The sequence below is a fragment of the Mixophyes fleayi genome, chromosome 3 (genome assembly GCF_038048845.1).
Source record: "Mixophyes fleayi isolate aMixFle1 chromosome 3, aMixFle1.hap1, whole genome shotgun sequence".
Lineage (NCBI taxonomy): Eukaryota > Metazoa > Chordata > Amphibia > Anura > Limnodynastidae > Mixophyes > Mixophyes fleayi.
Window position 1 is genome coordinate 118441415 of NC_134404.1, and position 121896 is coordinate 118563310.

A 121896-nucleotide genomic window follows, 5' to 3' on the forward strand; every position below is an offset into this window, starting at 1 on the left:
AGGAGACAAACATCAGCTGGGACGCCAGCATCACTTCACTCAGGCGCGCATTGAAGGAAAGAAAACACCACAACTTTCACTGACTGTCTGCGCCCCGAAGTGGACATTGTGCTGGAGACAAGTACCGGAAGGCGAGCGCCGCCCCGCAACTGTAAGTCCTTAGACTATCTTTCATTTTTTGTTTTATCCCTGCTTTGCCCGCTGATGTGGTGCATCGATGATATCCATGTATTAATGTGGAAGACTTCAGCACACCAACGGACCGGGAATATTTATACTACATCAAGGGCTTACCATGGGTGGAGTTATTTGCAACCTTAATCATATCAGTGGTTTGCACTAGCCCCCATTTTATTGCAGGTGGACTATTATCCTATTGTCTGCAATCTTGGAAGTACACCCTTGAGATTACATTATTGAGACTTATATGTTGTCATAGTGTAGACTGTGTTTAACCACTGGTTTTATGTCCTATTGTTCTGGCCAGAACTATTATAATATTTTTTGTTGTTTATGTTCAATAAATTGCACATTTCACATATGGTCACAGCGCCGAGGTATCTTTAACATGATACCATGGATCATGAGAGATACAGTTATACTGAAAGATGGGCAGAGCACAAATACCATGAAATTTGGTCTGTTTGGTATGAATCAAGACATAGATAGAGAGTGGTGGGTCTTGATTAAAATTAATGTAATATGTGAACCTCGTCTTGCTTGACCTATGTGATACCAATTTTGCTTACATAAGTTTCGGGATCTCAGGTGATACTTGTATTTATTTACTCATGTATTCATGTATGTATTTAGGCATTGGGTTATGTATAATCTGGATCTGCCTCCATATGTACATCTTATGTATGAAGAAAATATTATCTTACCCGCAGTGATCTCACTGCTTACTTTGATTGACGGCTGACTTATGTTATGTTATGTCTTTATCTTTTATTTAATTTGTTTTTGTATATCTTCTCTTTGTATGTACAAATGTACAAAAAACTAATAAAACTAATAAAATATTACTTCAAATTTTTTTTTACAACATCTACAAAATAGACATATAAATTATGAATATGTATCCAAAAAATATATAATAGTAAACAAGTTTACAACATACATATAGGACTATAGCCCTATAATCAACAGCCACTGTAACAGTGTTGTGATCCCATCGCTGTAGAACCTGAAAAACAAGAGAGAGAACCAACGCCACACAATCGAGAACAAGGTAACTTAGTGATAGACAGGTGAGCGGAGTCCTGTCTCAGCATGTTAAAGATCGGCTGCAAGTCTCAGAGAAACAAGGGCCAGGTACTTCAAGTATCTTGATCACTCGAAGAAACTGTTAGGGCTAACAGCTACCTAGATAAACTTTTAGAACACATAGGATAGAGGTCTTCACCTATAGCAGTTGCATTTTCCCTAGAACTGGATAAACAGGGACAGGCCAGAGGTCAGGGGCAATCAGAATTCAAGCAGGGTCCAGAAACAAGCCCAGGGTCACAACGGGAGTCAATAGAAGTCAGCAATGTGAGGCACACAGGACGCTATAAGCGTCAGGGAGGCTAAGCGTTGCACACGTCTGGCTGTCAGATTGGCTGGGTGGGAATGAGAGAGCGTCCCGCAGTCTGCCAGGTACTCGGATGAGCCCTGGTGGCTCGTAACAGAAACCTGTCATCGCGTCACCAATTTCCTGGAATATCCTGCAATTTGCCATGACTCCTTTTCCAGAGGATGTAGACTTATGGAGTGGTCTTGCCAATCAAGGCGATGCACTCTCTGTATATCAAGAGTAAAGCAAAAGGAAACAAGGTACAAGGTCTAAAGGATCATACAGAATCTCCATCTTCCCATTAAGTGTGACATAGAAACAGAGAATTTTATGGCAGAACCACTTGGCCCATCTAGTCTGCCCATTTTTTAACCTATGGTAACTTTCAACCCTATTTGATCCTTAGTTTCAGCATGCACCATTTTAGCTGCACTTCTTTGTACAGTCTCTAATGTATTCATATCCTTCTGGAGATATGACCTCCAGAAGTGAATACAGTATTCTAGATGAGGCCATACCAATGACCTATACAGTGGCATTATTACTTCTTTCTTTCTCCTACTGATTCCTCTCAACCAAGCATCTGACTTACCTTCCTCAATGCTTTGATAGATTGATTATCTGCCTTTAAGTCACCTGAAATAGTGACTCCTAGACCCCTTTTCTCCTCAGTAGTTTCCGTTAAAGTGCTGTTAATACTATATTTAGCCTGTGTTTTTTCTATACTCAAGGGCATGATTTTGTATTTTCTGGCATTAAACTGTAGTTGCCACAAACTTGACCATTCCTCTAGTCTACCTAGATCATCAATCATTTGTTTTACTCCTTCTGGTGTGTCTACCCTGTTGCATATCTTTGAGTCATCTTCTGCAAAAAGGCATACTTTCCCTTTAATACCATTTGCAATGTCACCAATAAAGATATTAAAAAGCACTAGTAGATCCCCGGGGTACTCCACTGGTAACCTTTCCCTTTTGTGAATGCACTCCATTTACTACTACTTTCTGTTTTCTATGCTGCAACACAAATCTTCCATAAAATAATCCAAAGCTTTCAACTTTATTTAACAGTTTGCTATGTGGGACTGTGTCAAAAGCCTTATTAAAGTCTAGATAAGCTACATCTATGGCCCTTCTTGATCTATTACTTTGGTCACCCAGTCAAAAAATTCAATAAAGATATGTTTAACACAATTTCCCTCCCCCCGGTAAATCCATGCTGTTTGGGATCCTGTTAATGGCTGTATTTGATATATTCTACAATTCTTTATTTTAAGAGTGTTTATATCAGTTTCCCTACTACTGATGTGACCTGGAGGCTGAACGAAAAATTCCATCTGTTTTTAATGTTTTGTTTACAAAAGACATCTGTCAGCGGTCTGAGCATAACATAACTGAAGAGTATGATAGGAAAGGTCATGGAATGTTTGGAGTTTCTGGCCGTTGTAATCTGCCCCATTCTGACGTCTTGTTTTCCTAAGGATTTCTTCCTTTTGGGCATAATAATGCAGATGACAGATCACATCCCTCGGACATTCTGACGGGGCACCCTGTGGTTTTAGGGCTTTTATGGGCTCTGTCGAACTGGATGAGTTCATTCCGGTCTTGTTCCAGAATTTCGTTATAGATTTTGGTGAGGAAATCAACCAAACCTTGTGTCAGAATGACCTCAGGAGTATCTTGAATCCGTAAGTTATTTCTACGTCCTTTGTTGTCAGGATCATTGACCCTGTGTTGCTTTGATTGCAGATCCTGCGCCTGTCGCACTTGAGAGTTTTTTGAAGTTGGTTCTGGCACTCCTCCGATTCCTCTCTATGTCCATCCAAGACCTAGATGCAAGGTGAGCAAAATCAGATTGTAGACTAGTGAGCTCTTTATGGATCATCTCCTGCAATTTGACTTACAAAAGTTCGAAGTCCCGTTTAGTTGGGAACTCCTCTTTTGTTCCGAGGGATTTGATGAGTTGTAAAACAGCCCAAATATCTTGGTTACTCTGAGTAGTAGAGGAAAGGCTTGGGGCATCTACTAGAGAGGACATATTAGAACCCAGAGAGCATGATGGCGAGATAGGAAGGTCTTCCCTCACGGCAAAAGATGTGGAAATCTTTAAGACGTGTCTAAATTGCATTGATGAGTGCCGCCCAGTCTCCCGGAATCCTGTTGGAGGGGCCCTTCTTGTCCTTGCTCATTTATGTAAAAAGGAATGTTGTGACCAATGGGAATGGAGAATCAGCATCTGTGCATAAAGATGTATTGTAGTAGCTTAAGTCATCACTGATCATGCTCCCCCATTTGAATATTTAAGCAGCTATTGAGACCGGACTAAGCAGAGTCATGTAAGTAGGAGTCTGTATCATATGTAGCAGTTAACAGTCCCTCAGCTCATTTGGTCCCCAATTGTACTTGCTATTGGTAATGATAGATAGAAAACCCAAAAGACAGTACCTGAGGGCAAGTCCTCTATATGGAGGCCATTTAGAGTGCCATTAGAACAAAGTTGCCGGCAATAGGGAACAGGTCTGAGGGACCTGGGTGAAATATTAGAAATCAATCTACACCGCACCGAGTGTTAACCCTTCTAAGTATATAAAGATTTATTTGTTAATACTATATGAGACGAGGTGCACCCACACACACATACATAACTCTCAAAGGAACAAAATAGAGAAAAAAAAGGAGGAAAATGTGTTTTTCTGGGTGAAAGACAGCAGCATGGTGTTGTCCAGGAAGTCAGAGAAGCAGCCTCCTCAGCAGAACACAGTGCACAGCCTTGGGGTATGGTTAAAGGAAATGGTGCTCTGATGGCCGCCAGAGAACTTCCCGTGAGGCTAGAACAGGGTGAACAGCCAGGCAGAGCTAATCAGCCCCCTACAGGTAGGTCTGTATATAGTGCAGTGAGGAGGCCTCGGGAGGTGTCAGAGGCAATCAGGTGAACCGGTGAAGAGGAACCGCTCAGGGTGTTGGGGGCTAGAGCAGTCCGGACCCCCAATCAGCGCTGCATTCTCGGGCTGCAGGAGAGTCGGTACGGGGTGGAGAAAATCAATCTGGTACTGCTGAGACCACTGTGGAGATGAAGTAGTGGAAGCAGCCTGTCTCGAGAAGTAACGTTGGTAGCCTGGCTGCTCGATGAGATGGTGGTGGTCAGGCGTCTCGGTGTACTCACACACCCAGATGGACATGCAGTCCAGTTCCAAGCCCAGAGGTTTCACAGTGGGGCTGAAGGAAAGAGATCAATATGGGGCACACCAGGTTGCTGGAGTGGTGTGGCACCAGAGCTGAAGGATAAGAGCTCCATGTTATCAGCAGAGAACCCGATGGTAGAGGGTTTTCACCAGATGGCTGTCAGGCCACGCCTCACTTCTCATGGTATTTTATTCCCTGGCTCAGCCAAGTCTCTCATGAAAGGAGCATAGCTGCAGGCCAAACTGAGCTGTCATCTCTAGGTACAGCAATGGGAGATTTTCCCAAAGTCTTATGGAGACAGGCCTCACAGACGTACCCTTGAAATCTGGGCATGAACAACTATGGTAAGGTTCACCTTGATACAACTTATGCAAGGTTTCCTGGCGCCCTAGGCAAAACTTCAGTCCAACCTCCCAACCTCCCTCTCCTTCCTACACCCTGGACCCAGACACACACACACACACACACACACACACACACACGAATTATTACATATTTAGTTTTAAACAACACAAAATGTAAAAATAACAATAACCAAAGTACTAGTTACCAGTAGGAAAAGTAGGATCTAACACCTCAACAGTACTAATTAATTTCACTTATCAATACATGAATTATTATACTAGGAGAGGGTGCAGTCTGAACATAAGTCACAACTAATTTCTCACACCAGTATATTCATAAGGAGGCACTCAAGTCCACGGATACCATTTTTTGTCCGAAAGTTTGCAAAACAACAAGCAAGTTACAGGTAAGGTCCCCATCTTTGTGGAAAGGATTATCTTTCTAATTTACAAATAGACATTATACTCCCAATAAATTCACAAACATAACCTATTTCTTTATTACTGTTGCAGAGGGTCAATGATTATTTATTAAAGTAACTATCTTACCTGGCTGTTATCAAATCTACTGCTGGCACAACTGCTGCTGCTATTCGGGGCTACATAGGCACCATTGCTCCTTCCTCAGCTCCTCTGAGGGTGGAGAATGACTGGGTGGGAGTGAAGGGGAGGGCACCGCTTTGCGCCGCTGGCTGCCGTGTATTGAGTCACTGAATGACTCACTGTGATATATGATATTAGGAGGTTTTGGAACCACTAACTCAGTCCTTGACACCCTGATACTGTCAGAAGAGAAAGGTAAGAGACAGAATCAAATAAGGGACGGAGGATTTGGATTTAAGTAAGAAACACAAAGGCGATGATTAAAACTGACATAGATTATGAGACTAACCTCAGAAGCGCAACAGAGACTACCTTCACTGGATAACCAACAGATAAATTTGACTTCTGCTATTTCACATGAACTGTTATATGCCATTACCATTTTCACTGTTAATTATGTTTCCATGCTGGGGTTCTCTCATGACTGGAGAGCAACTCCCATAGCAGTGCTTCCATCCAATCTCCTCTATGTCTCATCCACGGCCTCACAGACAAAGGGCCTGATTCATTAAGGATCTTAAATGAAGAGGTATCTTATTTCAGTCTCCTGGACAAAACCATGTTACAATGCAAGGGGTGCAAACTAGTTTTCTGTTTTGCACATACGTTCAATACTGACTGTTTTTTCAAAACAGAAAACTAGTTTGCACCCCTTGCATTGTAACATGGTTTTGTCCAGGAGACTGAAATAAGGATCCTCTTCATTTAAGATTCTTAATGAATCAGGCCCAAGATTATCATGTATAATAAGACCTGTCAAAATAGAGTTATTAGATGAACATGATTCAATTTCCTTATTCTCATTTTCCTAGCCAAACAAAGATCATGGCAAACTCTATTTGGTATACCGGCAGGGCCTGATCAACCACTAGGCTGACCAGGCTGCAGCCTGGGGCGCTGGGTGTTTTTTATTTTTATTTATTTATTTATTCGGGGTGGGAGAGGGGGGGTCGCCGCGGGGGGGTGGAGGGCTCGACGATCAAAAGCATTGGTGGTCAGTGGTTAGCAACACACAGCCAATTGCCAGGCTGCCTGTTGCTGTGCAGCAGACAGGAAGCAGGACGTCTTCACTTCCTATCTGCTGATCTGAGGAGAGGAGCGACGCTGGCACAACTACAGGTAAGTGAAGGGGGGAACTGCCCTGCATATCTATAGGGAGGGGGGGAACTGCCCTGCATATCTATAGGGAGGGGGGGGGGGAACTGCCCTGCATATCTATAGGGAGGGGGGGGAACTGCCCTGCATATCTATAGGGAGGGGGGGAACTGCCCTGCATATTTATAAGGAGGGGGGGAACTGCCCTGCATATCTATAGGGAGGGGGAACTGCCCTGCATATCTATAGGAAGGGGGGGGACTACACTGCATATCTATAGGGAGGGGGGGAACTACCCTGCATATCTATAGGGAGGGGGGGAACTACACTGCATATCTATAGAGAGGGGGGGGGGAACTACCCTGCATATTTATAGGGAGGGGGGGACTACTCTGCATATCTATAGGGAGGGAGAGGGGGGACTGTCATGCATATGTATAGGGTGGGGGAGGGGGACTGTCATACAAATCTATAGGGTGGAAGGGGGGAGGCTGCCATGAAAATCTATAGGGAGGGAGAGAGGTTGATATGTATGAAGGAGGGCAGAGGAGGGGGCTGATATATGTGACTGGGGGAGTTTTGATGTGATGGGGGGGGGGATAGCTACAGAGTGGAGGTAAGGAAAATAGCTGCAAGGGGGATGGATGCAGGGTGGGAGGTAAAGAAAATGGCTGCAGCAGGGGTTAAGGAAAATGGCTGCAGGGGGTATTTAAAAAATAGAGCAGCTTTGGGGGGCAGAATCTCATGATTGTGTGGTGGTCACATGGGTGGTCTCAGCAATCACTAGAATACTAAATATTAGTGAGATGGGGCTGGTAGAGGTTTGTATTTGATTGACAACAAATATTCAGATATTGCTTATATATGCCTGTCCAATGGGGTACTTTTAGCTGGCCATAATGGAGTGTTTTGTTTTAACTAAAGGGCCTAATCATTCAGGGTTTGCATTATAATACATTTTTGCATTTTCAAAACAAGACGCCAACTTTCCAGAAGCCAGCGAGAGGATAACAAAGTTGCAAGAGAGAAGAGCAAGGACAGGTAAGAGACAATGGCACAATCTGTCTAAATTTGAATTTTGGAGAATACACCTGAACATTCATATTCAGGAGTGTTCCTATACACCAATATATTCGGTGGTATCGCTGCGGCCGTATTAGCCTAGGGCGGCCAGAACCCTTAATCAGGCCCTGTATACCGGAGTGCTCAAGGCATTTCAACATCAACTGTTACATTACATTACTGTACCCTCAGGGAGAAGTAACCTTACCTTACTATCCTGTCCACCCTATAGGGGGTGGTGGCTACAGGTCGCAGAGGTGAGAGTGGACTGGCAATGCCTCAATGCCTAGACCCCGCTCTGCCAGTCTGCACATGCTCAGAAGAGGCCCCAGCTCTGCTCTATTGAGAACAGAGAGAGGGAATGTCATCCTTCCCCATTCACTATGTTTTCTGGGACCTGGGTCAACTGTAAATAATACTATTACCCATATGCTAACCGATAAAACTTTTCCTTACCATGTATAAGAGCATAAAACCTATCTTGGTTAAACCACTTCTTTCTTCACTTCCATGTAAAGCAACCTGCACAGGAACCAGAAGACCATGCAACATTAGATGACAGCCAAAACAACTTTGGAATTGTGCCTGGCTGCACATAATCTGTATACCATTCCTGTTCATTAAAGGTTAAACAACTTCTGAGTCATGATGTTAAACAGAAGCCTCAAAGTTTCTCCATATTCTTTGTAACAAATACTGTATTTACATTTGAAATACTTCAGTTAGAGAACAAACAGCAGCACTCAAAGTACAAACATATACAAATGAAAAAGTATACTAATAATGTCCACATGAGAAGAAAAAAAGTAAATATTTGTCAATATTTTTAAATTGACATTCCTGGCAAGTTTTTAATAGTACGATTGGTCTTGAGATTCCTAAACTCAAATCGACATTTTAATATGTATTAATATTTTAATAAATATATAGGTGAAAGCTTTGATAAGAAAACAACCAAACCTGCTTTCATTGCATGAGTACTCTCCGAGATTCTCAGACATTATTATTATTATTATTATTATTATTATTATTATTATTATTAATAATAATAATTTATTTGTAAGGCGCCACAGATTCCATAGTGTCGCATACAGAAGCAAGTAACAAATAGATGAAGTAATACATGTATGTAGCACAGATGAGTGTACATGTGAGTAATGCTATGGGAACTCACATAGAGTGCAGCAAAAGACGTGGCAGGCCGTACGAGGGACAGTAGCCAGACGTAGGACAGTAGACAGAGAGGACCCTGCCCACAAAGGCTTACATTCTAAAGGGATGGGTGGTGAGAGACAGTAGGGAAAACTGGAGATTGCAACTGGGGAAAAATGGAGATTGCAGGCGAGGAAGAGGAGGTGATGGATAGAATGGTTAGGACGTGGTAGGCTTGGTGAGCTTAAAAAGGTGAGTTTTGAGTGAGCTTTTGAAGGACTGAAGGTTGGGCGAGAGTTGAGTGAGATGGGATAGGGAGCTCCAAAAATTAGGGGCAGCACAGCAGAAGTCTTGGAAGCGAGCATGGGAGGAGGTAATGAGAGGTGAATTGAGGCTGAGGTCAGAGCGGAGTGGAGTGGCTGGGTAGGTATTTACTTCAAGGTCAGAGATGTAACCTCTGAGGTAAGAGGTAAGGAGCTTGGACTGAGTTCTGTAATGGATAAGGAGCCAATGAAGGGAAAACCTGACTGAAGAGGATCCAACAGGTTGTTTGCTGTAAGAAAGTATGTGAGGCGAGTGTATGCAATTCTCTCGAGAAGCTTGGAGGGGCATGGGAGCTGGGAGATGGGGCGGTAATTTACGAGAGAGTTAGGGTCAGAATTTTGTTTTTTTTAAATGGGAGTAATCACTGTATGCTTGAATAGTGATGGAAAAATACCAGTAGAAAGAGAGAGATTACAGATTTTAGTTAGAGGGGGAATGAGAACAGGAGACAGGGACATACCAATTTGTGAGGGAATGGGATCAAGAGGACAGGAGGTAGAGTAGGACTATGAGAAGAGAGTAGAAACTTCCTCTTCATTTGTGGGATCAAATGAAGAGAGAGTGTCAGAGGGTGCTACAAAGGAATTGAGCCTGAATTGATTGCCTGTCAAGGGAGATGATACCATTTCAAGCCTGATCTTATCAATTTTGTCCTTGAAATAGGAAGCAAGAGCCTGTGCACTGATGTTATTTGGAGGATTTGGGGCAGGCGAATTCAGAAGAGAGTTAAATGTGTTAAAGAGGCGTTTGGGGTTAGAAGCCTGAGCATAGATGAGAGATCGGAAGTATGCTTGTTTAGCAGTGTCCAGAGCATTACTATAGGAGTGGTAGATATCAGTATATGTGATGAAATCATTAGAGGCACAAGATTTACGCCAGTGACGTTCTGCTTTACGAGAAAGTTTTTGTATAGTTCGTGTTACTGTAGTGTGCCATGGTTGGCAACAAATTCTACGCGAAGTATGTAGTGTCGCTGGAGCCACTTGATCCAGGGCAGTTGCTAAGGTTTGATGAAAATGGGGTACTGCCCGATCAGGGGAGGAAAATGTAGAAATTGGGGAGAGAAGGTGTTGGAGAGAGGTGGAAAACTGTTGAAAATCAATAGAGTTGAAATTCCTGCGGTTGTGAGGAGGCTTGGAAGAGTTTGACACTAAGGAGAGTAAAGAACTGGGGGTGAGCGAGTAGCTAATAAGGTGATGATCCGAGAGGGGGAAAGGAGTGTTTAGGAAATGAGAAACTGAGCATAGTCTAGAGAAAACAAGATCAAGACAGTGGCCATCCTGATGAGTAGCGGATTCAATCCAGACTGCACTGACCGAGGTTGTCAATGATTTGATCACAGCAAAAAATAATAACCATTACTTTCTTCTACTTCTCCTGGATCTCTCTGCTGCATTTGACACTGTTGACCACTCTCTCCTCATACAAATTTCGCTCTCAACACTCTACAGAGACTGCACTGACCAAGGTTGTCAATGATTTGATCACAGCAAAAAATAATAACCATTATTCTCTTCTAATTCTCCTGGATCTCTCTTCTGCATTTGACACTGTTGACCACTCTCTCCTCATACAAACGCTACAATCCCTAGGTCTTGAAGCCACTGTTCTATCCTGGTTCTCATCCTACCTAACTAATCGCTCTTTCAGTGTTAATTTCTCTGGATCCACCTCTGCTCTGCTTCCTTTATCAGTTGGAGTACCACAAGGCTCAGTCCTAGGTCCTCTGCTATTCTCTATCTACACCACTTCTCTTGGAAAACTAATAAGCTCCTTTGGATTTCAGTATCATCTCTATGCGGATGATACACAAATTTATCTATCCTCTCCTGATCTTTCACCATCTGTGTTGTCTCGCGTTACTGACTGTCTTTCTGCCATTTCATCTTGGATGTCTTCTCGCCAACTCAAACTCAATCTTTCAAAAACTGAATTAATAATATTCCCACCCAAAAACAGAAGCTTCCTGCCTGACATTTCAATTTCTGTTGATAACATGACCATAAATCCCACCCCGCAAGCTCGTTGCCTAGGTGTAATCCTTGATTCACAGCTGTCATTTATCCCCCACATCAACTCTATATCTAAATCATGTTACATACACCTAAAGAACATTTCCAAAATATGCACATATCTGACACAAGTCACTGCAAAAACATTAATTCATGCACTCATCATCTCCCGCATCGACTATTGCAATTCCCTCCTTACTGGTCTTCCCAAAGTCAGACTTGAACCCCTACAGTCTATTTTGCATGCAGCGGCTAGATTGATTTTCCTTACTAACCGTTTTTCCTCTGCTGAGCCACTCTGTCAGTCTCTACATTGGATGCCTGTATTTCAACGAATCCAATATAAAATTCTTCTACTAACATACAAGGCCATCAACAAAATTGCACCGACATACATTTCCTCACTGGTCTCGAAATATCTCCCCACTCGACACCTCCGTTCTGCACAAGATCTACGTCTCTCCTCTACTCTCATCACATCCTCCCATTCTCGGTTACAGGATTTTTTCCGGGCTGCACCCACTTTGTGGAATTCCCTTCCACGCACAGTAAGACTTCCTCTAGTCTTCAAACCTTCAAGCGTTCACTGAAAACTCACCTCTTCAGACAAGGTTATGATATTCCTCAGCCACCATCTTAATTTCCCTAGATTACCCTATTACCATCCTCTACACAGTTAACGCAAGACAACAACCCTCTGACCAACACTGCAACACACACACACCCCACTCAATACTTTTACCTTTGCGTTCTAGCTGGTCCATTGTGCAATATGATGTAGCACATGCCCTTGTGTTTCTAACTCCCATTGTCCTATAGATTGTAAGCTTCCGAGCAGGGTTCTCTTACCTCTCTGTCTGTATGTATTACCCAGTATTGTTTTATCAATGTTTGTTCCCAATTGTAAAGCACTACGGAATTTGCTGGCGCTATATAAATAAATGTTGATGATGATGATGATGATTTACGCAGAGAAGCAGTAGAGGTGCAATGGTAGGGGAAGATGAGTTTAGCCGCAGCATTCTGTATGCATTGAAGGTCAGAAATGCGAGAGCGAGGAAGGCCAGTGAGAAGGAGGTTGCAATAGTCAAGATGAGAAATGATGAGTGAATAGACCAGGATTTTGGTTGCTTCCTGAGAGAGGAAGGGACGGATTTTTGTAATGTTACGGAGGCAGAAGTTGCAGGATTTGGTGAGGGACTGAATATGAGGGGTAAAGCTGAGGGCTTAGTCAAGGGTGACTTCAAGGCAGAGGGGTTTGGATGATAGGAAAAAGAGTGATGTTGGTAACCAAGAGGGAGATATTGGAAGGAATAGTAACATTGCAGGAGGAAAGATGATGAGCTTGGATTTGGAGATGTTGAGTTTCAGGAAGGTATTGGTTTTCATAAAGTTTGCTACTTTAGTGCATTTAGACCTTTTTGGCAGATGTTGCTATGGTATACTGAAGTAAAATTACAAGCATTTCATAAGTGTCAAAGGCTTTTATTGACAATTACATTAGGTTTATGAAAAGAGTCAATATTTGCAGTGTTGACCCTTCTTTTTGAAGACCTCTGCAATTCGCCCTGGCATGCTGTCAATGAAATTCTGGGCCACATACTGACTGATGGCCTCCCATTCTTGCCTAATCAATGCTTGGAGTATGTCAGAATTTGTGGGTTTTTGTTTGTCCAACCACCTCTTGAAGATTGACCACAAGTTCTCAATGGGCTTAAGGTCTGGAGAGTTTACTGGCCATGGACCCAAAATGTTGGTGTTGTTCGTAACAAAACTGTTCTTGGATGGTTGGGAGAAGTTGCTCTTGCGGGATGTTTTGGTACCATTCTTTATTCATGGCGGTGTTCTTAGGCAAAATTGTGAGTGAGCCCACTTCCTTGGCTGAGAAGCAACCCCACACATGAATGGTCTCAGGATGCTTTACTGTTGGCATGACATAGGACTGATGGGAGCGCTCATCTTTTCTTCTCCGGACAAGCGTTTTTCCAGATGCCCCAAACAATCTGAAAGGGGATTCATCAGAGAAAATGACTTTACCCCAGTTCTCATCGGTCCAATCCCTGTACCATTTGCTGAATATCAGTCTGTCCCTGATATTTTTCTTCTTTGCTGGCCTTCTTGACACCAGGCCATCCTCCTGGTCTTCGCCTCACTGTGCATGCAGATGCACTCACACCTGCCTGAGCAAGCTCTGCACTGGTGTTACCCCGATCCTGCAACTGAATCAACTTTAGGAGGCGGTCCCGACACTTGCTGTACATTCTTGGGCGCCCTGAAGACTTCTTCACAACTATTGAACCTCTCTTCTTGAAGTTCTTGATGATCTGACAAATGGTTGATTTAGGTAGAATCTTACTAGCAGCTATATCCTTGCCTGTGAAGCCCTTTTCGTGCAAAACAATGATGACTGCCTGTGTTTTCTTGCAGATAACCATGGTTAACAGAGGAAGAACAATGATTTCAAGCACCACCCTCCTTTTAAAGCTTCCAGTCTGTTATTCTAACTCAATCAGCATAACAGTGATCTCCAGCTTTGTCCTCGTTAACACTCTCACCTGTGTTAAAAAGAGAATCACTGACCTGATGTCAGCTGGTCCTTTTGTGGCAAGGCTGAAATGCAGTTTTTGGGATAAAGTTCATTGTTATGGCAAAGAGGGACTTTGGAATTAATTGCATTTCATCTATTCACTCTTCATGACATTCTGGAGTATATGCAAATTGCCACAATAAAAACTGAGGCAGCAGACTTTGTGAAAAATAATATTTGTGTCATTCTCAAAACTTTTGGCCATGACTGTACAGCTAGATACTTAGATTAGGACAACGGGAGACAGTGGCGGATCCAGGGGGGGACAATCAGGGTGATCGCCCTGATAGCGGGGGCTTGCTGCCGGTGGCTGCACACTATGTGCAGGTCTGTTCGTCAGGGACAGGCAGGGAGAGTATGCTGCCTGGCTGCTCTGATTGTGTCCCTGCCTGTCTCTGCCGAAATGGACCTGCACACAGTGTGCAGCCGCAGGCAGCATAAGGTGTCAAAAAGGGGGCGGGGACTAAATCACCCCCTCTACAATTACTTTCTAGATCCGCCCCTGGCGGGAGAAAGGTCAGGGGAGGAAAGATAGAATTGTGTGTTATCAGCATAGAGGGGGTATTTGAGGCCAAATGATTGAAAGAGTTCACCGAGAGAAGTGGTGTAGAGAGAGAAGAACAAAGGGCCAAGGACTCCTTGTGGGACTCCGATAGAAAGGGGAAGAGAGGGGAGGAAGATTCAGAAGCAGACACGCTAAAAGAGCGGCCAGAAAGGTAGGAGGCAAACCAGGAGAGAGCTGCTTCATGAAGACCTAGGGAGTGAAGGGTTTTGAGGAGAAGAGAATGAATGACTGTGTCAAAAGCAACAGAGAGGTCGAGGAGTACGAGAAGGGAGAAGTGACCTTTGGACTTAACTGAAAGTAAGTCATTTGTTACTTTAGTGAGAGTAGTTTCAGTTGAGTGAAAGAGAAAGAAGCCAGGCTGGAGAGGTCAAAATGAGAGTGGGAAAAGAGAAAATGGTTGTTTGGCAAGAGAGAAGCTGAATAGTAGGAAGAAAGGATGCATTTAAAGTGGATGAATCCAGCAATGAAGCGAGATTTCCTTCATTGGTGTTTAGACAATTGGGAGCAATTTTGGAGGAGAAGAGTAAGAGAGGAGTGCCACAGTTGGGGTTTAGATTGGTGGGAATAAAGGGGGGTGGCTCGGGCTGCAGTATCAAGAGCAACAGAGAGTGTAGTGTTGTAAAGAGCTACAGCAGTGTTGGAACATGATAAGGAAGAAATGGGAGCAAGTAAGGATTCAAGAGAGGACACAAAGATGATGCGGTCAATGCTGTTGATGGGATACAGTGTGTGTGCGGATTTCGGTGGGAGATGAGGGGCAAGGGGTAAAGAGAGAGTAAATGAAAGGAGATTGTGGTCAGAGAGAGAATTGGAGAAGTTGGAGATGTCACAGAAATAGGAGAACACTAGGTCCAGGGAGTGACCATCACAGTGGGTAATGGAAATTGTCCATTGGGAAAGGCCATGAGAGGAAGTGAGAGTGAGGAATTTAGAGGCAGTGATAGTAATAGGAGACCTCGGTGACGCTGATACTGCGGAGAGCATATCTCTGCAAGAAAGGGCATCTGCGTTTTGGGAATCTTGTCCTTCATGCTTTGTCTATGTACTGGTGTTAGCAAGTAGATCTGTCAGTCACCAATACTGTTCTAACTGAACGTGTAACTGATCGCCCCCCCCCCCCCCCCCCCCCCTAGCAGGGGCTTGCTGCTGACGGCTGCACACTGTGCAGGTCCGTTCAGCTTTGACAGTGTGCTGCCCGGCTGCTCTGATTGTGTTTTAAACACAATCAGAGCAGCGGGGCAGCACACTGTCACTGCCGAGCGGACCTTCACATACTGTGCAGCTGCTGGCAGCCTTAGAAATTAGAAAGGGGGCGTGGCCTAAATCGCCCCCCCTAAAATCGCCCCGGGTAGAGCAGATGCCTAGATCCGCCCCTGACCTCACTGGGGTCATAGACCCCATCTATAAATCTATTTGTCATCATGGTGAGCTCTTGTTGCACAATCGTAGTTATTCACTATTCTTGTTGCATGCAAAAGTTGTGAGCACAGCAGGCACTTTTTAAGGGAAATTGGATGGAAACTGGATCCAGTCAGTAGGCTATTTATGTCAGTTGGTTTGCTGTAGACCAACTTGTGTGTAATGTCATATTCTCCTTAAGCACTTTCATGTTGAGAAAATGCATTTTGCGTGGACTATTTTCAATTTATCTCACCACCCTATAACATGAATACATAATGAATCTAACAACAATTGAACGAAATATGTTCTTATATGGAATTTTGAATAAAAAGTGTTCATCTTCAAACAAGACAAATGTGTATGAATTAACATAGGCTGGTGAGGAAGTCATAGCTGTACCAGAGCTATGCATGCAAAAGTTGTGAGCACAGCAGGCACTTTTTAAGGGAAATTGGATGGAAACTGGATCCAGTCAGTAGGCTATTTATGTCAGTTGGTTTGCTGTAGACCAACTTGTGTGTAATGTCATATTCTCCTTAAGCACTTTCATGTTGAGAAAATGCATTTTGCGTGGACTATTTTCAATTTATCTCACCACCCTATAACATGAATACATAATGAATCTAACAACAATTGAACGAAATATGTTCTTATATGGAATTTTGAATAAAAAGTGTTCATCTTCAAACAAGACAAATGTGTATGAATTAACATAGGCTGGTGAGGAAGTCATAGCTGTACCAGAGCATTAAAGGTAATCAACTCTATTGAATGCAAAGTAATTATAGCATAAAGTAATTGATAGAAGTTGTAGCAAGACACCTAAGTCAGAACCTTTTCAAATGGGGTTATTAGTTTGTAAAGTTTTAACACAGTCAATTACGCCTATGTGTGGAATACTAGTGTATAGCTTTACACGTTCATAGTCACTAACTGGAAGTTACCACTGAGTCAATCAAGTGAAGAAATCTTATTAAAAACTCCACACTACCATGCAAATATGATGTCTTAGTTTGTACACAAGGTTGTAAAAATGGATGTATATATTAGGCTGTTGGTTGTAAAATAGAGGTATGAAGAGAAATGATCGGATGTCCATGGGGAGTTATGAGATCTTTGTGAATCTTAGGTAGGGTTAAACAAAACATCATTTCATTATTAAAACTCAAAAAAGGAAAACTTTATATTTCCACAAAAGTGCTGTATAATCTCTGTGCAATAAGGTTCATAGTCCTGTATCACTATTGAACCTACTTTATCCACTGGTCTTATCGCAAGACCTTGTTTTCTAGAATTATGTCGTTGCTGCCCATTCACCTTTGGCGTGCGGGGGGCGGGGATCCGAAATCGCGTCATTTTGGACCAGCCCCCCGTGACGCAATGACGCATTTTACAGTGGGGGGAGGGGCCAAATGCAGCGATTCCCGGAGAATCGCGGTATTGTGGCCCTATTTCTGTAAATGCGGAATTTTGCTATATTCCCGGAGTCTCCCAGACATTCCGGGAGAGTTGGCAAGTATGGGTTTAGAGCCTGGAAGAAATCGCTTTAAACTTATTTGGAAGTATATGCAGTTAAAGCTATATAACAAAGTCTTTTACTGAAGATCTAGTACACTGCCCACCTTGAGAAATCTAAACTATCTTCTGTTGAATGTGAACAACTTGCTCACGCATCGACTTGTAATGTAATCCACACTATGTTGTATTCAATGTTGGTAAAGCTGCAATAGCTTCACACTAACAGCAGAGGGCAATCCATGATAACATTACAGCTAACCCCAAACTCCACAGTGATGCTTGGGGAAAAGCAGCACATTAACTATATGTCACAGGTAGAGCAGTAGTTAAATTCCGCTGCTTATCTATGTGCTAGAAAAATTGTTAGTGCACAAGCTCCCTGCCAGTGCTGGGGTTGAGGAGCAGTAGAACAATCATCTGATCATTCCTGTACACAGCATGTCCTTTTCAGGGAGTTGGATGAAAAAGACAATGGCATTTAGTATGTTGCTGATGGCAAGCATGAGTAGGAGGACGTATGGGTGTGTTGGGTGAGGGGGTTGATGCTCAAAAAATTTAAGTGAGGATATTTATATTCTTGTAACAGACATTTCTTCTTTTTGTCTTTGCAGGCATCATTTTTATTCAATAACATTAACAATAAATTTTGTTCCTTTAAATCTTCACATTCATCTCTCTCTCACCAGGTCAGCTCCAGCAATCCATATTTGTATTAGTTACTGTAACTCTCTTCATGTACTCCACATACTAATTTATTTTGCCACCATTCTTTCCCTTGAATGAAATAATTCTAATTTATATAAGCCTCCTCCATTTCAGTTAATCTATCCTCCTGGTACCTTTCCAGGAAAGGCGATTTAACCTCAAGCAAAGGTCACTTCATTTGGCCTGACCATGGCCCCTATGGCAAAATATGACAAACTCCCCCATAATTATATCATGTTTGAAAGCTGTTATATTGTGCCAGTGTTGTCATACATGATTACATTCGGCAGGAGTGCTTTGGAAAGAGATCATAGGACAACACTGAAAGAATAGCTCTACTGTGCATAGCAATTTCTGAAAGCAAAGTTACATGTTTATAAATGCTAGGTAAGTTCCTGCAACAGGAATATTTTTATAAATGTCTTAATATTTACATTAGGCTTTATGTCATTTCCAAGGACTACTGGTCCACCATAATCCATTGCTGGAATTCTACTGTGATGGGACATGATAGAAGTTGTTGCTCATGCCAGAGACACAAAAAATGAAGATATCAGACACAAGCAGCTAATATAGGATTTGAGTCCTTTCTTATTTCCAGATAGCTAGATAGCTTCTATTCTAGTCAATCGATGATGCTCATTATATTACAAAATCCTAAATACAAAGTTAATAATTTTTATTTCATGTGCATCAATATTGCAAAAAATATATATTCCACCATACAACTCATATTTACTATTCTGATACTTTCCTGGTCTGGGAAAGGAGAGTTACTTACATCTGTTTGGTATAGAAAGAGGAAGCTGGACTAAGGGCTAGATTTACTAAGCTGCGGGTTTGAAAAAGTGGGGATGTTGCCTATAGCAACCAATCAGATTCTAGCTTTCATTTATTTAGTACCTTCTACAAAATGACAGCTAAAATCTGATTGGTTGCTATAGGCAACATCCCCACTTTTTCAAACCCGCAGCTTAGTAAATCTAGCCCTAAGTGTCCATAAACACCTCACCATGGATAGGGGCATCATTCTATTTCTTTTTTTAACGTATCTTTGCTTATATTGATGGACAGACCACAAAACACAGAGACCACATCTTGCGATAGCATTACAGAAGACACTGTAGTTGTAGAAAACCTTTCACGGTACATACATAAGTAAAAATGGCATGATGTTCAAAATCAACTGGGAGATATAAGACCTGTACATCTATCTTACTTTTTATACAGATGTGAGAGGGTGCCTGGTAGTGGAGCCTGTGAAGAGGGTGAAAACAGGACGAGAGAAGAAAAGAATAAGCACAGATTTGCCCATCACAACAAACTTCAGGCTATAGACCTGGAGCTACGTTAGTTCAGGCTATAGACCTGGGGACACATTAGTTCAGGCTATAGGCCTGGGGACACATTAGTTCAGGCTATAGGCCTGTGGACACATTAGTTCAGGCTATAGGCCTGGGGACACATTAGTTCAGGCTATAGGCCTGGGGACACATTAGTTCAGGCTATAGACCTGGGGACACATTAGTTCAGGCTATAGACCTGGGGACACATTAGTTCAGGCTATAGACCTGGGGACACATTAGTTCAGGCTATAGACCTGGGGACACATTAGTTCAGGCTATAGACCTGGGGACACATTAGTTCAGGCTATAGACCTGGGGACACATTAGTTCAGGCTATAGACCTGGGGACACATTAGTTCAGGTTATAGGCCTGGGGACACATTAGTTCAGGCTATAGGCCTGGGGACACATTAGTTCAGGCTATAGACCTGGGGACACATTAGTTCAGGCTATAGACCTGGGGACACATTAGTTCAGGCTATGGGCCTGGGGACACATTAGTTCAGGCTATAGACCTGGGGACACATTAGTTCAGGCTATAGGCCTGGGGACACATTAGTTCAGGCTATAGACCTGGGGACACATTAGTTCAGGCTATAGGCCTGGGGACACATTAGTTCAGGCTATAGACCTGGGGACACATTAGTTCAGGCTATAGACCTGGGGACACATTAGTTCAGGCTATAGGCCTGGGGACACATTCGTTCAGGCTATAGGCCTGGGGACACATTAGTTCAGGCTATAGACCTGGGGACACATTAGTTCAGGCTATAGACCTGGGGACACATTAGTTCAGGCTATAGGCCTGGGGACACATTAGTTCAGGCTATAGACCTGGGGACACATTAGTTCAGGCTATAGACCTGGGGACACATTAGTTCAGGCTATAGACCTGGGGACACATTAGTTCAGGCTATAGACCTGGGGACACATTAGTTCAGGCTATAGGCCTGGGGACACATTAGTTCAGGCTATAGACCTGGGGACACATTAGTTCAGGCTATAGGCCTGGGGACACATTAGTTCAGGCTATAGACCTGGGGACACATTAGTTCAGGCTATAGACCTGGGGACACATTAGTTCAGGCTATAGGCCTGGGGACACATTAGTTCAGGCTATAGACCTGGGGACACATTAGTTCAGGCTATAGGCCTGGGGACACATTAGTTCAGGCTATAGACCTGGGGACACATTAGTTCAGGCTATAGACCTGGGGACACATTAGTTCAGGCTATAGGCCTGGGGACACATTAGTTCAGGCTATAGACCTGGGGACACATTAGTTCAGGCTATAGGCCTGGGGACACATTAGTTCAGGCTATAGGCCTGGGGACACATTAGTTCAGGCTATAGACCTGGGGACACATTAGTTCAGGCTATAGACCTGGGGACACATTAGTTCAGGCTATAGACCTGGGGACACATTAGTTCAGGCTATAGGCCTGGGGACACATTAGTTCAGGCTGTAGACCTGGAGCTACGTTAGTTCAGGCTATAGACCTGGGGACACATTAGTTCAGGCTATAGACCTGGGGACACATTAGTTCAGGCTATAGACCTGGGGACACATTAGTTCAGGCTATAGACCTGGGGACACATTAGTTCAGGCTATAGGCCTGGGGACACATTAGTTCAGGCTATAGACCTGGGGACACATTAGTTCAGGCTATAGGCCTGGGGACACAGTTTAGGCGTGAGCACTGTGAACACGGATCAGGTGTGAGGCCTGTGGGCCTAGCTAAGGCGTGAGGCCTGTGGGCACAGTCAGGCTCTAGGCCTGTGTGTAAAGAGGCATTAAGCCGGTAACCATAGATATTAATTCCCATAGTGAATCCATGTCCGGTCTGTCCACATTGTAGGTTTAAGGAGATATTTTGTGGCGTACTCCGTATTGTGTTGTATAGCAGTTCTGTGACCATTTGTGTGGTGGTCGCTTGCAGGTAATATACTGTACTGTATGCTACTGTATAGTGCTGTAAACTGTGCCCCTGCTTAATTATTTTCCCCTATAGGATCCAGAAATGAAGACCCCATTAAAGGTAGGCTTTTGGTATCTGGTAACGTCTGTAATTGGTTATTTGTGCCTTGGAACTATGGGGTGAGTTAGAGCAGTGCACTGCACCCAGTATCAGTAGTATAGTATTAGAGTTGCGCAGCGGACAATCACATAGTGTGTTGGTCGATTCAGGGCGCTGCTTTGTTTTGCTGTTAGAGTTAACGCTAGTGTAGGAGGCACAATTAGGGAGCTAGTGTGTGTCGTGTCGCCCCTTTTTTAAGTTCCAAGTTGCAGCGTGCAGATGGCTATCAAGTAGAGACAACCGTTTCCCTGGTGAGCACCATTTTCCGATTTTCTCTCCCTCTTGGTAGGGCCCTCAACCGTATAGCGGTGAGTAAGGAACTCGGGCGGGATTCTTACCTGTCCTGAATATCCGTAGCCCCGCACCCAGGCCTAGAACAAATCGAGGGGCTGGTGATTGGAGTAGAGTGAAGAGTCTCTACTCCTCGCCGTCACCTCGTACACCCCCTATCCTTCCACCTGTATCCCTGCCTCCCAGTAATCTGCCTGATTTCCTTCTTAGATCGAGGTGGTGTAAGAAGCGATGTTAGTGGGTCCTTGCGGGCGGTAGGTGGGCCATTCATGGACAAGGAAGGACATCTGTGTGCATCTGTCATTCCCCACAAGCGTTACACAGAGTTACATCACTGTCTCTCAGCGCTGGGGCCATGAGTTAATTCACAACCAGGGTCATATCTGTGTGGGGTTGTATGTTCTGCCTGTGTTTGTGTGGGTTTCCATTGTGCTCAATGGGGCAGGGGCAGATGTCAAAGACTAAATAGCAAAACAAATTTTATTTTAAATGAAAAAGTTAGCAATTTCAAAGCCCCTCCCCTTTATAATAATACGCTCTGTTTCCATATAGTGTAATGCATGTTGAGATCACACTAACAGAAGTTTAGCAACATGGTGAAAGCAAGTGATGGTAGGTTTACACTGTTTAAAATGACTGATTTTTTATTAAATAAATATTTTGTTGTTATATTGTCATCAGTTTTCAGCATATATAGCACAGTTCATCATGGCACTTCCCAGCCAGCAAAGTATGATATTGATGTACTGAAGTAAGTCATGTAATACAGAGCCAAATTTAGGCCTCATGGGGCCCTAGGCAAGATATTGGTTTGGAGGCCCCCCTGAAACAATCCATAGCACTATATTTTAGCGTAGCCTATACTCCTATAGTTAAATAGAAGGGTAAGCTATGTGCCACTGCACATCACACTGCTCCTCCTGCATCACCATGCGGCCCCTCATTATTGTCCCTCTCATCACACTGTGCCCTCTCTGCCCAACACCTTCACACGTGCCCCCCTCTCTGTGCCCAGCACCTTCACACGTGCTCCCCTCTCTGTGCCCAGCACCTTCACATATGCCCCCCCTCTCTGTGCCCAGCACCTTCACACATGCCCCCCTCTCTGTGCCCAGCACCTTCACACATGCCCCCCCTCTGTGCCCAGCACCTTCACACATGCCTCCTCTCTGTGCCCAGCACCTTCACACATGCCCCCTCTCTGTGCCCAGCACCTTCACACATGCTCCCTCTCTGTGCCCAGCACCTTCACACATGCCCCCCTCTCTGTGCCCAGCACCTTCAAACATGCCCCTCTCTGTGCCCAGCACCTTCAAACATGCCCCCTCTCTCTGTGCCCAGCACCTTCACATGTGCCCAGCACCTTCACACATGCCCCCTCTCTGTGCCCAGCACCTTCACACATGCCCCCCCTCTCTGTGCTCAGCACCTTCACACATGCCCCCCTCTCTCTGCCCAGCACCTTCACACATGCCCCCCTCTCTCTGCCCAGCACCTTCACACATGCCCCCTCTCTGTGCCCAGCACCTTCACACATGCCCCCTCTCTGTGCCCAGCACCTTCACACATGCCCCCTCTCTGTGCCCAGCACTTTCACACATGCCCCCTCTCTGTGCCCAGCACCTTCACACATGCCCCCATCTCTGTGCCCAGCACCTTCACACATGCCCCCCTCTCTGTGCCCAGCACCTTCACACATGCCCCCGCTCTGTGCCAGCACCTTCACACATGCCCCCGCTCTGTGCCCAGCACCTTCACACATGCCCCCTCTCTGTGCCCAGTACCTTCACACATGCCCCCGCTCTGTGCCTAGCACCTTCACACATGCCCCCCTCTTACACTGCAGCTTCAATCTCACACACACCAGCTCTCCATCACAGTACCCCTTCCTCTTACCTTTTTCTGTGACTCCAGGAACAGACAACAATTCAACAGCACCTGCACACTGACTGAGTTCCAGCAGCCGCCTAACACTGTGTACCATGTGACCGCTACCACATGACCCTGTGATGTCAGAGTGCAACTGGAAAGGTAGCTAAGCTGAAGCAGTCCCTCCCCCCCCCCCCCCGCACGAGTCGCGCGCGGGGGGAGGGGTTTCCAGGCGCCGCAAATCGGGGGAGGGGCTGCAATTTATTTATTTTTATTATTTTTTTGTCTCCTTCCGCCCCATCTGGGCCCCCTGAGAGCCGCTAGGCCCTAGGCAGGTGCCTAGGTTGCCTAGCGGTAAATCCGACCCTGATGTATTATAAGACAAGCATATATCATACTTGCCTACTTTCAGTAGGCGACATCCGGGAGAGGTGCGTGACTAATGGGCGGGAGGGGGCGGAGCGCCTCAAATTGCGTCATTTTGGCACCGCCCCCACGAGTAAAATTACGTCTTGCCGAGGGGGTCAAAATGACACGATTCTCTGTGAATCGCGTCATTTTAACAACGGATTTTTGGGATACGGGAGAAATGCCAGCTCTCGCGGGAGTCCGGGAGACTGACCCTGACTTTCCGGGAGAGTTGGCAAGTATGGCATATATAGGATATGCGTTTGGTATTTTCAGGCACAGGCATTTTTGATATTTTGAGTAGGACTCTAATTGAATAAAGATGTGCATTAACTAGTGAAAACAGTGCAGGGTAACAATACACACTACACTGGCACTGTGAAGATGTAAACGGGGCCATAGGGATTAGTGTGTCTTGTTTTATATTCGGTTTTAAAAGCATCCAAAACACATGAGAACTAGATGGAAAATTCACTGATGTGAACATAGCTTTATACTAAGTTTTAAGAAAAGTATTTTAGTTTAGCTTAGTTATGATTTACGTTTGCTGTGTTGGTATTCATAGGAGACATCTGCACCCATATTAAGCAAAAATAGAAAGTATAAATGATAACAATATAACATAGTTTCATAAAAATGTAATTAAAGTGCAGACTGAAGTACACACTAAGAAACATTCAAGTTTATTTTGGTACGAGGGATGTGGAATACAATAAACACAGAGGCCTTGTTTCTTTATACTGAGCAGACAATTCTGGTATGTGGTGCTGTATATTCTTTATCTCTGGAAAAGATTATAGTAGCAAATATAAGTTGTTCTCATAGTTAAGTCCAAATCTGTACTCTGGATTCCACATTCTGTAACAGATTTCGGTTTCACAGGCACTGACAATAAAGGGGTTTATCTTACATTCCATGTGCCCCGGAGTAAGCGGTTTATCCATTACTGCAATGATCTTCGCAGTCACCTACATCCAGATTGCCTGCACTTATACTAATGACTAACACATGTTAACATCTTTCTGCTGTCAGCCAATCTTTGTATTATTAATGGCAAAATACCACAGCTTTTGTAGGCAGAATAATATCATTTCTCTGCAAGATTTTCTGCTGACTTAATATAAGATATAGAGCCCCAGATTGTAGGGTGTAAGCTCATGTTACTCTGAGTCCCTAGATGTATACTGGAATTAGGAAATATATTTTGGCAGATACTCTATGGTCAATATTTGTCATGGCAATGGAATGGAAATCTCTTTATTTCTCGGAAAATACTCTTGTGATTTCTAAATGAATGGATACATTATTTTTGTAGTCTATTTAGCAAACATTATTAGTTGCATTCTGCCCAAATAGAACACTTTAATTGAAATTACAATAAAACATGAACCTTTACTATTATTAGAAAAAACTACTGTATATATCAGGGTTCAAGGACAGTGGTAATTATCAGCATTACATTTCTGCTCCAAAACAACTCCGAATTGTGATTAGTTATGGTGATTGAATAGACTGCTGTATGAAAAAGTCTAACATTGTTATGAGTTTCCAATATACACGTTGCTGCACATATTGTGCCTACACAAACTGTGTCAAACAAAGAAGCGTTTAAGAACAAATCATTGATGACGTATACATCTGAAGTATCTGTAGAGCCAATGTGTTGGATAGATAATTTCAAAGTAATATCTTAAACATCCAAACAAGAGCAGTGCATGACAATTGATCTCATGGGGGTAGATTTACTTAAAACATCTAAAAAGGAAAAGTTTAGGTGTTGTCTTTCTAGAACTTTTTGTTTTGACGCATATACTGTATATCCAGGGGCTGGCTGGCAGACTTTAGCCTAGGGAAGGAAGCACACAGCACTGGCCCGTGAGTAGTGGTTCATCCTTAAAGGGTGGTACATACAGGGCTGCCAAGAAGAATTCAGGGCCCGGGTACAACAAATTCATGGGGCCCCCCTCATAGTGAAGTAAGCCCCAAAATTTTTTTGCGCCGCCTTACGGCGGCGCAAAAAAGATTAGGTATATGGTCATATATTCAGGGGCGTGGCTAGCCAAACGGCAGTGCAAAAATTTTGGGAGGTGCGGTCATGCATTTGGGGGCGTGGCAAACGTGCCATTGGGGCGTGGCTAACATAAAAACCACTAGGCTCTCAATTCGCCGGAGCGTCACATATGTTTAAGCACTCCTGACTTTCAGGACATCTACCACCACAGGGTAGTATACAAACAATGCAGTGTGTACACAAACAGTTCAGTCTTGGCCTACACCTTACATTGGACACAACATTCACCAAAAATTGGTATTGTCCCTACTAGAATCACAACATTTCACACACTGTGCTGCTCTCTCCTACCTGTTCTTCTCCACTTTCTCCACCTGTGGCTGCTGCTTTCTTTAGTTGTGGCTTGTCCGGATCCAGAAATGTTGAAGGACCTATTTTGAAAAAAAAATGGCTACATTTAGAAAATTACAGCCAGCCCCAGCGTTAAATCAATAGCACCCACGATTAATAATTAGGCCTTCCTCCAGCTCCAATATTACAATAATGTGCCCCTTCATCATCGCCATGCCTTATGATCACACTGTGCCCTCCATGCTGTTTTTGCCCCCTTCATCTGGCTCCCCTTCATCAGACTATACTATGCTGCTCCCCCCCTTTTTCAATCCCACTGTGCCATGCCTCCCCCCCCCCTTTGTAACCCCACTGTGTCATGCTGCCCACCATTTTTTAACCCCACTGTGCCATGCTGACCCCTGTTTATTAACCCCACTGTGCCATACTGCCCCGTTTTTTAACCCATCTGTGCCCCTCTCATTTTTTCACCCCCTCTGACATGCTGCTTTCCCATTTTTTAACCCATCTGTGCCCCTCTCATTTTTTAACCCCTCTGACATGCTGCTTTCCCGTTTTTTAACCCCTCTGTGCTCCCCCCTCAATTTTTAACCCCTCTGACATGCTGCTTTCCCATTTTTTAACCCCTCTGTGCCCCCACTCATTTTTTAACCCCTCTGACATGCTGCTTTCCCATTTTTTAACCCCTCTGTGCTCCCCCTCATTTTTTAACCCCTCTGACATGCTGCTTCCCCGTTTTTAACCCCTTTGACATGCTGCTTTCCCGTTTTTTAACCCCTCTGTGCTCCCCCTAATTTTTTAACCCCTCTGACATGCTGCTTCCCCGTTTTTTAACCCCTCTGTGCCCCCCCTTATTTTTTAACCCCTCTGTCATGCTGCCCCCCCGTTTTTTAACCCCTTTGTGCCCCCTCATTTTTTAACCCCTCTGTCATGCTGCCCCCCCGTTTTTTAACCCCTTTGTGCTCCCCCTCATTTTTTAACCCCTCTGTCATGCTGCCCCCCCCCCCCCCCCCGTTTTTTAACCCCTCTGTGCCCCCCTCGTTTTCCTCCCTTCACTTACCTTTTCTCCTCTCTTGGTCTTCTCTGCTGCTCTGTGCTCCATTGTTCCAGACTGACTGAATGCTGGGCATGACATGATGACATCACACCCAGCATTCAGACAGTCTGAATAGAGCACAGAGCAGCAGAGAGGAGGGATGCCGGCTCCGCGATCAGGTGAGTATGTTTTTTTTTTTTTTAAACTAGCCTGCTCCCCCCACCAACGACCGAGCCCCCCCCCCCCCCCCTGCCAAAAAAAAAAAAAAAAAAAAAAAAAGGAAAGGAAAAAAAACGTTTTAAAAAAAAATTAAAACATTAAAAAAAATCAGCAGCGCAAGGGCCCGGGCCGGGCCCCCTGACATGCCGGGCCCGGGTAATTAGTACCCGCTCCCCCCCCCTCTCGGCGGCCCTGGGTACATATATATATACATATATACATTTTTCAATATAAAAAAGGCTATTTTAGTGTTGCTTAAACCAGAAACCCTTTACTATTATAAATGATACATTTTAAATATTGAAAATAAATGATACAACAAAAAACAAACCTCCCTTTATATTGTATGTTATTTATTGTATATGTTCCTCCCTTTTTCACATACCTGTCTGATTATAATGGATTATATTCTGACACCCTGGGAACATCAATACTGTGGCGATCACACTCACACAGTCATTTGTTGCTGCAAGGCTCCTGTAGTCTAGGGGAGGAGCACAGTACACTGTCATTTCAGAAACGAAGTATAGGCAGTCTATTCAGTCCACGGATAAGTGGCCATCACATACTGCTGGATTCGGCCGCATCATCCATTGACAGAATATACAGCTTGTAGTACAATAATCTGTCAATGGATGACACGGCCATATAAAGTAGTACATGATGCTGCTGACTATGCACGGACTGCATAGGCTCCTGCACTGAGTTTGCCACTGGACCACTAGGTTCTCTCCCTCCACAATGTACCTTTGTGGGAGTAGATGCTGCCTTTCAGTGGTTACGCATCACCGGTGTCTTCTGCTTGCTGGTCTTATGCTCCGTTGCTGCTTGGCTGGATCCTGGAATGTTGGGTTCCTGTTTGAATAAGAGATAGTTATTATTCACGTTTTGAAAAGTTGAGCAGTGAGTGAAGAATCTAGGCCTCCCTCCCCACAACCAGACAGACATTAAATCAGTAGCTTTTTCTATTTAATAAACAGGCCTACTTCCACCCAAGCATTTAAGTGTAATGTCTATTTTCCTCCATATAGCCCTGACATCAAATTAATAGCACTCATGTTTAATAATTAGGCCTCCTTCCCCCTAACCAGCCAACAATAAATTAAAAGCCTCCTTCTCCCCAATCAATCCCCTATAATAAATTAATAACATTTAATAACATTCCCATTTAATAAAAAAAAACATAACCCCCCCATCAGCCCAGACATTAAATTGATAACCTCTACATTTAACAAACAGACCGATTTAACCCCTCACTATCCCCAACATTAAATTATTAACATTCCCATGTAATACACATGTCCATTTCCCCACCAGCCCCACAATCAAATTAAGGGTTACAACTTTCCTCACATTTAAAAGAGATTATTATTGCAAATTAATATTTTACTGATTTAATTTTTATATTACTTATGTTTTTATAGTATGTATCATACTATTAAAAAAAATCCTCCCTTCTCTCCACCCTCCTGCCCTCTGAAATCTCCAGCCTCCTCTTCTCATCAGCCCCCTCTTGTCTGCTGCCCTCTTCTCATTAGCCCCGTCTTCTCATCAGCCCCTTCTAGTCTCCAGTCCCCCTTTCTCATCAGCACCCCTCTTCTTATCAGCCCCCTCTTATCTCCTGCCCCCCTTCTCATCAGCCCCGTCTTCTCATCAGCCCCCCTCTCCCCCTCATCCCCCTCTAGTCTCTAACCCCCCCTTCTCATCAGTCCCCCTCTTCTCATCAGCCCCCTCTTGTCTCCTGCCCCCCTTCTCATTAGCCCCGTCTTCTCATCAGCCCCTTCTAGTCTCCAGCTACCTCTTCTCATCAGCCCTCCTCTTCTCATCAGCCCCCTCTTGTCTGCTGCCCCCTTCTCATCAGCCTCTTCTAGTCTCCAGCCACCCCTTCCCATCAGCCCCCCACTTCTCATCAGCTCCCTCTTGTCTCCTGCCCTTTTCTCATCAGCCCCTTCTAGTCTCCAGCCACCCCTTCTCATCAGCCCCCCACTTCTCATCAGCCCCCTCTAGTCTCCAGCCCCCCCTTCTCATCAGCCCCCCCTCTTCTCATCAGCCCCCTCTTGTCTCCTGCCCCCCTTCTCATTAGCCCCGTCTTCTCATCAGCCCCTTCTAGTCTCCAGCCCCCCCTTCTCATCAGCCCTCCTCTTCTCATCAGCCCCCTCTTGTCTCCTGCCCCCTTCTCATCAGCCCCTTCTAGTCTCCAGCCACCCCTTCTCATCAGCCCCCCACTTCTCATCATTCCCCTCTAGTCTCCAGCCACCCCTTCTCATCAGCCCCCCACTTCTCATCAGCCCCCTCTAGTCTCCAGCCCCCCCTTCTCATCAGCCCCCCTTCTCAACAGCACCACTTTCTCATCAGCCCCCCCTTCTCAACAGCCCCTCTAGTCTCCAGCTCCCCCTTTTTCATCAGCTCCCCCTTCCCCTTCTCACCATCCCACTGTAATTTACTTACATGAGCTCTCTTTTTCCTCCTCCTTCTTCCTGCGTCGTCTGTGCTGGCTCCTCAAAGCAGCTCCTGTGTTCTGGGCCGCCCGTAACTACTATACCAAACCTATTGAAAGCCGGCGCATCGGCTCTCTCTCACTGCAGCGTCCTGACTTCTTTTTTTCACATCAGGACGCTGCAGTGAGAGAGAGCTGATGCGCCGGCTCTCTTTCAATAGTTAGTATAGTAGGTACGGGCGGGCGAGTATGGCGCCCCCCTACTAACTAGGCGGCCCGAAATGTACCATGAATGACCGGCCCGGGGGCCTCATGCCCCCCTGCCCCCCGTCCCAGCCCGCCACTGTATATATATATATATATATATATATATATATATACACACACACACACACACATTATATTTATGTGTATATATATATATAGCTATAAAATCACAACAATAACAGCAGATATGTCTGTCACTCCATCACACTGTCCCCCCTACATTACACTGTCCCCCCTACATCACACTGTGCCCCTCATCACACGTTCCCACTAATCACACTGTGTCCCTTGTCACACTGTCCCCCTCATTACACTGTGCCCTTCAGCATACTGCCCCTCATCACACGTTCCCACTAATCACACTATGCCCCTCATCACACTGTGTCACTTATCACACTGTCCCCCTCATTACACTGTGCCCTTCACCATACTGCCCCCCTCATCACACTATGTCATTCATCAAACTGTCCCCACATTACGCTGTGCCCTTTACCACACTGTGCCCCTCATCACACAGTGCCCCTTATCACACTGCACCCATCACACTGTTCCCCTCATCACACAGTGCCCCCATTACACTGTCCCCCTCATCACACTGTCCCCTTCATTACACTGTGTCTTTTATCACACTGTAGTATGAGTATGTTTTTGGAGTGTGGGAGGTAACCAGAGTACCGAGAGGGAACCCACGCAAACAGGGGGAGAACATACAAACTCCACACTGTTAAGGTCATGGTCGTGAATCAAACTCATGACCCCAGTGCTGTGAGGCAAAAGTGCTAACCACTAATCACACTTTGCCCATCATCACACTGTCCCCTTCATTACACTGTCCCCCTCATCACACTGCGCCCTTTATCACTCTCTGCATCTCATCACACTGTGCCCCTCATCACACTGCCCACTTATTATTACACTTTGCCCTTTATCACACTGTGCACCTCATCACACTGTGCCCTTTATCACACTGTGCACCTCATCACACTGTCCAACTCATCACACTGTTCAGAGCAAAAACCTGCAATTTACATTATGCAAGTGAGTTCAACTCTGCATCAAGCCCTTTCTGTTTATTTATTGTTTTGTGATTTGCTTGTGATGTTTTGCAGTACACAGCTGTAGCATACTTATCTATTTTTATAGTGTTCAGTCGGATAGCTTGGCCACTTCAATGCGCAAGAGACCAACAGAATTACAATGATCCCATCACTTAGTTATCTCCAGAAATAGTTCTGGTTCTAGTCCAGACTGATGGTAATTCTGAATTTGTATTATTTTTTAAAAAATACTTATATGCAATAACAATCATTTTGATTTGCGAAGAATCAGAATGTGTATAAATATAAGGTATGCATGACTTTGGTTTCATCAATGTATTCAGTTGTATTTAACATCACATTTAAGTGAACATACATTTACACAGAATAATATCATATCACGTTGTTAATGTGACATGGGCACACTTCAGGTGATGCACACATGAACACCTTTTTGCTTTTTTTTACTTGTTTTTTACCGTCAGGATGGTAAAGTAAATTGACAGCATAGAATTTCACACTTTCCTTGTGACCCTAAAGCTAGATAGACAATGACCAACTCCCTAGCCACAAGCCACTAACTGGCATTGGTCACAACTGAGCAAGGAAAAGGACATGTTTTACTAGTTTACACTCCTCCCACAGCCCTAACTTGATGGACAGATGACAGTTCCACTTTGCCTTTAAAAGTGAGTTTGTTGCAGGTGTTCTGTTTGATTGCAGACACACCCTGTCAGATTGCTGTTTCAGACTCTTTACTATTATTTTGTCACACATATGTCCTTTAACTTAGGTGAACTACTGTACAAATATGTAACCCTGCAGCATTTCTCTGCAGATTGCCAACTAAATATCTATCCTCTCTTTTAGATGCCTGTGGCAAACATTTTGCTTTGTCACAATACGTATACATTGAATTGACTTGTTTATCTCTAGCTCTATGATTGTGCTATTATGGAACATGACAGCATTTTTTTTGTGAATTTTGGCATTGTCCTTGGTCACTCATACATTGAAATGCCTTTTTCCCCTTAGCTGCAAATGTAAAATTAATCCATTACCAATAAAGAAGACTGTGCATAATCTAAAGCTGACCCAACACAATGTGACTTGGCTGTTTGACACAACCACCAAAAGACAGGATCAGAGATCAATTAGTCCACACATAGATGGCCAAACTGAACTGAACATGTTGCTTAGACAAACAGCTGAGTAACTGGATCACAATGCATTGTATGCCCTTCTGGGTTGCATGATGCCCTTGCACACATGACAACAGGGATCATTGTTCAACCTCCCATACTCAATTAAATGTAATTGGATTTAGGTTGTGTTTAGAGATTTGGGGGGAGGGGTGCTTGTGGCAACATACTAAAATGTTGGATGGTAATGAAGTACAGAATCATCTCAAAACCAACCAATGTTAAATTATCTGCTGTAATAAGATGGCCTAGGTATATATTTGATAGAATTTGGCAACTGTTGCAAACTAGTTATTTTATACAAAATGTCTATTGGCTGTTATATAAATATTATATTATTATTATTATTATTATTATTATTATTATTATTATTGTAGATTTGTAAGGCGCTGCAGTGCTCTGCAGTGCTGTACAGTAGTGAAAACAGGACATACATAAAGCAGAGACATACAAGATAGATCAAATAAATTCAGACATGAAAACGAAGGATAGGGAGGGTCCTGCTCATGGGAGAACTTACATTCTAATTGTAAAGCTGGGTGCACACTAATGCAATCTTACTTCAGATGCGATTTCTGTAACGATTTTACCAACCACTGAAAGTTTAGCTGAGCATGCAGATTTACCGCCACATCTAAGATCTACAGCTTTCATAACTACTAGGTCCACTAGGAGACCAAAGGAGGAAGTAAGTGAAAGCAGTTTAATGGCAGAAGAGACAGTGGGATTATTAATAGGAATGTTCAAGTCGCCTAGTATGAGGAGAGTAGGCAGCTCAAAGGATAGGAAATACAGTCAAGTCCATAAATATTGGGACATCGACACAATTCTCATATTTTGGGCTCCATACACCACCACAATGGATTTGAAATGAAACTAACAAGATGTGCTTTAACTGCAGACTTTCTGCTTTAATTTGAGGGTATTTACATCCAAATCAGGTGAACTGTGTAGGAATTACAACGGTTTCTATATGTGCCTCACACTTTTTAAGGGACCAAAAGTAATGGGACAATCGACATAAAAACCTATTTCATGGACATGTGTGGGCTATTCCCTCGTTATTTCATCATTAATTAAGCAGGTAAAAGGTCTGGAGTTGATTCTAGGTGTGCCATTTGCATTTGGAATCTGTTGCTGTTGACTCTCAATATGAGATCCAAAGTCCTGTCACTATCAGCCATCATTAGGCTGAAAAATCAAAACAAACCCATCAGAAAGATAGCAAAAACATTAGGTTTGGCCAAATCAACTGTTTGGAACATTCTTAAAAAGAAAGAATGCACCGGAGAGCTCAGCAACACCAAAAGACCCGGAAGACCACGGAAAACAACTGTGGTGGATGACAGAAGAATTTTTTCCCTGGTGAAGAAAAACCCCTTCACAACAGTTGGCCAAATCAAGAACACTCTCCAGGAGGTAGGTGTATATGTGTCAAAGTTAACAATCAGAGAAAACTTCACAAGAGTGAATATAGAGGGTTCACCACAAGATGTAAACCATTTGTGAGCCACAAAAACAGGAAGACCAGAGTAGAGTTTGGCAAACAACATCTAAAAAAGCAATTACAGTTCTGGAACAACATCCTATGGACAGATGAGACAAAGATCAACTTATACCAGAGTGATGGGAAGAGAAGAGTATGGAGCAGGAAAGGAACTGCTCATGATCCAAAACATACCATCTCATCAGTGAAGCATGGTGGTGGTAGTGTCATGGCGTGGGCATGTATGGCTGCCAATGGAACTGGTTCCCTTGTATTTATTGATGATGTGACTGCTGACAAAAGCAGCAGGATGAATTCTGAAGTGTGTGATGATGTCATCATGCCTGACAGCCAGTGAGGATGGAGGAGTTGGAAGCAGTGAGGAGGAGGAGGGGAAGGGAGCAGCAACGGCAGTGTCAGCAAAAGGGGCAACTCGGGGGCGCATAATCAATAATAATGCAAAATTGTAAAACTGCCAGCGCGCGCTCTGCAGGTTCCAGCGTCCTAGGCTGCAGCCTGATCATCCTATTGGTTGACCTGGCCCTGTTCATGGGTTCACAATCATGAATAGTTCGGACTAGAATGATGCACTAGGTATATTTACAAGCTTTATTTATGATGTCACAGGCTCTCCTGCTTTTCTGGACCCCAAGCTGTACCTATTGGGGTTAAATGAGGAGCTAGTGGTATCCCACATTTGCTGAATACATTGCATGAACTAGTGTTTATGGGCATAGAGGCAATTTCTTTGCGCTGGCTACTGGTTATATCTACCACCTGTACACAGTGGCTCAAGTTATTGAGTGACTGGAGAACTAACACCTGCCCCTCTGAACTGACCGTAGGTCTTCTCCCTCTGTCTAGATTGGTGGTTTACTAGGCTATAGTCACAAAGTATAATTATCAGGTGTGGTGCTGGTAGTCCTTTGTAAACTAAGTATATACATCAAGGTTTACATGTTTGACAAAGGCTCATTTTTGTATTTTTTTTTTTCTTTTACTGTTTGTTAAGTTTAAACAGTGACTCTGCGGCAATAACTTCCTTATGTTGAATAGGTCTGTACATGTATTTAATTCTACCTGGTTGAGTCAATAATAGGAATTATTACATAATTATGACTTTCAGTGGATAATCAGTTGCAAAAAAAATATGTGAAGCTGTGCTTGATCAGCAACCAGGAATGTTGGTAGCATTAATCCATCAGTGTACATGTTTAAGGTTATTCGAATACATTCTGTTTATTGTCTTGATTTTCACTCAGATATAGTAGATGGAACATGGGCAGCATGGTGGCTAAGTGGTTAGCACTTCTGCCTCACAGCGCTGGGGTCATGAGTTCAATTCCTGACCATGGCCTTATCTGTGTGGAGTTTGTATGTTCCCCCCGTGTTTGCGTAGGTTTCCTCCGGGTGCTCCGGTTTCCTCCCACACTCCAAAAACATACTAGTAGGTTAATTGGCTGCTATCAAAAATTGTCTCTCTCGCTCTCTCTCTCTCTCTGTTGTCGGTGTGTCTATATTAGGATATTTAGACTGTAAGCTCCAATGGGGCAGGGACTGATGTGAATGAGTTCTCTGTACGGCGCTGCGGAATCAGTGGCGCTATATAAATAAATGGTGATGATGATGATGATGGAACACTGCAAAAAAGAGGTAATGCAGTGATACTGGTTGTGCTGGTCAGTGTTTCTAAAAACATTGTACATTGGATTTATTACCAGAATGCTTAAGACCTAGGGGTTTCCATCATTTGTGGCACAATGCCTAAAACATACTAAATAAAATGTAAAAATTACCATTATCTAAATAATGTACATTTCTCGAATCTCTATTGTAAATAAATGTATACATATGTTATCCAATATCTAGATAACATAGTCACAATTATCAAGGTGTCACAGTTGCACATACTTGACTAAGTTACTTTTAATAATATTATAAAATAATATTACCTTGCAATAACAATCATTTGTTTAATGGGGTATGTCAATAATATCAATCTTGCTATACATATATTACTTGCCAACTATGTACTTTATTAAGACATAATGACTGAACTTAGCCGACTATGATGGGGTTACTAATTGATTAAATGTTAAAAGTAATCTTCAATATTTGTTAAATGAAATGACATTTATGAAGCAGCAGCTTTAATATGCGCTAGTTAGGAAACACAATTAATATGCCTTGTCCATTCAATTCACTCTAGTACACATAGATTGATAACTTAGGCTGGGTACACACTACAGGGTTTTCAGCCAATTATTGGGCCAATCACACAATAAGCGAGTATTCAGCCCCTATATCGCATTAGTATCAGGGGCGCACGCAGAATTGCCCTCCCCCCGACCAAAAAAAAAACCAGGAGAGAGAGCTGCTGCGCATGCGCAGCTCCGTTTCGGGAGCACTGTCCTATACAGCAGCCGCGGCGCTGCCAAAGAAGCGTCTTTGTCAGCGCCGCGGCTGCTGTATAGGACAGTGCCGATAAGGTGGGCACTGAGTTAGCACAGGGGGGGTTTCAGGAGACTCAGAAACTCCCCCTGCGTGCGCCACTGAGTATGTACACTGCAACGATGAACAATGAGTTTGGGTTCATGGAATGTTTTTACTAAATAACTGTTTATTCCAGCTCCCCTGGTCCTGAAAAGGCAAGGCCTTTTCCTGATTTCTTGGGGCATTTCTCCCATAAGTGATCCGGGATGGCACACAACAAACACGGGTTATTCTTAAAGGGGCGCACTCGCTGTTTTGGTGAAAACCGTGCTTGCCTAGCTGCGTGAGTTATTTGAATTAGTACCGAGGTGGCTGGTGCCAGGGTGTCTTTGGGTGTTTGGGTGACGGTTCCTGGTACCCTCCTCTCTCAACTGTCCTTTCAGTCAGCTGGATGTTACATTTGATGCAGGTGGCAATCACGTGATCTAGTGATGGCAGGAAGTCTCTAGATGCTAGTGCAACTATGATGTGATTTGCCAATCCTTTCCAGATGATGGCTTGAAGAGTTTCGTCATTCAGGTCAGCTCAAAGGACAGAGTACTGGATTGGATGCCGTATTCTACCACTGTGGAGAATGGTTAGTGAAGCCAAAGGATGGAAGATGCCGGTGAAATCTTCACGGTTCATCAAAGATCCTCCAAAAGGCATTTATGAATGCTGTAGAGTCCCAAAGTAGAGAGCCATCTTGTTCTCAGATAGGAGTAGCCTATGCCAGGTCCTGACCAGAAATCAGCAAGATGATGTATGCTACCATAGTCCTTCCAGAAAAAATGTACCTAGTAATAGTTCAAACTGAATAGAGACCTGATTGAGGATTTCCCAGCAGTCGCTGGGGTTCCCTCCATAAACCACAGAGTTGAGGATCCATAGGTGGTTGGACCCTGCCCTGGGAACCAGGACAGGGTCCTGTTGTAAGGCTGGTGTAAGGCTGGCAGGTGGGACTGGAAGATTCCCAGAGGGTATAGAGAAAATCTATGGAATTCATCCAGGCGTTGCAGCATGTACTGCAGACATAGCATTATCTGTGCTTGGTTGTCAAACCTTCCATTGAGGCCTTGCAGGAGTTCCATTGCGGATGAAGTTCCTGCCATGGTAATGGCCTAAATATGAACTTAAGATTCTGTATCTACAGATACACATTGCAAGATGTATGGATGCGATACAAAGAGAAGTTGTCCGACCCGAATACACTGAGGTGTTTGACACTATAGGCAAAATGCTGAGGGTAAAGCTGAGTACACAAAGTGTTGTTGTTTGGTAACGTGCAGTGCGTAGCATGTACTACAGTACCTGAAAGTGTTGGCACTGGTTGGACAATGCATACCAAGCAATAAGGTACATGGAGGTGTTGACACTGGTTAAAAAGTAAACAAATGGATACAATGGAGTATATCGCTTGTAGAACAGAGATATACAGCAAGTGTAGCGGAGTACACATACACAGATGACAATAACTAGCAGGCGAGATTGGCACAACTAAATACACTGGTACAGACTCTAAGACCCCACCGGACTTCATCAGGGATCCCACTGAGCGAAGGATATGGACTTCACTCATTGCAGACCCAGGTCACGGCCCAGTGTAGATGGTTCCCTCAGTGAAAGTAGCAGAGTACTTAGCTGGAATGAGAATTCACAACACATTGAAATGCAAGTATGGATGTGCTGTCAGGAAGACTGGACAGTGGAGCTGAAGAAACAAAAATAGCTGCTATACTTCCTAATATAGTCCTGGAGCGGGACTATGAATGTTGGACAAAATTGATACTCAGGCACTGAGGAGTGCACTAAGCAGGTTCTTTTTATCGTGGTTGGTTGGTGATTCCCTGTATGAGTCATCAGTACTGGAGGTTAGTGGTAACACTTAAAAGAGGTGTTCTGTCATCTCATCTCTAGCCTGAGCCCAGCTGGGTTCTGTTACAGATTCTATTTGGAATGGCCAGCAATCAGTGGACTATTGACACCTTCCCATGTGAGCAGAATTTAATTTTAGAACCCTAGAATAATGGGTGATGGGCCACGGCCTTCTGGGCCTCAAAATTAGGTGGTCACACAGTTGGGAGTTTTCTGATTAGTGCTATTTACCTCAGAGATGGCAGAGGGCACAAGGGCTCGGTGCAGAGTAGGTGGCAGCTACATAGGCATCGGCATTGAGGAGGCTTCAGGGCCCACACAGCTGCCAGCTCCTCTTACAGGTGCTACCCCAGTAGTTACACCCATGCTGATTGGTCTCATGGTAAAAGTGAAAAAGAATGGAGCACAGAATGTTGATATTACAGTCCACAGGAACCATTACAACTAGTTGAGTACAGGGCTGACAGTTCAAGACTTTGTGAAGCCCTAGGCAAGGTTACAGATTGGGGCCCACTTTTGCTGCCCACCAGTATTAGAACTTATTTTCCCTAATGCACCCACTAATTGGACAATCTACAATCTGAACACTCTATTTACCCGCACATAGCAGGCATTGTAAGTGGCAGGTTCCTATTGTAGTATAGTATATTATAAAGCTGTTCTGCTGATTGAAAGAGATAGCATATCAGTGCTCATGTGACAGGAACTCAGCTCTTACACCATCTGCGTCTGTACAGTATGTGCAGCAAATGCATGTTCAGGTTTGTGCACTGTACACTTGGTGACAGGAAGCCTGCACCTCTGGCTTGCGTCAGGTTACTTGAGTTGGTAGAGAATTGTGTGTGCACTCAAAACAACCATACAATAAATACAGCTCTGTATTGTTAGGATCATACATCAAGTCAGCCTTCCCATCACACCTCTTCCAGTGAGGTTACCAGTGTTTCAAATCCATGGAAATGGTAAAACATTGTCAGATTTCTGGGAATCAGTCTACTACTGAGAAGCTTTCCACTTTTCTCATAGATTACATGATAACAAAGAATTCTATTTTTATTTGTGTGTCTTTTTGAAGAACTGGTTTGCGAGTATATACTTTGTCATTGGTTAAACTTTTTTTTATAGATTAAGTACTTTTCATAATATTAAGCTCCATTTAATAACGTTCTGTCTCTGTTCTTAAAGATTCACGTGCTAGATAAATTCGGTTTGTTATAAATGCTACATAACTAGTGACAGGAGATTTTTACATTTACAATAACTCTGCTTACCTTAAGTTGCGGATGTATATAGTGAGATAAATCAGGGAGCAGCCAAAGACTTCCTGTAAGAATGTCAGCTCTTGAAACAAATCTTAGTGGTGGCAGAAGGTAAATAGTGAGATAGCGTTTTTGGAGGATTTTAGTTATAACAATCAAACCAGATGGTTTCCTTTTCACACCCACACAGGCGCAGATGAGTGATGTATGTGACAGAAACCATTTTTAGAATGTTATTGAAAATATCAACAATAGGTAACAATAGATAACACCTGAAACTAATTCCCAAAGACACTCAGCTGTTAGGTGCAGGTGCAAATAAGATAACAAGCCCTTTAGCATTGAAGATGAAGTCAATATATTACTATATTTGCACAGTATCATAACTATGAAATATGACCCATGGGGTAAGGACACAGGATGGATCTTCCAAAATCAAGGAAATTATAGTGGAGAGGGAGCGTTTTAGAGGAATGTTAATTAAATGTAAATACAAGGGAGTTGAAGGAGTAAGTTAAAGTGATGGCATCTTGAAAAAAGGAAAATAAGTTATTGTAATGTGAGGACCAAATGACTGCATTTTAAATCTTATGTGTGTATTAATGTAAATTACCTATTGTGTTTTCCTCTCATTTTCAGAAATCCCTGCTCACTTTCTCTGTTAAACTGTTCTCATTATCATGCTGACACTCCATAGAACCGCCTATAGAGGAATGTACACGTCAGAGTTTTCAGTTATGCTTTGACTCAGCACTTAGTAAAGGGCACGGTGTACACCTGTGACTACAATGGGTTCACGTCACTCACGGCTGGTGCTAGCCGGTGAATGAACAACCTTCACAGGTCCTTCAATGGCAAACTTGCAATAAGGCACAATGTTTTGGAGAGAGTGGTGCTATCTCTCTCCTTCCTAAGCTTCCTATACAGGAGTATCATACTTAGAAAAGAAAGAGCATGTCTGTAATGATGTAGTAATCTAAGGGGAGAAGTATTGTGTTTCTAGTGTATGTCTGACAGCTCTGACATTTATCTGTCTCAATGGGTGGTTCCACAGAGTGTTGACATGATAATAAGGTTACGGACAAGCAAAAAATGAAAAAGTAAGCAAGTAAGTATTCCTTAATAGGGGAGGAGAAACATAGTGCATGACACATATTATATACACACGACATACGATGGAGTTGGAAATGCACATTAAATGTATATACAGTGGTGTTAAAACCATACTTGCCAACTTTCCCGGAAAGTCTGGGAGACTCCCGAAATTCTGGTCAGTCTCCCGCGCTCGTGCCAGATTTGGCATTTCTCCCGCATCCCGGAATTCCCTTGTTAAAATGGCGAGATTCTCGGTGAATCGCGCCCCGCCCCCTCCCCCTAGTCACGCCCCAAGTTTCCGGGAGTAGGCAAGTATGGTTAAAAATGCACATTAAAATGCCATTATCTGGCGCAAACATTACTAGAGCTGATTTTCATTTTTAGATGATGTAACCCATTTAAAGTTACCAGATCCAGCTCAAAACTACTGCAGATAGTTGTAGTAGCTTCAAAGCCCATTATGTATGTTATATACTTGACATTTCTGGTCCTGTTTTTTCAAATTTTAACACATAAGTAATTCATACTTGCCAACTCTCCCGGAATGTCCGGGAGACTCCCGCATTTTGTGAGAGTCTCCCGGACTCCCGGGCGAGTGTGGCAATCTCCCGAATTCTGCCCACTTCACTAGGAAGTGCCCCACTTCCTAGTGAAGTGGGCAGAATTAGATCCCAAACGCCGCGATTCCCGGGGGAATCGCGGCGTTTGGCCCCGCCCCCGCTGTCAAATGACGCAATTTGCGTCATGACGTCACAGGGGGCGGGGCCGAAATGATGCGATTTCGGCCACCCCGCCCCTTCACGCCCCCCTCCACTGGCTGGCGCTCCGGAAGGGAGCTGAAGAAAGTAGGTAAGTATGAAGTAATTATTAAAGATAGGGGGCCTGATTTAGACTCGGACGCAAGTCCTTCTATTCAGCCCAAAAAGCATTTTTATCCAAAGATCCATCTCAGTTTGCACTCCGACTGAGAAGGATCTCCCTGTTGCACCTCTCTGCGCTTAGAGAGGAGGAACGGGGGAGGTAGGGGTTGAGCCTAGCAATGTAAACGCGTGTTCACGCTCTTTACAAGCTATTTTGAGTTGAAAGCAACCGCAGATCTTTTGCAGGTGCTTTTAGCTGGTGCAAGAGACCTTTGATGTATTAAAAAAAAAAAGTTAAAATAAATAAATAAGATGTGCAGCCCCTCCCAAACAGCATAACCAACACTTGTGTTGTTTGGGGGTGGTGGGGAAGAATAATTTTATTTTTTTTTTACATTTTATTTTTATTTCATTATCTGCTTTACAGGGCGCTGTGCATGATACACTTGCACGCCGGCCCATAAGGCAGATAAAGAGGCGTGTTTGTGCAAATTGCACAGTATTCTAAGTCGCACGCATCTAAAGGTCCATGCCACTCTAAATACTGTGAAAATTACGAGTTGCAATTTACACTTAGAATTTCATTGTAAATTGCGTTCGACTCTAAATGAGGCTCTGATTGAACAGACAGAGGCCAGGACTGCACTCACCAAACTTAGTGACAAAACAAGGCTAGCTTTTAGTAAATGTAAACACAAATACTTTCAGTGGTGGAACAAGCCGGGGAAACTTTTAGCCAGAGCATTACGCGCTCAGCGAGCTGTATCCTCTATCTATTCTATGTAACACAATGGCAGGAAAAAGATCACATCTGCCTTTCACTCTTATTACTCCAAATTGTATAATATCTCGAGGTCATCTTCCCAAGCGGTATGTTGGCGAGATGTTGGACCAACCGTTTTCCTTTTAGAAGATGCTATGTCTTTCACACCAGTGGGCAAGAGTCCAGGCCCAACTGGTTCACTAAAAGCTACTATAAAACTTGGGCAAATATTAAATCCCTCTTCCCCTGAGGGCTCCAAAGATACTAGATTCTCTCAGCAGTTGCTCGAAGCCCATATCGCTGTTTGCCCCGAAAATGGCACGGCCCCTCACAATGTTCCAGCTACAGGCCAATCTCTCTGTGAAAGGACGATTTTTTCGCAAAAAGGTGGCTAATCGCCTGAAACTTTAATTACCAGATTTAATCCATAATGACCAGGTTGGTTTTGTCCAGGGGCGTGAAGCTCAAGACAACACCACGAAGATCAGTGATTTAATGCACTCAGTAAAGGCAGGGCTGGATTTACCGGAGGGCTTTATGGGCTACAGCCCAGGGGCCTTGGGGGCAGCTGGGGGGGCCCTAAGAAAGATCTGCTGGCAGTGTTTTATTTATATATATTTATATATATATATATATATATATATATATAATTTATTATTATTTTTTTCATACTGCTGGCATTCGCTGTCAGTGCAGGCATGGCGCACTCTGCACTGCTAGTGAGGAGGTCATGTGAGACTGTGATCTCATGTGACCTGACCACACTAAGCAGGGTAAGAAGAGAGATGTGCCGCTGGAGTCCGCAGCAATGAGCCGGAGAGGAAGAACAAAGCAAGTAGATAAGTAAAATATATTCCAGCGCTCCCTATTATACTCCAGTATCTATGGATTACTGTACCTTGTGTATGTTCAACAATTTGTAGGAGTGCAATAGTTTGAAAACAAATGGTGGTTTATTAAGGTTAAAACAAGCTACATAGTGTCAGGAACCCTTCCAAACAATACAACACCACCCGGAGTCTACTCTATAGTCAGGTGTTCACTGGAGCCCCTAGTGGTGGGGACAGACTTGGCTGCAGACTACAGAGGGTCGTGTGGTGTGTATCAGCTGTGGGGAACCCAGGGCAGAGGTAATGGCAGGCAACAGTTCCAAAGGTCAGGCCGAGGTCAGGGGTCACTTACTAGGAAGAATAGTCCAGAAGCACGCCAAGGGTCGAGGTCACGGGCAATACAGCAGAAACGGTGGTACAGGCCAGAAGGTCAAGGGCACAGGCAAACAGGCAAATCCAGGAAACAGGCAGAGGTCATACACGGCAGAAATCAATCCAAAAGGTTATCACCAAAGGTACAGGAGAGCAACAGCAGGCAGCGACACAGGAACTGGAAGCTATAACCGGCAGGGAGGCTAAGCCCTCCCTGCCTTAAATACTGAAACAGACCAATGAAAGCCCAATACTCTAATTGCCCACAGGCTGTCCCTTAATAGTATTAATTAGCCCGCAGTCTTGCCCCGCTGTTGCGCACGCGCCCGGCTGCTCTGTAATGCCGGGACGCGGCGCTGAACAGAAGAGCGTCTGGCCGTTGCTATGGCAGCGGCCGACGAGCCCCCAGAAGTGACGTCCCGGTCGTCATAGCGAAGGCCGGGACGGAGGTAGGAGAGTCGCGGCGGCTGGACATCGCCGCGGCTCGTAACAGTACCCCCCCTTGAGGATGGGTCAAAGCACCCCGACAACCAGGTTTGCCAGGGAATTGTTTGAAGAAATCCTCAATGAGTTTGCGCGCATGTAGGAGTCTCCACGGAATCCAAGATCTTTCCTCCGGCCCACGATTTTTCCACTGGACTAAGAAATGGATTTGCCCCTGAACCTTTTTGGAGTCCAGAATCTTCTCCACCAAGAGTTCCCTGTGGCTCTCTGGGATGACAGACTGAGATCTGCGTAAGTAACGAAGCTTAGACTTACGTGCAGGAACAGCCGGCTTCAGGAGAGAACAGTGGAAGGTATTCTGTATCCTAAGTGACTGCAGAAGCTTTAGCCTGAAGGCGACAGGATTGACTTGTTTGATGATCAGGAATGGCCCAATAAATCTAGGTCCTAGTTTTTTACAAGGCTGTTTGAGCTTGATATTGCGTGTGGACAACCAAACTTTTTGTCCCACCTTAAATGAACAGTCCTTCCGGTGACGGTCCGCAAATTTCTTAGACTGGAAAGAAGCCCGAGTTAATGCAGAATGCACCTTCTTCCAAACAGATTTAAGGTATGAAGCTGTGGAACGGATCTCTGGAAGACCAGAATAGTTGAGTGATGATAATGAATTGGACCTTGGATGGAAGCCAAAATTACAGAAAAATGGAGAGACTTGAGTAGAAGAGTGAGATGCATTATTGTACGCAAACTCAGCCCACGAAAGCAATGATGAGCAATTGTCTTGAAATTCTGTAATGTAGAGACGTAAATATTGCTCCAAGGACTGGTTTACTCCCTCAGTCTGCCCATTAGATTGAGGATGATAGGCTGAAGAGAGACTTATGTTAATTCCTAGGAGACTGCAAAAACACCTTCAGAATTGGGCGATAAATTGAGAACCCCGGTCGGAAACAATATCAATGGGTAAACCATGAAGACGGAAAACATGTTTCACGAACAGCACCGCCAGATCATGAGCGCTGGGGAGTTTGGTTAATGGAACAAAATGGGACATTTTGCTAAAACGATCCACTATTACCCAAATTGTGTTGTTTCCTGAAGAACATGGCAGGTCCATGATAAAATCCATGGACAGATGTGTCCAGGGTCTCATAGGCGCAGACAAGGGCATAAGTGGACCTGACGGAGAAGTTCTGGAAGTTTTGTTTTTTGCGCAGTCTTCACAAGTGCAAACAAAACTCTCCACATCCGAGGACAAGGAAGGCCACCATACAGAACGTGCAAGTATTTCAAGGGTCCTGGAGATACCCGGATGCCCTGCTGATTTGTTCTCATGGGCCTCAGCGAGAACAGCTCTTCGAAGGTGCACTGGAACAAAAAGACGTCCTGGAGGTGTTTCAGAAGGGGCAATTTTCTGAAACTGACGTATGGTGTTTCCTAGATCCTGAGTCAACCCAGCGTGAATGATAGAAGCCGGAATAATAGATGATGGTTCACCAGTGGGTAATTGGTTCGGTAGAAAGCTCATGAACAATGCATCCGCCTTGGTATTCTTAGAACCGGGTCTGTAGGTTAGAATAAAGTTGAAGCGGGTAAAGAATAAAGCCCACCGAGCTTGTCTAGAATTTAACCGTTTGGCGGATTCAATGTACAATAGGTTTTTGTGATCCGTAAGGACAGAAATAGTATGGACTGTACCCTCAAGCCAGTGACGCCACTCCTCGAACGCCCACTTGATTGCCAGAAGTTCCCGGTTCCCCACATCATATTTGATTTCGGCAGACCAAAACTTGCGTGAGAAGAAGGCACATGGATGCACCTTACAATCCCCGGGGTCCCTCTGGGATAGGAGAGCACCAGCGCCTATTTCCGAGGCATCAACTTCTAGAATAAATGGCAACTGTGGATTAGGGTACTTGAGGACCGGAGCAGTAGTGAACGCTGTTTTAAGAGCTTCAAATGATGCAATGGCCGCTGGTGACCAATTACAAGGATCCGCCCCTTTGCGGGTAAGGGCAGTGATGGGAGCCACGAGATCCGAGAAAGCCCGAATGAATCTCCGATAGTAGTTTGCAAAGCCCAGAAATCTTTGGATCGCTTTCAGATTCGTAGGACGTACCCAGTCCAGGATGGCTTGGACTTTACTAGGGTCCATAGAGAATCCATCAGGAGAAATTACATATCCAAGAAATGACACTTTTCCAACATTAAACTCACATTTTTCAAGCTTGGCGAATAGGTGATGTTTTCTGAGTTTAAGCAAAACCTGTTTGACATGATCTCCGTGTTGAGAAAGAGACTTTGAATAAATCAGGATGTCGTCCAGATACACCACTACAAACTGGCCCAGGAACTCACGGAGTACTTCGTTAATAAGGTCCTGGAAAACGGCAGGCGCATTACACAGACCGAAGGGCATGACCAGATATTCATAATGACCTGATTGAGTGTTGAAGGCCGTTTTCCACTCATCGCCCTCTCGGATGCGTATAAGATTATAGGCGCCACGTAGATCTATCTTGGTGTATATCGTAGTGTCCCTCAATTGATCAAACAGGACAGAGATCACGGAAGCGGATAAGTATTTTTGATGGTGATCTTGTTCAGTCCACGATAATCAATGCACGGGCGTAGACTACCATCCTTCTTGGACACGAAAAAACATCCCGCTCCTGCGCTCCTGCAGGAGATCACCCTTTTTGCAAGTTTTCCTCCACGTAATCTTGCATAGCCTTAGTCTCCGGGCCGGAAAGAGAGTACAACCTTCCCTTGGGCAACTTGGAACCTGGAAGCAGATCAATGGCACAATCGAAGTCTCTATGTGGAGGTAGCGAATCAGCTGCCTTTTTGGAAAATACATCCTGGAACTCACTATACGCAGAAGGCAGTTGATCCGGGTGCGACTGCAGAAGCCGCAGAGACATGGTCAAACAACTTTGGGAACAGTGAGTACTCCAACGAGTAATTTCTCCCAGATTCCAGTCGATCACAGGATTATGAAGGCGGAGCCATGGGTGACCGAAAATTAGGGGAACAGACGGGCAATCAATGAGGAGAAGAGATAAGGTTTCAGAGTGAAGAGACCCAACTGTAAGACGTAGGGGCGGAGTCGTGAAGGCTATCCTGCCACCCGGTAAAGGGCCCCCGTCCAGACCGCAGACAGTAATGGTGGAATCCATTTTGATGAATGGAATTCCAACGGTCTTGGCCAAACTTGTATCCAAAAAGTTACCTGCGGCACCGCTATCAATAAAGGCTGAGGTATCAGAAGCGTGTGATCCATAGGAAAGATTAGCGGGAACTATTAATGCGTTTTTGGAAGAAATGAACTGCAGACCTAGATGAATCTCTTCCACCTTCTCTAGGCCTGATCTTTTCCCGAATTGTTGGGGCAAGAGCGCAGGAGATGACCTTTAGTACCACAATACAGGCAGAGACCTAAGGTGCGTCTCCTAGATCTCTTTTCCTGAGAGAGGCGATAGGCGCCTAACTGCATCGGTTCCGCAGCTTCCATGGTAGGAGGAGGCGCAGTAAGGAACGTACTGGGAATGGATGTTTCTCTCTCGGTTCTCCTTTCCTTGAGGCGTCTGTCAATTTTGATTGTAAGCTGCATGAGTCCCTCCAGGGAAGCAGGTGACGGATACTGTACCAGAGAATCCTTTATTTGTTCCGATAACCCCAAACAGAATTGGCTGCGTAAGGCCGGGTCATTCCACTCGCTATCAGTGGACCAGCGCCGGAATTCAGCAGCGTATTCCTCTGCAGAGCGTCGGCCTTGTTTTAGGGATCTGAGGTGACCCTCAGCAGACGCTACCTGATCCGGGTCATCATACAGAAGTCCTAGAGCTTCAAAAAAGGATTCCATGGACCTCAGAGAAGGACTGTCAGAAGGCAAGCTGAAGGCCCAGTACTGTGGGTCTGTCACGGGCACTAGGAGTCTTTACCCAGGTATCACCAGATGATAGACTTACCAGAGCAGTATAGTTGGTAATATGGTACTCTGGTAGCGGGGTGATCACGGAACAGGAGACAGCAGGTGATAAGAGAATGCTCGAGGAAAGTCTATGACTAGCAGCACTGGTAATAGGTAGATAACTGTACACGAGGAACTGGATGGACAAGGAAACGTGAGGGTAGTCAGTGGTCTGCGTATAGCAAGTTGTACCACTGCTATAGTGAGGAGGAATGTCCAGGAGTAACGAGGAGGTGATGAGAGTCAGCGGTCTGCGTATAGCAAGTTGTACCGCTGTCTGGGTGAGGGAATGGAATCCAGGTGAAGGTATCCGGGGAGTCAGTGGTCTGCGTTAGCAAGTTGTACCACTGCTATGTGGAAGGATACTGGAAACTGGTGACTCAGAAAACAGGGAACAGTGGTCTGCCTCTAGCAAGTTGTACCACTGAAATATATAAGTGAGGAGGGGCACGGGGAGATAAATGCAATGCAGAGTATACACGGGCACACTGAACTTGATCCCACGATGATATGCACACAATAATAATAACTGAGCAGCACTGCACAAATATACAAAGTCACGAGAACTATCCAGGCTAAACGGTAACACAGTCAAATGATAGCAATAGTCTCAGTGGATAGGAAACTCCGGAGGAGAACAACTCAGTCCAGCTAGATATGCAATACACCAGCACAGTCAATGAGAAGTATGCATACCGTGGTTCAGGAGAGCAGGCTGTCAGAGAGAGGTGCAGGGATACCTGAACGGCTGGAGGCCGGCAGGATGCGAAGTCCCAGGAGGGTAGAAGCGGTAACCAAGTAGGTGCAGCGCACGGTAGGTAGACCAGCAAGGATGTACACAATACTCAGGAAGCAGTAGTATATAGAACTGGACACCTGGAGAACACGGGAGAGTTGAGGCCGTCTAGCTGAGATGAAAGCAGCGGAGCGTTGATCCGATGCAGACAGGCGAGTTGACACAAGCAGGAACGCTGTAGAAGCACAGAGACAGCGGATCGGCTGGCTGCAGACACGATGAGTACTGGAGGGTTGCGATGAGCAGGACACTGCAGATACACGGAGGCAGCGGATAGGAATCAGCTGGTGCAGTCACGATGAAACACGGGAGAGTTGAGGTGAGCAGGATACTGTAGAAGCACGGAGGCAGCGGATAGGAATCAGCTGGTGCAGTCACGATGAAACACGGGAGAGTTGAAGTGGTTTGGAAACTGTAGAAGCACGGAGGCTGCGGATAGGAATCAGCTGGTGCAGTTACGATGAAACACGGGAGAGTTGAAGTGGTTTGGAAACTGTAGAAGCACGGAGGCAGCGGATAGGAATCAGGTGGTGCAGTCACGATGAAACACAGGAGAGTTGAAGTGGTTTGGAGACTGTAGAAGCACGGAGGCAGCGGATAGGAATCAGCTGGTGCAGTCACGATGAAACACAGGAGAGTTGAAGTGGTTTGGAAACCACAAACGAACAACAGGAATCAGCAGGAGCTGAATACACGAGGAAACAAAGGAACACCTTCAGAGGCTCATAGGGAATGAGACTCCAAGATCAGGCAACGAGGTATTGACCACAGGTGCTTTAAATAGGGAGTGTTGCCTGATCAGCCAATTAACTAAAAGGAACATGTACTGAAGGGTTGAAAGGGCTGCACATGCGCAGACCCTCAGGATGGTGGACGGCCACGGTTTCTAAACACACGAGAAGAAGCACTCACAGTCCGGTGAGTGACAGAGTCCCCCTGAAGCAAGGAAATCACAATACCCACTCTTTGCTGTTCAGAGCCGGAGGAACGGGGTCGGAGACGGAAGAACAATTTACAGCTCTCCTTGAAGTTACGGAAGAGATTCCTGTCCCCAGAAAATCGATCCGGCAAATTCAGCTTGGGTTCCACAGCAGGAACTGATGGTTCTAGCCGGGCTTGAGCTTGAGCGGCTCTGGTGGCCTCTTCCTGAACAGACAGACGTTGAACCAGGTTCTGGACCACTTGTGAGACGGACTGGATCTGACCTGCCAGAACTTGAGCTGGAGAAAGGTTTGCTCCGTTTTCTTCCATTGAAGCGAATTCTCCAAAGATATTTTTCGGCCGGTTATAATGTCAGGAACCCTTCCAACCAATACAACACCACCCGGAGTCTACTCTATAGTCAGGTGTTCACTGAAGCCCCTAGTGGTGGGGACAGACTTGGCTGCAGACTACAGAGGGTCGTGTGGTGTGTATCAGCTGTGGGGAACCCAGGGCAGAGGTAATGGCAGGCAACAGTTCCAAAGGTCAGGCCGAGGTCAGGGGTCACTTACTAGGAAGAATAGTCCAGAAGTACGCCAAGGGTCGAGGTCACGGGCAATACAGCAGAAACGGTGGTACAGGCCAGAAGGTCAAGGGCACAGGCAAACAGGCAAATCCAGGAAACAGGCAGAGGTCATACACGGCAGAAATCAATCCAAAAGGTTATCACCAAAGGTACAGGAGAGCAACAGCAGGCAGCGACACAGGAACTGGAAGCTATAACCGGCAGGGAGGCTAAGCCCTCCCTGCCTTAAATACTGAAACAGACCAATGAAAGCCCAATACTCTTATTGCCCACAGGCTGTCCCTTAATAGTATTAATTAGCCCGCAGGCTTGCCCCGCTGTTGCACACGCGCCCGGCTGCTCTGTATTGCCGGGACGCGGCGCTGAACAGAAGAGCGTCTGGCCGTTGCTATGGCAGCGGCCGACGAGCCCCCGGAAGTGACGTCCCGGTCGTCATAGCAACGGCCGGGACGGAGGTAGGAGAGTCGCGGCGGCTGGACATCGCCGCGGCTCGTAACACATAGTTATAATTGTAACAACCATTTATTATTTACCTATGCTAAAACCAGTTAGGATTGTTTTAACCTTAATAAACCACCATTTGTTTTCAAACTATTGCACTGTTACAAATTGTTGAACATGCATAAGGTACATTAATCCATAGATACATAGTAGATATATTAAAGTAAACATTTTTCAAGCGAAGGATGCCCAATCCGATATAACCTGGGGGCCAAGAGTAATATCAGATTGAGCATATGTCTCTTGACAAATGGGGTCTCAAAGTACCCCTAGCTCAGGGGCCTACATTGTCTTAATCCGGCCCTGAGTAAAGGGCACAGAGACTCTTAATTTATTGTTGCCAAATGACACAAAAAGGGCTTTGACAGAGTAGATTGGCATTTCCCATGCTCCAAAAACATAATAGTAGGTTAATTGGCTGCTATTAAATTGACCTTAGTCTCTCTTGGTCTGTGTGTGTGTGTGTTAGGGAATCTAGACTGCCTACGATGGGGCAGGGACTAATGTAAGCGAGTTCTCTGTACACTGTGGAACAGGTGGCGCTATAAAAATATCATGGAATACTCAGTACCACAAGGTCCAGATATTTGGTTATTTAACCTCCCAAATGTTTCGATCTTCCATATAAAAAAATCAATGCTCACACATTTAAATAATGCTGCAAAAACGGTAATCCTAGTACACTGGAGGTCTCCTGTTTTCCTGATTCGGAAGGAGTGGTTTAAAAGAATAGATCTTTATGACTATGGACGATTTTACCATGTCTAGCCAAGAGAAATTCTCAGAATATATGGCAATATGAGTCAGATGGCATTTGGATTGTGACTAATATCTCTTTGTTTCATCTAGATAACCGGAATCTGTGTCTTTAGTGGTGGGTGAGCTACTTCCAGCTACTTCTGATGTATACTTTATATGTTGTGATGCCCTGAGGATCTCCCCTTCTTCACTTTCTCTTCCTCCCTTATCCTTCACACCTTGCTATTTGTTTATATGTAATTTATTGTTTATTATTATGTTTTGCAATTGTGAGGATAGTTTGTTGTATCTGTTTCAAAAGATATCATTGTACTTTGTTGCATCTGTTGTTTCTCTGCTCAATAAAGAAAGATTATACAAAAAGATTGATTGTTTAATATGATTGGAAATTAAATAATTTGGTACTTAATTATACAGCACCACTTGACTTCACCCACTTGTTATTCCAGGGGGAGGACTGTTAACTTGAGCACTTTTTTTTAATAGAACTCAGATTCTATTCTGGTGTATTGCTTTGTCTATGGCAGATCTGGGCACCACCAACAGCCTTACTCACTTTAGTCAACTCCAAGACCCCTCTTTGTCACTTCAGGTGTCATCCTGGCTGTAACTAATGCCAGAAAGAACTGTTAGCAGTGAATCTACAGTGTTGATCCCAGGCTCCACACACTTAAACAGCTGATGGGAGTAGTCAGCAGCGCCAGTTAACTCCACACTTGCGCTCGAGGTGGAATGACAGGTAGGTGGAGTCAAGTGGTGCTCGTAAATTTTAGTTGAATTTGAAAACTGGGACTAAAAATCAGCCCTGGCATTTAAAGAACTTCAAATAGAGAGGTTCAATAGTTGTGAAGAAGGTTTCAGTGCTTGAAATCATTATTATTTCTCTGTTAACCATGGTTCACTGCAAGGAAATATGTGCAGTAATTATTGCTTTGCACAAAAGGGGCTTCACAGGCATGGATATTGCTGCTAGTAAGATTTCACCTAAATCAACCATTTATCGAATCATCAAGAACTTCAAGGGAGAGGTTCAATAGTTGTGAAGAAGACTTCAGGGCACCCAAGAATGTCTTGCAAGTGCCAGGACCGTCTCCTAAAGTTGATTCAGTTGTGAGTTCGAGGCACCACCAGTGCAGAGCTCAGGGATGGCAGCAGGCAGGTGTGAGCGCATCTGCACGCACAGTGAGGCAAAGACTTTTGTAGGATGGCCTGGTGTCAAGAAGACCAGAAAAGATGCCACTTCTCTCCAGGAAAATCATCAGGTATAGACTGATATTCTGTCAAAGGTACAGGGATTGGACTGTTGAGGACTGGGGTAAAGTAATTTTCTCAGATGAATCCCCTTTCAGATTGTTTGGGGCATCTGGAAAAACTCTTATCCGGAGAAGGAAAGGTGAGCGATACCATCAGTCCTGTGTTATGCCAACAGTAAAGCATCCTGAGACCATTCATGTGTGGGGTTGCTTCTCAGCCAAGGGAGTGGGCTCACTCACAATTTTGCCTAAGAAAATGTCCATGAATAAAGAATGGCACCAAAACATTCTCCAAGAGCAACTTCTCCCAATCATCCAGGAACAGTTTGGTGACGAACAATGCGTGTTCCAGCATAATAGAGCACCTAGCCATAAAGTGATAACGAAGTGGCTCGGGGATCAAAACACCAAAATTGTAGGTCCATGGCCAGGAAACTCCCCATACCTTAGTCCCATTGAGAACTTGTGGACAATCCTCAAGAGGCGGGTGGACAAACAAAAATCCACAAACTCCAAGCATTGATTAGGCAAGAATGGGCAGCCATCAGTATGTGTCCCAGTAGTTGATTGACAGCATGCCAGGGCGAATTGAAGAGGTTTTAAAAAAGAAGGGTCAACACTGCAAATATTGACTCTTTGCATTAACATAATGTAGTTGTCAATAAAAGTCTTCGACACTTGTGAAATGCTTGTAATTTTTACTCCAGTATACTATAGCAACATCTGTCTGACAAAAAGGTCTGAAAAAACTGAAGCAACACACTTTGTGCAAAACCAATACTTGTGTCATTCTCAACTTTTGGCCATGACTGTAGTGCCAAAGATCTGCTGACACTGTACAGCCCATGACCTGTGAAACTGCACCTACTCAGCGCCAAAGTGTTCCTGGAAATTATAGAAAAAGGTTGGCATCTATGACTCCTGTCACACCGAAGAGGGAAACCTGTGGTATCTTTATGAAACCAAGTTCATACATCAAACTTGTTATCACCTTTTAATGGCATGCTATATGGTAATTACCCTCCAGGAGTACACTGTGAAACCTCTAATACGCTCTCTAGGAACTGATTGGGGTGTAGCAATATCTGTAGAATCTCCAGACTACGAACTAATATAAACTATACACAAGAGACAAACAAGTACTCAGAATACTTTATTATTCTCAGTAACTACTCATAGGAGGACTTCGAGTGTCTGAGGTCACATCTGCTGAGAGCAGTTCCCAGCAGTAAGCATGGGTTAACTACTGCTCTACCTCGCCCTATCCTTTCCCAGGCCTCATCTCCCTCCCTTCCCTCCAGGGTGACTCATCCCACTTCCCTGTTGTCCTTAGTAACCAGGCGCGCCCTCTAATGCCTTCGCTGTATATCCATTGGCCACCAAGGTTGTCCCTTAACTGGTTGTCATGGTAAGTGGGCGGGCCCGGTGATAGTGATTGTCATTGTGATGGTGTGTGACTGGCTGAACAGGGAAACTTGCTGTGTCGGGCTATAGGGAAAGGTGAATTGGCCATGTACAGCGCCACATAGCGGCCTCCGTTATCTTCCTCCTCACCGGCTCTGCACAGTGATCGCGGCCCGTGTGCCCGCTCCTTTCTCTCGCAGCATCTAGAGCACCAGGCCGGGGACATGAGGGTGACGGTAGACTTTGAAGAGTGCTTGAAGGACTCGCCCCGGTTTAGGTAAAGTCGGGGTTTCTCCTGTATCATTGGGTGGGTGTAGAACTCTGAAGCCGGCTGAGAAAGTCTGCGATCACCCGGAGTTAATGCCGGGCATTATGCTACTTGTAGTTCCACAACAGCTGGCTAGCCACAGTGTGCATAAACCTCCAGTGGCTCAGTGTATGCGGCTGTATAGGGGTAGTGCAGTGTAATAGCTGTGCTAGGTGGCTGATATGAGGAAGTGTGCGAGTTAAGAAGGGATCACTGTCTATGGGAGTAAACTGAACAATCGAATGTAACAATGCATGTAAATAGGCAAAGCTCTATCGGCTCTAAGTCACCTTATTGTGTTAAGCACTGTTAGTATTTACCCTGTCACTGATATTTATGTCACTTTTAACCAATAATTATAAGCCTTTGGACACCTTTTATTTGTTAAACACGTGAAGATGGAAATAAACTTGGCAAAGTCACTTGACATAGTTGATTGGTAGTTATTGTTTTGAAAGCTATAGTAAAAACAAACAAAAACAAGCTGCTCATTCACCTATGATGGTTGGTAGCGCAGGGCATTGGTACATAGTAATGAAATGACTGCAGTCTGAAAACTCAAATATTATATGTTCTTGTCGTATATAGTAGTGACAAGTTTTAACCTTTGCACACTCTAGAATTGGAGAAGTTTGCATTGGGTTCCTTGTAGCTGTGTGATTGGGCACACTCTGATGTGGTTAATGTTTGTGGTAAAAAAAAATTAAAAAAAATTCCTTAATAGTGTCATTTTTTATTTTGTATGTGGTTCACTCTGCCCCCTTTTGTGCCAAGTCCCTGCCTTTTTTTGTACAAGGAGCCGATTTTAAAAAAAAATAATTCTTTGCACAATTCTTTATGGTTGTGGCACTCTACTAAGCATCCTTGTTGCAAATGATTTAATTAACAAAATGCTTTTAGAAATACTCTTCAGTCATTTCTATTGGCATTGATAGTCAGGAAATGAGAATCATTAAGACTCACAGTTGTTTGGCTAGGAATTGAGCAAAATGGTTCCTGGCCCCATCTTTGCTGTGACCCACTTATCTCCATTAGGATTATTAAAAATGTCAATCTATGGTGTGACAGGTAACTCCATTCAGAAGGAGGAGGGGGAGTTCAGTCTGGCAATCAATACAAATCAATAGAATAGCTGCTACTAACAGTTAGCAACATCAATCACTGCCACAGGTGTCCATCATTAGTTGGGTTGGGAAGACAGAGCTATATAGAGAAATAATGCCTCAAATAAATAAATAAACATATGTATTTATAATAAAAAAGACCAATGTACTTACAAACATGAAGTCAAAAAAGCATGTAGTGAGTTAACTCCTTCTTTGGTGTTCTCCATGCAACACTTTTCAGAGCTGGGGGTAAATGTATCAATATGCGGGTTCTTCAACACCCGCGTGTTCAGCCTCTTCCGCGATTAAATTTCAAGCGGCGCTGCATTGTTAAGGGAAGTTAACCCTTTACAATGCAGCGCCGCTTGAAATTTAATCGCGGAAGAGGCTGAACACGCGGGTGTTGAAGAACCCGCATATTGATACATTTACCCCCTGGTCTTCTACATGCAGTTGGAGAACACTCTAGGGCAGGTGTTGTGAAATTACAAGCCCCAGCAAACCCTTCCAGCAATAAGCTACTATATATTGGCAAAGCATCCTGGGGCTTGTAGTTTCACAACACCTGGCGTGTCACAGGTTAGCCAACACTACTCTAGGGTATTTGTTTTTTTACACTTATTGTAAGATACTTACCTGTCCGGTGTGTTCTTAACAGTGTCTGTGGCCGATTCCAAGTTACTTAAATTTCTCTGCTAGAACCACACAAAATTGACCATGAAGTGCAGGGTAATTCCACTGAGAGTCAATAGTCCATCTGCAAAACTCTGTCCTTGAACAGAAGTCCCAAAGAATTAGTTATTGGAAGACAACTTCCGACTCTACGAATTCAACTTGAAGGCCCAAGTCTGAGGATCTCCTTGAAGAAGGAAAGTAATTATTCCCACATCTTGCTTCTCTGAACCTGAAGATCATGGTCTCATTTTAAAATATAATTTGTAACTGTTTCTGAAATGTTCAGTTTAAGTTCATAACTAGAGGCCAAAGCCAGAATGGGCTCAACTTGACGATCAACACTCTTCTGGGCTGAACCTCTGCTAGAAAGATCCTGATCTATAATTTGGCCCGTTGTCAGTGGTAAACATTACATTACATCAGTAAAATAGCCACTGAGGAAAGGCTAATCGTGGTCTTCACCTCTACCAGGTCCCTTTCCCATAGAGCTTAATGTGTTCACCAGTAATCAAATAAATCCCAGGCAAGGAAGCAAACCTATAATGGGTGCCTAAATAATGCTCAGTGTGGATTCATATAGGTGCTGACACTTTGAGACACATGCACCCCCGAGACTGTGCATGCAGAAGACTATGGACCATGAGTAGCCCGGAATTGGTTACAGAAGCTGCTAAGAAGATGCCAAACAAGTTAACAAATATACAGTGCATTTAAATATTCATAAAATAAGTAAATCACTTTATATTCATACTCCTTGTTCAATACTTAATTGAACCACCTCTGGCAGCTATTACAGGCAGTAGTCTTTTTGGATAAGTCTCAACTTTGAGCACCAAGACGAGAAGTTGGGGAGTGGCGGGGGACAGCAAGCTTGATGTTTTGCCATGGATTTTAATGGGAATAATATCAGACCTCTGACCAGGCCATGTAAGGTCTTCAATTTGCTACATTTGTAAGCCACTGCAGTGTTGTTCTTGCAATGTGCTTTGGATAATTGTCCTGTTGAAGGACAAACATACTCCCCAGTTTGAGCTTTCTGGCTGACGGTAGCAGGTTTGATGCTAGGATTAATCTATGATGTGTACCATCATCTTCCTATCAATATTGACAGGATTGCCAGTTCATGCTGCTGAAGAGCATCCCCCATAACATGATGCTGTCAACACCGTGGGTTTGGTGTTATCTGGCTAGAAAGCAGTGCTTGATGTGCACTATAGATACCTCTTTGCATTCTGGTCAAAGAGTCTTTTCATACCACTAGACTTCCTGCCACATCTCTGCAGGATCTTTTAGATGTAATTTTGGAAATCTTTGCAGACTAATATATTGGGTGATGCTTGCAGCTTGCAGAGATTGTTGTACATTATCTTTCATCACAGCCAGGGACTGGTTTCTTAATGTCACAGTTGGCCTTGCAGTAGATTCTCTGATAAGTACCCTTCTTGTCCAGCAACACATGATTAGTGGGGGGCCTGACCTAGGCATTATGGCTGTAGTTACATACTACTTACATTTCATGTACAGGGACTACATAGGACTCCAGGGGGATGCTCAATGCATTTGCAATGGTCATGTACTTTGGGATTTTTGCAAAGTATCAACCCTACTTTAGTACCTTGCTGAGAGACGGTTATTAACATAGGTAAAACAATTCCACTAATTGATTCAATAATTACTTATACTGATGGAATCAATTAAATAAATTGTAACTTCTCATATAATATATTGCACCAGTTTGCAATTGCTCAGGGGTATGAATAGTTTTTAGAATATAACCCTTTCTGTTTTTTCATTTTTAGTAATTTGTTGACAGGTTTTGGGATATTTATTGTGATTTGACATAATGCTTAATACTTTGGATCATTGCCAAAAAACCCTGCTTTAATCTATTTCAAATTCAGAATCCACAGTGACACATTGTGAAGAATGTGTTTTGTTACTATATCAAAGAATGAATATGTAAATACTTAATAAGGAAAACTCAACACATTTAAGCTAAGCTAGTCAGGGTAATTAGAGCTGAGTATACTACTTGTAAAAATAATAATAATAATAATAAATAAAAAAAAACTATGTTGGTTTGGGATGTGTTATTCCCTATGGCATATTGGGTATGTTTATATCACAAACACTATTTTTTCTACGTCACTGCTACTGAACTTTGTCCGGCAATATTTTGCCAGTAGTATTTTCATGCTACGTTATGGTTTGGAACATGGCTAGTTTCTGAAGAGTCACTCGTTTAACCTTTAGCCTAGCTAATAACATTTAAAAAATGAAAAAACTCAACTGCACAGAAAATGTGAACAGAATTTCAAATATTTCAAGTTCTTCGCACCACTCCTCAAATATCTCCAGTTCTGCTCATAACAATTGTACATATATATGTGGGGACGTTATTATAGTTTTTTCTTTTATAAATTATCTTGTAATTTGGGTTACCATACATATAGCAAGGCCCTGATGGGACAGTAACTTAATTTTTCTTTCTTTTGTGTTGCGCCCTAAAAAGTAAATGAGATCCCACTGCCCCTTATATCTCCAATCTCCTCTCCATCCACACTCCCGCCCGGTCCCTGGGATCGGCCAATGACCGTCGCCTCTCCTCCTCTCTGATCACCTCATCCCATTCCAGAATTCTAGACTTCTCCCGAGCTGCCCCCCTGCACTGGAATGACCTCCCACGCTCCGTCCGTTTGTCCCCTAACCTGTGCTCTTTCAAACGGGCACTCAAAACTCATCTCTTCCTCAAAGCTTACCAGCCTTCCACCTAACCCTCTCTCCACCCTCACTCTCTTCACTTCGCTCCTCCTCAGTAGTGGGGAGCACTTGCTCCCCTCCTCTGACTCCCTTTGTGCCTGCCGTCTGTCTACCCTCCCTATAGGATGTAAGCTCGTATGAGCAGGGCCCTCCTCCCTCCTGTCTCTCTACCTTATCTTCTGCTCCACTTCAATATATTTGCCTTGCCTGGAGCCTCTGAAGTCTTGGTACTACTCGTTTATTGTTTTGTACTGTTATTCCCTGTACGGTCCATTGTTTGTACTGTGTACGGCGCTACGGAAACCTTGTGGCGCCTTATAAATAAACGATAATAATAATCTGTTTTTTGCTTTATATCTGTGGATAAAGACATTCTGTGGGAGAGGGTGGATTTGTTTACACTCAGCAGGGAGCCATGATTGGTCCAAGTTAGTCCTTTTTGATCCCCCCCCTCTCTTCCCATCCTCCTCCACCCTAAACAAATGTCTGATAAGACAGTAATGTATATCTACTTGCAGTATCACAATAGTGCTGATAAAGGAGGAGGTGGCCAAACATGAGAAGGTCTTATCTTGAAAGACAACAAGAATCAAGGTGATGCTCAAGCAGACTGTAACAGGCTCTGGTAAAGAATGCACAGCCTTTCTGTACATATGTTTGTGTAAATGTATTTATTTGGAAGTCCATTAGGAAAGTCATATGGGAAATATCTACCAGAATTGTGGTTAATATGTCTTTACTAAATCACTTGCTCTTGTTATCCATCAGAGGCTTTAGTTAATATTTTACAGTGGCTTTTAGCTCTTTCTGTTTGATACCCAGACTATTAAAGCAGCAATCCCATGTAAAAATAGGTGTTTTTTTAAACATAAATCAATGATAAGCTATAAGAATAATCTTGATATTTACCATGTTTCATTGATCTGTTTCTTCAGTCCGCTATTAAGGATTTATAATTCTGCACAGTCATGTGACCACCATGGCATCCACAGTCACATGGTATAGTGAGCAGGCTTTGGAATGCCCCTCTGAGCTCTGTATACTTTAACCCCCCCTCCCACCTCTTTCTCCTCCCCCCTGCCTTCACATGCTAAGAGCTGTGAGCCTGTGTGTGAATGGTAGCCATACTTTGTGCCCTGCAGAGAGATTTTGAAAAGGAGATTATGATATGTAATTTGACAGCAAGAAAATCACATGCATGCCTGAAAGGTTCCTCACTTGGTATTTGCTGCTTTAAGTTTTAGGAACTCGTGAGTACTGTCATCAGGGCAATACTTACTATTGATTTACGATATTATTATTGTAACTTTTTATATTGTTTTGCTGTCGCCTCTTTCCTTAATGCTTGGCAATGCCCCAGGGAAGATGCAGGAAAACTGTGATGTAACTGTTCACTAATATGGGAAGGAATTTAGACTATACCCTAAGTGGTAAACACCAGGCTGCAATAGTGTAAAGCTGCACTCCCATGACCTTTTTTTTTTTTTTTTTATAAATAAAAATTTAGATCTTGTTTATTCTAAAGGTTGTTTTCCTAGTTTTTTTTTTTTTTCGAACACCTATTAATGATTTATCTGTTTGCTTAGTGTCATGTGACTGCCATAGCAACCACTGTCACATGACATGATGTAGAGATGATTTGGAATGCCCATCTTACAAGCATGCTCATTCACACAACACCCCATACACCTCTGCCATCATATACATTTGTGAGGGAGGGTTCTGACACACAGGTCAGTTGACTCTCTATTCCTGAACTAACTTAAGTGCTGAAATGCAATTCCACTTGAGAGACACTGGTGCTATAGAAGTCTCCAGCACAAGATATAGGAGGAGATCTTAGATACATGATTAAAAAATGAAAAACCAACACACTTATTTCTATGGCTCTCAACAGTGGGGCCCTCTATTGTCATGTATGTATCATAATCCCTATACGTATTATGTATTTGCCTGGATTTTCCATATCTGTGCGGTGTTATCAAGTTTGCATGTAGAGAGCTGAATCCTGACAACCACAAATATACCTTTGTTCGACCCACTGTTACCATTGGGCGATCGGTTGGACTGTCCAAGTACAGGAGTTGAGTAAATGTAGCTGCTTTGCAGGCAGTTTCACATTAGCACACAAAAACGTTAAGTATGCTGATTGCATCATGTTTATTTTGGAGTAGTTCAGAGGAAGGGAAATAGACAATGATTAAAAAAAAAAAACAAACAACCTCTTCATAAGAAACCTATTGCTAATTGCATCTTTAAAATCTGTAATTCTAGATAAAGTGTATGGTGAGAAATAACAGAAAGCCTATTGAGTCATGCTTTGTACTTTTCTTTTCCTTCTCTGTCTACATAATATGTACAGAGAGGAAGAAATAGATCTCCCAAAAAAGTCAGTTGTTCCTGAGTATCACATTCTTGTGAATATCGATACTTTTTAAGTGGACAAGGTTAATAGTTGTATGTCTAGCTCACAATGTAATGTGCTGATGCCAACATTGTCTTCACCCTGTGCTATAGGGCTATCTTTAGGATACATTTGGCTCATGAATTTGAAAGTTTTGAATAGACCCAGTACAAAGTGAAAAATGTAATAAAATTAGACATTTTTAGTAAATAAATATGACAAAAACCCTGAATTTTCAGATTTAAACCATAAAGATAAAGTACATTGTACAGCATTAACCTGACCTTTCACTGCAGTTCATTTTAAAAAGAAAAACATCCACACTCCGTTACAGAGAGCTGAAGCACCTCCTACATCTTTAGGATTGTGTCCTAATAGAATCTGATTCAGGTCTAAAAGATCCTGCCCAGAATTTTCTGCAAAGCTGTCAGATATTCTCAGTCTGCTGTGTTAGAGAAGCTTTTTCCTCCTAACATGGCAGCTTGCTGCAGAGGAGTGACATGGTGGACATATAAAATGCAAACACTCCAGTTATTCATTTATAAAGGCATCAAAAAACATTGAGAATATGGGCGAGAATGAATGAGGGGTGGAGGCATAGATTGAGGGAATAGTCACTACTGTACTCTGGGGACCTGTTTAGGGTCAGAGCCATGTCATATGAAAATACTCCAGATATTTTAGATATTATTCAGCTCAGTGTTTAGTATTATGATTATTATAATTATTATTTATATAGCGCCACCACAGTGCTTTACAATGGGAAAGTGCTTAATGATCAGTAGGTTGTTTGACTGTAGAAACAGAATAAATGGAATTTTTGTGTGAATTGGGGTAACCGGCTAGAATAGCCTAGGGGCATTAAGAAGGTGGGTGGTTTGGGTATTTAATAAGCTTGCCTAAAGATGTTCAGGGACTGCTTGAAGGTTAGTGAGTCTTTTTGTACCAGTGAGTGAAATCCCATTAAGTGCAGTTTGAAAACAAGTATTGTAATCGAGAATAGGAACAAGTAATAAATGTGGATGAGAGGCACTGATCTTGGGCAGGGTGGAGGGATCGAGTTGGGAGATACAAGGAAAGAGATGTGTACATAATTTAGCTGCTGCGTTCAAAATATATTGTGGGGTGAAGGTCTAGGAGTAGACCAGTAAGAATGGAATTGCAATGGTCAATATGGATATAATGAGTGAATGAATTTCAATTTTTGCAGTATCAGAAAGATGCCCTACATGGCCAAAGTATGTGGACACCTCCATTCTAATTAGTATGTTAGGATATTTCGGTCACAGTCATTGCTAACAGTTCTATAAAATTAAGCTTACAGCCATGCAATCTTGCTAGTCAAACATTAACAGTAGTAGTCATACTGAAGAGCTTCTGGTACAGGATGCCACCTTTCCAACAAGTCAGTTTGTCAAATTTCTCCACTACGAGAGCTGCCACAGTCAACTAAGTGCTGTTATTGTTATGGTGTGGAAGAACATTCCTGGCCTGCACAGAGCCCTGACTTCAGCCTTTGGGATGATTTGGGACTTCCAGCCCTTATTACCTAACATCAGTGCCCAACTTAAACAATGCTCTTGTGGTTGAATGGATGTAAATCCTCGCACCAATTTTCCAAAATCATGCACATGTGTATTCTGGAGATATATCTCAGATGTACTCCATAGGATTAGGATACAAATTGAATGGAGGGAACAAAATACAGTTCTGAGTCAAGGATGACACCTAAGCAGTGAGCTTGAGTGGTAGGGTTTATGTTGTCTTGTCAACAGAAATAGAGGTGTCAGGTAGGTAGCTTTTGGTGCCTGGTGGGAAGATTAATAGCTCAGTTATTGGTTGAGTTTGAGGTGATGAGAGGACAGCTAAAATTAAATTTCAGAAAGGCCTTCAGGAGTGCGGACTAATACACACAGAGAAAGATGTGGAGTGTATAGAGTCGGGTGTAATTCATAGAGGTGATCCTGAAATCCACAAGAGCTTATTCGTTTTTCAAGAGAAGTGGTATTAATAGAGAAGAGCAGATGGCCTTGGTCTGAGTTTTGTAGTGTTCTAAGTAGTAGAGGAAGCAGAGAAGAGGTGGATCCACAGAAACGAACACTAAAGAAGAAGCAGTTTGATCTGTAGGATGAGATAGGACATGGTCTGGTAATCTGAAAGGGAATTTGGGACAGCATTAGTTTTTTTTTTTTGTTTGTGTTTTTTCGAGTTGAGTAATGGCTGGATGCTTTAATAATAATGGAAAGACACTAATGAAATGGGAGAGATTACAGATATTAGTTGGCAGCTATGAGCACTTGAGACTGAGATTAGACAATTTTTGAGAGGTGAGTGTCAAAGGACAGGTGGTAGAAAGGGGAAAGATGAAGGGGGTAGAGACTTTATTTGCGGGATCAAATGGAAAGAAGGTGCCAGAAGGAAAATTGAAAGGAATTGTTCATGTTGTTGCTAGGGGAAGAGGATATTAGAAAGAAAGAGACTTTGGGTTAACCTGTGTGGAAATAAGAGATTGGAAGTATATTTGTTGGGTAGTGTCCAAATAATTTTTTTTTTATATAATCTGTTTTTATTGAAGTTTAACATTGTATACAAGTATATGCAATAACATTAACTCAAAATTCCAATACTTCAAACTTGACATTGTACTTCAGCAGTAGTGTTTTCACCCATGGTAAGGTACATTTGCTTAATTTTTTCTCAAAGGAGAAAATACAATAAAATAGGGTGAAATAATTGTGCAAAAAGGGGGTAAAGAGGTAGAAGGAAAGAGGGGGGAGGGTGGGTATGGGGGGGGGGGAGGGGGTATGTGATAAGCTTCATACATTCCACTGAGCGAACAACGCTTTATTTTTAAACTCAATCCATTCCGACCACAGTATGTAAAATGCTCTATTTTTGTCCTCTGCCGCATAAATAATTTCATCCATTACCATATAGAAATCTATCCGTGTAAACCATTCTTTTATGGTAGGGACCAGCGGTGACCTCCAGTGTACCGGTATCCCAAATACATTTAAGTTTGGTAGGAGTGGTAGAAAGCAGTGTACAAGAATTTTGGCGAGTTTCATTCTCGGAGCTTTTGAAGGCAGCATAATTTGTTTTTGTGTGAGTTTCTAGAATGTGATAATTATGTAAAAATAGAACTGAGATTTCTGTGGTTGCAATGTGCCTTGGTTAAGTTAGCTGCTAAGTAGTTAACATGGTGCATAGTGCTGGTGATCAGGTGATTGAGAGGGAAAGGCGTGTTAAAGAAGTGAGAGACTGAACAAAGTTGGCTATGACAATGAGTAGAAGCATTGGTCCACTGGTGGAAGCCGAGAGAGGAGGTTAATTTGGAAGCCGATGTAGAATATGGATAACCCATATGGATACTGAAAGCCCGCAACATGTTGTGGATGGCAGAAGTAAAGAAATGAGTTTGGTATAGAAATGTTAAATGGATTGTTGGGTTGATCCCGGGGAGATGATGGATCTTAGCAACACACTAATAGAAAGGGTTGAAAATCCATATATTATATGCACCAAAAGATGGGAACATGAGTGATTGAACAGTTTGTGCAGACAGGTTGAGCATGTTGCAAATAAGGAAAAAAATTAGGAATGAAGTTCATGGGTGTTAATTACATGGAAGTGGATTAGTAAAATGGATATATGGATAAAGGAGTGTGTGATGAGGAAGGGTGAGGTCATGGATATTGTAATATGAAGTAAAGTGTCATAGAGGGATCGTAAGGAAGACAGTTTGTTAAACAGTGAGATCTAATGGTGGTTTGAGAATGATTGGCAAGGGGCCAAGGCAAATAAACAAAAGGAAGTAGTGAGAACTAAAATCAGCTAGTTACATTGTCCAGGACAGTGAGTTGGCGAATACAGTTTCTGTATAAAGCAGATGAAAATTGTTTGTGGTTCTCCAGATGTTGTTCAATGTTTGTTCAACTGTGTTGTTTAACCGTGATTTCTCATCACTTTGTAACAAAATCACGTATAAGGGAAATCACAATTGCATCCACCCTCAAGGAGAGTTGCTATTTGACAACATCTATCTATCTATCTATCTATCGCTAAAAGAAAACCAACATATGTGATTAGATTTAATTCCTGTTTCAAATATTTAGTCTCCATGGCATGTGAATAGTTAACATCCTTCTAGGCGTGCTGTAGCAGCTCTTGCTGTGTCTGCATTTTGACCTCATTGCTGTTCAGTGAAACTTTGGACTTGCTTGTAATATTTACTTTGTTACCAATCGGAAGAGTCAGTCGTAATATTTGATAATATGTTGGCATATTTATATGTAAAAACATGGAGTTTCTTAATAGGTTTTCCACTTTAAAAACCACTTGTATTTTTATTTTGTGTGGTTGGTATCCCTCTCTGGGGACTCATGCCAGTCTCTGCATTTAGCAGAGTCCCGATCCCAACATGTAGCTGAGACTCTGCTTTGTACCTCTGGGGCTGCTTGGGTCTCTACATAGCAGGGGAGATCTACCAGAGCTGCTCTGTGTGGAACCCCTGTTATATATAGATAATGGTGGGTGTTCCGGTAGAGAGACCACCATCAAGTGAACTATTATTGGGACGATATTTAGTTCAATTATTTTTTTTTATAATGTAGAAATGCCCTTTAACTTTGGATAAAAGAACAATTTCTGCAAATGACAGAGGTGTCTCATTATTGTGCCCTCACGTTTCCCTTCCATTCGTGTTGCGTGCATTCTTTTTGAGTTACAGTAATTCAGTTTAAAACTTTTAATATTTTGATGGATTAGTGATATTTAATGTATCTGTACCCATAAATGCCTGTTTAATTTTTAATTAAAAGCAAAAGCCAGTCACTGTATTAGTTTCTTTAAAGAGGAACTGTCAGGCCTGAGCTGCTACAGACGTGGTAAGCAGAACCCATTTTGTATAAATATGCTTTGTTAGGGTTTGTGGTATTTTCTCCTGCAGCAATCACACTTGACCATCTTTGTTGCAATTCATTGCCGTGAGTGGTAGTTCATCTACAGTTACTGTGTATCTCTCACTCTGCTTTGTGTTGCTATTATTGTGAAACTGTAGAGCCGCTAAGTAATGCAGCAGCTAATAAATTATACTACACAGCCCAAATGGATACCTGCAGTGTAAGGAGTTGGTAGGTGAGAGGTGGGCTACATGAAAAAGGACCGAGAATAAAAGGATAACATTCAAAACAAACAATTTAGAGATAAGTAATATTTGTATGTTCTCGCCGTGTTTGAGTGGGTTTCCTCCCACACTCCAAAGATGCTTGCGTTTGTGTTCCGCTTGTGCGTGTGTGTGTTCCGCACATGTTGTCCGTTTAGTAGGGTATACAGATTGCTACACTGGGGCAGGGTCTGATGAGAATGATTACATATTCTCTGTAAATCGCTGCGTAGTATTTTGGCCCTATATAAAAACTGTTAATAAATATAAATACTTTTTGTTTAATAATGCAAATTTAAAACTGACAGATCCTCTTTCATTTGTGAAGAGGAAATAGAGATCATTGATCCCTGTAAGAGTTCATCACTTAAATTAGTGTTTGCACAATATGTATTTTCACAATAACGTTTTGAGTTTTTGTTCAACATTCAACAGTCCCGGCCAGTTCCTTTTGAAATGTTATTATGCTTTCTCATGTGGTTCAACAGACATTCTTGTTAGTGTAAACAGATGTTTTGTTTTTTTCCCATTTATAAAATTAATTTTCTCTCTTAGCACATATTTAAATTTAGACACAGAATTAATTAATTTTCATCATCTGTAATTATCCTACATGGTCTCACACAGGAAAACCCTCTAAACATGTCCCATTGTGGGTCAGCTTAAGACCAGGTTTGAAAAACTGGGATACATAAAAGTGCCTCAAAACTTTGTTCTCATTAATAACCCACTGAGTACTCTAACCGTATATTTAATTAATGAGGCAGCGAATTTAAGAAAGAACTAGACCCAGATCCGAGAGAGGGACATGAGGGAAAAATGTGAGACTGGGGAATTTGGGCCTGTAAAGACACCATTGGGAGACATGCCATATTATTGTGACAAGGATTTTGACTAGGGAAACACATTAAAAATAAATTATTGGTTAATAATTGGAGAGGGTCAGCTGAAATGTGCTCCATATACGTGCCTTTCCCCACTGCAGAAAGTATGATATTTCAAACACCCTGGTGTTTGGGTGTACTAGATGCAGTAAAATGAAGAATCAAATGATCCCAAAAGTGGTTGTTACCTTTAAAAGCTACTTGGCTTGAACACGTTCAAAGTTTCGGCCATTGCTAAATGTGTGAGCGTCCTCAAAGGGCTTTGTTTGCTGATATGAAATCTGTAATTTACCTTGGACACAGCTTGTGAGTGTTCTAACAAATAGTTAGCTTAAAATAAGCGCAGAATAATCCTTGCATGATTTCTATGTTTCAAATTTTGGAGAAAAGAGGCACCTTAATTGTGAAAGGTGTCAAAAGGATTATATATTATGTCCTAAGTAATGAGTTACTTTACTATAAGATGACCAGTGGATACTCCCATGTCCAAGATGCACAGCATAGAATGTAACCAGAGCTCGTTAGGCATGGATATTACTAATAGAGAGGATGGACCTGATTCCTCAATGCATTCATTCTGAGCTCTGAATTCATCAAGGCACGGATCTCAAGATACCTGTGCTTTTGAAAGTGGCTGTAGGTCTGCTGTGCTCTACTACACCAGACGCTGCAGGATACGTCCAACACGTCATAAATTCACAAACGAGCGCACAAGAAAATAAAACCAATATAAATTAATGTTACCTGTTAATAATATAGGCAGTAATGTTAGAATAATTAAATAAAAAAAAATATTTTTTTCCCATAAAATACATTTATTAGAATGTTGTTAGAAACATTTTTACAGTTGCACGTAATTACAAACACGTTATAACATGCATACAAGACTGTCCTCACTACTGATCAGGACTAGCTCTGTAGCTGGAGCAAGATATACGGCAAAAAAACAAGCAACCTTGAGACGCTCAGAGCTGGATTGGGACGTGGCTGCGTGCACTTGAGTTTGGCATGCTCCTACTGTAAATTCACTTACTGAAATCATAGGCTGTAGTAAGTGTCCTTTATGTTGGCGGGAGCAGTGGACAGGGCTGCGTGCACGGACGTATCTCCCGACTATGGGCATACGCAGAGTGATTTTGCGTACGGAATGCTCAAAATCAGCAGATACGTTTAAATGTGTTGATATTTTAATACAATACAGATCAGAATTCAAAATTAGGCCCGATATATTTAAATATATTTATGTTTCTGTAGTGGAAGTGTAGTCCCTTGTTAAAATACATGTCCACTCAGGACAGTGTTTTGGGTGAAAACAGGCCAGTGTGTGTGTGTGTGTGTGTGTGTGTGTGTGTGTGTGTGTGTGTATGTATGTAATCCTAGTGTGTTCACTATATCTAAGGTATTTACATACAAATGTGTAAGAGGGTCCAGAAGTTGTGACATACACACGGCCATTTGAGAGGTAAGACCGTAGTGTAAGTATTACCTTACTAAGTGTGGAGCCGCAGTACATGTTATGCCCCAGGCATTTGCCGATATCTTATGTACAAAATCTTGCCTGACCATTCATTATACTACCCACCATGGTCTGCTACATCTGTAATAAATGGACCATAATAACGCCGTCCCCCAAGCTGTGTTTAACATTGAATATCACTGTTTCGTTTGGCAGAATACAGTGGAAAAAGTATTGAACAGAAAAAAGCTGTAGTAGCATAGAAAACATTTACCAACATCTGTATCTAATTTTGTGATTTATTTATTTTTTCGTTTCCAGAGTTGTTCATGTGTTTCAAGAAGGGAAACTAGTTGTTTAACAGCTGTTTTAAAAACATTACTGCGTTATAAAAGAAGTAAAATGTCATTAAAAAGTAAAATAAAGCATTGCTAAGAACAGATAACATATTTGCGCGAATTGTAATTCCTGCGTTTCTTATTCTTTTACATTCAGGTAAAGGCTACATGAACAATTTTAGTCCATTGTTAAAATTGTACATGACTGCAATCACAGTTGTGCTCTGTGTATACAATCACACACAGCACAACTGTGTGTGATTGTATACGATTAGTTGTATGATTTTATATATATATATATATATATATATATATATATATATATATATATATATATATATATAATATGTGTTAATTTTTTTCTGTTGTCACACATGTATCAGGCTTCCATTTCGATCCATACCTCCGTTTGTGTAAAGTTGGCTCTAAACTGTTTTTCAACTACACAATAAAGTCTGGTGTGTGTGTATAGGCAGCATGAACATTATTATTAATTTCTTTTGTTTATGAGGAGCCTCAGAGGGTCCATACATAGACCATTGGGACAAAACCGTCCACAGCATACAGGGCAGTATAGAAACAATGACTCCGCTGAAAAGAGGTGCACAGGTCAAAGAGGTAAAAGTGAGCTCCAGTGCAAAGGTAAGCTGGGAAGGAGGGAGGTGGGGAGTGAACTAAAGGAGGCTGAACCTGTGCCCAGTAGTGTGGGCACCACGAACAGGATCAGGGCAGTGAAGGAGTAGAGGAGAGACAGGGTTATGAGTCAAGTCTCAAGGTGAAGAAAAGAGGCTGGGGAGCCCGAGCCATATGTAAGCAAGAGGAAGAGGACACAAGGATAGAGGGCTCTGTTCAAGGGAGCTTACAATCTACAGGGGAGGGGGAGTCTGACAGGATACGCAGAGTGGAGGACGAGAACTCTGAGGCAAGAGATGAATAAGAGTAAGTAGGAATGGAGGAAGAATGAGAGTGAGTTAGAATATGGTTGGTGAAGAGGGATTGAGAAGGTCAGGGTTAGACAGAGGTAAAGTAGGCTAACCTGAACAGATGGGTTTTAAGGGACATTTGAAGTGTGCAGGCTAGAAGAAAGCCTGATAGAACACGGCAGTAGTTGGAAGACCGTAGAGGGCGAGAAGGAGTATGAATGGAGATGAGGTTGGGGAGTTAAGGAGCAGAAGCCTTTATAAGTGAGGGTGAGGAGTTTTAAGAGGATTCTGTGACGGAGGGGGAGCCAGTGTAGAATTTGCTGAGAACATATTCATCAGACATGTGAGAGGTGCTTAATTTTTAGCTTTCTAGGAACTTGTTATTGTTGTCTTAATAAGTTTTATTACTGTATTCATTACATCTGGCACCTTAAGCTTATAAATTCAGCTGGTTTCACTAAAGAATGCTTCATATGCGACATTGCAGTCATTCTACTTGATGGTCAAGGTGGATCTTTGGCCTGTTTGGCCATAGATGTGGTAAACCAGTTTGGACAGATCTAGATTTCACAGTCAGACAGACCTGATCTCAAGGCCATATGCAGTCTGCTTGGCGGACCAATGCTTCAGACCTACCCTGATGATATCCAGTCTGGAATTATTGTATCAGGCAGATTCAGTCTGATTTCACCTACACCAGCAGAGGTTCTGGGCCAATTTGTTAGTTTTAGTTGAAAATTCCGGGTGGGGTAGGTGTTTGTGACATCGACAATCCCAATTATGGCATGAGAACATAATGTCAGTGACATTCACATCACTTGGAAGCGTGACTGTTAGATTTATGCTATTAATGGGGCAATGCGAGGACCTCACGGGTGTGCAATGTGTTTTAGCAAGGGCTGGACACTAGACACCTGTTGGGTCCTCGTATTGTCCCCTTAATAGCATAAATCTAACAGTTACTCTTCCAAGTGACCTGAATTACCATATGCCTAGCTGACCTTAGAAATGAGACTTGGGAGCAGAAGCAGATTGAGAAGTACGCCACTTTGCATAGTGTATCTTGCGTGAAATCGGGCCCAGACAGTGGACGCACTCCTCGGTGCCTGTGCAGACTCGTGTGATTATAGCACTTACACCTGTCTGCACCTGGAGAGGTGGGACAAGCGAGGGAAGGGCACTCTAACTTTGGCTGAGTGAAGTAAAGCTGTGTTTACGCAAATGATACATATGGAGATCTTCCGAAACACGCCTCTGTCTGTTAGGAGGCAGATTCTTTGTAGGTGCAAATGCTAGCTGATGCCTTCTAGTAACCAGGCGCATATGCTGCTGATGCCGAGGCGGATGCATCTCGAGATGTGCGTATGGGAATACGTTCTTTCCATTTTGTGTCCAACTCTGCATCTCTGTGTATTTGTAAGGCGGGTATCAGGGAAAGCTGAACGATGTTTCATATCGGCTAAGACATAGATATACATTTACAGCCATTGCTGCTGAAAGTTTTATTCCATTTTTATCACTTACCAGTTCCACTGTTCTTAAAAAGTCTGAGTGCACATTTCTCACTTTATAAAAAGGAAATAAAAAAGTGAATAGCTCAATAATGTATAAACAACAAAATGTGCAAATAAGAGAAGGGTAATTCACTAAAAGACAATCCTCTGTGCTCTTCTGTCAGCCACTAAAATTCCTAACTTAAAACCTGCCTCTAAAGTAGTGATATAAACAGAATCCTTAGGCTGGCTACCATCTGACGTTACAAAAAACAAATAAGTGTCCGTGCTTGCCAGCCAGCACTTGCGCTCAGGGGTTGGGGTGGGTGGGGGTGTGTGTCAGTGGAGGGTGATCACTCAGAGAATGCGAGGTAATAGAGCAGGCAATATCCGCGAGATGTTGCCCCCCTGCAAGTGGGTATAGAGTGATTGAAACCAACAGGTTTGATCGCAATATAAGTTTATTATCTTTTACTAGTGTTTAAAAAAAGAATGCAGTAAAAGCTTGTTTGTTTGTGTTTAATGCCAATGGGTAAGGAGCCTTAGTTGCATATATTTGCAAATAGATGTGTAGCCAATACACCACTTCCAGTGTACTTCTGCTAATAAGATGGTCTTAACTCTGTAGCCTGTAATCTCTCATGAGGTGGGCCCCCTTTGAACTCTGTCTCACGTCCGCACCTTCTTCGCAAACCTCATGCATTTGTTCTGTTTTTTCATGTATTTTTGTTTTTGTATGGTTTGCTATACCGATGTGTCGGACGCTGCAGAGTTTTTAGGTACCTTACATATAAATAACAATGATAATGAGAAGAAAATTTTCTGGGCATTAGCTGTCATTGCTGTAGTCCCATTTATTGCATATTGCAAATAGTGGAGAGGTTGTCTATTGTGTTTAATGGAGAGTAAAGCTTGCTGCACTAGGAGAACAATGCTGTCTGATATTCTATTGATCTTAGATTTAGTGGTCACAATTGCTATTGTTTGGGTTGCTACTAAATAGAGGTTCATTCATTTAAACGTCACATTAAAAGAGTGTGTTTGAATGTTTGTACATTAGAAACCCTCCACCTTTTATAAAAAGATAAGTTAGGTATGAAAAAAATGTTTAAATTAATTATTTAGTTGTAATACATACAATATGTAGTTGATTTTTGATCTATACAGGACAAATTTGTATTTCATCTGAAAATACCATTAGTATGTATGGATTACTTTGATTTTCAGACTACAAAGCAGTTTGTTTCTAGCATTGGTGAACAAGGGTCATGTCGGATTACTGTAAAAGCTACAATAGTCAGTGTTTCGATGTTCTCTCTTCTCTGTGTGAATGAACAACATGGCAATTTACAGTGCAGTGTTGTTTGCAGTATGTTCCAGGGCTCTGATGCATGGCAATTACTAATTACAGGCTTAGCTTAAGGGAGCAAAAATAGCTCAGCAGTATGAATGGCTTGTGAAAAGGAAAGGCAGGCATATAGACGTTACTGGCCATACTTGCTGTGATGCAGCCAGTTAGCGTACTTCTTGTTTGGCCTCTTCTGTATGCACAGATCTGGTCATTCTGTGGCAGAGCAAGCCGATCGGACTGGTGGAAAATGACCATGTTTTTCTTCCACTTTTGGGTTTGCTAATGACCCCACACACAATATGCAGAAGGTCATGGAACAACTTAATTTTCCAACTTGCAGGTTCAAATCCAATCCCTTTAATTTTGATTTGAAACTGGGAAATGGGGTCATACATAGATTATTGTGGTGATCGGGGGAGCAAGCATTACTTACACACATGCACTCTGCATTTATAAAACACCCCGCTACTGTGTTCTTGCTTAGTAGTTGGTGAAATATGTCACCAAGCCGACTGGGGCATTTTTAATGACCATGTGTGTGGGCATTCTCTGCATTATCATGCACTTGTTTACTGTATAACTTGCAGGTGACATATCCATTCATTATAAACAAGACAGATTGGGTCCAGACAATACTAAGCTGCCCTGAAGAAAACACAGCCAGGTTTATGGCTCATTATGTCTATGCCTTCCAGATTGTCCTTGGTTCTAAATTTAACGAAATCTGATCTCAATCCTGCAGGGCAGCCTTAGAAGACGTTGAAGGGGATGTATCAGAACTTGAACAGAAGCTTGATAAGGTAAAATATATCCATTTTATTAGTCTAAAGCGTTAAGGTTAAAACTATTTATCATAATTATTTACCATAATGCCCTCCCAGTCCCTAATCCTAAATATAATCTATGAGAAAAATGCAGTAGACAGTATATACACAGATATATGTACAATCCTAATTGGCTTTGTTAGGCTAGAATATATACTGCCAATGAAATGATTTATGTCCGATTTTATATGGTGAAAATGTTGTGTTTTTTTCTCCAAATATAAGAGATTTAAGATGGAACAAAAGGCTATATCTTACTGTGCATGACAAATTGTTTCCATGTAAACAACACACAATAACAATTTTTGAGTTGACATGGTAAATAACTTAGATTTCACTGAGCAAAGGCTGCATGTTATCTGAACTGATAAGTATTGCACTTTCTTCCTCCCAGCTGGTGAAACTCTGCATTGGAATGATCGATGCTGGAAAAGCTTTTTGTGCTGCCAACAAACAATTTATGAATGGAATCCGGGACCTGGCCCAATATTCTAGCAAGGACGAAGTGATTGAAGTAAGCAGCATCCGCTGAAAACAGCAAGAAGCCATGTGTAACTTACATTGTGCACATAGATAACTGAGCTCTGTGTTTCCTAAACGTGGATAATGTAGTCAAAGCATCCCTATAACATCCCTATAACAGAAGGTTATAAAATCAGCATTATCACACCAGGGAGTTAAGGATTAAATACCCAAGGAATTCTGGGTAGAGGTATGGATATAGCCTTAAGCTGGGTACACACTACAGGTTTCTCACCCGATTATCGTGTCAGTCACACGATAAACAACTGGTAGGTGTGATATTGCATTAGTGTGTGCGCTCCCACGATCATGCTTTATCGTACCAAAGCACATCATATCGTATCATTAGGTTTTATAACCGGACTAAATATCTCTATTAACGATGGATAAAAACTTTATTACTTGTGGACCTTTTCAAGTTTTATAAGTTATAGCTCTGATTTCCATATTATGCTTCAGCCAAAGCTCTTGTAGATAAGTACAACTTAATTGCACAAGCTATAATGAACAAAAAAACTTTATTTTTTTGTTCATAAACTAATGATTATTTTCTATGCCTTTGTTCTGCAGAGCAGCCTGACAAAGTTTTCTGAGAGCCTCCAAGAGATGATAAATTATCACAATGTAAGTATCTTATTTAAGCAGCAGCATAATGTTATATAAACATTGCTCTAAAGGTCAGGAATTGATTGTAATAGTTTACAGCCGATACAGTCCTTGACAGTCCAGGTTCATTTTTTCAAACTGAAGAGAGAGGGAGAGAAGTCACAAAAGAGGGATGCTGGGTGGTCACCATTTGGTAATTGTAGGTCCCTGGATTGGAACTGTTTGGCCATTAGAGTAGCAGTTTTGCATATATGATTTTATAACTCCAGTGAGAATTGAGAAATCAACAACTGACATGTTACCAAAAAGTTGTGATATGGCTATTATATATGCAATAGGTAAACACATAGGGACATATTCAATTAAGGTCCAGCAATCTCGGTTACGCTTCGGAACGGCCAGCGAGGATACTACGCGGTACTGCAATAATGTGGATTTCCCTTCATCCCCGTAGGGTTGCGAAGGGAAATCCGTGTTGTTGTGGTACCGTATTATGTAATGCACAGCCGGCGCGTAACCGCGATCTCCTAACCTAATTTAATATGCCCCATAGTGTTGTGAATCAACAGAGGAGCTTGTACATAGAGATTTATGTGTTGGATCCAAATAGGAAACCTTTTGAAAGCATGAAGTTAGGAGGCTGTTTTTAAGATTATGATATTTGTTTGCACTTATTCATTGATAATGACTTGGTACCGAAATCCCACCTCCCAGGGATAGCTCAGTTTGGTTGGCACTGCTTATGATATAAAATTGGAAAATGACCCCATGTTGTTTATTTTTACTGGCATGTTTATTTAGAGACAAAACAACACACTTTTGCCTTGTTGAAAGTACCATTACTCAGTTATCAACCTTCCACAGCCTGTCAGACAGTGCACATGCACAATAACTGAAAAGTAACACTATTTTGTTATTTAGTTGCTGTCACATTGCGTTAATGTCTTAACTATTTATTTTGGCCTGATTTAAATTCCGTACACTTGAAATTGTTATTTTGAATGTATTGCTTAGTACTCCCCACAGCTTTACCTAGCTTCCCTGGAGGCTATACAAAACGCTATACATCTTTCATCCCCCAAGTCTCGCCCTTACATTTCCATTTACCAGCATGTGATCTCAGCAAACACCATTCTTACTTTCTGTTTGCTCTGTAACAACACTGTAATGTCACAGTGTAGATCAGGTTGCACAAGCAGGGCTCGCACTCCCACTCTCTTTGCCTTCTTACTCCCATGTTGCTCACTGTATGGCAGGGAGATTGGTTCAGTTTAGCTACTTATCTTTCTCCAGCCTACTGGCAGACCCATCCAACACAAGGGCTGATTTTGCTGCTTGATGGCAGCACTGGGTGACAGGATCTATGTCACATGATTTACAGTGTGGTGTTTTGTGTCATTTACATAGATAGGTCACAGTGTCAGTGGGTTGGTAAGAGGAGAATCTGTAAAGGTTACATTTTTATCAAATGATAAGAATTGGTCTGTTTTTAGTGGTTTATACCCAAACGGTTCCCTTTCTGCCATATTTGCTGCTGTTTTATGTTAGATGATGAACTGTATCCTAAAACCGTTCAGTTGATTGATTAGAGCATTGTTTAGTGAGCCCAAACCAGAATTGACTTGATAGTGTATGAGGAAAAGGATATCCTCCATGGAAATCGCGAGAAGGAAGCTGATAAACTCCTCTACATGTTGGTAGTTGCTAAATATGTATCAGGAGCCATTGTATTTCATATAAAACAAAAGTGTGATTTAACTTCTAAATACGTGGATACAGCAGGGACTGTTATATAATCCTCTTTCCATTTACCTTTCTGTCTTAATCCTTTTTTCTACTAGCAATTGGTGTGTCTTTGTGGATTATTTTTCTCTTTTAAAAGTGAAGGTCTTATGTCATAATGCTTTATATACAGGAACAAGAAACTACACTGGTATTCCCAGTAGAATATGTAATGTGTGTAGGAAGTAATGTTAAAGTACATTTGTCTTCTCACTCTCTTGAATAAACTGGTTTTCCTTCACTGTAAGATTAGCACATTTTCATAACCGTTACGTAGTGTGCATCATTTTAGTGTGTATGTGCCATAGTTAAACAATCTGAGGATTCTAGGAATGTGAAAGTAATTATTATTTTTTTTAAAACATTTCCATTTTTGCTAACATTATTTCAGATCCTATTTGACCAAGCCCAAAGATCAATCAAAACACAGCTCCAGGCGTTTGTTAAAGAGTAAGTTACTATTCTTAGTATGTCAATGGTAAATATATTGGCTATTGTCCAAATGTTCTAATATGGCTACTTTAAAATTGTACTCAACCATAGGAATATATGGGGAAAATGTTAAACCAGACCCAGCGTATATCGTAAAATAAATAACAACGAGGTGGTACATTTTTTTCTTCTGCTGTGCTTACAGTGTACACTCTATTCACATGTGCTAACCACAGTTCAATAATAAATGAGGCAGCTGATGTGTTGGGTGTATTATAAGTAATGTACTGCTGATCACTGTTGCTGGTCTGTAGAATGCATTACATGGCACATAAAAAAATACTTTGTTATGCAGTTACCCCATAGTTGTTGTTATCCAGGAGTGCACAGCTATAGTTGTATGGAAGTCCATATGTGTGGCCTAAAAATATGCATTTCCCTACTGCGCATGTGTACCAAAATGCGTCTATTTAGATTTGAGCATGTGTTAGACTGTGGCCCTGTATACCTGGAGAGGGGGACCTGGGGCAGACAAGCATCAGTAGCAGTGTATACACATAAGTGTGGCACTCCCCCCTGGAGAGGACACCTAATGAGAATTGCATGCATCCCTAGCTACGTGTCTTAGAGGCGTATCTTTTGCAGATACTAGAGGCCTGATGATGTTGACAATCAGTAGCACTTTCTAGCTGCTTCCAATTGTCTATGCACCCCTTTAGTTGAAAGTATTTAATTTCTTAGCGCTATATTATACGAAGTCGCGACCATCTGTTTGGATTTCTAAATTGTCATTTCCATATCTGGTAAACAACAGATGTGGTAGTGTTTTGTATTTAACTACATTTTATATGGGAAATGCATTTATAAATGGAACTGTCAAGAAACTGTTCTTTTGTGTGTGTGTGTGTGTGTGTGTGTGTGTGTGTGTGTGTGTGTGTGTGTGTGTGTGTGTGTATACACTTCATCATCCAAATCATTATTATTATTAGTTATAAGGTGCCAGTTCCGCGGCGCCGTACAATGGGTGGTAGAGCAAACAACGATTTAACAGTGCGTTGCAAAGTGCAGGGCAACGGAACCCAGCTGGGAGCAGAACAGTGGTCTTACAGGCAGGAAGACCATGGGCCCTGCCTGCAAGAACTTCATTACATTATCATGTGTATGAATAGAGTAATGCAACTTTCACATTTATAACTAACAATAGTTATAACTGACACTATCAAGCTGCATGTCTACACTATAGTTGTCTATAGGTACAGTGGTGTGAAGAAGTTTTTGCCCCTGATTTCTTCTATTTTTGCATATTTCTCACACTTAATGGTTTCAGATCTTCAAACAAAATTGAATATTAAACAAAGAGAACCAAAGTAAACACAAAATACAGGTTTTAAATGGTCATATAATTTATTGAAGGAACAAAAGTTATCCAAGACCTATATCGCCCATATGAAAAATTAATTGTCTCCCTAAACTTAATAACTGGTTGTGCCAGCTTTTAGCAGCAACAACTGCAACTAAACGCTTCCGATAACTGGACATGAGTCTTCACATCACTGTGGAAGAATTTTGCCCCATTATTTGCAGAATTGCTTTTATTCAGCCACATTGGAGGGTTTTCCGAGCATTAACAGGCCATTTAAGTTTCTGACACAGCATCTCAATTGGATTCAAGTTAGGACTTTGACCAGGCCACTCCAAAACCTTAATTTTGTTTCTTTTGAGCCATTCCGAGGTGGACTTGCTCTTGTGCTGTGGATTGTTGTCTTGCTGCATACCCCAATTGCTCTTGAGCTTCAGATCAGACTGAGGACTGGACATTCTCCATCAGAATTTTCTGGTAGAGAGCAGAATTCATGATTCAGTCTTTTTATGGCAAGATCCTGAAGCAGTAAAGCAACCCCACACCATCACGCTGCCACCACCATGTTTGACTGTTGGCATGATGTTCTCATTGTGGAATGTTGTGTTTGTTTGACCCCAGATGCAACGGAATCATGTCTTCCAAAATGTTACATTTTTGACTCTTCAGCCCACAGAACATTTGCCCAAAAGGCTTTGGGGTCATCAATGTGTTTTTGCAGAAATAGAAGAAATCACCGCTATATATGCATATGACATACCCCCGATGTAGAAAAACTGCTGTGTTTTTGAGCTGGACATATTTGAGATATAAATATACACGTTATACTGCACTTTTGCATGCTCATTTTTTACGTGTGTTTATAAAAATGTGCCACACTGTAAATCTGGTCCATAATGTCCACACACAAGAACAATAATTGGACATAGAACTTCAGTTATTTTTACTTTTTGAAGTTTGCCATATGCTAGTGTGTAAGTGACACTAAAGAGCGCTACATCTCCTGGTTACAAAAATAATGTAGACTAACTCCTCTCCTCTTAATTACAGGGATCTTAGGAAATTTAAAGATGCTAAAAAACAGTTTGATAAACTTAGTGAAGAGAAAGAAAATTCCCTGGTGAAAAACGCCCAGGTGCCCAGAACCAAACAACATGAAGTGGAGGAAGCTACAAACATCCTGACGGCAACACGGAAATGCTTCCGTCACGTTGCTCTGGACTACGTCTTACAGGTAAATGTAACACTACATCAGAGTTCTTCATGTTCTCCTTCACTCGGTCAGTCCTGAATGTCATCTGTACATATATGCCTTAGTTAATTTAAGTCCAGTTAATATAGTGGCAGCTATAAAAATAAAAATATTAAATAAAAATGATAAAATAAAATCAGCAATGTTTCTAGCGTTAAATCTCCGTCACACGTTGCATATACACCTATTTCATATCACTAAACTTTAGAACTAGAGAAAACATTTTTGTGGGTAACTTTCAATAGTTTCACAAATTGTATAATGAATAACAGGAAAAAAAAAATAAAGTTTATTTTTGCTAAATTTACCTGTTTTAACATATATAATCGACTTTAAATAAATTCAAATGTGTTTTACTGTGTTACCAGAAGTCAGTCCAGGAAATTTAGTATGTTACACAAAGCTGTTAAAATTTGCTTCAAAGTTAAAGAAACACTTAACACATTTTTTACATTTGGTCTGGTTACCAACATATACTCTGTCATGAAGGGGCTGACTGCTTTTAACCATTTTTTATCTTTCGTGAGCTTAATGAAAAGACTAATTCTTTTTGTTTTACCAATGCAACAGTTGCTCTGACAGTTAATATTTTTTAGTGGAATATTGGATCAAACTCCCCCCCCCCCCTCTCCCTTGCCCCATGTTTTTATGTTCAATAAATGGTGAACTATTGGAAAAAGTGCATAATTGCGTTTGTCAAAATTCTGGCTATTTTTACATTTGCATAATTAGCATAGCAGCAGTACTGGTCTGTGCTGCTACACATCTTGGAAGTAGAAGAGCTACAAAAATATTTGTTTTAGCATGAACCCAGAAAGACCCCCAAAAGACTGACCTAAGATAGACTTCCCCTTTTCCCTGCATTAATAGAATGACTGTGAAATGCATCTCTGGTTATAATACAGGGCAGCTACTACACAATCCATTTACATCTTTCACCTGTTTCTTTTATGTTTGTTTTATCTCGCTTATTTTTAAGATTAGGCAATTGGTAAGGTACATTAGCATTATTTGGTTATTTTTACTGTTCCACATATATCTTGACATATAATCTATGAAATTATTTGAAGGGGACGTTCTGGGAGCTGAAACTTCCTTTTTGTACAAGCTCTTGAGGATTAAAAAATGCAGTTGGGGCCGTACAACTTGCTTTAAAGTCTTTTTAAATTAGAAGAAAAAGAATTCCACTCCATAGATAACATCTTTTCAACCCCCTGCAATTGGATGCCAGTGTCAGTCACAAGGCAGTGTAGCTCTCTAGTTTCTTACCCATCCATCAATGCCAGTAACATTTTTCTGACCACGGGTGGGTACTTAGACAGTCTATGATAAGGGTGAGTTTATTATAAGTATGACTGAATAGTATCCCTTCCTGTCCTCTGTTTAAACCCTGTAGTGTCTAGATAAGAATGTCTTGCTATTAATGCAGAGATAGGATTTGAAAATCAAATGCTGCAAAGTTTATTTATTAAGTACAGTAGCAGTAGTGAATGATTAGGCTATTTCACATCATTATGTATGCATGCCGCCCAAAAAAATTGTTAAATATATTTTGAATATATTGCTTTAAATTATGTTGCTTTATCTCTATAACCAATTCATGCATGCAAACATATGGATAGTTTCTCATTTCTGTCATTGAAAAAGCTTCACAGTATTGTTTTTGGACATCTATCTAAAAATAAACTAATATTAATAGTAATAGTAGAGCAATAAAACAGAGATGGGAGAGGGGTCTGATAGTCAATCTGTATATCACAGAGTAGAGAGAGGTTACCCAGGCAGCGTGGGGAAACCCCTCTACCAATTTACCAAGTAAATGATTCTTAGCAGGAGCTGCAGTACTTGGAGATTGCATTGCCAGTGGTGTAATTACTGGTTTTACAATCACCATGTATTCCATAAGGTAATTAGAAATGGTCTTTTCTCTGACCATTGTAGGCTTCTTCCTCATTCTGTACTTAGTTCTCATGTATTATAGATGGTAAGCAATGGTGTCTGCTATAAATGGTCTTACGTTGGTCACATTAATGGCTTCTGTCTGGTTTGTAGATCAATGTACTTCAATCAAAAAGGAGATCGGAAATTTTAAAATCTGTAAGTATTAAAGGAATATGTAACCGCTGATCTAATAGAGGATGTGATTCCTATATTGCTTTGCCTGTTTGTATTGTGATGATATGTAGCTAAATGGTGTTTAGTGCTTCTTTTTAAAGGACTTGATTTACCTCAAAAAACAGACTTTTATTGAAATATCATGTAATTACTAATTTCTCTTTGGTATTAGCCACTGCTAAGTTTATAAGAGCTATAAAACATATTTTTAATACATTCAAGTGGCTATTATAGTGAGCCCTCTACATAACACTTGCCTCTGGACATTTCCTATGATGTAGTAATACTCAGCCCAGCCTCTGACTGTATGTTGACATCCCACCCGTCTGAACGTTGGGTGGTAATTATGTCACATTCTGAGGGAACAGGATGTCAAATCAAAGTTTAACCTTAACTATGGCAAATGTGATAAAATGTCCTGGCTATGTGTCCAGCAGTGGGCCTGATGCCAAAGAAAAATACCAGGCAGCTACTCTGAGCTGACCGATAACCACATTCCAAGTCACTGACTTTAATCTGTATAAATTTCCCTTATAGCAATGTTATATATTTATTTTCCTTCAACTGTTAATATATCACAGTTTTAATTATACAGGCTATTGTGGCTACTGACTGCATATACTCATAGGGGTAAATTTATCAAGCTGCGGGTTTGAAAATTGAAGATGTTGCCTATAGTAACCAATCAGATTCTAGTTATTTATTTAGTACATTCTACACAATGACAGCTAGAATCTGATTGGTTGCTATAGGCAACATCTCTGTTTTTTCAAACCCACAGCTTGATAAGTTTACCCCATAGTTTTAATCTGTTAATTAGCTCTTTAACAAATACATAAATAAACAGATAATTGTGGACTGTCATCTGCGTTACTTAGGCAGGCTTGAAATATCCCAAAACCACGTTGTGCTGAATTTCGATAATTCTACAGTTTAATCCTGTTGGTATCTTGGAAAGTGGGCACAGTTATTTGTAGTAATAAAATTATCATGTGGGCAGGCAATTTTTCTGAGACTATGTAGTAGTTCTAACAACAGGAAAAGGGAAGCAACATTTTAACTGATGCCATAACTTTTAAAACATAAAGTTATATTTAGTTTGCTTCACTTGTTTAATACTGCTAACACATGTGTTCTGTCTTCTGTGTGAGCAGTACTCTAAAAATACATTCTAAAATAGAGTGGGGTTCTTTTTGTTACATTTTTATTTGGTATGGAAAAAACATCCAGCAAGTATTTAAAATGCTGCATGTAATATCCACCTAGCAGTAATGCATTCATCTGCCCATCCAGCAAAAGTGCTCATTCCCCCTCCTTACTGCACTCCTTGCAATTTTGAATCCATTAAATAGCAAATGTTAGCTTGAAATTTTATTTTTGTACAAATTATTACACCATCCTACCTTAGATTTAAAAGCATACAGTACACACCTTTTTTTTTATGTTATAGTTTCTCTTTACAAGACCACTTAAGTCTCTTCCAGCCATTGCTGCTAGAGATAGCATGTAATTCTTCACTCCGCTATATGTCATATCCCAGAACTGGTCCTCCCTGTCAAATCTAATCACTCGTGGTTTTTACCCACTCCTTGGTTTCCATACACACTCTTGAGATTGTTTTTACTTTTGACAATATGAGCACCCGCCACCCCCTCGTTCTCTCTTCTCTCTTTCATCCCCTGCTTTCCTTCTTTCCTTCATCTCCCCATTTGTTTGTTACAAAACTAAAAAGTAAATGATCTGACATAGATATGGTTTTGCTACCTACTAGAACAGGCCTGGCTAACCTGTGGTTCTCCATGTGTTTTGAAACTACAACCCCGTGCATGCTTTGCCAGTAGATAGCCAGGCAATAGCTGTCAGGGCATGCTGGGACTTGTAGTTTCACAACACCTGGAGAGCCTCAGGTATGCCAGATGTAAACCTGGTGAATCTGTGACTGGTGCAGAGCTGGATGCAATGTGAGATGCCTCAGCATATGGGTATTAATATGGTATTTCTCTATCTGGGGGACACGGATGGTGTGCTATGATTCACCGGTGGAAAGCGGGACACTCGTCCTCCCTATTCCGCAGCGGCCCCTCGGTTTCTTTCCCTAGAGCTCTGCACAGGAGTGTGGGATCTAGGCCTTCTGCCCTTCCTTTGCATTGTATTTTATTTTATTTATGACTATTAGAGAGACAGTCTAAGCTCTCCCCTGGAACGTGGCAGGGGAATGTTTTTACTCCAGGTTAATTAGTACTCTGGACGCTTATGGAAAGGCGGGTTTTTTTATTACTGTGGACCCCTGCAGGATCGTCTTAAACCTTTGCACCTTCCTGATCACTAGGTTGGGAGGGCTATTTGGTGGATGCACTCTTGCCCTCTTCAGAAGCTTGGACAAGCCCAAGTGAATTTTTTTTTTTTTTTTTAATTTGCATTACCATTCTGGGAACCGCAGTGTGTCCTTAATTGCAGGTGTAAGGAACAGGCTTGTTTTGGCAATTCTTTTGGTCTTTTGGCTGGTGAAGTGGAAGGATTTTTTGAGGCACGAGTATCGTTTGGGTTTCTCCTTGAGACTTGATTTTGGAGGCTACAAGATCAGATACAGAAGCATTAAGATAACGGCATCTCATGAATGGCACGTGTCTAGTGGTCCAGAGCCCTATTCCTGTGCTACAGTCTGCCTCCACATTGTTACTATTCTTGTTGATAGTTATTTATATAGGGCCTATATTTTATGAAGTGCTTTTATAGAGTGTATTTAATCATATCATATCCATCCCTGCCCCAGTGAAACTTACAAATCTGCATTGTAGGAAGTGGAGCGCTCGGAGGAAAGCTACACAAACACAGGGAGAACATACAAACCACACAAATAGGGCACTGGTCAGAATCAAACCCATGACCCCACCGCTGTGCCACTGTGAGGCCCATATTTGTACTGTTTGTGAGAGGTTCCACTGTGCATGTGACATTGCAAAGCAAAATGTCATCCTAACTACAGATATGGTATCGTAAAAATTTAGTGTGTAAGATTCACAAGACCAAATGCAAGGGTAATGCCCATGTTCCAAGATATCCTAAAATCACAGTGGTAATGTACTGCCAGCTACCACTGCTACTTACAGCTTTCTCAGACACTGGCCTAATGCAGGAAATTCCATCTGGATAGAGAATTCGTCGTTGTACCAAATACATAGCAAGCATAACATATGTGTAGTCTTTATACAATGGAATCAGAAATTGTCAATTTACAATGACAGGTGGTAATAAATATGTGTGTTTTTCATTAGAACACATATAAATACAATGGGCCTCATTTAGAGTTAGGCAGAGATCTAGCTGATAGAGTGCACATTTCAACTTGGAGAACTCGTGTTGCATTGCACGGGGTGCAAATGTAACTTTTCCTCTCATGCATGGAAAACACTGTCTGCTTTATACGTAACTAAATTTTACATTTGCTCCCGTTAGCTTAACATGCTTTATCCAAGCTTACACTTTCTAGCTGGATTTTCTGCTAATTTAAAATAAGGCCCAATGTGTACATCTATACCTTGCTATTATTACTTACCACTTTGCTGCAGAACCTGTGGACTTTCCCCATAGAATTCATAATGTAAACTATAGAAATCAATTTGTACCACAAAGCTGACATCAGTCTTCCACTCCTTAAGTATCACATACCCAGTGTCGGACTGGGGCATGAAGGGCCCACCGGGGGACTGCAACACTAGGGGCCCACCAGATGGGGTGTAGTCAGTCATAGAGGCGGGACCAGCCTCTAGAGGGGGAGTGGTCAGTCCACAAAGGACAGCTTGCACCTTAGTGTAGTATATAAAGAATGCAGTGTGTGTATAAAGAATACACAGTGTTGACCTGCCCCTTAGATTGGGCAGAACAGTCACCAAAAATCAGGATTGTCCCACTAGACCAGGTTTGGCTAACCTGTGACACTCCAGGTGTTGTGAAACTACAAGCCCCAGCATGCTTTGCCAATATATGGCAGCTTATTGCTGGAAGGGTATGCTGGGACTTATAGTTTCACAACACCTGGAGTACCACAGGTTAGCCAAGCCTGCACTAGACTCAGAACATTTGACAGACTGTCCTACCTGTTGTTGTCACTTTTACCACCTGTGGCTGCTTGTTTCTTTAGTTGCGGCTTGTCTGGATCCTGGAATGTTCAGGGTTCTATTTGGAAAAAATAATGGGTACATTTAGAAACGCCAACCATCCCTGCCATTAAATCAACAGCACCAACATTTAATAATTAGGCCTCTCTCCAGCCTCAACATTAAAGTAATAGTGCTCACATTTGATAAATAGATCTATTTCCCTCCAACCAACCCCAACATTAAATTAATAGTATTCCCATTTAATAAATAAACCTATTACCCTCCCTCCAAACCGCCCCAGCAATAAATTAATAGCATTTACGTTTAAAACATCCATTTCCCACAACCATTCCTAGCATTAAATAATTAATATTCACATTTAATAGATAGCCCTCCTCCCCACACTCAGCCCCACATTCAATTATAGACCCAAACCACCTCAGCATTAAAGGTCCCATCACCCCCTCTCTATACTGTTCTCTGTGCAGCCCCCCCCTCACTATAGTTTAGTAAAGTCAGCCCACCTATAGTTTAGTATAGATAGGCAGCCTCCCTATGCCACATAGTAGTGCCCCCAAAACAAAGTAATGCCCCAATATTATGCCACACAGTAGTGCCCCATTATTATGCCACACAGTAATGCCCCATTATTATGCCACACAGTAATGCCCCATTATTATGCCACACAGTAATGCCCCATTATTATGCCACACAGTAATGCCCTATTATGCCACACAGTAATGCCCCATTATTATGCCACACAGTAGTGCCCCAATATTATGCCACACAGTAATGCCCCAATGGTATGACACGCAAGTGTCCCCAATCCACACACACACACACATTATAGTTTTGTGTTTAACAAAAAAAAACCAGGCTGTCTGGCAATGAGTCTCTTACCTGTGAAATGCTCCGGCATGCTGCTCCTCTGGGCGGCCGCGACAGGCAGACAACTCCTTCTCCCCTGCACGGTAGTGTGTTTGTTACACTGCCGCCGCAGACGTCCGGGACCGTCAATGAGGTGCTCTCTGCAAGCTCCGCCCCAACGTCGGGGCGCCTCCGGGCCTACCGGTGTATATTCCGGCAGGCCAGTCCGAGGCTGCACATACCCACTCACATTCTAGAATGACTTTATAAACAGCCCCACTTGTCCTATTATAATAATTGCTGTTCCATGAATCTTTTGTTAACCATGTCTTGCCCATTATCTCCTACAGAAGTATCCTATATGTTGCAATAAATTAATATAAGTCTATAAGACAGAAAAAAAATGGGGGTCAATCTTTAACATGGCTGATGAACAAACTGAGGTGTATTTTAAGTAAATATCTGTAAAAATGTAGTTTGAGTTGATGTACAGATTTATTAAAATGGAGAAACATTGTGTCTCTGAATCCCAAATGGTAAAATATAGTATCATATTTACGTTAAACATGTGGGGGATTTTTTTTTAAAGAAATTTAAAATGCAACACAAGTTTTTAAAGGTATTTTTAAAAAAATTAAATGTACAATTTAGTGTTAAATTGACTTCATATTCATTCCATCATTAGGCTGATTGATGAAATCATTAATGCTTTCGAGAGCTTTACTGCGTCTGCAATATCTGCACACATATACCATGCACTTTTACTGATCTCTGCACATCCCTCTTGTCTGCAGCATAGTTCTGAGCTGTTCTGTATCCGTAGTTGCCTTGTATGAGCTGCAGCAGTAGTCTGACAAGCTGCTGTAATATCTTCCTGCTTCTAGAGATCTATACCATATTCTCAATAAAAATAATCTGTAGCTGGAAGCAATATGAGGAGAAGGAAATTTCTAGATGTTGTGAAACATTTATAAGACCAGGAGAATGGGTTTGTACCAGATTTTGCTGACTCACTGAATGGTTTCAGTTACAGCTGTGGAGGCTGACTTGGAGAACCCAGGGGTGTATGGAGAGACCCAGGAATGTGCATGCTGCCTTTGTTTAATATTCTCCTGTGGTTTTGTTTGAAACCAGTGCTGATGTGTGCATGCTTTGCTATGCTGTGTGTTTAAAATTATTTCTTGCATAATATTTCTTTTGTGTGTTTCTTAACAGATGCTGTCATTTATGTATGCCCATCTGGCCTTCTTTCATCAAGGTTATGAGCTTTTCAGTGAGCTTGAGCCCTACATGAAGGATTTGGGCGCACAGGTAACTATATTCTCTGCTTATTCCCTGGATGATCATGGAATTAATCAAGAACATTAGAAATGCAATTAACCAATTCAGAGGCGGAACTCGCGAGCTGTGGGCCCCGGTGCAGGAAGGCAGAAAAGAGTGAACCGGTTGGGTCCAGGGCCGCCATCAGGGGGGTACAGGGGGTACTCTTGTACCGGGCCCGGGCTCACCAAGGGTGCCTGGCGGCACACACTTACCAGGGGGCCCGCTGTCCTTTCCTCCCGCCCCCGACGTCTCCGCCGCTATCTTCAGCCTGGCTGTCACCGTGACAACCAGGCAGCAGAATGTGGTTGCAGGGGCGGAGCAATCATTCCCCTGCTCCGCTCCTGTGATCATGTGATTCTTCCTGTCGGTGAGTGATGGTGTGGTGTGACCTGACGTCACACTGATGTTCCTGCCGCTGCTGTAAGAATAAGGAGCAAAGAGCAGCAGCTGCAACATCTGGGTAAATATATTTTATAGATATTTTATTATCACCTTTTTTTTACCCTGAATTTTGTAGGAGATTAGTCTTACAAGTATGATAATGGTTTAAGCTGTATGTCTTGAGGGATATTTTCTCCCTCAATGTCGTTAATTAAGGTGTTTTTTTTTTGGGGGGGGGAGCTGTTCACCAGGGGGGGTATTCACAGGGGGGGGGGGGGAGTCTGTTTACCAGGGGGGGTGTTCATGGGGGATCTGATCACCAGGGGGGTTGTTCACAGGGGAAGGCTGGGGTGGTGTTCACCGGGGGGGGGGGGGGGTGTTCACAGGGGAAGGGGGGGGCCCTGCCTGTTTCATTTGTACTGGGCCCCACGTTTTCTGGTGGCAGCCCTGGTTGGGTCCCTCTACATCTGCCATGCAGCGGCCCCATTATCTTCATGGGCCCCAGTGCACTGCACCTGCCGCACCAATGGTAGTTCTGCCACTGAAACAATGCATTACAGTTTACCAAGATTAGTGATGAGCTCTGTGGAATGTGCCTAGTTTCTCATCCCTCTCCTCAAGAACGACTCACAAACAATGTTTTAAGAATTCCAATAATAGTGTTAATTATGGCAGTAATGTTATATCGTACAGAAATCCTCAGCACATGATCTGTCCAGGGGAGTATTCTAAACCTCTGGTTTAGAACATTAATGTACTGGTTTTATTACAATCACCTATTATCTAACATGAATCTGTCCTACTACATTGTACATTCTCACACATTGACATTTTTCATGGAGTAAACCTCTGGAGAGAAGCCTTAAAGGCTATGACACATGGAACTGTCTAAAAGAAAAATCATCATTCCAGTCGCCATTGTGTGTCTGGATAATGTATGATACATGTACACATTTGGCTCGCTGGTACGAGCAAGTTCAATTCATGTAAAGCACTATGGAATTTGCTTTCGCTCTATAAATAAATGTTGATTACAAGAACAATATTGCTGTACATTATTATATTGCTGATGACATTTGGTTTTCATTTCGGTGCTTGTTTTGGAACCACAATCTTGCATGCAGGAAAAACAAATAGCCCAAAATGTTGGTTAACTGTAGCCTAGTACCACATTATTTTATGTAAAATGTGTGTGTGCTAAATACTGATGACTTACAAGTTCTAAGTTCGTAAAGTGTTCTCTTTTTTTTTAAAAAAAAATGTCACACTTTTTCTTCCCATGGATATCTAGGTAGCCATAGATCGCATGCAACTTATAAATTAATAACAGCTCGTTTGTAAGGTTAGACCAGGTTATAGTCCTTCCATTTTGTTATACTAATCCCTGTTGGCCAGTCTACCTCTTACTCTACCTTAAAAGTGAACAATTGTAAAACTGTTATATTTGCTGTTGTCTGTATTGTAAATCACTACACTTTTTTTTTTCTTTTGATAGGGGGTTCCATTTCAATATTCTTACATTCACCAATGATTGTATTAAGTTTGCTTGAGATGTTTCTTAGAGAGGAATGACTGGTATCTGAATATATTCTATATGTATTAAGTGACTGAAGCTAAAGAAAGTAGATAATTTAGTATTTGGCAAAAATCCACATATTTGTCCTCCGACACATCTCAGGCAAGGGGACTATAGAAGAAATGCAGATTTTGAGGAAAGGGAATAAGATGTATAGCAAAAACTTTCACTATTAAATCATTTTTCCCTTAAGAAACAATTAAGTGTAGTTAATATATATTATTATTTAATGATATTTGTTTAAACTATCTTTTTACTTCTAAAAATACATCAGCAGACAGTTGCTTTATTTAGCTGCATGTACAGAGCAAGTGTATTTTGTTGTTTGCTCAAACCTTAAATGCTTGTGACATATTGTGTAAATTTAGGATTTATTGTTATCTTCTAATCAACAATTACATCCATAATTAAGCAACAAAGTTGGCCCCTTTTTTATTTTACAGCTGGATTGTCTAGTTGTGGATGCAGCAAAGGAAAAAAGAGACATGGAGCTTAAGCACTCGACCATTCAGCAAAAGGTAGGTGTTTGAGAAGGAATGCACAAAGGGATGTGTCTTTTACGGCACGCTTGACTATAGTCTGGCACTGAACATTAGTATGTAAGCTGCATTGTCTCCTGCTTGGGTTAGGTTTCCAATCAAGGTCACGGCTGCAGTGAAATAGATCATCCTCTGAATTATTTATCCAGTGCACAGCTCACAGCTTTGAATACTGAGATGTTTACAATACCCACCAAGGAACCCTTTGCAATTGTCTGTTATAGTTTTAGTTTGTTCTGTTTTTTATTTGTGTCTCTTTTTTTCATTAGATAAAGTTGTGATTTCTTTTTATACCTTTTTATTGGTGTTTTATTTAATCTTTGTACTTTATGGGGCTAGTCCAATCCTTCACAATGTTCTGTCAGAGCCTTATGCGATGAGCTACAGGGATGTTCGGTACCCAAAACATTGCACCTCATAGGGGTATATAGACAAGGCAAAATTTCTGTGAAGAGGAATTATCAGTTGTGCTGAGGTAGTAATTGGGAAATTCAGGAATGAGGCGTTTTATGTGGGATTTTTAATGTGTGTTTTTTCCCGGGTGTGGCTGCTGTTGACCACATGGTCCGTTTGTTTCCCTAATAACTTTTGTTTTTGTCTTTCATCCTGCCATTAGGGTTTATCTGCTGATGACTCCAATCTGGAATGCAATGTTGATGCAGATAATGGTATTGTTATGGAAGGATACCTCTTTAAACGAGCCAGCAATGCTTTCAAAACCTGGAACAGGTAATATTGTCTTCTTCTCCTGAACACAAGGTGCAGTCCCTCATAAGTGGACTTTCTGTTTATATTGATGAATCACTAACTTTGGAGATTATATATGGCGACCACCGTCTGAGATGAAGGATCAGCACAGAAATATTACATGCTGTCTGTCTCTTCCTCTTTTTGTAGTGCTTTAGCTGCAATCTTAATTTCTGATTTCATTTCATGCTGCTGCTCTTATTTTGCATTTTCATTCCTTCTACTCCTTTCCAGTATGTTTTAATCCTGCCCCATTTTTTCACATGACAGGAAAAAGCCAGACCACACCAGGTATCAGTCAGCCTCTTCTGTACCCTTCATGTATACATGTGGCACGTTCCTCTCCATGTGAACCCTGTACTTGACATAGATCACCTGCAATGGATGTATCTCATACTTACATATGTTACGTGAATAAATGACCCATCAATATCTTATTTGTGTGGTATTCCTTGCACAAAAACAATCTTTAGCCCCTAATAAACGTAAGCTAAGCGGTGCACTCTACATATGTTTGGTATTGTTGTACTGTATTTCTCAAGACGACACTGACGTGTTCTGTGTTAAAGGAAACTCTTAGCATTTGTGCATGCTGCTAAAAATTCAGACTGATAAAAGGATACTAATTTCACCTACCCACTGAAAGCTCCAATATACAGAGGCACAAATCAATGTCACTCTGCAGTAATCTGCCAAAGAACTTTGCATGAATCACTTGTAGCACTTTCACATCAGTTCCTGAACTTCTTTTTCGTCTAATAGACATTCTTGTTTTGTTATGAGATGCTCTCCATTGCATGTTATCTCTCCCATTTGGTTGCATACTGCTTTTGCTTGGGGCAAGTCTTATCAGTCTCATTTATATGTTAATTTGTTACTAATCCTCTTACACCCTAAAGTGTTTAATTGTCAAGCTTGCATTGTGTTGCATCCTCTTCTCAAATTTTGTCCTGTTTGCAAAACATTTTTAACTCTTGCATGTTAATAATTGTACCTTTTTTTTTAAATAGCACTTACAGAGGCACATTGTACATAGCTGGTCTTTTTGACGTCATGTGTGTTTATAGGCAAAAAAAAAGCTATGTTATATAATGTAGTCTGTTATTTTATAAACACTAATTTTATATGATTGTTATCTGTAATGTATACACTGCTCAGACTGTTCAGCGATATAGCATGTACTGTAATACGTAAGCTGAACATTGTATAGTCTGGTCTTACACGGGGGGAATTATGAACGTAGCATTTCTTCAGCCAGAAAAACAGTGCTCTGAAGCTCATGTATTGATACATAGGGGGGTATTCAATTGTTAGCGAGATCCCCGGAAAACGAGCGCTCTAAAAATATTAGCGTTAATACGGTAATTACTCGCTGAATTTCATCTCGAAGCTCCCTGAGCTGCGAGATGAAATTTAGCGAGTAAACTACCGTATTAACGGTATTTACGCGCATATTACCATATTAACGCTAATATATTTTGAGCGCTCGTTTTTCCGGGGATCTCGCTAACAATTGAATACCCCCCTAAGAAGTGAACGTTTACCTCTCACATTAAAAGCAATTCAGAGAGCTCCATGCAGTGGTTCTACCTCTGGTGCACGCTTCTATGAAAGGGGAACATGAAGTCATTTATAAATGGGGAAATACTTGTTTGTCTGCAAGTGCGCCTATTTGTCCACCAGCGGCACACTGACTTCATGGCCTTTGGAGGCACATAGATTTGTAGGATGACAGAAGAGTGGGAACAGTAAAAGTGGCACATTAAAGTGCAACCTACTATCACTTAGAACCACCCCCTTTATTCATTTAAACATTTTAGGTTTTCTTCTAAAATCCTCAACACTTTAGGTTCATTTATTTCTTGCATTACTCATGAGAGTGATGGACATTGGGACTGTGTATTACATGTCAATTCTGTGTGTTTGAAGCTTTTTACAGATTTATTTTGCCATTGTTGGAAGCGTGCCTAAAATTAAGCAGAAGTAACGATACAGTGTGAATTGTGTCCCTTTATAGGGACAAGATCCGATACCACCTAGATGGGGAAAATTCAAGTCCTTCTGTAGGGAGAAAAGTTCTGTGCACCCTGCCACAAAGCAGGAAACTCATCCTTGTTTATCACGTTTAAATAATCCCATCACGCAAAATGAAGTTTTGTGTCTGCAATTTAGTGCAAAACTAGGTGCTGTCATTCACCTAATCTAGGGTTAGGCAACCTGCGGAAGTCCAGGTGTTGTGAAACTACAAATCCCAGCATGCCTTGCCACCTATCTGCTGGTTATCTACTGGCAAAGCATGCTGGGACTTGTAGTTTCACAAACACCTGGAGAGCCGCAGGTTGCCTACCCCTGACCTAATCCATTCCACACTCCGCACAGAATGACATAGATCTGCCCAACTCTTCTCATCATCCATTTTGTCCTGCAAATTCATGCGGTTCCCTGTAAGCCAGGTGCAGTCGCACAACAGATGTGTGACAACACGGACAAGCATTTGTGCTGCAGTTTTACCTCGGATGTTTTCTGTTTTATTTCCTTGCATCATAAAATGAATTTAATAGTTCTGCCTTATCCATCATTTCCTTATGGAGATGTCCTTTTAGAATGTTTTATTTTTGTACAAATTCCAGAAGCTTTCCAATCACTCTTGTTTAATTCTCTGTACACAATGAGATTGTATTCCAGTGTTAATCCATTGTGTGGGAGGATTTTTCTATACAGTGATGAGTGCATTTTTATTACCACAGAGAGGTAAAACATTAATCAGGCTTTGTGTTTGCTATTATTAATCTATTCACTAACACAACTCTTATCTGTGTGCTTGTATTTGGTCTCTTCTCTTCTCTTTTTTTTTTTCTTCTGTGTCAGTATTTTCCCCTTGTCCCAGCTACAGTGCTTCCTATTCTTTTCCCTGTGCTTCATGGCTTTCCATTTCCTGTATCGTGCATCAGTACTTCCTCTTTTACTGCAACCACAGAACAAGTATAGAAAAACAGCCTTTATTGCTGCAGCTGTGTCTAATGCTTTGTAATGTAATATCTGTGTGTTTTACTCACAAACTTTTTGAATGTTGCCAACTATTAGGATCCGTCTTCTGCTATATATATATATCTATCCCAGACCATGTGCCCCATCTGAAACTTACTAAATAAGTGAAGATCAGATGTAATGCCTCTGGCTCGGGTTTCTTTTCTACGCAGGAATGTCTCATCACATGATCTCACAGGTTTCCTAATGCAGTGTAGTTAAGTTATCCTAAAAGAATCTTGTGCTTGGTTACCATAAGCCATGCTACTTTTTCAAATAACTTTAAATTCTGATTAGAGCCAAGTGTATGCTTCTCTAACATGAGCACTACCATAAAAGGGGCATGGTATTGGCATATGCATCAAGGTAAATATGAGAAATCATCTTCCCTGTACCCCTTGATTTACAATTCAGGATCCTTTGAGACAAATAACAAATTTCAGAACTGCATTGATTTCACGTGGTGTGTGTGTGTTTTGGGTTTTTTTTTTTTGTTTTTTTTTAAATCTTATAATAAGAAACACTGTTTAGATGCTTTACTGTTCATTCAAGCAATATAAACTCTGTGCATTCTAATTCTCTTTTTGTCTCTACTTTTCGACAACCTGTATCATTTTAATCATCCCACCCTTTCTGTGCAATTCCCCAAGCTATTCTGCTGTTGTCCAAGTGGTGGTTAACATTGTACTATTATGCTGCACTAATTGTTTGCATTAACTTTTCTGTGATACTACTGACAAGTGTACACCCATTAGAAGCAACTAATGCATATTTTCGTAATGTGTGTTTTGTATTTCCATCTGTGTAGGCGCTGGTTCTCCATACAGAATAATCAGCTGGTATATCAAAAGAAATTTAAGGTGAGCTGTGTCAGGTGGTGCTCTAGAAAGTCTGGGTGGATTTATTAATTTAGTTGTTGGGGTGTGTACCCCTTATAGTAAATGTTTATTATGTTACAAATGGAGTGTGTGCCAGGCATGCTTTGTCATTAGATTTGTTTTCTTCCAGTATCTTTTGCATTAACTTATATTGGTGTCATGTTCTAAGATTTTCTTTCTCCTAACATAGGATAATCCCACAATAGTTGTTGAAGATTTACGTCTGTGCACGGTGAAGCACTGTGAAGACATTGAGAGGCGCTTCTGCTTCGAGGTGGTTTCACCTACTAAGTGAGTAGATCACCTGGATCAGCAGATGGAGAAACAATGTATTTGTTACTACATATGTCAAGAAAAGCTGGATTTTTAAAGCTATTCTCAAGTGCTGTTGTTCAGTAGAGCTTTACACATTCTGCTCACAGCTGAGGCTTGAGGATGTTTGAAAATCTTAAAAACATTCTTAATTGCCATTTAGTCTAAAAAGTAGCTTTAAATTTGGTGTGTTTTTTTAATTTCTCATTTTGGGTACAGATGTTTCCCTCCATACTTTTCTTAGTTCGGTCTGTGGAAGTATTATTTTAAACCTTCCCTAGTTTTCTATTTCTAGCAGTAGACACATGGATTTAAGCATGGCTGCAGGGAAAATAGATGCAAAAACTATTCAAAGGATTTTACTGTAAGAATGTTTTGCCCAGTTCAGTTTGAGTAAACTGCATTGAGCACAGTTTGATAAATGAATGGTGCCACACATTCCCCTCCAATCTACAGATCAATATTGTGACATTTTTATGCATCCTCTATAGATCAGGAGGCATGTGCCTGCTTCCTTTGTTAAAAGCTAATCTGCTCCATCTATACACACTACAATATAGACTGTATACAAGGGATATCACTGTAAACTATGCTACACTCCACATGCAGTGTTCATAAAGCCTGTGTCTGAGATGCATGGTCTTCATTTTATGACCACTACTAATAGAAAGTAACCTGTTTATAATGCCAGAAGTCCAATGTTATTCACCATTGTGTTGCTTTGATCCCCCATCCAGGAGCTGTATGATGCAGGCTGACTCTGAGAAGCTGCGCCAGGCATGGATTAAAGCGGTTCAGACCAGCATCGCCACAGCATACAGAGAGAAGGGAGATGAGGCCGAGGTCAGCAGACGTGATCTTTTCTGGAAGTATCCAGATATGTTACTTACTCTTTGTTTATAAAGATGGAGAATATTTCACATTAATGTACTTTTTAAACTTGAGCACTGCTTCAGTTATAGATTACTAAATGGGATTTTTTTTTGACATACAGAAAATAGACAAGAAGCCCTCTGTGTCTACCACTAGCCCAATATCGGAGACAAAAGAGAAACTGGTGAAAGGGGAGAGTGCCCTGCAGAGGGTGCAGTGTATTCCTGGTAATACAAAGTGCTGTGATTGTGGCCACCCAGATCCTCGCTGGGCTAGTATTAATCTGGGCATCATTTTATGCATTGAGTGCTCAGGAATTCACAGGTGAGCAGATGTTACCGTGCAGACAGCATGTTCTTGTTGATGATCTGTATAGGTTTGTATTATCTATATTATACTAATACACACAGCACTTGTGGACTGCGCTTGGATCACAGGATTATTGCGGTGAGGTGAGGATTGCCCTCTGTATCGTTGCCTGATCGCGGCAATGGTTGAAGAGAGACTTCATATCGTGTATTTAAATCATTGTTTTTCCTTGGTCTGTTAGGATAAACCATGCTTATTATGACATTCCTGCTGATGGTACTGTACAAATGACACAACACACTTATGGGCTAGGTTATTTGACAGGTAGCATACAGTCATATGCACATTATAGGTTAGCACTGGGGTATAAGACATAAAAGCAGAAATGAAAAAAGTCTGAGCAGGAAAAGAAAACAAATGACTTTGCAATCTGAGTTAGAACTGAAGCTAATACATCTATGTTTCTGACATAGATTACACAACATGTTACATTTCTGAATACTAGTGCAAAGGAAAATGTGGTGTTGTCCATACCAAACACTCATATTCTACAGTGTCTCTAGGTTAAACATATAAGCAGTCTGACTAGTTGTTATGAGAACACCTCCTTTTTCCTTTGCTGGGCGTTCGTGACAATAATGTTACTCTTTTTATTTGGCAAACTTCTTTTTAAGATTAGGTTATGACAATGCTGCTTTGCATTTTGAACTAACCTGTTTTGTATTCCTTTTCATGGCAAGGAGTCTTGGTGTTCATTTTTCAAAAGTGCGATCTTTAACGTTGGACACTTGGGAACCTGAGCTTCTAAAGGTATAAATTAACATGAACACATGCTACATTATTTGTTTATGTGGATCTTAAAAAATGCACATCACACAAATGGGCCGAAAGTACTTGTTTTTTCTTTTGTTCCTCAAATCATTTAGGCCACTGATGGACTCTAGAGGCGGTCACACGCTGGGCGAAATAGACTCTTGACCTAAGTGCCAAGCATTAGGGTCTCTGTCCATTATGGCCACGCAAACTGGACAAGAACCGGCCGTTTGGCACTTAGGGCAAGAGGTTTCTTTTCTTGTGTCACTGATGAATATTAGAACATTTTATCCATTGTAATTTATATTTTTTTGCTTTTTGTCGTCTTCATTGCAATTCATATGGATAGGCACAGACTGCTTTAAAGTATAAGTCTCTCCATAATGAGTAAAGACTTCTGCAAAGATCCATTTATTTAGCAGCCTAGTGGGCCAATTCCCCAACCAGTGAGTTTTTACAGTATAACACAGACTACTCCGGAGTTCATAAGTCCTGAAATGAAAGCACATGAGAAAATGTGTGTACTGCCATGCATTTAAACATGATATTTTAATCGAGGCTTTAAAATGTTTCTCTCTTCTCTTTTCAAAATAGGTTATGTGTGAATTGGGAAATGATGTGATAAATAGTATATATGAAGCACGAGTGGATGTCGCAGGGGTAAAAAAGCCTCAGAATGGATGTCAGAGGTAAGTTGTATATTATTGTGTCTAAGTCATAGTTGTAGTATCATCTATTCATTACTGAATACTTTGGTTTCTTTTTATCCATTTATAACTTTAGTGCATTTTAGAAAGGTCACTTTATATATAGATATAGAGAAAGCGCTATATGTAGAGAGCTATATATATAGATAGATAGATAGATAGATATATTCAACAAAGTTCTATGGTTGAGTAAGATGCTAGATGTATAGATTACTATGTAGCGATCCAAACTTAGTGGTCATCTAAGAGAAATATAATGTAAATTAATTGAGTATGTTTATTAATGTATCTTGTAAAATATAGAATGTATATAGCCAGTTAGGGGGGTATTCAATTGTTCGTCCGGACCGCCGAAAAACTCGCGCTCTAAAACTATTACCGTTAATACTGTAAAATTACGCTTAAAAACCGTTCATACGGTAATTTACTTGCTGAATTTCAGCAGCGAGCTGAAATTCAGCGAGTAATTACCATATTAACGGTAATAGTTTTAGAGCGTGATTATTTCGGCCGTCAAGCCGAACAATTGAATACCCCCCTTAGTGTGTTAAATAGGTTTGTTAGCCTCAAATTTTAATCACGTGTTTTATGTTTGTAATGGGGTCATGAGGTTTTAGAATAAAACATGGTCAAGGATAGATTATTTTACCTGAAAGAAAATGGTCATGATTCCACAGTATGTAATTATTTTTCCAACTTCCCAGATTAGGACTGTAGATACCTCAGAGGCTTGATTATCACTAACCTCAATAATTCACATGGGGGTCATGTCATGTATGCTATGTATAGTTTTGTTATCCCTTTGTGCTAGCTGGAAGCATACTTAACAAGTTATGTCTGCTACATTTCCTCTTACTTTAATATTTTCGGGCCTATAAAGACCAGGCCATCTCCCAGCCCCAATAACATCATACTATGCCCCGATGATGTCAGACATAAGTATTACCATTTGCAAGCTATTGTATTGCCAAAAGATTATCGCCCCTCCGTTGACAGGTGAGCTTTGGTCGGAGATAAAGGGATTCTGGGAAAATGAAAGTAAACAATGGATTGATATTGAATGTTGAACTTTGGAAGCAGACTTATTATGACCATCATAGAAACTTGGTAAAGTGTTCCAATAATGTCTGCATACATCTGTTGCTTAATATTTCCATTACCCATTAGAAAGCACAATACATCGGGTTGGAGTCTCTTTAATGCTAGTTATTGGCCAAGAAATTTGTTCTGAAAATACATTCGCGTCGTTTTTAAAATTGGTTGGTTAAAAAAAAATTATAGATATTTTTTTTTTGTTCAGCTCAGTATTTACTCACCTCACTTACCCCCATCCTATCGTCCCATGTGAATGCATTGACTCAGCCAGTAATTACATTAGTCTTCACATTTTGTGATAACTTGCAGAGAGGTGAGGAAACCTATTCATGTGATAATGTTATGTCCTAGGCAGGAGAGAGAGGCGTACATCAAAGCGAAGTATGTGGAGAAGAAGTTTGTGGATAATAGCGGTGAATCGACTCTGGTGGTGAGGAAGAAAAGCTTATCTCAGAAGAGCAGTGAGAACCGCCTATCTTCCGATAAAGGCCTAGCTGTAGCAGGACACATTAGAACTCCTTCCGGATGCTCAGGTATCTACAAATGTAACACAGAGCTTCAATATTTTATCTATGTCATTTATTACTTTAGGGATAGATCAGTTATTGCATGGAAAACCATAAATGTAAGTGGGCAAAATATAAAATCTGCATATGAGAATTTAATTTAATTCATACATTTGTGTCTTTATAATGCTTTAGTTAAGTTATAATTAAACCTTTGTAAACCTCAACCTTATAAACCACGCTTAAGGATGGCATGGTGGTCCCACTAGTATTCATTTGAAAGTCTTCAATTCTTAGAATTGTGCCATTGCTGATAACGTTTTCAGAATTTTCGTTTCACGTGTTCTGTTATCGAAAAAACCTTTTAACAAAATAATTGATGCACACGTCTGCAGAAAAATTCTAAGAATATAAAACCTGCTGTTATAGATCACAAGGATATGCTGTTAAAATCATTAAAGTAAACGTCATTTTATCATGTCCATTTTTAAAAAAACAAATTTGACAAACGGTAACCATTTTACATATCCCAAATGCTTGAATTTTCTTTGCAAGCACAGAATCTAAAGCTGGGAAGAGGGTATTCTATCCCGCAGAGGTAGCCATTGTGTGTACTGATTACATGGTGTCCCAGGCGTCGCTGCTTCCTTGTGAATTGATTTGTCAGGAGTGTGACATGGTCATGGCTGTCTCCTCTTGTAGGTGCACAATATATTTATATGTAGTTTCTGAATGCCATGTGCATTATGGGTTAGTATTGCATTGGTTTGATTTCCCCATTTAAGATCTCCCATTGCTATTGGACATAGCGCTCTTGTTGACTTATTGTAATGCAGGGTGTACTGTTCTTAACGCTAGGTTGGAATGGCCAGTGATGGCCTACCAGTTACCTGTGTCAATTAGATGCACTGAGGTATCATGCAGTCGCTTGAATAGCAACTTTCTCCGTTTAAACATGGATGAGTACTAGAAGGATGGTTTAACAAATGCAATTAAAACAGTAAACTTGATTGTCAATGTAAAGGCTAAGGCCAACTATGGCACTTTAACAACTTGCACTGGCACTATGTTAGGGTAACATTGTTATGTATAATGGGCAGAGTTTGTAAAACCCCAGTGACCTCTTCTCTGAAGGAGGTCATATTGAATGCTGTAGAGGAGATTCTCATTGATTAATCAGTCATCAGACTGCTGTCTAATTATATGTTTGCTTATATACCACTGTGGACAATGTATGCAAATTTTATATACATTTTGAAATGTGCATACAGAACACACTTGTTTGGTATCCTGTTCACATTGTATCGATGTGTTGGTCTAACTGCAAACTCTGTAGCACTTACCAGTAAGTGTAAATGGAAGTTTGTCTTTCATGGGGTTGAAAATATGTTGCTGAGCTTATATCTTTTTAGGTGATAGATAAGAATTCTGAATTACCTCTAAATGTTGCCACACATGGTTTGTCCGTTTTATCCCCACATCAACACGTGTGTTTGTGTCTCGTCCGGTCTCCAAAGATAGCAGATAATACTACAAATCTGTCCAGGTTTATATTTCCCAGCCGTAATGATTATGTGTATGATTATCACTATCTAAAGCAACAAGTTCAGATTTTCTTGTTCAGTGATCAAGCTGAATGCCCAGAGTGTGGCCAGCTAAATTATTTTTCTTTCATAGTATGAGGAGTTCAAGAAATGTTGATTAGTTTCTTATTACCCAACATTATCTGCCAAGGTGTGCAGTTTTCTGTAAAACAAACATATTAAAGGTCTAGATCAATAAATCTTTGAAACTTCATATATCTGTATATGTCTTTCACTGTAACAATGAATAATATTGGACTTTATGGGACAGTCGTATAATTAAAATATTGCCGTTTATTTTTGTGATAAATTCTCTTTAAGCCTTTATATTTGGGGAGATTTGCAGAGGTGATCTGCCACTTCCTACTGTTCAGGGGTTTTAGGTGTTTGTAGAACGTACTTCAACCTTCATCTTTGCTTTTTTCAAAGGAAATTCTGTATAAATAATTTGACGTGACACTTGGCTTAATGGAGATTACAGATGTTTATACAGTTTGATCTCTGTAGGTAGCAATAGCAAAATAAATGCCAACTAAGTACTTCTATGGATTTTTTATGTTGGCATCTCTTGTGTTGCCAAGTGGTAAATACTGGAAACCGAATGTATAACTGGATCTGTAACTTCTGCTAATTGTTTATTCTGACAGTCACACTTTCTCTTTCACCAGATAGCTGTCTGGTTTTACTTGACCCTCTTTCCTCTTTTACTGCCTGCTTTATGCTTTGCTAACCTGCATGTCCCCAGCGGTTGCTGTTAGCAGTGACGAAGCAAGGCGGGAGTCTCTGTTCTGTCCTGATGAGCTAGACTCACTCTTCTCCTACTTTGATACTTCCTCAAAGCTGCGTAGTAGTAAGTAACAATTCTTGTGCAGTCTTTGCTGTGCTTTTTTGGTGCTTCTGTCTGGTCTTTCCCTTTAGCTGCTCGTTAACTATACTTAATGTCAACTTTTCTGTTGCATTTGATCACTTTTTTGATTATTTTTGTAGGATTATGCCATAATATATATTTCTAGAACGTCTACACTGTAGTCTGTTCATGTGAAAGTCATTGTACATCTGCTGCCTTTCACCTATGGATTTTTATAACTTTATATACTATACGTCTTAATGATGGATTTGCAAAGAAATGTTATTGGAATTTGTGCAAAATGCAAATTGCTTTTAAACGCGTAGCATGTATTCTTGTATGTGCAATTTTCCACTATAGTCTGGACTGGTGAGAGTGATATCCAGAGGTAAAAATGTTGGGTGTGTAAAAAAAAATAAAAAATTTAAATCAGACCATTGTAGGAAGGCATCCATTTTTTTTTTATTTTTTTTTACTATTTGTCCACAGCCTCTTAATCGTCATTGCTGTGCCCCCAGATGTCTTTATCTAATTCATTCATTAGTCATTTGGTTTTCTATACATTAGCTAACATACCACCTGTCCTAGATTCATCAGCACTGCACATATGACAAAGGCGATCATACAAGTAATTAATGTGTCTATACAAGCTGCTACATAACTTCAGTAAATGCAGGCAGCGGGGATGTCTGCTACCTTTACAATGTGGAATGCTATTCTTACTAGGCCCCTTAGAGACTCGATTTAGCAATAAAATTTACTTATGTGGCAAATCCTTTTAAAGTTTTATGTTTACATTGTGTATGTTACTAATTGTTATTAGTTATATGAGCAGTTTGTATACTGGCTTTAGATTCTGTTTTGAAGGGAAACTACTAATATTTACTAATACTCTTTAAACCATCAAGAAAAACGTTGGTCCCATTTCTGGGATTTACACCATTTCAGTAATGCAGTCTCCCACGTTTTAGCTTCTCTAAGCATAACTGTATGTGCATTGAAAAGTTTTTGATATTTACTTTTTTCTGTTTTGTTACCTGGATTAACCTGATTGCAGAGTAACAGCAGCCTGGTTTTCAAGGGGTTCTGCAGGGTTGACGCAGCATAAAAATGAAACCTTTACAGCCACTGTTTCCTAATGTCCTAAATTACATACATTAAGTAATAAATATGCAAATACCCTCCCCCCCAAAGCTAATTGAATAACTAACCCTGCTTTGTAGCCCCTGGTATTTATAGCTTTCACTTACTCCCTGTAAACACTGAAAGAATTTAAGAAAGGTTGAACTAGATGGACAATGATTTATACCCATTTCCCTATTACTGAAAACCTGTGATTGCTTCACAATGGCTGCTTTCACAAGGGATAATAAATTGCATTCAGGCCAGGACTAGGCAACGTCATAATTTGAATGGATCTTATTTTGATCCTGATTATATCAATTAATAATATAATAGGAATCCATACATAAAAGTATCTATTTTAAAATGTTGAGGGACAACCTTTTCAGAAATACAGTTACTGAGGAAGGTCGCTCTCAATGTATGTGAAGCATTATTGTACAGTTGATTCCAGCAATGCAAGATGCTCATTGGAAACTAGACTATACTGTAAGGTATAGAGCAAAAAACGGTATGCAGCGCTCAAATCTAACTGTCTCCAATATAGGCTAATAAAAATAATGAGTGGCAGATCACGAGTGGTCAAGTATATAAAATCAACATGTTTATTGTGTATATTAAAAATCATGCATGTAAATACCTGTATACTTATACTGTAAGGTATAGCTAGCTGCACCAATGCCTAACAATAGGGCACACAACTACTCCTTATCAGAAACGTTTGGAGGAAAGCAGAACAACTCTACTTCAGATGATGCTCCCCCAAAAATATAGTCCTTGATCCCAGTGGCATTTTTCCACTTCATGAAAGCCAAGCAATTAAGACTTGCATGAAAATGTATAGTCTAGAATTAGTTAATTGGTCACGTAACAACCACCTTTGCTGTTCCCATTTAATTATGTGACCTATACTGTAGGCTGTATTGCTAAGTGTAGACGTGTCGATACACACTCAGATGATGGCCAGTTTGGACCTGCTTGACAAAATGAGGCTGATCTAGTAGTGTACATGCCCAGTGCGGAGCCCACTCTATGCATTCAAAATCCAACCTTAACAGACGCTTGCCGTGTGACCATATGTTTGTTAGTTCACCTCTTGGACAGAACAGCTGAATTTGAGGGTGTGTGGTAGCTAAGTCATACAATGTCTTGTTTGCAGCAGAAAGTGTGCCAATAAACTTTTTAGAAAGGAGTAATTTAATTGGTCACTCCATTCCAACAATATTGTCAATCAAGGAAAGAAGATTAATGACTGTTTGAAATAGTCTGCCTACTAGTATCCTAAGTGACTGATTTTCTTTTCTTGTCCTTGCTTTTCAAAGTTCTGTGCCTTTAACCATACAGCACACACTGTTGCATTATTCTAAATAGAGACTATAGTTGTGCAGTATCCCATACAAATAATTATAGAGCCGAACATTATATAATATAATAACCGTACTAATATCAACAACCCTGCTGCCCCAGCTCACCTTCCATCCAATATGAAAGTCTTAATACAGCATGTACAGTACTTGTTAGTGTGTTCATTCCATGGAGCACAATGCAGTGAACATGATTGCTGTGCTTTATTAAAATGTGTGAGCTGCACATTATAACACCTGACCTTGAGTACAACCTGTTTTGTTTGATTTTATTAGTGAAGAGCAATGACAGTGGAATTCAGTTCAGTGCAGATGGTAGCCGGGAGCTCCTAGCAGCTACAGTATCTTCCAACAGTTTGTATGATGCAGGTTAGTGTTTTCTTTTATACTAATCCTCTAAAAGTATGTTTTTAACATTATTAAAGGGATAGGAAACATTTATCGTAATGAACAATGTTACTTGCCAGCAGTGCGATGTATCTAGGTGAAGAAATGGCCCCAGGACTGGATGTGAGTGTTGTGTGATTGGATCTAACCCTGGGCAGCCATATTGCTCGGTGTTCCCTACAGATCTAAGTTGATGTTTTAGGTTTTACTATAGATTGTCCACAGGGTTAATAAATCTGTTGGAAATGTTCTATTAGCTGTGTGGCTTTGCATCAATACACTGCTAATGTAATCCTAACGGTCCATCATCATCATTTATATAGCGCCAACATATTCCGTAGCGCTTTACAATTGGGGACAAAGATAGTAAACTAATAAACACACTGGGCAAAACAGACAACGAGGTGAGAAGGCTGCTCGCAAGCTTACAGTCTATGGGACTGAGGTTATCCTATGTGATATAATTCGAGAGGGGAGTTATTTTTACTTTTTTACTACCTGGATTGTGTGATAAAATAAATTTTTGTAATATCCAGTTACAGAGGTAAAAAAAAGCCCTTCCCTTTAAAGCAAAATATTTAAGATGTTCCTTTACCTTCCTTCAGAGTTGGGAAAGAAAGATGAGAAAAGGGATTCTGCAGTGTTTCAAGACACTAGAAGCACAAGAAAAATTCTCCCAGGACTTCAACTGTATCAAGCAGCGTTTAGGCAAAATCTTCCAGTGATGGCTGAGGCCTTGGCCCACGGTGCAGAAGTCAACTGGGTTAATGCAAAAGAAAACAACTCGACACCGCTGATACAAGCAGTGCATGGGGTAAGAAATACACACTCATAACACATACATATATTTATGTAAATTTAATCTGGCTCGACCAACATTGATGTGGCCAACTGTTGTAGAACTCCAGTCCCAGCAGGCATTGGCTGCTTTCAAGAAAACAAAAAAAACAACATTAATACGTGTGTGTGTGTGTGTGTGTGTGTGTGTGTGTGTGTGTGTAGACATTTAATGTAGAGATCATAAAGGGATCCTGATATTCATTCCTCATAATCTTCACTTATGTCTTTAGGGATCTCTAGTGACCTGCGAGTTTCTGCTACAAAATGGTGCCAACGTTAATCACCTTGATGTGAAAGGGCGAGGACCGCTACATCATGCAACAGTGCTCGGTCATACAGGGTAAACACAGTGATTTTGTTGTCTACAATGCTGAATTATTTTACAGGGAAGGATGCTTAATAGTATTATGCAGGGGGGGCTATGAATCCAGTTTGTTATATATACAATTACAGTGCTACATTTAGCCCTCAGGTACCAATTTAACAGAGCAAATGTAAAGTTCTGTGAACCAATGTCCGCGCTTCCTGCTTCATTAGTTCTTTACACAATTCCACCATCCTGGACCCTAGAATAACACAACAATGTTTTGATATTTGTACATGATGGCATTGATGGTATACACCAATAATTACCTGCAACATAGTTGAGACGAGGACTGCTTGAAGCTTCAGTCTATGCATAACCTTGATTATAACATTTTATTGTTAACAAACTAGCAGGATGTACAAAGTTTTGTGGCTCATTGATCTTCAGCATTTTTCAGTGCATTTAACTGTTGCTTTAATTTTTCTTCTCCTGCACATCTGTGTGTAACTGTAACCAATTTTAAAGTGGGTGGAATAAGGAACAAACTGTTGCTAAACGGGTTATTAGAATGTTCATAGCAACATAGAATATTTCAGGAAAAGGTTGTGCTGATCTGTACCTTGAAATCAAGGCTGCTAATGACAGTGTCGTTGTGTGGGACGTGGGAAGCCAAGGGCTCAGTTAGAGATTGACACAGGAGTCTTGTATCCCTGCTCTGTGCTCTTTCAAACTGTTTTGGGGCTAGATAAGTAGTATTAAATTCACACCTATCGGAACAAAGTTTATACATCTCGTTTGTTTATTAGAACTTTAAATTAATTGAGCACCTATTGTAAATCAACGAAACACTTTCAATGCTATGGAAAAACACACAGAGGAGAGGGCGTTACTTTCAACTACAAAGTAGGTACGCTGGAGTGCCTAATTATGCAAAGCAGTGCAAAAACCAGATTTCAGTTTGCAGAGTGAATTGAGATAGAGAGGGGGAGAGGATGCATTTTTGAGGTCTTACTCTACGGAGGGGCACAGTGTCATTACCACTCCACAAACAGATTTTTTTGTGAGGGTTTGTAAGGCCCTCACAGACTCGATGTGTTATGTATTCTTTGTATGCTATGTACTCTAGGTATGCTAGGGGAAGGTTTAGGGAATAATGTTATATCTCCTTCATCCTATCTGGGGACACTGCTACCATGGGGTTGTAGCTGGGGAGTGTGGAGTTGGCACTTAACTAGTTAATCTGTGGCTGCTGACAGACTCCTGCCCTCTAAAACCCTCTGTAGCTAGTCAGTGTAGTCTAAGTGCCCAAGGAGTTGGGCTGACTTTTGTTTGCTGCTGTTTATTTATTTTTATAGGCCATTTTTTTTACTATGTTAGAGGCAGAAAGTAGATAGGAAGGCTGGGACAGCAAGGCTGCATTACTTGGAGGAACTTCAGTGCTGTCAGGTAGTGAGAGTGGCGGCTCTCACAGAAACCACCTATCTTCTTTGTTTGATGCTGGCGCGCGACGGGAGAAGACTCAACCACATCATTTCCTAGGGACTGGCGCTGCTCTGTGGAGCATTGAATGCCGGAATCCAGAAGCGATGGCTGCCGCCATCTTGGATGGTACCAACTCCCTTCCTCAGAGGTGGGGGGGGGGGAGTGGTGACGGAGCTACATTGAATAATGCATTTAATGCATTAAGAGAGAGGCAGTCTGCGGGCTTAATAAGAGAAGCGCTGCTGACAAACCCTTACAAGCAGTCAGGAGGACTAATGGATGCTGCAAGACGGGGAGGAATTGTTATAGAGCTCCCCCTGTCTTAATCGGCAGGTTGGTTTCTTCCACAGCGCCGAAGCATCAGCTGGAGAAGAAAACTTTTGCAGTCAAACTTCGACAGACTTGGCTGCTGCTGGACTCCCTCCTGCCTGCTATACATTAGCCTGGATAGGCTAAGTAGTATTCATTCTTTATATTACACTGTACTTGCTATAAAAGTGGAGGTATATTGTGTTTTACAAGAGATATAGTGTTGTAGTTACTTAATTGAATATATTGTTTTCTAGTCATTAAAAAGTATACATATATAATTTGATTATAATAAAAAAAATAATCTGAGATAAAACTGGTGACTTTGTCAGGGATTAGGGGTCACTCTGTACTTGTGTGATTGTATACTATACTTTCTATCCTGTATTGTTCCTATTCAGTAATTATGTCTGATAAGGGAAAATCTACCAAAGCTAAATTTTATAATTGTTCAAAATGTAAAATAAAATCACCTGTGGGACAACAAGACCCGGGGGCCCTCTGCATGGGCTGTGAGGCGGGGTCCCAGGCCACGCAGTCTTAGGTTTCAGCTCCTATAGCCATGGAGGAACCGAGGTGGACAATGTCTTTATAGCAGTCAGTAGATTCTCTGGTGCAGCTTTTGAGCCGCCCGAAAGGGACTTCAGTGGCGAAACAACCCTCTACTTCATTAGTAGGGGTAGTCCAGATGGCAATATTGTCCCAACAAGAGGAGAATGCAGGGGTAGGTCCAAGTGGCCTTCCATCCTCTAACTCCTTCAGGCCTTTCCCAGGGGGAACCGGCCTGGTCCAGTGCCTTGGTTAAATGATGAAACCTGTTTTTAGACTACCCAGGACCATCGGGGTCTAGAAACAAGAGACACAGATTGAACCATACTCTCTTCTCTGACTCTCTGTATGAGTCAGATTTCCAGACACAGGTCTTAGACATGGATGACTCAAACAGAAACCAGGGTATTGAGGATCTAGTTCTGGCAGTACGGCGGGCTTTTAACCTTGTAGACATTGGCGATCCTAGACCAGTTAACCAGGGGTTATTCAAAAAGGTTAAAAAACCCATGATTTAATTTCCCCCTTTTTCGGAATTAAGGGAGATTGCTGAATCGGCCTAGGCACAGCCCGATTGCAAAATGGTGGTTTCACGTAGGTTTATATCCCTGTATCCATTACAGCCAGATGATCTAGCACGCTGGGAACAGGTTCCTAGAGCGGATACATCAGTGGCACGACTGGTGCACCACACTACACTACCAGTTATGGGCACCGACATTCTTCAGGATGTCGCTGATCGTAAGGTGGAAGGATTTTTAAATCCATTTATGAAATAGCGGGAGCCTCCTTTAGACCCATACTGTCTTCTGCATGGGTTGCTAGGGTAATGGAAACTTGGGCTGACCGACTGGCAAAGGAATTGCAGGATTCGGACCTTCTTCCCCTGGCTTTACACCCGAGGAAGCTTCAGGGTATCTGTATGAGGCAGCGCAGAATGCAGCATTCTTGTCATCTTCCATGTCAGCTGCTGTGATGGTAGCTAGAAGAACTCTCTGTCTTCGACGTCTCGACGTTCGAGACAATCCCCTTTGGAAGGTTTCACTCAAGATGCTTCCAGGGAGATCTCCTAAAGAAGTGGTCAGGTTCATCTCTCCACTTGGAGCACCAGAGAATGCTATTGGACACCAGAGAACAACGTGTGCCAGTCTAAAGGGCTGGGGTACAGTGGTGTTACATTTGTACCTTCAGGGTCTTTGGTCGCAACAAGAAAGTTCCCTTCCAATAAATATCCTGGAGTTGAAGGCCATGTTGATGACTGTCAAAGGGGCTCAGTCCCTAATTCAGGGATTCCCAATACGATTACAATCTGACAATGGCACGGCGGTTGCATATGTCAACAAACGGGGGGGACAAGCTCAGATATTTGCAGTTCGTCCCATCTCTGTCAGCCGTATTCATTCCAGGCATTCTAAATTGGGAAGCCGACTTTCTAAGTCATCACACAGCAATGCCAGGGGAATGGTCCCTCCACCCAGAGGTATTTCAGATGCAAGTCCGGAAGTGGAGCCTTCCAGATCTGGATCTTATGGCGTCAAGACACAATCGGAAGGTTCCCAGGTTCTGTGCAAGAGCAAAGGACCCACTGGTGGTGGACATAATCACAATGCACTGGAATTTTCAGCTAGGGTACCTTTTCCCTCCCATTCCAATGCTTCCCCGAGTACTCCGGAGGGTCAAGCAGGGAGGACTCCCAGTTATACTGGTAGCTCCCCATTGGCCCCGCAGAGTATGGTATGCAGACATCCTTTTCATGTCAGTGGGACAAGGACTTCGTCTGCCTCTTTGCAACGACCTCCTTCTGTTCGGTTCAGCATCAGGACCTGCCTCGACTGGCTTTGATGGCATGGCTGTTGAAGCCAGCCTCTGGTGGTCGAAAGGGTTTTCCTCCAGGGTGATGAATACTCTGTTACGGGATGGAAAGGCAGTGTTGGCCTACCATAGAACTGGCGCATTTCACATTAAATGGTGTGTAGACCAGGCACACAATACAAGTAAATTTCATTTGCCCTGGCTGCTAGGTTTTCTTCAAAACAGTCTTGATGTAGGGCTCCTCCTGGAATCCTTAAAGGTCCAAGTCTCAGGTCCTTTCCATCTTCTTCCAGAGGCATCTGGTGGACCTTCCGGAAGTCCGTGCTTTTTTGCAGGGGGTCTTGCACATTCAATCTCCCTTTGTTCCTCCAATGGCACCCTGGGATCTGAATTTGATACCATCTATGCTTCAGGAACCTCCTTTTCAACCCTTACACTCAGCAGACCTTAGATTTCTGACATGGAAGGTGGTGTTTCTGCTGGCCATAGCGTCGGCTAGACGAGTGTCAGAGCTTGGGGCTCTATCCTGCAGGGAGCCTTTCCTGGTCTTCCATGATGACAGGGCGATGCTTTAGACTGTCCCTTCCTTTCAATGGAAAGTAGTTTCCGGATTTCACATTAATCAGGAAATAGTGGTTCCGGTATTCCAGTATGCTTCTGCAGGTTCTTCCTTAGAACATTTAGATGTGGTCAGGGCATTATGTATTTATGTCCAAAGAACTTCGGCTATCCAACGTACGGACTCTCATTTTATTCCGATTGATTTCCAAAGAAGAGGCTGGCTAGCTCCCAAGCATGCCATTGCTAGATGGCTTACCCTTACAATAAAACAGGTGTATCTTAAGGCTAACCAGACTGTGCCTACCCATATTCCGGCACACCCCACCAGGTCTGTGGGGGCTTCCTGGGATGCGCGTATTGGGGTCTTGGCTGATGGTCCTCAGTCCTTACATACACCAAATTTTATCAGTTCAGTGGGTTCGCGTCCTCAGATGCTAACTTCAGCCGTAGTGTGCTACGAGCTGGGCTTCCAGGATGGTCCCTCCCTTAGGGGGGCTGCTTTGGTATGTCCCCATGGTAGCAGTGTCCCCCAGATAGGATGAAGGAGAAAAGAGGATTTTTATACTCACGATAAATACCTTTCTCTGATTCCATCTGGGGGACACTGCGTTTCCTCCCTTCTGTTTTTTTGCTATTTGCTTCTTGGTGGGTTTGACTCCCTTTCCTTGAGGGCTTTAGAATTACACTGACTAGCTACAAGGGGTTGCTGAGGGGAGGAGTCTGTCAGCAGCCACAGATTAACTAGTTAAGTGCCAACTCCACACTCCCCAGCTACAACGCCATGGTAGCAGTGTCCCCCAGATGGAATCAGAGAAAGGGATTTATCGAAAATTATAAAAATCCTCTTCTTTTTTTTGTTTTTTTTGTTTCCACTTTTGGGGAGAGTTTATAGTGAAAGGAGGCTTAGATGGCCTTGGTTCCTACCCCTTCAGGAGACCCTTGGGCAGTCACTGACAGCATGAATCCTACAATGGCAGTGTATGCTGACATTTGCATTTAGAGACCTCACAGCCTCTAGTCAATCGTAAATTTACTGTGGCTTGTCAGGAGGCGGGTAACGTTGGTATACACAAGCAAGCTATACACAGAATTATATCAGAGTACGTATGTATGTACCCTATGTGTCAAGTATGTCCCACACCTATTAGGTTGAAAAAGCAATTTTTAACTTCTGTTTCATATCATTGTATGTAGTGCAGTACATATCCCCTTAATGTACTGCACTACATAATATGTCCGCATTTTATAAAGAAAAAATAATAATGTTGGTTTTGTTCAATGCCACTTAACGTAATTTTTCTCTTTTAATTGGGGCGGCTCAAATATTTTTCAAATAATGTATTATATTGCTTACCTGCCACTCTTCACATAATTATTTATTTATTTTTTTCCACTCAGGCAAGTGTGTTTATTCCTGAAACGGGGAGCCAACCAACATGCTACTGATGAAGATGGAAAAGATCCTTTGAGTATTGCAATAGAGGCTGCTAATGCTGATATCGTAACACTGTACGTACAGACTCAATTCTTGTATGATGTTAGAGAGTATAGCCACTGTTCACATGAAGAAAGTGTTTATCTATTATCTGTAGTAGCATTTCAATATGGAATAGATTTATGGTTTTATAGATTTCAATAGAGATTTAAACCACAAGCAAAGACACGATTTGACTTTAATATATAGGGAAGGCTGAATAATATACATGAAATAACTAAAGTGTTGAACAGATGTCACAGCAGCTCAGATGACTGTATTCTCCGCTTTTTCTCCGTGAGATTCCTTTAGGACACTATCCTAAAAATGCGGGATGAGTTTTAACTGTCTGTAATGGAGTAAGGAGATAATACATTGCCTTTTAACAGAGCTGAAATGGAATGTTAGGGCAACACTGAATCATTTTGTTTTACCTTCAGGGTTCATAAGTGAAATCTTTATTTTTGGGGTTTAGTGATCATTTAAATAAACATGTGGATGCCATACCACAATTTTAACAACAAATGCTCAAATAAGCGAGATTTGGAAGGCTGCATTCTGTAAAACACACCTTTATTATATATTTAGAAGTAATCCAGTGTTAAATGTGAGAAGGTTACCAAAACTGTCCATATAAATATATCCATTGTTGGGATAACCAAATTGACACATTATTCACAACATTATGTTTGTCTATAATACATCTTAGGACATTAAAAAAAGAAAAACTAATGATTTTCTGCTCACTGTTTTAATCGATTTCTTCACCTCTTTCCCATTCTCTATAGATTGCGCTTGGCACGTATGAATGAAGAGATGCGGGAATCTGAAGGATTTTACGGACAGCCAGGTCAATATTCCACTAATAGCCATACTGAAATGCAATATAGAAAGTGCATGCAAGAATTTATTAGCTTGCAGCTATATCATTCTGAGTCTGTAGGGAGGAAAATGAACAGCAACTCATCCTATTAGTGTTTCACATTATTTTAAGTGAATGAAATGTTGATTATAAAGGGTGATGACAGATGAATGAGCAATATAGGTTATATTTTGTTCCACACATGAATTTAAAATATATCACTTTTTTTTTTAAAAAAAGTGCTAGTTGGACACCCAGGGGGAAGATCTGGAGTTGAATGTAAAAGATGACATTTTGTGTATACGCAAATACGTGTCCGCACACTTACATTTCCTTGTCTGTATTTTGAGTTACATAAGATATACATGCAACCTTAAATCTAGTATATGCGTCTGGAACAAATATGTCTGGATCATCATCATTAATCCAAAAACTGTGCCTGTCTTGTGTAGATGCAAAATTTGCACTTTGTAAGGAAGGTATTTAAAAAAAAAAAAAAATCTGTATCCCAAAATTGGACAAAACTCAAACGGTACATGCTGTACTGCACTTGCACATGAGCATCCTTGATTAGCCTCTGCAAGTGCAAGGGACCGATACTCGATGCTCAAAGTACTGTTGCAAGTTATGCCCAGTGCAAGAAATTTTATGCAAGACGCATATTTACTCATAAGTCTTTAGGAAGCACAAATCACAGCAATGTTAAACCTGTGAATCAAACGTAAAACATTTTATTTTATGTACTCATTAGCCACTAGAAGATACGATCATTTTGCTCATATGTACATATTTATGGAGTACTGTAAGAAACTGTACATAGCAGCAGATTTTGGATAAATGTGTTGATGTGCTGTGAAAGGGATCTTTGTAACCAATACAAAGTATTAATGAATTTCTGGTCTCTGTCCTGGCCAGTCACAGAACACTATATTGGGTGATAAACGCACTAGAAACACAACTAATTTGTCTATTAAAGGGATAGCCTCCACTTGTTAATTTATAGCCTTAACCATTGTTTCCAACCAGGGTTGATTATGTTATTTTTAAGGATTTTTAGCATTGATATATTAAACTTATTATTTCAAAGTGCATTTAGATCTTGGCAAAGCCTGGCAACCTCTAAATAGTTGGCACTGCAGTGTTAGCTGTTACATATATCCATGTGACTGTCTTAAGTAGAGCATGATTGTTCAGCTGGTGGTCTGCAGGCTAGATGTGGCCTTTTAAGGCTTTTCTGTGGCCTCACCATCCTGAAAAGCCACCATAGACTCTACTGTATTACATCATTTTTTTAAATGGTATTTGTCCCATGTGCAGCTAGCTATAGCACATACATTCCCTTCATATAAGTTGTAGGACAGCACTGAAATAGTACAGTCAAGTAAGTATTCCAGGTATGCGTGCGTTCCCCAATCCCCAATTTCAGATGTTTTGTTTTTTTCTTGTGAGTAAATATAAAATTACCTCTTGATTTATTACAATAGTTGGATATTAGTATATGTAAATAGAAGGTTAATGATAAGTGTAATATATATATATATATATATATATATATATATATATATATATATATATATATATATATATATATATATATATATATATATATATATATATATAGTAGTGATTCTCTTGAAGTTGGTGGACTACAACTGTCGGCATGACACCCAACAAAGTAACCACATATAGCACACCCCAGAATCCCCTTGAAGAATCAGAATAGAAACCCTTTTTGTACAAAATATGCCTTTTTACACACACGAATTGAACTTGCTCTCTAAGAAAATGTTTTCCTTGTGATATTTTAATCTAAGCCAGATGGAACAAAAATTCCAAGAATTATGCAGTAGTTGGATTTGTGTAACCCATGTTTGCACCGTAGTCTTTCATCTTTGTTCGCAATGTGATATATAGTTGGTGTTTTTTTGTTATTGTTACTTTCAATTAAGTGAACCTGAAATTTACACTAGATCATAAAAATTTATTTTATGTTCTTTTTTTAACATTTGGTAAACCAGACCTTTATAAAGTACATTGCTTGCATTTGTTTACTTTGTATTTATTCTTCAACTGCATCCAAACTAGACTTCAGTAACCCGAGGCCTTTCTGTAATTTTGGAACTATTGACATGGTGCCTGCAGAATAGTTGCAGAATACATATATTTTGAGTTCTTTACAATATGTCATAGCCTAGTTGTACAGTTGTTTACTCTTGTGTTTTAAACTACATTTTCTGTATTTACTAATTGTACAGTTTGACAAATAGTGCACCATACTGTGTCAGGAGTAAAGCTATACAATATTTAAGAAATGAACAAAGCCCTTTTAAGAAGAATTGCAAATAAATAAGAAAAAAACCTTTTTGATTGCATTATGTTTCAAATATAGCATTTTCAATTTTCTTTTAAACACTTCTGTTTGCCTGAAACAGGGTCTATAGGACCTTTTTATTATGTGAAATTTAATGAAGCTGGTCAGGGATATTACAGACCCCTCGCTCAACTAGCTGTGCATGTTATGACCCATTTATTAACAGATATTGGAGGATGGCCTGTTATCACTCACTGTCCTGACTAATTTACCCACTCACACAGCACTTAGTGGACCTGTAAACATTAAATTGCACTTCTTAATTTAAAGCTGCGCAACCACCGAAAAAAGATGCTACGTGCAGTTGTTTTTCTCAGGGCTCCTCCATTCCTCTAAAAGCCCAGGCTGAAAATCTGTGTAGGAGGGTGTGAGCCAATCACAATCTCATCATTGCGGCTTGTGATTGGTCCTCCTGCCACCCCCTCCTCTGCCATTTAAAGTGACAAAAATGTACCAACCCCTGTCGCTAGGGGTGGAAAATGTTAGCAAAATCTTTTACATGGGTAAAAGTATAACTTTAAAATCGCGCTTCCTAAATTTTTTAGCATGTCCCTACTCCCCAGTCAAAAGCCCTGTCAAATAAACAGTGTTTTTCCTTTTACAGCCCATATACTTAAGATTAAACTGATGGTCTCCTTTCTTATAGTTTATGGACAAGGGGGGAGGGGGCAGGAGCTAGGCATAAGATGCAGCACTCATCTCAATGGGACCTATAAAGATAACAGACAGGCTCTAAGTGAAGCCACATTTTAGGAGTCCTGCTGTGCCTCACTCCCTGCTCCCCTCCTTGCCCTTTTCTGCCCCTTCCATAGTAAGGCTGGTGTCTTAGAAGCAGTGTTTGTGTCAGTAAAAAGCAGCCAATAGCTACTGTTAATTAATAAATTAATATCACTAGTCTGGGATCTGCTGTTTGCTGGATGTTTCCAAAGCTTCTACTGCTCATGAACACTACAAGCAGATTAGAAAAAGCTGCTAAAACTGTGTATATATAAATTCTCTATATTGCTTGTGATCACTTGGGTGATGCATATATGAGCAACTTAGAGAGAGGGGCCCAGCTTGGGCAAGTGAACAGTCCTTGGGCTTTAGGGTTCTAATGCACTTGGCTTTAAAGTTTCCAAGCTCTCCGCACTTGAAACACCTCTGGTTAGACACCCTTACATCTGGAACTCTACTAGCAGCAGTGTTCCCTTTTGAGGAATTGGACTTTGGGTTTACATAATTGGACGCTCTTGTCCTTTGTGTTCACCAACTCCCTTTGAGAGGATGCCAAGACCACCACTTGGTCATGTTCCTCTGTGTATCTAAAATAAAGAGTCTTTTCCTCATGTAGCAATCGTTCAAGCTCTTCATGCTTTACAGCCAGACAAAGCCTCTTTAACTTGCACTCCACAAATTCCTTGCATCCCTAAAGAACAGAACACTTTTTTTTAGATGTTTTCCTGTGGCTTTCACAAGTTTGACAAAATGAGATGGGCGGGTTGTGAGAAATGTTTATATGTACCCCTCAGCTTATCCTGTGTCCTATTGAGCAAGTACATTTTATTCTTTATTTTAAATATTGGATACTCTGCTTTTTTCCCTCTTTCCTTTCACCTATCTGGATGCATGGAGACTCCTAGTAGGTATATGTATGTAAGTTACATTTTAGCTCATGCATGCACAAGGTCTATATGTTTGGTTTATCATCCTGTTGAGCACAAACTTTGATACATTGTTTAGTGCACATCTTGCATATCAGTGCCCTACAGGACTAATAGTAGTTATTGTACACTGAATTTTTCTCCAGCTTATCTAATGTATAACTTTAAAGCAATACATTAGAACTCCATGAGGTTGTTTTGTATATATCATGTAACTCATGCCTTCTTTTTTTTTGTGTAGGGGATGAAACATACCAAGATATATTCAGAGATTTTTCCCATATGGCATCCAACAATCCTGAAAAACTGAATCGTTTTCAGCAGCCAGATCCACAGAAGTCTTGAATTTCATGCAATTTGTGCTGTGCTTCACATAGCAAACCCTCCTTACCCAACAAAATAAAGAAGTGTTGATTAGTTAATCTGGGTGGATGAACTATTTCAGAGCCTGGTCGTAAATTCTGCAAGCCAGTGTTTAACTAGTCTTGGCATTCTGTATTTCTTGCATAGGGACTGCGGTCTCCTGGGTAAACCACTGTTCTGATTAATGATGTCACACTCAAGACATTTAAAAAAATGACTGATAGCCATCCTTTTAGAGATGTTTGTAGTATTTGTTTTATTTGTATTGGGTGAATGGACAAATGTATTTTTCAGCCCTATTTATAGTTACAACACTATAGGGGCCACCAGTGGCTTAGATACCATATTTAATGTTGTATATAACGAGGACCAATAGACATAGCTGCTTCATCTGATATACTCCATAAATCACACATCAAACTCTAAAGAATTCTGCACCTTCTATGACAGTGTTCCTCTAATCTGTTAGCCCTGTCAGAAATATTCCATTGAAGCTTCCTGCCCATCGCAAGCAAAACTAAAGTTTACGGTGTAAGTTTAGACAAGACTCATGACATTGTCTTCTCACCAAAGAGAATTATTTATTTAACTGTGTTTCTCTATTGCAGTTTAGGTAACGCCCATTTAGATTGGTTAACGCATATACATTTTTAATGACACTTTAATTTGCTACATACTCGCCTTCAACTCCTAACCACCACTAGCCTACTGTTAAATGGCACAATTAATGTTTTGTATTGCACCATGTAATAGCAGAATAATTTTAATTTGTATTTTGCTGCCAAAGTTGCCTAGTTGAAAACGTAAATGTACATTTGTTACACGTCTCTGTACGTGTTCTACAGTTTTACCATTAAAACTGCTATCAAATTGAGATTTGAGTTCATTACATTACTTTTCAAAAAAATAAGGGGCTCATAGTACGAAGAGAGTGCAATATCCACTAACCAGTAGCAAACAGATAGCTTTCATTTTCTAAACTGTTCTGTGTTACAGCATTTATGTGCACATTACACTTGGTTAATAAATAAACTCTTGGTGTATTAATTCTAAAGGTTATCTAGCTTTCCTTATGCGGTAGATGGCCATCACAAAAGTAGGAGTAACCACATTACATAATGTGACCGGTGTCTTTATGTAAGACATTATTTTGTAGCTGAATATTAATTTTCTTACTTTTTGTTAAAAATGACAGTGTTTTTAACAGTTTATCCCAGCTTGTGTTATCACTTGTGCATTTATTGAAAGAGATTACACTATATGCATTGTGATCTCTTTCTATACATTTTGCTTTTAAGCTAGTGATTTATTTACGTTATGAAGATGGATGTTTTAGCTACTGAAATAACATCTGATAATAGCATGCTTTATAATGTTGCTGTAATATAACTATTAGAGAATGGAGTATGCTTAAAGTATTAAAAAAAAAATGACATTAGTCTTGTATTGGTGAAAGCCATATCACATATCCTATTTTATATAAAAAGAGTTAGTGTCTGCTAAAGAAGTGTACATAAAATGTAGTATTATAATATGTTTTATAAATGCATTAATCGTCCAAGAACTGTTAATATTGCTTACAATGTCCTCAAAGGGAATGTTGCTGATCTTCTATAACAGCACATATGGGACAGCAATGTCATGTAGTGACAACCTGGTCTTCCTATTAGCATATTTCTGTTCTGTACAACACAAGATTGTGTGTTTTTCATTTTGATATGAAGTTTTAATGGGAGAAGCCTAGACTGTCCACACTACCACCAATGACAATATCGCTAACAGCCAATTAAAGCTAGGAACTAAGCATACAGGAGCATAATAAATACGCTAAAACATTTTATTTGCTGTCCTATTTCACTTTAAAAGGATAACTGTCTCTTGTTCACACAATAACTACCATTGTTGTCACATTTTGACTTACCATAGCTAAAAGCCTGTTCTCCCTTTAGTGTCATTGGCTTGTCACTGTTCTGTATTTAAATATTTTGAATACAAAGCAAATTTGTTTTCTTTTGTGTCCTTATAATATTTAATATTATAGCTCATGTTGACACAGGAGTTAAAGACATATATTTCCCAACATCAGTTCTCATTTAGATTATGGTGACATATAAACAAAATATCCCAAAAACAATTGTGCAGTTTTTAGGGGGATTCTGTTATATCCTATAGTACTCTGATGCAGATTAAAAATGTCAATGCCTTTCCTATGAGTACAGTCTCCAATGGAAGCTTAAAGTGCACAGCATTGAAATCGGGTTAAACTGGGGCTATACTTCCAAAATATGATTTGGTGTTTGCACAATTATTTGTTACAGTGACAACAATATGTGCCATGTAACGCCGAGAAGTGTTCCGATAACGCATCTCACATTTCACTAACATTTTAAGAGTTTAGTTTGTCTTCTACTTAGGTAAAGTCTACCTTTTTAAAAATGATCTACTAAAAATAAGTGAGTGATAATCTGCTGTAGATAAAGAAAGTACATTCCCAATTATGTCAGAATTGAGGTTGGAGCAAGTGTTTAAATAGTAAGAAGGAAACGTTTTTACACAACTGCCACTGAATAAAACTTCTGCACTCTTGGAAAGATGGCTGCTTTCTATAATGCACAGTATTTGGGATATGAGGTGTTTGTTTACCTTTCCCAATGCTTTTCCTAACATTACTCTGTTCTAAGTGCAATATTTTTCACATGGATGCATCTAGTGCTTTCTGATTGGTGGCTACAGTTCTTTGCATTGCAATATTCCTTCCAAAAAATATACTATGATGAATGTCAAACATATCTAGTTTTATCGTAATCATTTTTGTAAGTTAAACTTGAATGTAGTTTTATTTTTGCTTACTCGAAAATAAAAGAACCTATGTCAGCTCAAATGTATATTATGTAACAATTGTAAATACTTGATCAAATAATTTGTACACTGCAAAATGGGAAAATATGCCATTTCAATAAAAAATACAATAAAACGTTGTGACTGTGTTTGAGTTAACTATATTGTGCAGTGTAGTTGCATGTATTAGTGGAAGGTTAGTCCAGTCTACATAACAACGCCTGTGGTTTGGAGCTGTAACAAGAAGAGCTTGGCAAATCCACTAAAATCATTGAAGGTTGCAGATGTATCCCCATTTAATAACTTTGAACTGTAGAAGATGATTTGTACACTAAAATACTAATCACTAAAATTGGACCAATTCCTTTAAAGCTATATATATGTGAAATGTAAAGAGTGCATTATCAATCAAGAGAGCACAGGGTCAGGAAGGAAACATTGTATAACACTATACACATGGGTCAACTTTCTATGCTAACAATACATGGTAATCCAAAAATACTGTGTATTTATGTTGTTTTTTGTTAAACCTGGTTTGATTGAGGTTTAATATGCTTTTACTTGCCTGGTATTTAAACCTCCTCTGTCACCAAAAAGTCCTGTTCCCTACATCTGTCCCAACCTGTTTACTGCTGTCTCCTAGATGTCCAAGCTCCTGCATATTCCTTTTCTGATGATGGTTTGTATATCGCACAATATTTGTGCATTTGAAGGTGTAAGTGGATGAGGGGCTCTGTCAGCAATTAAGGCAGTATATGTGAATGAGGGTCATTGTGTGCATTCTGACAACTGTGTAATTTGGGAGGTTGTCAATGTGTCCAAAGAAATTGAGGGGCTATACAATGTCTACATGCGATTTTGAGGTCTCTTCATGAGGGTGTTGGTCTGTATTTAGGGCTACAAAATTAACTCCACCTTTTTGTTGATTTTTTTTTTTCAAATTAAAATAGTACACCCGTCAGTAGGTTGATGTACACATATACAAGCAGCACATTGTGGATATTAATAGGTTCTCTGTGAAATTTGTGTAAGTATTGTATATGTATTTGTGCTGCACATATTATATCA

At 41.4% G+C, this 121896-nt stretch overlaps 1 protein-coding gene across 3 annotated transcripts; it reads left to right on the forward strand.

The window, feature by feature from the left end:
- Window positions 1–54362: 54362 nt before the first annotated feature.
- On the forward strand, window positions 54363–120968 carry ACAP2 (ArfGAP with coiled-coil, ankyrin repeat and PH domains 2). Of its 3 annotated transcripts, XM_075202247.1 has the most exons (24): window positions 54365–54584; window positions 73911–73968; window positions 74387–74506; window positions 75085–75138; window positions 77294–77352; window positions 79745–79928; window positions 81999–82043; window positions 88244–88339; window positions 90752–90826; window positions 91464–91576; window positions 91865–91885; window positions 95430–95481; window positions 95690–95790; window positions 96549–96654; window positions 96806–97008; window positions 97734–97803; window positions 98401–98495; window positions 99960–100141; window positions 105307–105399; window positions 106023–106231; window positions 106488–106597; window positions 112676–112786; window positions 113540–113601; window positions 117869–120968. In XM_075202247.1, the coding sequence occupies exons 1-24, from the start codon at window positions 54532–54534 to the stop codon at window positions 117970–117972; spliced, it is 2376 nt and encodes a 791-aa protein (XP_075058348.1). In that variant the 5' UTR covers window positions 54365–54531; the 3' UTR covers window positions 117973–120968. The 3 variants fall into 3 exon arrangements, with proteins under 3 accessions (XP_075058350.1, XP_075058348.1, XP_075058349.1); XM_075202249.1 differs by lacking the exon at window positions 105307–105399 and having other exon boundaries at window positions 54363–54584; XM_075202248.1 differs by lacking the exon at window positions 91865–91885.
- The last annotated feature ends 928 nt before the right edge of the window (window positions 120969–121896 follow it).

Bases quoted from the DNA above. Each gene is read 5' to 3' on its own strand.
- ACAP2 (XM_075202247.1), top strand. From the start codon at position 54,532: ATGAGGGTGACGGTAGACTTTGAAGAGTGCTTGAAGGACTCGCCCCGG. The intron at 77,353-79,744 runs GTAAGTTACTAT...TCTTAATTACAG, and splicing joins CTCCAGGCGTTTGTTAAAGA to GGATCTTAGGAAATTTAAAG. The intron at 112,787-113,539 runs GTACGTACAGAC...CATTCTCTATAG, and splicing joins AATGCTGATATCGTAACACT to ATTGCGCTTGGCACGTATGA.